Here is a 144179-nt window from a genome sequence, read left to right on the forward strand (position 1 = left end):
GGCACCTCTTCTCTTTGTCCATCTTTTGTCCATCTCTTTCTGCCTTCCTTTCTCTCCTGTGGCTTTTGGGGCAAGACCACTACGAGACAGGTCACGTTCGGCTTGATCTACCTTCCAGCCACCATCGTTTTCTCTCTCTTTCTTGCACGCTCTCCAAATTTTCTTTCTTCTTTCACTGCCAATCCAAAGCCCCGCCATCAATCCTTTTTTCGCATTATTACAACAATACCCCTTTCTACAACATTTCAAGGTGAGGCCTGCCAATTAACATAGGCTTCAGACAAAGGCACAAGGCCTTTCAGTACCACAACTGCCTGGCAGAACTGAACAATGCCCCCATGGTTTGAATTGATCACAGTATGACTTTTTTTGCTTTGTGTTTATTATTATTATTATTATTATTATTATTATTATTGATATTATTACTCTGATTTTGCTACATTATTGTTCGATGCTTATTTTCAATTCCTATTTCTCCTCGCCCTCACCCATTCCTGCACAAAAGAATTGTCTCTTGCCATTACAACTGCCTTGCATGCTCAATACCCATTGTACCCTTCAACTCAACACTTCTCACAACCACGTTCACCTTCCTCAAATATTTGGGACCAATTTATCACTGCTGACGGTGCCACCGGCCCTCACTTTGTGTTTGCACGCGGCGTTGAACGTGGTGTGTTCTGGATTTCCCCTCCTTCTCAAAGCTGCCAAATCACAAAGCGCGCATAATGCCCAAGTTTGTGCTCTGCACATTTCGCATTCCGTTTCTGTTACGTTTACACTGTTTACCTGCTAATGAGGAGCAGAAGTCACCTCTCACGCTTGTTTCTACCGCACGAAATGGTGACCTTCAGATGTGCACTCTTCTTTTTATTTCCTATTTTTTTGCTCCCGTCAACTCCTCCCTGTTATTTATCGCTGGCAGTGTTAAGTACTGTTTACAACCTGCTTACATTGCAAACATTTGGCACCCGGCAGCTTTCTCGTTCCTGGAGCTGCGTTGCTCATCCTGCACCATCTGCTCTTGACTAGCAAAGGTTGCGGTGCAGCCAGGTACTTTCAACCACAGCTGGATGAAATCCTACTTCGGATATGGATCAAATTTTGACCTGAAATGGATCCCATCTCGATCAATTGATTTTGGGTCATTGCCGAGCTGTAATAACATCAGAGCTGCCCGAGCCGGGCATAATCTGATTAGAAGTCGGACCTGCGGACTCATTGCAAGAGATTGGCCAGTTGATCCAGTTTTAATGATTCCCTCACTCCATTGTCCCTTGGTTTTATTTTGATCTTATTTTTGTATAACCTCACCACGTTTATACTCTTAAAGAATAAAAGTTTGTTTACAAAAACATACCATTGGTTCTGCTTGTTGGAGATGTGAAGGATTGAGTGGGCTGTGGTGGAGGGTGGGGACGAGGGGTATAATAACAACACTTCTATAAAAGGAAGCAGGAAGGGGGTTTCAAGTTGAGCATAATTAGACTTTCATTTAGAAAAATTAATTACCTGTTGAAGATGCACCTAATTGAGTCACCAAGGTGGTTATAAACCACCAAGGATCCTAATGAGGTAATTTCAACTTTTAAAAACTTTTTTAAGCTGAACGCAATTAAAACAGAAAAGTTGCCCAGGGTACCTTGACCTTTGATGGGTCAAGTGTGCCCAAAGTTACAGAATACCTTGAAGAGTTACCTAAGTGTAATTTTTCTAAAATTCAGGCAAGAAGAATGTAAAACTAAAGTTCAGGTCAAATTAGAATGACCCTCACAGCTGTCATTAGTGTAAACATATTTTTAGATGAAAACGCCCAACTCAGCACTTACAAGATTTTGACTTGAGGCCTTATTAATGGTCTTTAACCCAAAGCATATCTTTCAATCCCAAATGCCAACTTACTACGGGTATTTCCATGCATAAACAGTCTCCTTCATCTTGTGCTCAGTCTGGCTGAAAGAATATCTCTCGAAGCACTTAGACTCATATTTTGCACTGACATTTTTCAGAATGCTCATATTTCAAAACTCGCTTATTGTACAGGTCAATCCATCGAAGTTTCACCCCACTGGATCAATCCTTATCCCTGTCTGCAATCCAGAGGAAAAGGGTTGGGTTTGGGGGATCACATGCCTACTCACACCATCCGAAGAGAATTTCCGAGGCACTGCCGTGGTCACTTCCCTGAACCACCCGGGTGTATGCGGTCCATCTGCATGTGCTTCCTTCCCACACGGTGCATCGTTCTGCAGTTGAACATTGAGCTTGCTGTGCTCTAACTTTAAGACCACTGTACTTGCTTCCTCCAAACCTCATCCGCCCAATTCTCTCGAAAGGAGATCGTCTTGTGCCAAGTCATCCTTGCTCTTTCTGCATTGCTGCTTTATTCACATTTCAAGAGACTAGGGCATGCCCGTACTATATATAAGCTAGGACGTGTCCGTACGTGGGTGCCCGTTCCTTGCCAAAAAATAAAAATAAAAAAAATTTGTGTAGGGGTGTGTGTGTGTAAACATCCTAGGGCGTGCCCGTACGTGGGTGCAAAAAAACATGCGTGCAAACAACAACAACAAAAAAAAACTTTGAAACCACGTGGCAGTAACGACCACAGAACCCCCCCCCCCCTCTATTTACATGAATGGTTTGGTCCATTCGCAACGACCACAGAACCCCCCCCCCCCTCTATTTACATGCAATGGTTTGGTCCAAAGCGAACGGTTTGGTCCATTCGATGTGATTCGATGATTCGATGTGAATGGTTTGGTCCATTCGCAACGACCACAGAACCCCCCCCCCTCTATTTACATGAATGGTTTGGTCCATTCGCAAAGCCAAAGCGAACGACCACAGAACCCCCCCCTCTATTTACATGAATGGTTTGGTCCATTCGCAAAGCCAAAGCGAACGACCACAGAACCCCCCCCCCTCTATTTACATGAATGGTTTGGTCCATTCGCAACGCCAAAGCGAACGGCGAACGGCTAAATCGCCATAGCTCGGTAAGTACTTGTCCGATTAATTTAAAACCTTGAAAAGGCACATCCTCGGGTCCCCAGCAATATACCTGGCAAGTTTCAAGTATATCGGACCGGTAGTTGTCGAGAAACAGCGGTCACAGACAAACAGACAAACGTACAAACGTACAAACGTACAAACGTACAGACAGAGATTACTGGAATTATAGATAGATGAATCTTCCAAACTCCCAAACTTTTGACTGATTGTCTCAAACATTTTTGTTGTCTCTTGCCACTGAATTAGTTTTTCATTTGATCTACATTTTTTCCTCTCTAACATATTTATTTACTCTTCTATTTATATGCTCTTTAATTTTGAGGCTCGCTTTTATTCCTCGTTACATTTTCACTTCATTTTCTGTGGTAGATGTAATACCTTAAATACAAGTCATGTCATTTCCTGTTGTCAACGACCGTTTTTGCTTTTATTTTCTTGCACCTCTTGTGATTCTAATATAGCTCATTGACAAGACTTGTTTTAAGGATTATAAAGTCACTTATTTGCAAATCATTAGCATTCTTCCTTTCTTTGGGTTGGAGCTCCTCGTATTCATATTGTCGTGTGACTACCCTGTGTGGTGAATACCGCAGGGTGACACAGATGACCAAACGAGCTTAACACTCCGAGGTGTTTAATTCAATGGTGGACCCTTGTTACACGCGAGAGAAAGGGGGATGACGACCTTACCTGGACGGCTCCACCCGACATGAAAATGCATGATAAACTAAATTCCTAATTGGAGCGCTCCCACACAGACCCAAATACAGACAAAGGATAAAATAACTGGAAAATAAATGTGTGGTTTGTTGCACTTAGCTCTAAGCTGCTGGTGTATCTCATCAGGAATCGTCAAAGATCGTCTGAGGCTGTGGCGGGAACCACACGCTTTGCGGTGCAGCGCGTGGGTGGGAAAACCAGTCCTCCATGCACAGTTCGCTCTCCCAGCCGCGCTTATCTTCGTCGTCCTTGCGCGGGAAACCGCAACTCTCGGTCCGCAGCTCCTCCTCCCCACGACCACCACCAAGATGTCGGAACACGACCGTTCGTGATGAATCTTCCTTGCGGCTCTGACATCATCCCATGACGTCTCCGTGTCTGCTCCTATCAGTGAGTCCCATCTTACCAGTGCTTGTGCCAATCAAATCCCGGTCCAATCACTGCTCTTCAGGGCGTGGCTCATGGCCCTGCCTGTGCCTGTGCGCTCACCAAGTCGATGTTGTTTGCGGTAGTGCTTGATGCCTGGTTTCCGGTTGGTTTTTAATTAGCGTCATTATTTATGGTGTCGATTGCTTAGCTTGACTAAGGTGAGTAGTGCGGTGTCATAAGGAACACAGGAAAAGCTTACAGAGGCAATTACATACAGGGGATTAATTTATCCATAATGCCTCACTAATTAACAAACCCCACCCCTCTCATGGGTATGAAGATACAAGCTCTTTCACGACATACGGTCTACACAAATTTCCTACTTATTATACATCGAGGTTTCCTTTTCTTCACGACAGTCAGAGCACAATAATCGATACACTCCAACTGGCTCTAAGGTAATCATTGTCTACCCCCTACAAGCATAACAATATGTTACCCTGAGAATGTGTCAAGTCCTAAACAGTGGCTGATATTGGAAAATACTCCATAGCAGAAGCTTTTATTTAGTTCCATCATCAACTAGCGAAAAACTTATCTGTTTATTATAAATCCTTCAATCCATAACCCCATTTACGTTTGAATGTCAGGGGTGCATGGAATTATCAGCCTATCTATATACTGACTCTATCTATACATAAAGACCACATTATTGCTCTAAACTCTACCAAAATAGACTAGTATGTTGGAATACTCTGCAGAATTAAGTCATTTCCTGGCTGTTCCCAGATCCTATCAGATCTTAGATAAAAGCCTTCATCCACAGTACCATGGAGTATAGTTCTCGTTTGTGGGTTGGTGGCCACTAGAGATCACCTTATGCCTCTGAAAGTGATGGAATCCAAAAATCTAACATTATTAACATCACTCAGCAGGAGGCTAAAGTGCAGGGCCTGCTCCTCTCCCACCACAGGCAGGTTGGTAGCAAGGCGATTTTCTGCCGCTTTATATCTGGTCTTGCCCCTCATTCTCTCTCAGTCATTCATCCCTCATGACCGCTGCCAGTTCATTGTCGCTCAGCCAGCCACCCATAACTTGTTATCCCTCCCACAAACTGAGCGAGCAGCTCACCTCCATTATTTTGTTCCCTTCTTCTCCTGACTGTGGAATCGCCTCCCTGAGAGTATCGGGTCATGTTCTTTCCTTCACTCCTTTAAATAGCCAGATCATAATATGACATCCCCATTTCTATACCTGATCCCTTATATTCACACTGACTTTCCACCCTCTTGCACTCTTTCCCAAGCTGATTCCTTTTGTCAGTTTTTCCTGTTTGCTCAAACTGACAGTCTAATTATCTCCATATGTACTCCTATCCTGTCCCAATGTCCCTAATAATTATGCAGTCTGTCTAGTTGTGCTTTGCTCGATCCCCACTATTTTGTCTGCCCCCCCCCCCTCTACTCCATTGTTGACACCGACACCCTTTTCAAAGATAATTAATGGCCTTATTTAATGAAAACAAAAAAAAAGCCTTATTCTTCATTTGTCCACTATCCCTCGCAGGGGACTTATGCTTTTTCGGCCTCCTCAAAAATGCTTTGCCTTAGAATAGGCCGCAACAGTTTCTGCATGATTAAATGCTCAGAATTTCTGTTTTCACTTTCCTCACACATCATCAAATGTCTGATCTTCATACCTACGAATTGCTGTACACATCGCTATTGTACGTGCTATATTTTTCAAATTAGGACCTTCGAGCGATTTTATGCATAAAAGGAAACGATTTTCCACAATGGCCTCTCATGGACTAATTAAAGTATATAATCAAAGTTCTGAGATTTTTAAAAGAGAACAGGAAATCTATATAGTATTAGAGATTACATAAGATAAAGGCTCCTTAGTTCACCGCTGTTATCTCTGGCTACGTGTTGTATATAGAGCATTGCAAAATAATGCCATAAAAGCAAGCCATTCCTTATCAACCGATGTTCGAAAGCCATGGCGATACAGTCACAAGCAATATAATTGACTTTTTAATCACAGTGGATGTCATTTTTGAAATTAAAATTACAAATGTTAAGTACAATGTTGAGGTTCTAAAATAAAAGTGTTATTATTCAACCGTTTTGTCAGAGTGCTTGCAAGAGTGCTTAAGCCACTTGGCTTCCATGACCATGGTGATGCGGTGCCTCTGTACTCTGTGGGGACATCTCAGGAGTTAGGAAGGCAAAATAAATTAGAGGATTAAAAGCAACGGGACAAGCACGATAGCCGAGAGGTATGCACACTCGCTCTAAGCTGTCTAGCCTGGGTTTAAATCCTGAACCAGCTATAAACTGTCATCCGGTGTGTCATGGGCAGGGTGGTGGTCCATCAATGTGTATGCCGTCCCTCAGATGGATGTTAAACTGGGTGTCACATTTTTTGTTTGTTTGTTTACAAGATCGAGGCTCATGTAGGAGCTACCATTAATCACCAAAAAAACTAACGGACACATTAAAAAAACATATAATAAAGGGAGTGGGAGACAAGATGGGGAGAGAGAGGGAAGAACACAAGTACAACAGTAGAGAATAGGGACATCTGGAGATCTGTGGGAGGGAGAGGGCTTGGGGGGAGGAGGCATGGTAAGGGGGTAGGGGGGGGGGGTGGGAGAGGTATAAAACACATGGACATTGTTAGGACTTCAAGGAAAGAAGTCGGTATTTCAAAAAAGTGGATCTGGGGTGAAATTAACAGAGGTAGAAAAGATCAAGGTTTTGGATGGGGGATGAACACCATAAGAGATGGTGGTGAACAGCTGTTATAAAGACCTGGAGGGACGAGTGGGATTGAAGAGAGTGAGGGAGTTTGTTCCAAAAGCGGGAGCAAAGAGGAATGAAAGAGTGAAGGTGAGCAGAGTCTTGATTTTCGCAGTTTCACCATAAGAGGGTTGCAGGCAGATATTGTGCGACCTGTAGGAATATTTGGGGGACAGAGCACAGACAGAGCTGGGGGATCTAGGCCGGAGAGGAGTCGGTTGTCCAGTCGGGCGGTAGAAGACAGAAAGTCCACCAACCTGCCTGCTGTGAGTGAGTGAGTGAACGGCCCTCAGAATCAGCTTCATCGCGGGAGATTCCAATGATTCTGAAAGCTTTGGTTTCAACAGTGTGAAGGTGTGAGGCAGGAGCACCAGCCCAGAGGGGAGAACAGTATTCCATTGAGCTGTGGATGAAAACCTTGTATGTGGTGAGGAGCTCAGGTGTGCAAGGAAGGACTTCGCATGACGGAAGATGCCCAGTCGCCGACTGGCTTTGGAGGCCAGCTTGGGAATGTGGTTTGCTCAGGAAAGATCATGGCAGATAGTGAGACCCAAAAGCTTGAGTTGCAGAACTTCTTGGAGAGGATTGTTGAGAAAGTAGATGGGAGGGTTGTCCAGTCGGTCTTTTCGTGGAGGATTTTCGGATACATCAGATGCAGAGACATCAGACAAAGCAGATGATTTTGGAGACATCTACTTGATTTTCAACTTCACCCCCTCTCCCATCGTCACTCTTCCGTCCCCCTTTCCCCTTCTCCCCTCCTCACTCTTCCATCCCCTTTCTCACTCTCCCATCCTTACTCTTCCCTCGCTCTCCCCTTCTCCCCCTTTCTCTACCTCCCCCCGCTCCTCATCTGCGCCCTTGCTACACCACCCCTCTCCCTCCTCTCTCTCCTCTTCCCCACCCCCTTTTCCCATCTCCAATCCCTCCCTTCCACATCCTCTCCCCATGGCCCTCCCTTCCCTGCCCCTCTGCTCCTCCTCCTCTTTCTCCCTCCCCCCCCCCCCTCTCAATATTCCCATCATTAAGTGACACTGCATTGCCCGGCAACGCCGGGTACCTTTGCTGGTCTATACTATATGAGAGACATTTGTCTCTCTGTCCATCTGTCTGTGTCGACATTTTTATTAGAGTTGACCAAACGGATCTTCGTCAAAGTTTCAGAGGCTCATCAGTGAGTATCGGAGAGTGTCTTCGGCAAAACAAAAACTTTTTGAAAGTTTTTTTTTTGATATTTTTTGGTATTTTTCTTTGGAGGTGGAGGTGACATTAAATGATTGCCAACTCCCTTCTTTAGTGGATGTAAGGAAGTGTTTAGGTCCCCATCAAAAAATAGAAAAAAAACAAATGTATTTCTTCAAAATGCCAACAGGATTAGAACTGGGCAATGCCAGGTACTCCTGCTAGTTATATATATATACAGGACTACAGGTGTCTCAAAAAGTGCATATACAGACTATATATTCAAAACTATACGATGTTGGCGTGTTCTGCACTGCTTTATGGGTAATAGGCCATCAGCCAGACCCCAAAAATAGGGTCCATTGGTACCAAAATGAGGGAGTAAGCCTAATATTGATTTTTGGATAGGTCTTTACCCCTAGAATATGAAAATATGTGATAGCAAATTCAACCATGTAGCTAAATGGGTGTTATCACCTCATTTTCAAAATGGCCGCCAAAATGCATGTTTTTCGATTAAAAACACCATGTTTCATATTCTTGTAGGAATTTGTAACAAATAGCATTGCGTTTTGAGATGTTTAAGACTTTACAACTCTCTTAAAGTATGAAATACATCAGCTGAACTTTAATCCAAGAAGACAGAATCCAATATGGCGCCCAATTTCACAAAATGGCTGCCATCATAGCAACAACTTTATGCACAAAATATGCACGAAAATAACTGGCATTCAGTAGATTTGCAAGTATACACATGGAAAAAAGTATCGCACCACCACGTATTTTCGACATAGTGGAAATGTATCAATGAATTGATACATTTCACCCATTGAAATGTATCAATGGGTGATAACACACATTTAGCTACATCGTTGAATTTGCTATCACATATTTTCTTATTCTAGAGGTAAAAACCTTGTCAAAAATCATTATTAGCCTTACTCCCTCAATTTGGTACCGGTTGACCCCCCTAGCTGATAGCCTATAATAGGCTAACAGCTCTGCTGATGATGTGCAATCTTTCTATCATGTGCTAACACCACCAGTTAGCCTGTTATACCGTTAGCCTTGTGGTATTCGTAACACTCAATATGGACGCTCTCTCTCTGCTATTTAATTATTTTTTCTGAAACTCTAAAGTGTACATATATTTTATTTTATTTCTTTAATCAATAAAATATTGTCGTTTCTTGGGTTATTGTGAGGATACCTACCTTACCGTTCCTATATAGAACTTTTGAAATTTCCCTCGTATCAGTGGTGCATTGTACTTTCCTCTCATGTTTTGTTTGCCAACAACAATCAAGTTTGAAACTTCTCTGAGCCAGAACAGAAGCAAGTTAGACCTGAGCTCTGTGTTCCCACTAATAAGGAGGAAGCTTGATGCGGATGTCATCATGCTAGCTGCGAGTTGTAGATCCAAATTAGGAACTTGTGTGTGTACTGTGTGGGCATGCTGTTTACATTATCCTGCAAACTCATTCCTGGAATACAAATCACAACAACCAAGGGTGCATACACACTGTCCTTGCTCAAATATAGCAAAGTATTGTTTTCTAACCCACCTTCTCTCCCCAATGTTTCCCACCTTATTGTGGGGGAATTACACCTCAATGAAAGCTCAAAGGTACCTCTGTAACACCTGTTAGGGCACCAAATAAATGCACATCCTTGGGAACAGGAAACCTTCTGGAGTGTGGCAGTCACTAGCTAATGGTCGTTTTGTGTTACGTAGTCATAATCAAGATAGCCACAATCACAACAAAGCAGGTATGAGACATATACATATATATATACACACACAGGTAAGCAGGGTCTTGTTTTGATACAGACATCATGGCGTGCTCATAATCGAGAACAAAGTTCCCCATGATGTTCAATCAGATTTGATTGGTCGTTGCATGCTTCCAGCAAGGCTTGGGGAATACAAATGAAGACATTTATTGTCAATTCAGGTATTAATTTCCAATGGAGTGAAATGTGAATCAAACTTGCTCCAGTGCAGTGCAGACTAAGTGTTGCACTGCAGTACATGCGCCGTTGCTGTCCTTTCTGAAATGGTATGGAGGATAATGATTCGCATGGAATCTTGCTAACAAGAGGAAAGCTTTGTGTTGGAAGCAAAGGAGTCCTCCCTGCATATTTCCAGGGAAGGCATTGGTATAATGAGTGCAATGAAATATACATAAAAGGTGGCATGGTATGTTTAGATTGTACGGAAGATCTGAGAAATGCCATTAAAACTCTACAAAGACAAGTCCTGGAAGCAAAAGTATTTGAAGGAAATGGATATGTAGTACAGAGAGCAGGTGATTATAGTGCACCCTGCTGTCTTGCCTCCATATATCTTGTATGTTGCTTAAGCCATCGCATCAACATGTTAGTAGATGGTGGGTGAAAGGTGGGAGTAAGCTACTGAGGAGAATGATCATATAGGGATGGGGGGCAGGGAGGGCATCTAGGCCCACCTTACTCAATATAATTAATGTTTGGGACAATGAACACTCGTACAAAATGTTTGTCCTCGCCCTTTGCATTCCCACCCAACCCTTGTCCCTCCACTGCCCGTATTCAACACATTGGTTCCTTCATTCCAGTCATCCATGCACAGTAAGTTAAAGTTTGTGAAATCTTCCCATGAGGCTAACACAGGGACAACATTATATATACCAGTATATATACAGGGTGGCCCAGAAGTAATAGGGCAGTTGCCACAAGTGGCCCAGAAGTAATAGGGCAGTTGCCACAAGTGGCCCAGAAGTATTAGCGCAGTTGCCAGAAGTGGCCCAGAAGTAATAGGGCAGTTGCCAGAAGTGCCCCAGAAGTATTAGCGCAGTTGCCAGAAGTGGCCCAGAAGTAATAGGGCAGTTGCCACAAGTGGCCCAGAAGTAGTAGGGCAGTTGCCAGAAGTGGCCCAGAAGTAATAGGGCAGTTGCCAGAAGTTGCCTAGAAGTAATAAGGCAGTTGCCAGAAGTGGCCCAGAAGTAATAGGGCAGTTTCCAGAAGTGGCCCAGAAGTAATAGGGCAGTTGCCACAAGTGGCCCAGAAGTAGTAGGGCAGTTGCCAGAAGTGGCCCAGAAGTAATAGGGCAGTTGCCAGAAGTTGCCTAGAAGTAATAAGGCAGTTGCCAGAAGTGGCCCAGAAGTAATAGGGTAGTTGCCAGAAGTTGCCTAGAAGTAATAGGGCAGTTGCCAGTAGTGGCCCAGAAGTAATAGCGCAGTCAAAGAATCCATATTTAAACAGAATTTTTTTTATTAGCAGATCATAATATGTGTATGCAATGTATGTGCAGAACATAATATTTAGACACACAACAAAACAGAAGCTGTCACAAAAATTGTTCAAAGTGCTGCCCATTCTCATTAATGCATTTATCAACTCTTTTCACCACAGAGTAGCATAACCTTCCAACATAAATCCACAGTCATTTGTGCGCAAGTATCAACAATTTTATGTTTAAGTTGCTCAATTGTCCGGGGTTTCTGAGTGTAAACCGCATTATTTAGAGAGCCCCAGATGAAAAATTCCGGTGGAGTAAGATCTGGTGATCGGGCAGGTACTAAGCTTGTCGATGGCGACCAATCCACCGCTGAGGGAAATGTTCATCCAAACAATTGGGCACAACGATACTGTAATGGGCTGGTGCCCCATCATGAAGGAACCACATTTCGCCAATATTCGGCTAGTTAGCTACAGGTGTAAGAAATTCGTTGTTCAGCATGGCCACATAACTCTCACCTGTCACTGTTTGGTCAAAAAAGAACGGGCCCATGAGACCAACAGCACAAATCTCAACCCAAACGGTGACACGTGTGGTGTTGACATCCTTTTCAATTTCAACGTGCGGATTTTCACTTGCCCAATAAACAGTGTTGTGCCGATTGCCATGGCCACTCAATTTAAAAGTTGCTTCATCCCTCCAAAATATTTTTTCAGGAAAGGTGTCATCCTCTACGCATGTTTGTCTAAAAAATTTGCAAAACCCCACTCGCCGATCTGGATCGTCTTCAGTCATAGCATGGAGCAATGAGGATGATCTGGTTTCAAGTTGAGCTCGTGAAGCATCCTCTGAATGGATGTTCTTGAAATGCCAATTTCTTGTTTAACTCACCTGGGAGACCTTGTTGGACTTCGGCTAAAAGCAGCTTCAACAACCTGTTTCTTTTCTTCGGTGCAGATGGACCTTCTTCCAGGTCTTACCAAGTCTTTAACTGAACCAGTGGTTTCAAAGTGCTTGATAAGGTTGGCCACTGTGTCTCGTTTTATTAACTGATGAAAGTGCTCTTCAAAAATGTGGCACGGCTCACTCTTATTCTCCGTTTTGTAAAATGTCTTCGCAATAAAGACAAGCTGTTCACCTGTGTAACGTTGGTAATTACGGTCCTCCATGGTTCAAATCCTCCACTTTTGGGGATTCTGAAATCAAAATAATTATCAATTAATGACATCAAACAAAAATCAATTACTAATCAAAATAATAATAATAAATTATAAAATAATAATGAAATTGTAGTAACTATTGTTCCGACAATTGCCCTATTACTTCTAGGCAACTTCTGACAACTGCCGTATTACTTCTGGGCCACCATGTAAACGGTCGTATATATAATATATATTGTTGTGGTTTTGGAATAAAGGTTAATTTCCCCCTCTTCGTTAGTTACACCACAACATGTAGCCTCGCGATAGTTCAGTTATTTCTTAGTAAATGTAAGCATAGCCCTTTCCTGTGTTTAGTTTTGCATTGAGTAGGCTAATGAAATTAGGTGTCCTTATGGCACTTTGGTTTGGTTTTGAGCGCTGAAATACCATGCGGCGGGCCTGAACAAGTCGACCGAGGCCGAAGGAAGGCGGGGGCAGGAGGAGCCATCGGTAAGCACGAGCCGCCAATCAGGGCTCGAGGGGAGTGGCTTACCACTGCGGCAAGAGGCGGGATTTAGGACATTCGAGTCGGGCCGGGGCGGGGCCATATAACCCTGTTCCGAGCCCCCCCCCACCTCAGATCAGCCCAGGAGTGAGAGTCCAGCACCGGAGGAGTTGAGAACGCGCGTCAGTATTGCCTCGTATTGAATCGTATCGCCTACGTATTGAATTGCCTTGTTGTACACGAACTTTGCCCTGTTCCCCGCGCTCTGCGCAGTATTAATCGCGCGCTGTAAAGAACGGCCCACGCCGGGCCACAGATGCGCGATTTTCCTCCTGCCTGCCTTCACCTGGATACGTGCCATGACCGCCAGAGGGCCACGCCAGGTGAGCTGTCCAGGAGCGACCGAAGCAGGCGCGTTTGGCGCGCGAACATCCTTCCTCCATCTCCCCGTGTATGTGAGTGGGCCCATTGTGTGGGGTTAAGATAAGACTGACTAAGTTCTACCCTGTGTCCCTTTCCTTCTACCAATCCTTGTAAATAGTGTAAATAAACCCTGTTCTTTCTTGTGATTTGACCGTCCTGTCTTTTCCATCATTGGCTTCGCATGGTACGAATAAAACCGCTCTAATCGGGTTCCAATAGAGAAGTAACAGCACGAGTCACATGATACGCATTCCGCTCGGGCATACTCAATTAAGCGTGGCTCGTGCGAGGCTCGATCCCCACTTCTGTTGCGGCGTGGGTACCAAAGGTACGTGTGAATTTGTCCCGAAACCCTTTTCCACGTTTGCCCGGAAGTGGCGACTCGGTCTCGCGGACCCGAAGACCCAGGGGGAAAAAGGGGGTTTAATCTCCCCTTTGTAACGGGAATGGGCTTCGGGGAATCCGCAACAATATATATATACAGTGCATTCAGAAAGTATTCAGACCCCTTCACTTTTTTCACATTTTGTTATGTTGCAGCCTTATGCTGAAATCGTTTAAATTCATTTTTTCTCTCATCAATCTACACTTAATACCCCCATAATGACAAAGAGAAAACAGGATTTTAGAAAGTTTTGCAAATTTATTAAAAAGAAAAAACTGAAATATCACATTTACATAAGTATTCAGACCCTTAACTCAGTACTTAGTTGAAGCACCTTCTGCAGTGATTACAGCCTCGAGTCTTCTTGGGTATGACGCGACAAGCTTTACACACCTGGATTTGGGGATTTTCTGCCATTCTTCTCTGCAGATCCTCTCAAGCTCTGTCAGGTTGGATGGGGACCGTCGGTGGACATCCAGTTTCGGGTCTCTCCAGAGATGTTCGATTTGGTTCAATTCAGAGCTCTGGCTGGGCCACTCAAGGACCTTCACAAAGTTGTCCGTAAGCCACTCCTGCTTTGTCTTGGCTGTGTGCTTTGGGTCATTGTCCTGTTGGAAGGTGAACCTTCAGCCCAGTCTGAGGCCCTGAGCGCTCTGTTTCAGGTTTAATTAAGGATATCTCTGTACTTTGCTCCGTTCATTGTTCCCTCAACCCAGACCAGTCCCCCAGTCCCTGCTGCTGAAAAACACCCCCACAGCATGATGCTGCCACCACCATGCTTCACCGTTGGGATGGTATTGGGCAGGTGATGAGCAGTGCCTGGTTTCCTCCAGACATGACACTTAGAATTGAGGCCAAACAATTCAATCTTGGTTTCATCAGACCACAGAATCTTGTTTCTCACAGTCTGAGAGTCCTTTAGGTGCTTTTTTGCAAACTCCAAGCGGGCTTTCATGTGTCTTTCACTGAGGAGAGGCTTCCGTCTAGCCACTCTGCCATAAAGCCCAGATCGGTGGAGTGTTGCAGTGATGGTTGTCCTTCTGGAAGTTTCTCCCATCTCCACACAGGATCTCTGGAGCTCAGCCAGAGTGACCATCGGGTTCTTGGTCACCTCTCTTACCAAGGCCCTTCTCCCCCGATTGCTCAGTTTGGCTGGGCGGCCAGCTCGAGGAAGAGTCCTGGTTGTTCCAAACTTCTTCCATTTAAGAATTATGGAGGCCACTGTGCTCTTGGGAACCTTCAATGCAGCAGAGATTTTTTTGTAGGCTTCCCCAGATCTGCGCCTCGACACAATCCTGTCTCTGAGGTCTGCAGGCAGTTCCTTCGACCTCATGGCTTGGTTTTTGCTCTGATATGCATTGTGAGCTGTGAGACCTTATATAGACAGGTGTGTGCCTTTCCAAATCATGTCCAATCAATTAAATTTACCACAGGTGGACTCCAATCAAGGTGTAGAAACATCTCAAAGATGATCAAGAGAAATGGATATTTCGTTTGCAAAACTTTCTAAAATCCTGTTTTCTCTTTGTCATTGTGGGGTATTGAGTGTAGATTGACGAGAGAAAAAATGAATTTAAACGATTTCAGCATAAGGCTGCAATATAACAAAATGTGAAAAAAGTGAAGGGGTCTGAATACTTTCTGAATGCACTGTATATATATATATATACTAGCAGAGGTACCTGCACGTTGTGCAGAAGGAATTTAGGATTTAGTAAAAGAGAACCAGGTACTATGTACGTATAATTCCGATTAATTAATCACATATAATTTAGCAGGCAATACTATAATAATGTAACAATTAACACAATACAGTTTATACAATATATATATAGTTCGACAGATAGAGAAGTTGTATTCTGTCTGTCTGTCCGTGGTAACACATGTAAAACGTGTCTGTCCATGTCCAATATTACAGAATAGCGCCACTGGTAGTAACCCCATCATATTGCATACCGTTCGGAATCCTCTCGGCAAATGGAATTTATACCTGCACATGTGCAGAATAAACACCCAGCTCTGCCCTTTTTGAAAATGGATTCTTGCATCGATGGACAGACAGAAAATACAACTTTATATATCAATAGATCAGTTCATGTCTGTGCCAGAGGCACCACCCATTAGCCAGATGCCGCCATTTTATTTATTTCGCATCGCTCTGATGCCCCATAAGCATCTGATGTACTGTAGCGGCTACCGCTGGGTTTTCACAATCGCCTTGCACCTATCAAGGACGCGGAGCGATCACCATGCCGGGCTCGTCCAGGACGCCCGGGCAGGCCCGCGCTCAACTTGCCAGGCCTCGGTCGGCACGCCCGGGCATGCCCCCTCTCGCCTTTCCTGGGCAAACGCTCCGGGATAATATGTATATATATTGCTGCCCGATAAACGGGCTTTTCAGAGTGCCTGAGTGTTTGGTTTGATTAAAGCAACTCGGATGAATTCCAGCTTTTTGTCGCGTCCATTCTTCCAATCGACGTGGGAGCCCCAGCTCCTTCATTGGTGACCTACCGACATGGACACGGCAGTCGCCCTTAAACTGCCTACCTTCTGGGAGGCTCACGCGGCGGTTTGGTTCGCACAGGCGGATTCCCTGTTCGCCCTGCGAGGCATCACGGCCGACGACACCCGCTTCCACCATGTGGTAGCAGCGCTCGGTTCGGCCACCGCGGCCCGCGCCCTGAGCCTCCTCGAGAGCCCGCCAGCCGCTGACAAATACGGCGCGATTAAGAAGCTTCTCCTCGACGCTTTCGCCCTCCCATCAGCGGAACGCGCACGGCGCCTGCTCGACCTGCCCGAGCTCGGCGACACGCGCCCTTCCGAGCGAATGGACTACATGCTTTCACTGCTCGGCGAGCACTCTCCGGCATTCCTGTTCCGGGAGCTGTTCCTCCGTCAGCTGCCTAACCCGGTACGCCTCGCCCTGGCAAGCACGACGATCACAGATCCCCGGGCCCTTGCCAGAGAAGCCGACAAGATCTCCGCCGCAGGACAGCGCATCGCAGCGGCGACATGGGACCCACCACCGTCCGACGCAACACTCATGGCGCCCGAGCACCCGGCACGGTCGACGACCGAACTGCCGACGCAATTGGCGGCCGCTACACCGAGCCGACCACCTTCAGCACGACGACCGGGGCCTCCACCTGACCAAGCGTGGTGTTACTATCATGCCAGGTTCGGACAGAAGGCCCGGACATGCCGACCCCCGTGCACCTTCGGCAGCCCGGGAAACGGCCGGGCCGGCGTTCATTACCAGCCATGAGCGCCGGCCACACGGGCAACTTACTGTTCATCACGGATAAAGCGTCCGGACGGCGCTTCCTGTGCGACACCGGCGCCCAACTGAGCATCATACCCGCCTCTGACCAGGACAGGCAATCCGCGGTTTGCGGCCCCTCCTTGGTTGCGGCCAACGGATCGACCATCCGCACCTTCGGCCCGCGCAACGTCACCCTCTGCTTCGGCAGCCAACGCTTTGCTTGGACGTTTGTAACCGCAAACGTGCCCATGGCTCTGCTAGGCGCCGACTTCCTCTGTGCACACGGACTGCTGGTGGACGTCCAACGGCGTCGTTTAATCAACGCCGAAACCTTCAGCTCCCTGGTATACACATTGAGCAGCTCCGCGCCGACCGAGCTGGCATGCGCCGTCCCGGCGGCGAACGAGTTTGCTCGCCTGCTCACGGAGTTCCCGGCCCTCACGCGGCCGACGTTTTCGGCCGTCGCAGTACGGCATGGGATCGAGCACCACATACCAACCACGGGCCCGCCGGTCTACGCCAGGGCCCACCGCCTCGACCCAGCCAAGCTCGCCGTGGCGAAGGCCGAATTCGACGCATTGGAGCACCTCGGCATCGTGCGGCACTCCGATAGCGCGTGGGCCTCGCCACTGCACATCGTGCCAAAGCCGGGGGGTGGATGGCGCCCGTGTGGCGACTACCGCCGTCTCAATGACGCTACCACCCCCGACAGGTACCCGATCCCGCATATCCAAGACTTCTCCGCCCGTCTGGCGGGACGGGTCATTTTTTCGAAAATTGATCTCATACGGGGATATCACCAGGTACCTGTCAGGGCGGCCGACGTCCCTAAAACGGCAGTCATCACGCCGTTCGGCTTATTCGAATTCTTGCGGATGCCGTTTGGTCTCAAGAACGCGGCTCAGGCGTTCCAGCGCTTGATGGACGGCGTGCTGCGTGACCTGCCGTTCCTTTTCGTTTACCTGGACGACATCCTCGTCGCCAGCACGTCCCGGGCCGAGCACCTCCTCCACCTCCGAACACTGTTCGGGTGCCTCAGCGAGCACGGCCTCATCGTCAACCCGGCCAAATGCCACTTCGGCACGACGGCGGTTGATTCTTTGGGCCACCACATCACCCAGAACGGGGCCGTGCCGCTGCCAACCAAGGTCGAGGCCATCACCACGTTCCCGCGTCCCCGCACCATAAAGGCCCTGCAGGAATTCCTGGGAATGGTGAATTTTTATCACCGCTTCGTGCCCCGCGCTGCTCAACTCATGCGGCCCCTCTACGAAGCCCTCCGGGGCAAGCCGGCCAAGCACGACATCGCCTGGTCCGCAGCAATGGATGCGGCCTTCCAAAGCTCAAAGCGGGCCCTCGCCGACACAACACTGCTTGCTCACCCGGTGCTCAACGCTCCCATCGCCCTCACCACGGATGCCTCCGACTACGCGGTGGGCGCCGTACATGAGCAATGGGTGAACGGGGTTTGGCAGCCACTCACTTTTTTCAGCCGGCAGCTCCGGCTGAACGAGCTCAAATACAGCACGTTTGACCGGGAGCTCCTCGGTCTACACCTGGCCGTCCGCCATTTCCGCCACCTCCTGGAGGGCCGACCTTTCACGGCGTTCGTCGACCACAAGCCGTTGGTTTACGCCATGGCCAAGGTCACGGAGCCGTGGTCGGCCCGCCAACAGCGCCACCTCTCCGCCGTGTCGGAGTTTACCACGGACATCCGGCACGTCGCCGGCAAAAACAACGCCGTCGCCGACTGTCTTTCCCGGGCCAGCGCGAACGCGGTCCACCTGGGCATGGACTTTGCGCTTATGGCGGCGGACCAAACCACCGACACCACGGTGCAAGCCCTCCGGGCGGCGGACACGGGCCTCCGCCTGGCCGACATCCCCTTCACGGACACTGTCCTGCTCTGCGACGTCTCCCAAGGCCAGCCTCGCCCCATCGTGCCCGTCACCTGGCAACGCCGCATCTTCGCCTCCCTCCACGGCCTTTCCCACCCGGGCCGGAAAGCTTCCCAGAAGCTGGTGTCGGCGCGATTCGTCTGGCACGGCCTTCGTCGGGACGTCCGCGATTGGACCAGCACCTGCACGGCCTGCCAACGGGCCAAGGTCCACCGACACACCCAGGCCCCGCTGGCACCTTTCACCGTGCCCGAACGACGTTTCGACCACGTCAACGTGGATCTGGTGGGCCCCCTCCCCCCGTCACGGGGGTTCACACACCTGCTCACCATGGTGGACAGGACCACCAGGTGGCCGGAGGCCGTTCCCCTCATCTCCACCACCACCGCCGACGTGGCGCAGGCTTTCATCGCCACCTGGGTCGCCCGCTTCGGCGCACCGGCGGACATCTCGTCAGACCGCGGACCACAGTTCACCTCCGAGCTGTGGGGCGCGGTCGCCCGCAACCTGGGGGTCAAGCTCCACCGTACTACGGCCTACCACCCCCAAGCAAACGGGTTGTGCGAGCGATTCCACCGCTCCATGAAGGCCGCGCTCATGGCCGGCCTTCAAGACGGCGGTTGGGCCGACCGGCTGCCGTGGGTCCTTTTGGGCCTCCGCACGGCCCCCAAGGAGGACCTCCAGGCATCCACCGCCGAGCTTGTCTATGGCCAGGCGCTACGCGTCCCGGGCGAATTCGTGCCCGACGCTACCAGTCCCTGGTCCGCAGCTCACCAGCGCTCGGACCTCCAGGAGGCCGCCCGACGGTTTGCCCCCGTGCCAACATCCCACCACGGTGACCCCCAGTCCCACGTCCCCCCAACACTTCGCACAGCGGAGTATGTTTTTGTGCGTCACGACGCACATTGGGGGCCACTCCGGCCGCCGTACGACGGGCCCTTCCGGGTGCTGCGACGGGACGACAAGTCGTTCGTCATCGACATCGGCGGCAGGTCGGACCGGATTGCGGTGGACCGCCTCAAGCCGGCGCACGTGGACGTCGACCACCCACCACGGGTGGCCCTTCCGCCGCGGCGAGGCCGCCCCCCGTCCACGGTGCCCCCCACTCGACCGCCCACCACCACACCGGACCCCCTCCCACGACCCACCAGGGGTCGCTTCGGCCGGGTCATCAGGACCCCCCTCAAATTGACCCTGCCGGTGCAAGTCGATTCTGGGGGGACGTGTGTAGCGGCTACCGCTGGGTTTTCACAATCGCCTTGCACCTATCAAGGACGCGGAGCGATCACCATGCCGGGCTCGTCCAGGACGCCCGGGCAGGCTCGCCCTCAACTTGCCAGGCCGCAGCCAGGACGCTGGGCCACGCCCCCTCTCGCCTTTCCTGGGCAAACGCTCCGGGATAATATGTATAGATATTGCTGCCCGATAAACGGGCTTTTCAGAGTGCCTGAGTGTTTGGTTTGATTAAAGCAACTCGGATGAATTCCAGCTTTTTGTTGCGTCCATTCTTCCGATCGACGTGGGAGCCCCAGCTCCTTCAGTACTTTTGAAGACTGAATATTGTATTAATGTTAAAAATTCCCCCATGATTTGAGGCCTAACAAAGCTAAACCCTTTCAGTCTATCACACAATTTATTCGTACGAAATCATTTTTTGTGAAATAGGGGGGAAGCTATGTTGTCATTACATTTTAGGCTACTTTGAAAACCTTTGTACTACTAAATAGGAAATGAGAGTGTGAGGGTGGGTGTGGGGTGAGAGGAGAGAGCGGGCGTACAGGGGTAGAGGGGGGAGAGGAGAAGGATGGAGGTTTAAGAGTGGAGAGTGAAGGGGTTTTCCTGAGGTCTTAAAGTCACATTTTACATTATGTGGAAATTCCTCTGTCGCTGACATAGTTTAAGATTGGGTGTGGGTGGGGTAGAGTGGAGGGAGGGAGAGGGTGGTGGTGAGAGAGAAAGGGAGGAAGGGGGAGAGGGAGGAGGGAGGAAGGGGGGGGGGAGTGGGTGTGGGTTGAGAGGGAAGAGTAGAGAGGGGGAGGAGGCAGGGGTAGAAGTGGTAAGAGGGAAGGGAATGGTGGGAAGAGGGGCCTGGCATTTTCCTGGTACTATATATCATTTGAGAAGCATCTGTGTTTGTGTGCTTGTTTGACTCCCATGCACTCCTGAACTGCTGGATGGAATGAGTTTAAAGCTGGTGGTTGTACTCGAGGTGTGCCAGGGAAGGTTTCATGTGGTACAAAAAATATTTAATAGCCCAAGGGGTTCAGGGTGTGGGGAGGACTCCAATTGTCTCCATGTAAATATGCATTGTATAACACGGCCTGGTGGAAGTGAATCATTGAGCATGAACACCTGGACCTAGGACATGACCGAGGCATGACGGACAATCCTGGACAGTGCTCCCTAGCCGGAGCCCCGAGGGTCATATTGTTATGGGTTCTGGGGTGAGCGTGCCAGGATGCACTAGGGGATTTCTTGGACCCCCTGCACGACCTCCGACCCTGTAGCCGCCAAACCCCGGATAACTCCGCAGCCTGACGGGTTGCTTAGCAACCGTGGATGCAGGTTGAAGTAATAATATTGTGAGGACTTTGCTCGATTTAATTACAATATTATTATCCATTTCCACAACCGGAACAATATTATTGCATTCATATGTGACCGTGTGCAGATTGCGTATGCGTCCACATAATGTGTATGCATCACGAGTCCATCAACAATTCCGATCCTGCCAAACACGTGGCACGACCCATGGCCTCCAGCAATAGGTTTGAGTACATCACCCCATCCCGAGTGGAGAAGTAAAACGTTTAAAAGATATTATATCGGGGCATGTCATAGGACATAGACATAGTACAGGGTGGCCGCAATTTCTTATCACCTGTTGTAAAAAAATGTGACATTGCCTTTGTGTGCAGAGTGTTCATTCCTTTCCTTTTTCCCTTTTTTCAGATTGAGTGAACATAACCATGGGTGGTAAAAGCAATTACACCATTGAACCACGGATCGTTGTCAGTGTCTGGGATGACAAACATCCGCAAATAGGGAAAACAACGGAAGAGGTGCACTCCACCTGACCGGCCACCTCGAAGCCCAGACCTGTTGATATGTGACAATTCCCTTTGGAGCTTCATCAAAGAGATTGTTACGCAGAAGTGCTACAAAATCACCGATGGCCTTAAACAAGCAGTGAGACTTGCGCTTAATCGCATCATCCCACAAACGCTCCGGAAAATGTCCCACAGCAAATGGCCCAAAATTATTCTCTGTAATGACGATGATGGAGCACAAACAGATCCGCTGAACACTTAAGGCCTGTTGTGTCACATGTTGTAAATTGTGTAATAAAGTAAAAGAGTACTACAAATGGCAGTAGTAGAACTTGTTGAACCCTGCAGTGTTGTCGCCAATATGGGAAAAGGCAGTCACAATTTTTACAAAGGGTGACATGACATTGTGGCCATCCTGTAGAATTGGGGGTATTATCCCATCAACACCCCCAAAGCCTGGTGTTGGCTTAGCGGTTAGGGTTCTGGCTTGGGATCCTAGGATCCTGGGTTCGAATCCCGGTCGATCGTCGTAATTATACACCAGGGGGGTTGATTCAGCCTGTCATACCTTCCGAGGTCGGCAAATTGAGTACCAGCTCACCGGTAATTCCCTGTGTGTCGCAAGAGGCGACGAACAGGGTTGGCGGAAGGAAGGGCATCCGGCCATAAAACATTGCTTCAAAAAGGGGATCACGGTGCCCGAAAAAGGCCAACCCCTGCTCTGCGGGGAAAAATGGCCTCTAAAGTTTTTTTGTTTTTTTTACAAATCCCATCAAAAGAGGATGTTGTGTTCTTTGCTAGTAGAAAAAAGAAGCAAAGCAATGTCAACATGCACAACCTAAGTGCAGCACAGAAAGATAGTGAACTGATCAAAAGACTGAAGGATTTGGTCCGATATGGGGTGATCAACCCATATAAGTTTGGTGGACATGGGCCGAATATTTCAACTGCAAAAAATGGCTCCTCCATGTGACCTAGTGAATGCGGAAAAAATGAATGGCCTACACATTTAATATCTCTCAACCATATCCAGATTTGTAGCAATGGTATACCATGCATAAAGGAAACAAGGCTGAATAGATAGTTGCACTAAGTGATTATCTTGGTGATTCTTGTGTAGAAAACTCAAAATTGCCAATCTCTGATGATCACGCAATGGCATTCGCACAGCAAACTACGGCCTTGGCTTTGGGGTTAGACATTTGGTGAAAACAGTTGCCATATGGCAGGGCAATTGTGACAGTATCAGAATCATTGGTGGCAAATACCTCTAATGATATTGGTTCGACAATAAAACCTGAAACGTGAAGAACGGGCAACAAAAAAGCCAAATTACAGCAATCAAAGTACAAATCCGAAATGTCCTTGGAGATCTGTGGATTGAACATCACACACCTGCACCTGAAGGCTTCAAGATGACTCTTGTGGCGTGTTTAAGGATCAGAGGAATGAAGAACTAGTCTTGGTGTCAGAGAGCATGTAGGAGTGGGAATGACTAATTTTGAGAGGAAGGGTGAGGATTCAAGGGTTAAAGGTCAGAAGTACTGGGACTCGGAGAATAGTGAAAATAATAGGGAAAAGAAAAGGTGACAGGAGATTTTTTTTTTTAAAGTTATTTAATATGCATCTGGTGGCTGCTGGTTGCATCATTGCTGGGAGTACAGCTGTGCTGCTGATGCAGTGTCACCTGTTTCCAGTAATCTGGAAGGATGACAGGCTGCATCAACTCACCTGGTGCTACTTAACGGAGTGACAAGGGCTCAAACTTAAGACTCTAATATCTTAAGCCAGCTGGAAATGCTATGAGGAGCGGCTGAAGGAGGCAGGAATTTTTACATAACAAAGATAATGAAGGGTATCGACAGAATAAGTGCACAACATATTTTCAGCAGAATAGACAATGATAGGACCAGGGGCCATAGCCGGTGTTAAGAGGGTCGTAGGAAAGGGGTCTTTCACCGACAGGGTAGTTAATGCATGGAATGGGTCTCTCAGGAAAGGTATTGGCAGCAGAAACAGTAGATACGTTTAAAATGGAATTAGATGGGAATCTAGAAGCATTGGGGATAGAGGGGTATTGGAATATTGGCAGGAATGCTGGTTGTACACACATGTACTATTTGTGATATCTGTGAGAGGGTCTCATCAAAAAATGAATGTTCCACCTGCGTTTGTTCATTCCTTACCCAACTGTTCTCTTCATCAATCCTCGTCTCCTCACCCCTCCCTCCCCCAGTGAAATCAAGTCCATAACCTGATGCATTGAATTAACGTGATGTTGAGAGCACGCATGATGGGCCTCGTGGCGTCCTCCTGTGTCCAAGTTCCTTCACTGCCCTTGGTACTTGTATTACAGAGGGATTTGCAACTGTCACAGGATATGTTTAATGCAAACTTTTCTCATCAAAATATGCCCCGTTGTTTGCACCCACAACCGCACATATTATATGGGTTCAGTCCCATAAGGTCGGCGATGTTTTCCTGCGCATTTTATGCCAACGAGTTTGAAACATCTTCTGAGGCCATTTTATATAGTCTGCAACGTTATCTAACGTCTTACTTCTTTTTCTCATTACAGACTGTACCATGGCTCCAACTAGGGAAATAAAAGACGATGAAAACAATGCCAGTCACACTGCTCAAGGAAGGTTTTATTATTACTGGGGGGAATACCAAGGGAGTGCCATGCTTCACCTTGATGATGCCATGGATCGCAGATCACATTACGCGGATGTCAAGAAGCCGGCGACTTTCGCAAACAAAAGTGGTCGGGGCAGAATGAGGAAGACAGAAGCCGAAGGCTGACTGTTTACTTCCTCAGCAGCACTCAACGTGCCGCTGATTATGATTATACATCAAAAGTCACATCGACAGAAACAGTGGAGAGACTTCTTTGAGAAAATGGTGCGGAAGGGAGAGATTCACCTCGAAGAGCATCGCGGAGATGAGGAAATGGCCAAACATGCCGAAATAGACAGCAAACCAAAAGATTGGACAGAGGACAAACAGACAAAAGTGTCATGGACAGATCAAGCTACGTTTGAACCTTTCAACTCGTCGAGGAAACAATAACTAGAGAGTTCGTAGAACACCTTACCCCACACTGACTTGAGAAACAAGGACATAGGCGGGGTCTGCGAGCGGCAAATTTGATTGGTCGTAATGATGCTGTAATATTTTGTCCAAGTACTGCGAAACGGAAGGGTGTTGAATGTGTCAAAAAGGCGATTTGCGTTCTACAGTGTTCAAGTATATAATTCAATGTAAACAAAATCAAGTTTTTAAAGATTGTAGAAAAATCTATTTGGGACGTTTACCGCTGTTGATCCTGCACCTTTTACATCTAACATGTTACATTAGGTCTTCGTGCCTGTCGTTTGTCTCCTGTATGACGTCCTAAAAACAATAACTTTCCTCTTTGGAATGATTTTCAATTTTGTTTCACTGCCAGACAGGCAGAGTATAAATTTGTATCTGAAAAATCATCAATTTTCATCTGAAAAATCATCAATTTTCATCCGATTAACTTGAAAATGTAAGAGAATTTGCATAGCACCTCACTGAATGTATTGGGAAACCAACTATTTTTGAGGTCAAAAGGTCAAAGGTCAACTCAAAGTCATACTTCCAAAATCATCAATTTTCATCTGAAAAATCATCAATTTTCATCCGATTGACTTGAAAATTTTACAGCATTTGCATCGCGCCTCACTGAATTGGGAAACCAACTATTTTTGAGGTCAAAAGGTCAAAAGTCAATTCAAGGTGAAACTTCTAAAATCATCAATTTTCACTTTTAAAATCGTCACTTTTCATCCTATTAACCCAAGCTTTGATGGAGATCATCAATTTTAATCTGGATGAAATGGACAATTTGATGGATCAATGGCATCCTTTTGGGGGGAGGGGGTGGATTTTGCAAGTATCGTGCTCTGCATGACATCTTCTTGTTTCATTATTCAACAATGGTGGGATACCCTAAGGAAAGCGACTTGTGGGTGAGGGGTTTGTTAGCTCACCTGGAACGAAGTTCTGGGGAGCTTATGTGATGGCGCGTCGTCCGTCCTTGATGAACCTTGACCACAACCTTCACCACCCGTGCTGTACCAAAGTTTGTGCACGGCATTAAAAAAAATGTGCCCCTTTGGCTTGGAGATTTACGGGGGATTTGCCCCCCAAAATAGGTATTTGCTTTCTTCTCAGAAACTACACACGCAATTTCGATGAAATTCGCCACAACCTTCATCACGCGTGATGTACCAATGTTTGCTCAAGGCATTAGAAAAATTGAGGTCTGAAGAGGTATACGGGGTTGGGGGGGGGGGGGGGTATTTTTTGTTTGTTTGTTTAAAGTCTTATGATTATGTTAGTATCTTTGTTAAATTGGTTTTAAATACCTTTAGTCATGCAGTATACTGTTTATTCTACCAGGTGAGCGCCAGGGGTATTGCCCCTATGTTTTTAAAAACATGATAATGACCTTAAACACACTGCTAGACTGTACCTGAAACAACGAGAACAGGAAGGACAACAGGTAATGAAGGTGATGCTCTGACCTCCTCTATCCCCGAACCTCAACCCCAAAGGCATCGCTACGGGATGAGCTGGGTAGATGAAAGGGAAATGCTAAATACTGGATATAATAAAATAGGAGCGATACATTGATAAACGTATGGGGCACAATGTCCAGAGTATGTGCATTTCTGATTGCTATATAATAAGAGGGAGAATTGCTTTGCAATACATGTCCCCTACCACATTTCAGTTGAATATGTTAACGGGTATGGGAAAATGTCTGAAAAAACCATAGGTGGGACCGACAGACAGAAAGAGAAGAAACCTCTATTGTCCCCTCCGAGTAAAGGACTAAAAATGGAGGTGGGATATTTTGATGAAAACCGATTGTGGTAAAATACTTATTAAACACATCATCCTCTATTACAAATCACATTGTAATGGTCAATAAACTTCCATTCACACCAATAATTTATGTGTCTTTATGCTTTCTTCATAACAGGTTGGCAGGACATGGCCTGGAGGTACGGACGCTCACCTCGAGGCTGTCTAGCCTGGGTTTGAATCTTGGCCTAGTTATAAACTGACACCCTGGTGCTTCACAGGTGGGGTGATTCATCAATGTGTCTGCTGTCCCTAGGATGGACATTAAACTGGCCGTCCTGTCTGCCCACATATCGTGCTTTGTGTTTTGCAGTGATCGTTTTAAAGTTAATCTTATACACCTTACAAGTTATATTTACACACTAACTTTTACCTTTTTTTTTTGTATACAAGATCGAGGCTCGTGTAAGAGCTAACAGTAATCACAAAAAAAAACATGGACACATAAAACATACAATAAAGGGAGCGGGAGACAAGATGGGGAAAGAGAGAGGGAAGCACACAAGTACAACAGTAGAGAACAGGGACATCAGGATATCTGTGGGAGGGAGAGGGCTTGGAGGGAGGAGGCGTGGGAAGTGGGGGAGGGGGAAGAAGAAGAAGAAGAAGAAGAAGGTCCAATCACAAAGGTCCAAATCACAAAACCTATCATCACAAAGCTATGAATGAAAGAAAAAGAAGCCAGGAGGCATCTCAAAATGCAAAGTCCGTCAGGACACCTTCTTAATCGTCCTAATCTTTCCCTCTAATTGGCTAGTTCCATGCTTTCTTGATTGGTTCTTCATCCTTTTCCCTCGTCACATGTCCAAACCACCACAACTTGGCTTCGACACATGATGCGAAGAAAGCACGCTGATGATAACTAAACTTTGATTTGTAGAAACAAACTCAATTGTGTTGCGAGGTACTTCTTCGTTAAGACCTAAAACTATTGTACGCATACTTTGAAACAAACAGTGGAGTCAGTGAGGGTATTCCGTGGGTTAAATGCCGGGTGAAAAGTGTTATTGAGAACTTCATGCTCAACCTCCCAGCTTCCTTGAAATGGATGAAAAAGTTCCATAATCGCATGTGAAACATTGGATTTGGAAGCATACCATAAAAGGCGTGATCGAGACGTCAGGACACCTGAGCGGACGAGTGCATTAGATGCATTTGGAATTTTGGCCAATTGTTGGCACGTGTTCAGAAACCCCCTTGCATTGGACGATGAAGACCAGAATTGTAGGCCCTGAAGACCAAGGACCAGGGAAGGTGGACCAAGGATTTTGGAGGAGTGAGCCCGATAGCCGACGCTCCCTTGGACAAACACAAAACCCATCAGGCTTCGTCTTCATTCATGCAAGAACATAAGGAACAGTTACAAGTAATACATTTTAATACTGCCGAGGGTGTCAGATGCCACACTTGCCACTCCGTTAGGGAGTGCCACGTGGCACACGACTCGCTATCGAGTCGTCAGCACACTCATTATCACTACATTTTGATTGATGAAAACGCACACAACAAAAACACACCCGGACTGTCTGCTGGCGGTGTAGATTTATAAATAGAGTCCCACTGTTTCATCAGAAGCCACCGACATATCCAGTTCTTTCCATCCATCATAGTCTTTTTACTTAGGTTTCCGACAGATCAGAACAGAGGGGACAATGGATAAACAGACAAAACGGGACAAAGGAATAACAAGCCGGATGACAAGAAGTGGAGCACAAGGAGAAGGATTACAGGAAGTGGGTGGGAACGGGGTCTCAGCAGGTGTAGTAAAGCTTATGGGTGAAAATGGGAGAGCCAATCAGGTGGTGGTGGGCAGCAGACTTGAAATCCCCGTCGGGAAGGGCTCAAGACAACCGAGTCAGGATGCCGACCCCACGGCAGAGACGAGATGCGTTATTTGATGGAATGGAGGAGAGCGTTCGTTAAGATTTGGGTGCGGTCCAACACATCGCTTAGTGGCCTGAATCAGGAACACATTTGTGAATGCTGTCGCACGTTCAACACTTAAATTGTGGTTTCGCTATTCAATTTGCTCTCCCATTGTTGTTGTTCATTCAATGCAACATTCTGCTTGCAAATGAGGTTCGGCGAAGTCTTCAAGAAAACAAATGGTTTACAACGAATTGCTTCAAAGTGCAGTGTGAACGTCCCACGTACATGCAATAACCTGCAAGGCAACTGTGAGCTTTAATTATTTACTTTTTTCAAAAGCAAAGGCACTTAGAACTAATACATAAACTGGCATTCAACAGCATGGACAAGTGTGATTACTCACATCATTACATTCTACACTCTGCAAAGACAAAAATCTAGTCGACTAAAAACATCCTCATTCCGATGTACCATACTCTGTTACAGAGCGCTGGTGCTGCCGAAGGAGTTTCTTGGCAAGGGTCATGCTGGGCTGTTTGTCATCCCTCTGCCAGCAGTAGTTTGGGCAGGAATTTGGGATTTGTTCATGATGGCTCACCTACTCTCCGTGGGATCTTTAACGACCACCAACTAAGGTCAGCAGACGAGACGTACCTGCGAAACACCAGGATGACGGTTTATAGCTAGGTTTGGATTCCAACCCAGGGTCAACAGATTAGAGGCAAGTGTGCATACTTTTAGGCCATCCTTCCAGCCCCATTCTGATGATACACCTGGCTCGTCTTCACGCTGTTGAAACCAAAGCATTCAGAATCATTGGAATCTCCCGCGATGACGCTAACTCCAAGGGCCTCTCACTCACTCACCGCAGGCAGGTTGGTGGTCTTTCCGTCTTCTACCGACTCCTCTCTGGCCTTGCCCCCCCCCCCCCAGCTCTCTCTGGGCTCTGTCCCGCAAATATTCCTACAGGTCGCACAAGATCTGCCTGCAACCCTCTTATGGTTAAACTGCCAAAATCAAGACTCTCTGCTCACCTTCACTCCTTCATTCCTCTTTTCTCCCGCCTCTGGAACAAACTCCCTCACTCTCTTCAATCCCACTCCACCCTCCAAGTCTTTAAAACAGCTGTTCACCACCATCTCTTATCTTCCCCCATCCAAAACCTTAATCTTTTCTACCCCCGCTAATTTCACCCCAATTCCACTTTTTTGAAATACCAACTTCTGTCCTGGAAGTCTTTGGTGTCCTTGTGTTTTATACTTCTCCCACCCCCCCCTTCCCACGCCTCCTCCCCCCAAGCCTTCTCCCTCCCACACATCTCCCTGCTCTTAAATGTTGTGTGCTCTCAAGTGTTTGTGTGCTTCCCCTTCTCTTGTCTTCCGCTCCCTCTTTTTATATATTTTGTTTGTCTGGTTGATTTGTTTGTGAAGTAAATGTCAGCTCTTTCACGAGCCTCGATTCAGTTTACAAAAAAAAAATAAAAAAAATCTGGGGTCAAATCAGAAAGGCATTACCAACATACTCCAAAAACGCTGCGTGTGGTTCTTGGTCGTTGCTTGCCAGTGTGGACATTCCATCATGAGCTATTTTTTTCTTTTTCGATTTGGGGGAGAGGAAAGGGTAAAGGAAGGTGTTGTTGGCACAATTTCTGATGCAACACTAAAGAAGGAAGAACGAGGTAAACCAGAGGAACTTGTATCCTGATAAACAGGCCATCTGGGCACATTGTACCGCTCCGAAGGACCGATTAATGTTACGGTGTAACGTAGTGACGAAGGAACGAGCGAGTGGCACCACCGCAAGACAGAAAATGGGCCAAAAACGACACTCGCGTATCGTCCAGGATGCACTGTGTGGCCTGGAGCTTCTGCTTTTCTCACTATCATAACAACATGGCAGATGTTGACAACGAGTTAACATCACCCAGGAAAGAGCCAAAACATACGAGCCACAGATGTGTGGTGTATGTTTGTAGAAACATAGTGGGGACGCGCCGCAGAGAGGGTAACAAAGAGGTAATTACAAAAATAATTCCCATTTTACAAATATACACCTTGGAAGGACAAAATCTTTTCAGACCCAATTATTTCCTGTTCTCAAGATGTAAACATTTTAAGGAGCTAACAATTAGTCAGGTTCACTATGTTTTTTCGTTCAAAATTTTTGGAGATTAGCAAAACTATACATTTTTGGAATATTCAGAGCATGGGGAATCCAAAACTTAATGTTTACATTTGCGTAGACACCTTTGGGAAAATGACACTCGGGAAGATCTGTAAAAGCATATTCCTGAACGGTGTACACCTAGTAGATCTGTGTATAGGACTTATAGTTCAATCTGATACTACCAAGGCTGCTTCCTTGCTTTATAAACCCATACCTATAACTTCAAAGGACTTGCAATATCATGTGTTATGTAATACAGTTATATCACAAATACTAGAACGCCACTCAGTAGAGCGCATACTCCCGCCGTGCGTTTAGTTGGAATAATACGTTTTGTTTAACATCCCCTCTCCCCAAAACAATAAATGAAAAATAAAGTAGGCCCTAACTGTCAGATAATTTATTTTGATATATCTCGGAATTAGAGGAGAAAAACATCATTTAAGAATAAGAATAAAAGCTTTAATGCAGTAAAACAGAAAAAAAAAAACTTTCCCAAAAAATATTCCTGGATCCGGAATAATATCCTGAGCTTCACCAAAAACTAATCAATTCTTCCTTATCCCAAGGGCAATCATCCCACCAACTTTCATCCAAATCCGTTCAGAACTTTTCCAGATATATTGTTCATAAACACACGAACACACACACACACACACGGACGGACACGATCGAAGGCGTTACTCCCTGGCGGGAGTAACAAGTCAAGTGAATCCACTTGGATTCCGCCCAGGTTGGCACATGGAAATTATGATGTAGCATAATTATCATCTCGGGTCAAGATTTGAAATTATGCCATGGTTTTTGTAAAATTGCTACTAGTAGTCACATTATGTACTTTCACCAAAACATACATCATCATAGAAACATACATAGAATTTGGGTCCTCTGGGTCATTTGGGTCCTCTGGGTCATTTGGGTCCTCTGGGTCATTTGGGTCCTCTGGGTCATTTGGGTCCTCTGGGTCATTTGGGTCCTCTGGGTCCTCTGGGTCATTTGGGTCCTCTGGGTCATTTGGGTCATTTGGGTCCTCTGGGTCATTTGGGTCCTCTGGGTCATTTGGGTCCTCTGGGTCATTTGGGTCCTCTGGGTCATTTGGGTCATTTGGGTCCTCTGGGTCATTTGGGTCCTCTGGGTCATTTGGGTCATTTGGGTCCTCTGGGTCATTTGGGTCCTCTGGGTCCTCTGGGTCCTCTGGGTCATTTGGGTCCTCTGGGTCATTTGGGTCCTCTGGGTCATTTGGGTCCTCTGGGTCATTTGGGTCCTCTGGGTCATTTGGGTCCTCTGGGTCATTTGGGTCCTCTGGGTCATTTGGGTCCTCTGGGTCATTTGGGTCCTCTGGGTCATTTGGGTCCTCTGGGTCATTTGGGTCCTCTGGGTCATTTGGGTCCTCTGGGTCATTTGGGTCCTCTGGGTCATTTGGGTCCTCTGGGTCATTTGGGTCCTCTGGGTCATTTGGGTCCTCTGGGTCCTCTGGGTCATTTGGGTCCTCTGGGTCATTTGGGTCATTTGGGTCCTCTGGGTCATTTGGGTCCTCTGGGTCATTTGGGTCCTCTGGGTCATTTGGGTCCTCTGGGTCATTTGGGTCCTCTGGGTCATTTGGGTCCTCTGGGTCATTTGGGTCCTCTGGGTCATTTGGGTCCTTTGGGTCCTCTGGGTCCTCTGGGTCCTCTGGGTCATTTGGGTCCTCTGGGTCCTCTGGGTCCTCTGGGTCATTTGGGTCCTCTGGGTCATTTGGGTCCTCTGGGTCATTTGGGTCCTCTGGGTCATTTGGGTCCTCTGGGTCATTTTGGTCCTCTGGGTCATTTGGGTCCTCTGGGTCATTTGGGTCCTCTGGGTCATTTGGGTCCTCTGGGTCATTTGGGTCCTCTGGGTCATTTGGGTCCTCTGGGTCATTTGGGTCCTCTGGGTCATTTGGGTCCTCTGGGTCATTTGGGTCCTCTGGGTCATTTGGGTCCTCTGGGTCATTTGGGTCATTTGGGTCCTCTGGGTCATTTGGGTCCTCTGGGTCATTTGGGTCCTCTGGGTCATTTGGGTCCTCTGGGTCATTTGGGTCCTCTGGGTCATTTGGGTCCTATATTCCTATCCTATAACATATATATCTCCTATAACCTATCCTATAAATATAGATTTGATGACGTCATGTTTACACATCTGAGCGACAGAAATGAGCGACAGAAATGAGCGACAGAAATGGGTTACAGAAACTAGCTTCACTTTTGAGCGCCCGAAATTCCCAGGCAAACGCTATAACGCACCAGGTTTACAACCTGTGCGTTAATAAACCTGAAAATCGCAGAGCCAGAACCAGAATTATTTATTTGGTCTGGGAAGCCCATGCGAGGTTTCTTCTTCTTCAGCGTCTTACAACCCTGGGTGAATATGCGATCTTTCAAAAAAAAAGTTGGAATTTTGCCAAATCTGTTTTATTCGTTTGTTAATATACCTCAGCCATTGACAAATCTGGAACTAAGTCTTTATAAGTTCATCAAATACTGACACCGCGATTGACATTCGCTGAGCTAAATGTTGATATCTCTTCTGAGGTAAAAAAAAAAAAAAAAAAAAAAAGTTTTAAAGCATTATACGTATCAAACGATACATTTTATGAAACGGGGAAACCTAATACACACTTTGGTGGTTTTAAAATGACAGAATGTCTTTATTAGAAAAAAAAAAAGAACATTGAAGACAACGCTGCTAAAAAAAATACACCACTCTAATGCATAACCACGAGTTTAAACTACATTTACAACAAATATGAAAACTATTTTCATATCACAATGTTAAATATAGAATATATAGAAGATAATGTTTAAAAAAATGAGCCCTATCTTCCAATGGTAAAATAAATCCTTCAAAAAATTCCTGGATCGGGAATAATATCCTGAGCTTCACCAAAAACTAATCAATTCTTCCTTATCCCAAGGGCAATCATCCCACCAACTTTCATCAAAATCCGTTCAGAACTTTTCCAGATATCTTGTTCACAAACACACGAACACACACACACACACACACACACACACACGAGCGAATGTATTACTCCCTAGCGGGAGTACTAAAGACAATGGTTTTCAATTACCTTTGTTTGTTGCTTTTCTATAATCCTGAGCACTATTTTGAGGCCTTTATTGGATTCCTTGATCCAGAAAACATAGGATTTGCATATTTAATTAAGTTTCTAGGTTGACTAGAAGCTGAGATAATGCAAAATATGTATTTTATGGCGGCCATTTTGAAAATCCAAAATGGCGGCCATGCAGGTGTCTGTGCAAATGCCAACATTGATTTTCGGATTCTCCATGCTCTGATGATTCCAAAAATGTACAGGTTTGCTAATCTCCCAAAATTTTCAACGAAATTATATTTGTTAATAGTGAACCTGACTATCTTCATCACTGTCCTGAGTGTCATTTTCGCAAAGGTGTCTACGCAAATGTAAACATTAATTTTTGGATTCCTCATGCTCTGAATATTCCAAAAATGTATAGTTTTGCTAATCTCCAAAAACTTTGAACGAAATTATATTTGTTAACATAGTGAACCTGACTAAATGGTTCTCGCCCGTAGGTTCAAGCAACCTACGTTTTAACAAACTCGCCGAGTCAAACTTCAAACAGACTACATCATCATAAGTGGTGAAGCCCACTGAGCCAGAGTCCCCTCCCGAGGCATGAATGTGTTGATGTGCCTGGAAGTGTGGGTAGCATGAGCACAGCAAGCTCTGCAGTCTTCACGATATGACATACATTTTGAATATGTTGCAAATTTTAATGATGCGAAGCAGAAGCCAGAAGTTTGAACAAATGCAACAGTTCCCCCCAGCGCGTTCCCTATTCTTAGGCCGTCTGCTATTTAGTTTGACTCACTCAAGGTACGTTCTCCTGGAGTAGATAGCTTAGATCCTCTGTAGGTCATGTGTCCTTGGCATCTGTGCAACATGATTTCAGGACTGCATATAATTCAAGAGTATCTTCATGGAACATTCCGTCCTGACTTCGGAGCGTTAAAGTCGTACCGAGAACCATCTTACACTCTCTGTGTCAGGATTGCTGGTCTTACTTTCTGTTTCATGCAAACCAAGCTACCGGGCTCGCTTTCATTTCCCTTTCTCACATGCACCATACACCTATCATACTCATTTTCACTCCATATCTTTACATTCTTCTCTTTCGTTTCATTTTTTCAAATCCACTAATTACAAACATGGAAAAATCCAACAAGTTTATGGTCTCAAGTTGATGGCATTATGAGGTGTGAATAATCTCCAGTCATGCCTGGTTCTGCTCCAATGAGATGGTGGGCCTCTGACAGTAGTAGCATAGTGTTGGTCCCTCCCAAGACCTTTGCCTTTCTAATAAACCTGACACTTCTTCTATTCATTTCACCAACATTCCTGGTCTTTCTTCTCACCTTCCCTCTGTTGAACACCATTTCGGTAGTACCTCTCCGAATATCTTCCTTTTCTCAGTATCAGAAACTTGTCTTCTGATTCTGTTGTGGCTTTGGGTCTGCCAGACCTCTTCCTGTCAGAGTTTCCTCCAGTTTCCAATATACTACTTCCTGGCCTGATGTTGGCTTAGTGGTTAGGGTGCCGGCTTGGGATCCGAGGATCCTGGGTTCGAATCCCGGTCTATCGCTGAATTAACACCAGGGGGGTTGACTCAGCCTGTCATCTTCCGAGGTCGGTAAATTGAGGACCAGTTCACTGGTAATTCCCTGTGTGTCGCAAGAGGTGACTAACAGGGTTGGCGGCAGGAAGGGCACCCGGCCACAAAACATTGCTTCAAAAAAGGGGACCAAGGTGCCCGAAAAAGGCCAACCCATGCACAGTGGGGAAAAATGGCCTCTAAAGGTGGTTCTTCTTTCTTCTTCTCAGTATCTTCCCAACCGTTGAGCAAATGATTTTCTCATTAATTATTTCCACATTTCCAACTATAACCTTCACTCACGATTCCACATCAAAAGAGGAGTCTGTGCTTATTCCAACATCAACATGCCTGTTTTGTACGCCTTGTCGATCCTGAATTTCCAAGCTTTGACATCATCTGGGTTAACATTTGTCTCCCAACTATCACTATATTTCACTGTTTCACCTACTCCTCTCCTAACTCTACAAACTTTCTTTCACTTTCTAAATTCCTGCCATGAGGGAGTCACATCCTCTCAACCTCAAGCTGAAGTCTTCTATTTAGGCTATTTAGGAGACTACAGGGTACACCACAAGGAGTGGTTGAACTCTTCCCACACAGATAGTAATGAGGTGGAGCAAATTTAGGATTGCCACAACCACTCTCCCAAAAGTCTGATTCTGTTTTTCACCTCCAATCAGTTGCGTTACAGCTACCCAATTTCACCCCCGATTGGTTCCTCTGACCACACTCTTAGAAACGTCTCAATATTTACCACTCCTCCTCCTGCTCTCTCGAAACACTGGTATTATCACTCTAATATCACTGACTGGACTGGCTTATGGAAATTATATTTTGACTTTCCTTGGGAAGATTACTGCCTCTCCTCAGGTGATGCCTCTGTCTCTGCAGAGCACACAGCTGAAGTTATTGTTGCAGAAATGGAGGCTTATATCCCCTTCACATTCCAAACTATGTCTACTTCTAATTCCTGGTTCAGCTAGTCCTGCTCAATGGCCATTCTAACAAGGGAAGTGGCATATGGGACTTGCAAAAGGCCTTCTTCCTGTGACTCACATTCATTGTCATGTCAGGTCAGATCTGTGACTTGATTTGAAAGACCGAGTCTTAATGTCCTTTGTGTCTCATCGTCCCCAATCATAAACCATTATCTTTTCTACCCCCATTAACCCCACTCCTCGCCCACCACCCCCACCACACCCCAGTCCCCCCTTCATCCAAATTTCCAGTTTTCTCTCCTGTGAGTTTCCTTCTGTATCAATATTGTCCACATGCATTCTCTCCTGCCCTCATTCCTCAACACACCCATTGGTTGTCCAAGTCTGCCTCTATCTTAGCCTTCGGCTCTGCTGTTGGTGTTTCCCCTCCTCTCTCACCCTGCCGTTCCTTTTGTCCTGCTGTGTCCTGATCCAATCAGGTTACTAGTACTAACTCTTCCATAAGCCTCGACAATGTATACAAAAAAAGCATTTGTATGCTGCCAATTTAACATTAAATTTAATGTAGAGATGTCTACAATTTAACAATTTAATGTAGAGATTACTCTCTACATTTTTTATATCTGCTCCATCTTGTCTTGCTCGATCTACATACAACTCGTTTTATCACAACTACTTTCATGAATTCGGATTTGGATAAGATTTTTCAGTGGGGAAAATGTAATCAAGTTAAGTTTAATGCTTCTAAAACTCAATTTCTTCCCATTTCCCTGCCTAAAATCCTTCCCAACTTTCCCATCTACTTTGAAGTCTCTACAAGTTTTCCACTCAATACAGCAACATACTTGGTATTATTGGTATTACTATAATATCAAATCTATCTTGGAAACCTCACATTGTACAAATAGCTAGGTCTACCTCTGAGAAACTAGAAGACCTGTTCAGATGTCGAAGATTTTTCTCATTTGAACAGTTGCTCGGTCGGATATTACACTGGACAATAACAACAACAAAAAACTTTCCATCTGCTACTGAGCTAAATGTATGTGTCCTTTAGTAATTCACACATGCTGATTCCAAATCCGATGTCAGATTTGACTCAGCACGTCAGGATTTCTAGTTACAGAAAAATGACATTTTTCAGGCATTGCTAATAAAACTAGAACAATGAGACCGTGTCGCCAATATGCCTCTGCTTAGTCCCACAATGGGTAGATGCCATCACTCTGCATATGTATGGGTAGTGGCTCACGTTTGTGAAGTTTCGTGTTCATCGGATAAGGTTCGTTTTTCTGTCCAAGATGGCTGCCAAACCACGTGACCTATGACATCATCATTTTCAAATTATATCCAACAGTGCTGTTAGCTGATATTTGAAAAATTTCGCATCGATAGGGTGAGTGGTTTCAGAGATATAATTATTTAATATTTTCCTACAATCCAAAATGGCTGCCAAACAATGTGACCTATGATGTCATAAATGTAAGATTTCAATACAAATGGGTCATAGACTATGTGCATGCAATTTCAGATTTTTATGATAAGGAATTCGATTAAAACATTTTTGGCTGGTATACGACTTCACCTATGATGTCATCATTATCATGCTTTTGTTCCCCATTGGGAGTACATGCCAATGTGCCAAGTTTCAAATTTTTCCATTCAGCCGTTTCTGAGAAATCATTTTATATATATATATATATATATATATATATATATATATATATATATATATATATATATATTTTGTATACTGAATCGATGCTCGTGAAAGAGCTAACATTTACTTCACAAACAAATCAACCAGACAAACAAAATATATAAAAAGAGGGAGCGGAAAACAAGATGGGGAGAGAAGGGGAAGCACACAAACACAACATTTGAGAGCAGGTAGATGTGTGGAAGGGAGAGGGCTTGGGGGGAGGAGGCGTGGGAAGGGGAGGGGGGAGGGGAGGGAGAAGTATAAAACACAAGGACACCAAGGACTTCCAGGACAGAAGTTGGTATTTCAAAAAAGTGGAATTGGGGTGAAATTAGCGGGGGTAGAAAAGATCAAGGTTTTGGATGGGGGAAGATAAGAGATGGTGGTGAACAGCTGTTTTAAAGACCTGGAGGGTGGAGTGGGATTGAAGAGAGTGAGGGAGTTTGTAACAGAGGCGGGAGAAAAGAGGAATGAAGGAGTGAAGGTGAGCAGAGAGTCTTGATTTTGGCAGTTTGACCATAAGAGGGTTGCAGGCAGATCTTGTGCGACCTGTAGGAATATTTGCGGGACAGAGCCCAGAGAGAGCTGGGGGGGCAAGGCCAGAGAGGAGTCAGTAGAAGACGGAAAGACCACCAACCTGCTTGCGGTGAGTGAGTGAGAGGCCCTTGGAGTTAGCTTCATCGCGGGAGATTCCAATGATTCTGAATGCTTTGGTTTAAACAGCGTGAAGACGAGCTAGGTGTGAGGCAGGAGCACCAGCCCAGAGGGGAGAGCCGTATTCCATTGAGCTGCGGATGAAAGCCTTGTATGTGGTGAGGAGCTCACGTGTGCCAAGAAAGGACTTCGCACGACGGAGGATGCCCAGTCGGCGACTGGCTTTGGAGGCCAGATTTGAAATGTGGTTTTCCCAGGAAAGATCATGGCAGATAGTGAGACCCAAAACCTTGAGTGACAGAACTTCTTGGAGAGGATTATTCAGAAAGTAGATGGGAGGGTTGTCCAGTCGGTCTTTTCGGAGAGACATCGTAAGAGTGTGAGATTTGTCAGGATTGAAAGACATGTTCCACTTGTTTGCCCAGTCTGTGATTTTGTCCAGGTCTGCAGAGAGTGAGGAGGCTGCAGACTGCCGATCTGAGGGATGAAGAATGGAGCGACAGAGAGTAGAGTCATCAGTAAAGAGATACAGAGGATTTTCAAGAGAGTCAGAGAGATCATTGATGAAGACCAGAAAAAGCACAGGGCCCAGAACACTGCCTTGTGGAACTCCAGCCTGAACAGGAAGAGGAGATGAGAGAAACCCATTCAGGGCCACACGTTGACTACGACTAGAGAGGAAGTCCGCCAGCCATGCGTGGAGATTTCCATGGATACCAAAAGAGGAGAGTTTGGTGAGCAGAGCGGGGTGCCAGACCGTATCGAAGGCACATGATATGTCAAGGGAGACTGCTCTAATTTCCTGTCTGGCATTGAGGACCTCCATCCATTGTTGAGAAAGCAGAAGCAGCATGTCCAGAGTAGAGTGTCCAGGTCTGAAACCAAATTGATGATCAGAGATCAAGCCATTGGAGAAGAGGAAAGATTTCATATCTGAAGCAATGATGGATTCCATGACTTTGCTGATAATTGGGAGAAGGCTGATTGGTCTGTAGTTGCTGGGATCTGTTTTTGCACCTTTTTGTGCAAAGCGGTGATGTTGGCAGATTTCCAAGCAGATGGAAGATGACCTTGAGCAAAAGAGAGGGTGAAGAGAATAGAGAGAATGAGTGAAAGAGCAGAAGAACAGGATTTTAGGACCCGTGGGCTGATGCCGTCAGGTCCAGTTGCAGAATCCGAGTCGAGGGTTGACAGAAACTTTTCCACCTTGTCAGGAGGAAAGGACACAGAGTCCAGGAGCAGCTGGGTACGCCTGGGTACGGGGGGTACAGAGAGGGATGGGTTTGGGACACAAGATTTAGAGGTAAACACAGAGTTGAGGCATTCAGCTTTTTCACATGCAGAGTCAGCCGTGTGGCCATTTGAGGTGAGGGAGGGGACGGAGGCGGAACAAACACCAGAAACAGATTTGACCAGACGCCACCAGGATTTGGAAGAGGGAGACAGATAAGAGAGTTCGGTCCTGAGAACGGAGAGATATTGTTTCCTGGCTCTCCTGAGGGTGGACACACACTTGTTTTGGGCTTTGTGAAAGGAAATGAGATTTCCTTCCATTGGATTTGCTTTCCAGGAGACGAAAGCAAGTTGTTTCTGGGCAATAGCCTCACCACAAGATTCCGTGTACCATGGACGGCAGGAAGGGTATGACAACAGAAGACGAGATGGGATAAATCTGTGCATGAGAGAGAGCAGTTTGCTTTGGAAGAATTCCCAGGAAGAATTTATGTCAGAGGCAGTAGAGATGGGAGACCAGTCCAGATGATTGATGGCTGCTTGAAGACCGTGCCAGTTGGCCTGAGTGAAATGCCAGACTCGTCGACACTGAGGAGGCTCTCTGAGAATGGTCAGAGAGATGTCCACTTTAATAAGCACATGATCAGGAGAGCCGATTGGAGCAGAAGAAGAGCAGCAGACATTTTCAGGGAAGTTAGTCATAACCAAGTCCAGAAGAGAAGATGCTCCGTTGACTGAAATCCGGGTCGGGAAATTGACAGATTGTGTCAGTCCCAGTGAGTCACAGAAGTCCTTTGCTGAAGAGCCATGGCTGGTGAGAGAGGTACCCACACCCAGCCAACTGGCATGGTGACAGTTGAAATCACCACATATGAGGAAGAGAGAGTTGGGATGGGTAGATAGAAGTTGGTCCATATTCTCAGACAGCGAGATGTAGATGGAGTCATCACTGTTTGGTGGACGGTACAACACACATATGAACAAAAGGTGGGAGCGAAGGGGAAGCCGTAGCCAAAGGTATTCCTGCGGGTGAGGTAGAGAGAGGGCAGTGCAGGGCGAGTGAGGAAGAGAGTTTTTTATAAAGATAGCAACCCCACCTCCAGGACGAGGCTCAGGTCTATCATACCGGAGGAGGGAGTAACCTGGGAGAGATACCAAGGAATCAGAGACATCATGAAGGAGGAAAGTTTCTGTTAAGCAGATCACATCTGGTTTGTCAGAAGCAACCTGTATGGAGAGATCAGTTAAGTTTGAGCGAAGGCCCCGGATGTTTGTGGTCCATACTGTTAAGGAAGAGGAAGGGGGAGCATCGGATACAGAACAGGGGGGGGGGGGGGAGCGGTAGGGTAAGATGTGGAAGAGGAGGAAGAGGTAGGGAGAGCTGTTGAAGGTGTGTTAGAGATTACAGAATAGCTTGGAGAAAGGGAAGAATGGGGCAGACAAAAGGTTTGATGGTGATTGGGAGAGGCGCAGTGAGGTGTTATTTGACGAGGGGGAAGAGCGAGACAGAAGGTTGAGGGAGATGAAGGTGAAAGTTTGAAGGGGGAAGAAGCGGGGAGGTCGCTTTGAGGAGGAGGGGTGAGAGGGGAGTCTAGGAGGGGAGGAGCGAGGGAGAGTCTCGGAGGGGAGGGGTGTGGGGGGAGATTTGAAAGAAATGGGTGATTGGGAAGATTTGGAGGGGAGGGGCAAGGGGGAAGATTTGAAAGAGATGGGTGATGGGGATGATTTGGAGGGGAGGGGCAAGGGGGTAGATTTAGAGGGGAGGGGTGATGGGAAATGGGATTTTGGGGTGATGGGATTTTGAAAAATGTACGATTAATGGGAAACGAACATTTATTGCAAAATGAGTTTCTTGAGACATTCGAGTCAAAAATACGTTTGAGGACGCTGGAGAGTTTAGGGAATGAATGAAAGATGCACTATAAGAGATGGAATTTTTTTTTGGAATGAATATATTTGGTGAGCAAGTCGAAAGCATCCTTTTATAGATGAAGAAGAAAAAGGTGTTATAGAATATGACAGAATACAGGTCTTCAGGGGTCAGATGAGACATTTTTTAACAACGTGATCACGTGATCACAAACAACGTGGTCGAAGAATGAACGAACAAATAAGAACGAATAAACGAATAAGAACAGAAGGAAATGTTGTTTTTTTTTGTTTTTTTTGAGATTTTAAAACAAGGAAGTATGGGATGAAAAGACCGTGAAAAACAGAGACCGGAAAGTAATTGCAGCGCGATCGGAGAACCGCTGAGACAAAAACAAAGCCTCAAGCCAAGGTCGGACACGGTAGCCTAGTACTACACTTAGGCCTCAGAATACGCGATAAGAAAGACCGACGATTCTGTACACAGGTATGAAAAACCAACGCCAAGAATACTATTAAAGACACCCCAATCGGTACATACACCGAGAGAAAGATACAGTTTCGACAAAAACACAATTGTGAAAAGTTACTTAACTTCGAAAGCGAGCACGCATGGACAGCTTTGAAGAGACGAGACCTCCAATCTTGTGCATGCGCAGATCCTCAATTATTTGCTTTTAATCCAAGATGGCTGCCATACCACGTGACCTATAACGTCACAATTATCATAAAAACATTCTGCATGGATGTTACTCCTACCCTGAAAGTTTCGTCTCAATCGGACATATGCTTGCTGAGAAAAACGAGGTTTAGCTCAGACAGACGGACGTACGGACGGATGGATGGAAGCATGGAAGAGCGGAAGGACGGACGGACGAACGGACAACCCGAGAACATAATGCCTCTGGCGACTTTGTCGGTGGAGGCATAAAAAACAAACTAGAACGACACTCAGTAGAGTGCACACCTCCACCAGGCTGAACAGTTTATGTTTTGTATCCCACTGATAGGACAGATCTGGATTCGGACATGAACCCAAAACTAATTAGCTTGTTCTTGTGGTCAAATGCTGTCTTTGGTTTTCGCCAAACATGTCTTCTGGTACTGTGGCCAAATAGCTCTACCTTTGACTCATCTGTCCAGAGCACATTGTTCCAGAAGTGCGGGTCTTTGCCTAGGTGTTCATTGGCGAACTTTAGTCTTGCCCTGATGTTCGTTCTGGACAGCAAAGGTTTCCTCCTGGCACACCTCCCATGTAGATCAAATTTGTTCATCCTCTTTCTAATGGTAGACTTGTGTACTTTGACATCAACAGTGGCAAGAGCTACCTGTAGGTCCCTTGATGACATTCTGGGGTTCTTAGAGACTTCTTTCAGCATCTTGCGCTCTGCTCTCAGGCTGATCTTGCTGGGGCGGCCTGGACTGAACAAGTTGGCAGTTGTTTAGAATCTTCTCCACTTGTAGATGATCTTCCAGACAGTCGAATGATTGATTTCAAATTGTTTGGAGATCTTTTTAAATCCCTTCCCAGACTCGTAGGCATCTATAACCTTCTTTCTGAAGGCCTCAGAGTGCTCTTTTGATCTAGGCATGGTGACGCCGCACACTTCAACAACAAAGAGCAAACCAAACTAAATGTCTGAAGTTTAAATAAGACAGGTTCCTCCAAGATCCTCTCTAACGATGTTCTAATCATTTGCACATGAGCTGGTGCACCTGATTCTAATTTTAGGTATTTGAAGTATTGATAAACGTAGCAGTGTACTTACTTTTTCCACCTGCGAAATTTGCATTTATGTTTATTTAAATTATACAATGGACTGCAAAATGTAAATGTTTCATGATATTTGTTATATTATATCACCTTTATCTATCAATATTGTTGAAATGAAGATCAAATAGCTGTATGTTGAAATATATTGAAAAAGTCAAAACTTTACATGGGGTGTACTTACTTTTTCACGTGACTGTATATATATATATATATATACTGTATATATATATATATATATATATATATATATATATATATATATATATATATATATATATATATATATATATACATACATATATATATAGATTGTTGCGGATCCGGGGGTCGGCGCTCCCTTTATCAAGGCGGGGTTAATCCCCTTGTCTTTTAGACTGGCCGATCCCCCAGCCCTTGAAATTATAACGCTCCTTTGCGGGGTTGAGATTGGCCAGGGTGATTGGTCAAGATGGACTCCCCAATACCTGCTTAGCAATCTCTCCGCAAAGCAGGGAGATAATTTCCGCTTGAACCACGGACAGATGGAAATTGCCGAGTGGTTTAGCAATCCACGATTCGAGCCTTTAGCAATAAGACTAACCCGATTTTGAGCGGTTCTAATCATGCCACAGGTACTCAATGGGAAAAAGACAAAGACGATCGGATGAGAGGAAACCAAAAGGTAAGGAAAGAACAAATATGGTTTATTACTATACTACTAAAAGACCCAAAGAGGAAACGAAAGAAGGGCATATACAATAAGAAGAGCAAAAGGACACAGGGCAAGCTTACACAGTCTTAAATATCACGCCCAGGACAATACAGACAGACTTACACGAAAGGGGAATAGCAGGAAGGAAGAGAAGGTCCAGGCAGATGGCAGGGGAGGAAGGTCCGGGCAGATGGTTCAGGCGTTGAGGTCCGGCTCCAGGTTCACGTTCCACTCCGGTCCACGCTTTAGTTCGGTCCACGCTCCGGTTCGCGTCGAAACCCGGCAGGCAGTGCGGTTAGTATTGTCGCGGTAGCGGACCGACTCTCTCACCGTCTCTCTCTCTCTCTCTGCTCTCTTCTCGAAGTAGTCCCAGGTGAACGCTTTCATTATGCGCTCGCGTATCAAGCCGCATGCTCCTCAGGTCCGCATACCGGTAAACACGCCTCGGCCCTGATTGGTCGCGAGGGTTCACCGGCTCCTCCCTTCGTGACACGTTGATGGGGCCACGCCTCGCTCTGACAACTCCTCCCCCTTTTTCTCCAGCTTGACCGCATGGTTAATGGCGTTTGGAGCGAGCGCTGCGGCAGCGAAGGCTCGATGCAGTGAACGCTGCTGGCAAAGGTGCGCAATACAATTTGGAGAGGGTAAAGCCGCAAAATGAATATGATTGAACAAGGGGCCTAGGTTATTTGATTAATGCAACGCAGAGTCAAAATATTGGAAACAAAGCCTTACCTGAAGCAAATACTAATGAAATAACTGAAGAAGGTCCTATGGTGTCCTACGTGTTGCAATATGGCCTAACTAGGGTGCGACCTTTGACCTTTTGAAGATGGGGATATTTACAGGGAATTATTTACAAGGCTTATTATTTTACAAAGTGAAGGTTCTAAAAACCGTAACAATATATATATATATATATACATATATATATATATATATATATATATATATATATATATATGTATATATATATATATATATACATACATACATATATATATATATATATATATATATATATATATATATATATATATATATATATATATTGTTGCGGATATGGGATTTGCATCCATCCATATCCGCTTGTAAATATTCCCCTATTTCCTCAATACTTCCCAACTATCCCCAATCCCCCATTCCCTAGTCCCATTTTCTGTAAACAACACTCTGTAGACCCGACCTCCCCCTATTTCCCCCATTAAATGTCGTGCCCAGGTTCACCGCATCTCATGTAAGACAACTATAGGACATCTTGCTAGTTATTCTTAGTCTATGTCAGTTAAGGACTCGTTTCCATTAATTCTGACCCTTCGTTGCACCAGAATGTGATTGTATGGCACCGTTAGGAAGTTTAGGACCTCCCAATACCTCCCCGCAGCTCTTCCTCATGGTTCAGCAACAACAACAACAACAACAACAGCAACGGTGGCGGCGTGCACAGGGAGTGTGCGTCCTCACTCCGGCTTGGTTGGTAGGGGGTGTTGGGAGGGCATGAGGCCTTCCCAACGAGCCGCCATCGAACATGTGCTCGACGGGGTTGCCAAATAGGGGCTCCCTGTCAGCTCCTCGTCAAGGGTGGAGCCCGGTAACCCCCGCACCCAATGGAAGCGGCGGACCGGCCCCAGGGGGGCGGAGCCAACCAGCCGAGGGCGTGTCACTCCCCGCTGAGCATGCGCAGGAAGAGGGAGGTGACGTCAGATGCGCGCTGAGCTTGGAGCAAGCAAGACGTACCCTCCGAGCGCTGTGAGGCCTCCCCGCATCTCTGGACTGGACCGTGCCTTATCCTGTCCCCGAGCCAAGGTGCACCTTGTGCTATCGACTACCTGTCCCTTCCTGCCATCAATCCCTGTGTAAGTCAGCCTTGTTCCGTTTGTCTGTGGTCTGTCTGGGATAAGATAAGACGGTAATTAAGTGCCCATCTCTTCTGTGTCTTTTACCTCACTCTGCCGTGTAATCTACCCCCTTTTCTCCACCACTGTAATTATACCCTCCTCCGGAGGTCTTGAGAACTGTACCCCTGGCGTCGTTTCATCTATCCCAGTCGTTGTGTCCTTTCCATCATTGATTTAGCATAACGCGATTTGGTCAACGTCTGGGTGGAATCGGGGTCTAGTCGGGGAATAACTGTTCGGTCGCGGTCATACCAACCGCTCGGTCAAAATAACATCTAAACCGCGTCCGTAACAATTGGTGTCGAGGAGTGGGATACGAGGCCCGAAGCGCGCTTAACGCACTCAAAATTACAAAGTGCTGGAAATTTGTGTTGTTGTAAAGGAAAACCCGAATTTTGAAATCGCGCCATGGCTGGTCAAGGCGATCGGATGCCGGTGGGTGAGCTAGAGGAGGGGTTAGGAGTAACCCAGGATCAAATGGAGGGGAGCAATGAGGAGGCGGTTGAGGGAGTATCAGACGCACAAAATGGCGGCCTCGCGCACATGGTTATTGTGGCGCCAAATTTAGCCGCGCCCGTGACCGTAGCAGCGCCGCCGATGGATTGGGGCCTATTTATGGAACAAATAAAGGCGCTCATGGTCCAGACAAGTGAAGACCTGAGGAATGACTTGGGAAACCAATTGGGAGCAATGAGGGCTGATAGTGAGCGATTAGAGGGCCAAATGGGGGCAATGAGGGACGAAGCGAGGGGTACCGGTGAGGGGTTAGACAAGAAATTTGGGAAGTTAGACAATAATTTTGAGGGGTTAGACAACGGGATAAAAGAGGTGAAAATGGGTTAATGGGGTTAGAAAATAGGATGGAGGACAAATTGCGGGAAATAGGGGAACAATCTGCCCGGGAAATCAAACGAATGGGGAACCAGATAGAGGAGGTGCAAATCGGGTTAGAAAGTAAACTGGATGCTCAGAGGGATGAATTGGGACAGATGAGGGTGGCATCTACAAAAGAGATGGAGGAGATGAAAGAGGGGATACGACGAGGTGTAGGTGAGGAGGTTTCGGGGCTACGCGAGGAGGTAAAGCGAGGTGAGAAGCGTATGGAGAAAGAGGTGAGGAATAATACGGCTAGGTTACAGGGGGGCATAGAGGGTCTGACGAAGGGAGTAGAGCAGCTGACAGTAGGACAAAGGGAACTAGCGGACCAAGTGGAAAAGAACACTGCAATCATCGGGGGTTTAAAAGCGACACAAAAGGACATTAAGAACGAATTAATAGCGACACAAAAGGAATGTCAGATGGTACATGAGGGGTTGACGAAGAAGTTGGAGGAGGTGACAGAAGTAATGGAGACGAAGGACCGAGAGGTGAGGATGCACATAGAAACGGTTAAAGTGGCGTTAGAGGAAGAGATAGAGGGGGCGCACAGGGAGATGAAGGAAGTAAAGGAAAACTTAGAGGAGGTGGAAGAAGGGGTGAGTGAAATTAAGAAGAGACGGAGGGAAACTAAGAGGGAGATAAAGGAGGAAGTCATGGAATATGTACAAGGTCTGTGTTCAAATCATGATGAGGTGCTCACCAACCAAATAAAAAGTTTGCAGGTGGCAGAGGAGGTGCGACGACGAGGTACGGAGGTGAGTGGCAATGTATATGATGTGAGGGGAGATTCAGTCGGCTTGGGGATTGGGTTGAATCCGGGTGTTCGTGAAAGGCCGTTGGTGAAGTGTGCGACAGGTCAGGTGTGCGAAAAAAGAGGTGTGCGAGAATGTCCGACCATGGGGTGTGTGAGGAAAAAGTGCGCGCCGACCAGTGAGTGTGCTGTCGAGAGTGAGTCGGTCGTAGCGCGTGTGCGAGCGGGTACATGGAAGCGCGGTGTGGTAAGTGTTACGGAGGAAGTAACGAAAGAGTGTGCGCAAGAGGATGCGCGAGAAAGGGGTGTAACGGACAGGTGCATGGGGAAAGAGTGCGCTGTCAAGAGTAAGGGGGAATGCACGCCTGTGGTGAGTGTTACAGAGGGTGTAACGGGAGAGTGTGCACGAGAGGGTGCGCGAGAAAGGTGTGTAACGGACAGGTGCATGAGGAAAGAGTGCGCTGTCGAGAGTAAGGGTGAGTGCGCTGTCAAGAGTGGAGGTGAGAGTAGTAAGAGTGACACGGAGCGTGAGTTGGTTGTGACAGGTGAGAAAGGAAGCACACCTGGAATGGTAGAGCGTGTGTGGGAATGCACGCTGGAATTGGTCGTGAGGCACGTGGTCGGGTGTGCGAGTGAGAGCACACCTGTGATCGTCACAGGAGGTGACTGAGGAGGGGGCGCGAAGAGGTGTGTTGGTGAGGTGTGCGAGCGACGAATGTGTGCCAAGGTGTTCGGTGGTCAGGTGTGTGACCAAGTCTGTGTGTGGAATGAGTGTACCTGGGTGTGTAAGAGAAGGTGCAATGACCAAGAGCAGGGAAACGGCTGGATGTATGAGCAAGAAAGGGGTAGCGTATGCGTGTAAGCATGCAGGTGAGGCATCGACGGTAACCGGGTTAGCGGTTAGAGCCACTTATAGCCGAATCGGGCCCTCGGTGCGCGTCGGGCAGCTTCGCGTGCCGCGAGAACCAGCGGGGATCCGAGCCACGGCGGGTTCGAAAGGACCGCCGTACGCGATCCACGCTGGGCCTCGCTTTGAACGGCCGCGTCCGTGCTCCACTAGGCGGAGCGGGCAGCCCGATAGGAAGGGTCGTCATGGCGACCACTTTTTATTGAGACATTCCGGCAGGTCGAGATCGGGCAATTGGATGGCTCCGCGCCGAGGTGGTGCGTGGGATCTCGGCACGGGTAGCCCCCGTCCCTGCACCGAGTGCCGGACGCATCCAGCCGCCGGCACCAAACAACCCGCATTCATGGCTTGGCTGTACGAAGCCGAGCTTTAGAAGTGAATTGGCGCACCGAGAGGCATTATTAAGTAGACTGTAATGACGAGGATAGTGTTTTGGCCCCGAAATTAGAAAAACAAAATTTGATGATTGGCAAAGGATTGGCAGTAATGATTGGCAGATGATGGGTAGTGATTGGCAGATTTTTGATTTGTTGAAATTTGATGTGCAAAATTGGTAGTGGGAGATGCCCGATGTGGTGGGATGGCAACCCTGTCATCCCTCACAAACTGGGGCAAATGCGCTATAGATTATGCGGTGTATGGCAGTGAAAACTAGCCCGGGTGGGTTAGGATATTGTGTGTAGGGATCTAGCGAAGATGACATGAGGTAACGTTAAGGTTTAGCTAGTGACTGCTACCTGTAGTGGGGACGCAGGTAGTTTAGTGTGTTTGATAATGACGTGGGAGCGCTGAGTGTAAGGGAAGACGGGGAAGCGCAAGTTTCAGAGGGGAGTAGTTAGATGAGATGATGCTGTGTGAGAACTGGACAGGTGTGTGGAGCAGTGTATGAGTAGTGAGTGTTGTGGATCAGCGCGAATGTGCTTGGGGGAGAGAAGGGTGCAGGCGGCACCAAGTATGAGAGCACAGGTGTGCAAGTACAGGTGTGTGGAATATATGGAGCAGAGAATGAGTGGTGTGGAGAGAGTTGGAGTAAGTGGTACGGAGTGGTGTACATGGTGCGAAGGTGTGGATGGGGGAAGAGTGGACCCCTTTTCACGAGTACCCGGGGAGGGTAGTTTAAAGAATAGTTAGAAGGTATAGGTAAATTGTGGTTGGATATTGGCATTTGTGGTGCGGTTGCGGAATGGTATTGTGGATGGGTGCATTGGTGTGGTGAAATTGGCTGGTCGTGTGGCCTGTTAGTATGAGTGTGAATGGTTGGGCACTCCGCCACTGTTAGATGTCGGCCAGGTGAGGCCGGAGGTGGGCTCTGGGAGCCGTTAGTGTCAGTGGGTGCCTGAGGATCCCGGGTGTGGATCGGGCAGCCCGTGCCAGAGAGGGCACTGAGGGGGTGAGAGTGCGAGAGGGCCTTCCCCAGTTAGTTAGGTTAGGGTGAGGAGCAGGTGAGTTCGGTAGGCAACAACAGTGGTGGAGGTGTGCAGGTGGGCGGACCAGCTGGGAGCGTCACACGACCCAGCCACCGAAATTGTGCGGGGGCACCGAGTGTTGAATCGGGGGAGTGAGACCCCAAATTGAGAAGCACCACAGTTTGGTCAATGGGAATTGGTTTTTAGAACCCATAGTGTAAGTTGGCCAATGGATTGGCAGGGAAAGACCCCGGGTAATGTAAAGTTGTTAAAGTCATTTAGGAAATAGTTAGGATTGATGAACCTGTCGCACCATACGCAGCCACTTACGTGAGGTGGTGATGATGACTCCACACCTGTGTTCCTTTGTTCTGTGTTGCAGGAAATGAGAATTGCTGTTTGGATTTGTGAGACGCATCACGACGTGGATAAGACATTGGGGTGATTCCATCTCTCCCTCCTTAGGAGGGACTGATGATGAGTTGGAGATGGCAGATTTTGATGAGAGTTGGAAATGGCAAATTTGATTGGTTAGGAGGGAGAGAAGACGAATTTGGTTTATGGGAGGAACGGGGAAGACAGTAGGGACGTTTGTTGATGTGTAAAGTAGATGTTTATGGGTAGTGTTGTGTTTTGTGGATACAGTAAGGGGTAAGGGAGGGGCAATGTAGGTTACCTGGTGGGGGGGGGGGGGGCGTACGGTAGGAACGTACCTGTCTCACCTGGTTCCCATGTGCCCCCAGTGTGCATTACCTTGAATTGCGTGAACTTTTGCGCCCTTACCACCTTACTCACTTGTCTTCTTTTGTCTCCCACCTCCGAGGATCTGGCTTTGGGGCAGAGAGAGAGGAGAGAGAGGTGCTGGCTCCGCAGTTGTGGGCCTGTACTTCCACTGCTTGCTGCCTGGATCGATACACGATATGGACCGCAAATTTGGTGGCCGCCCACAATGGACCGCAGTTCTTTTTGCGGCCAAGCACCACCCGTTGATGGACCTCTGGGTCAACGTGGCACCTATGCCATACAGGTGAACCACTTTTAGTTGGCCCCCCTGACGGCCACAATTCAGAAATGGACGCGGTTGGCGCCTTTCTTTATTTCTAAAGAAGCCAGAAGGCCAAGTGCACTCCATGAAGGCAAGACCAGCGGCAGAACATCGGCCGGCTGCGACACCACCGGTGACCATGGACACTTAATTGTGCATTTTTATGAACACTTTATTGGTGCACCGGATGGTGCTGACTGTGCGTAATGGGGTGGTGCTTTTGGTGCTTGGATGGGGTGCTCTGCACAGTATTAAAGGCCGTAGGGCCACAGGGCACTCGTGGGTTGGTGTATCGATGCTGGCATGCGTGCTCTCCCTATGCATAACATCTGCATGTGTTCCTCAAAGAACAGGTCCTGGATCGTAGTGTAAATATCAGTGTGGTATAAATAAGGCTCCCTACCGGCTGTATGTTTAGTTTGAGGATGCTTTCCGGGATTCGGTTATCCTGTGGGTGTGTTTCTGTTAGGAGAAGGGTGCAACGTCGCAGGGGGACATATTTACTCATTTGTGAACATCTGTAAAACTGTCGCACTCCGGGTTGAGTTAATAGTAGAGGGAACTACATCTGAGTGCCACACTAAAGTAGGTAAAAATTTATCGGGTCGGGACGCCCCGAGGTAGAGAAGGGTGCAATGTTGCGGATATGGGATTTGCATCCATCCATATCTGCTTGTAAATATTCCCCTATTTCCTCAATACTTCCCAACTATCCCCCATTCCCTAGTCCCATTTTCTGTAAACAACACTCTGTAGACCCGACCTCTCCCTATTTCCCCCATTAAATGTCGTGCCCAGGTTCACCGCATCTCATGTAAGACAACTATAGGACATCTTGCTAGTTATTCTTAGTCTATGTCAGTTAAGGACTCGTTTCCATTAATTCTGACCCTTCGTTGCACCAGAATGTGATTGTATGGCACCGTTAGGAAGTTTAGGACCTCCCAATACCTCCCCGCAGCTCTTCCTCATGGTTCAGCAACAACAACAACAACAACAACAGCAACGGTGGCGGCGTGCACAGGGAGTGTGCGTCCTCACTCCGGCTTGGTTGGTAGGGGGTGTTGGGAGGGCATGAGGCCTTCCCAACGAGCCGCCATCGAACATGTGCTCGACGGGGTTACCAAATAGGGGCTCCCTGTCAGCTCCTCGTCAAGGGCGGAGCCCGGTAACCCCCGCACCCAATGGAAGCAGCGGACTGGCCCCAGGGGGGCGGAGCCAACCAGCCGAGGGCGTGTCACTCCCCGCTGAGCATGCGCAGGAAGAGGGAGGTGACATCAGATGCGCGCTGAGCTTGGAGCAAGCAAGACGTACCCTCCGAGCGCTGTGAGGCCTCCCCGCATCTCTGGACTGGACCGTGCTTTATCCTGTCCCCGAGCCAAGGTGCACCTTGTGCTATCGACTACCTGTCCCTTCCTGCCATCAATCCCTGTGTAAGTCAGCCTTGTTCCGTTTGTCTGTGGTCTGTCTGGGATAAGATAAGACGGTAATTAAGTGCCCATCTCTTCTGTGTCTTTTACCTCACTCTGCCGTGTAATCTACCCCCTTTTCTCCACCACTGTAATTATACCCTCCTCCGGAGGTCTTGAGAACTGTACCCCTGGCGTCGTTTCATCTATCCCAGTCGTTGTGTCCTTTCCATCATTGATTTAGCATAGCGCGATTTGGTCAACGTCTGGGTGGAATCGGGGTCTAGTCAGGGAATAACTGTTCGGTCGCGGTCATACCAACCGCTCGGTCAAAATAACATCTAAACCGTGTCCTTAACAATATATATATATGTATACAGTAGTGACCCCTAATTCCGAACGCCCCTCATCTCGAACTACTCTAATTCCGAACCGTAAATTCGAGAAAATTTTGTCCCTAATTCCGAATGTATTTCTATAACCGAACCGCCAACATAGCGTTAGCGTCGTTCATATTTCCCGCCGCGAGCGTCGTTCATATTTCCAGTGCTGAAATTAGAGAACTGTGCTTCCATTGGTCTAAAACACAGGCCATTGTTGAAAAGTGGCACCCTATTAAAGCAGTGGTTAACAGGAGCATTAACTTGTTCAGTGACGATGTGATTGACCACTTCAGAAAAATTAAGAAAAGTCGCCAACACCAGGCAACTTTGGAGAGGTGGTTCTCTAAAGAAAGCAAGCCTAGTGAGCCCCAACCCTCTACAAGTGGTGTTAAGAGACAAAGAGAGCAAACACCGTAAGTCAAGTCATCTGATGTTAGCTTGGAAGGTGCCTCACCTTCCAAGCAATAAAACCCTCTCCCTCCTTCCTCCTCTCCAGCCTCCACATGCACCATCAGAACTCTCCACGAAGGTAAATGCAGTTATTTTCATGTTAGTACATTTACTTCTTGTTTTTATTATTATTATTAGTTGATATTTAGGGCATTTACTCATCTTATTTTACCTTGAATCATGTGTATTTGCAGTTAACAGTGTCTTGATAATGGGTTTTTGGGGTCCAGGAACGGATTAATTCACTTTCCATTATTTCTTATGAGGAAAATAGTTTCTAATTCCGAACTTTTCCCAATCCGAACTGCCGCTGGAACGAATTAAATTCGGATTTAGAGGTTCCACTGTATATATATATATATATATATATATATATATATATATATATATATATATATATATATATGTATGTATATCGTTTTTGACCCACCTCTCAATGGTGAAGAATGATGAATACGAAGAGAAATGATGAATTGCGAAAGATGATGGGAATAGAGCCTGTGATTGATGCTGTGAAGAGGAACAGGTTGACATGGTTTGGTCATGTGTTGAGGAAGGATGAAAGTGACTGGTTGAGAAGAGTGATGGAAATAAATGTAGAAGGAAGTAGAAGACGGGGAAGACCGAGAAAGACTTGGCTAAAGATGGTGGAAGAAGAAATGCGGGCAAGGGGGTTAACAAGGAGAGATGCAGAAAATAGGGCAAAATGGAGAAGATTGTCATGGGGACCGCAAGGCTAACCCCCGCTCTAGCAGGGAAAATGGCCTTTAAAATGCATGTTGTGTTGTTGTTGTCTCAATGGTGAAGAATCACTTTAAAAAAAATTTAATCTCGTATCTGGATCTGGATTCTGATCTTCACCAAAAAAGATTCATGCTTGTCGCACACCCAATCTTTCCACCAAGTTTTGTCCGAATCTGTCTATAACTGTAAGATATTGTACGATATATTGGTTATGGTGAAATATCACGTAAAATTATGTGATTCGGATTCAAATCTTCAATGGAATTGACTCAATTCTTCCTACTCACACACCTAACCTGTCCAGCAAGTTTCGTCCGCATTTTCCACAACCTTTAGAGATATCCTGTTAACAGACAAACAAACAGACAGACATCAAGGGGGTGAAAACAACCTCTATCCACCTTAGGTGGTGGAGTTAATCAAGCAAATTGCACAATTAATTGCGCAATATAAACATATCGTCTGATGCACAGTAACCATAAACTGAAGCACAATGAACAGCATAAACACATTGTATAAAGTATACATTAACTGTTGAGAAATGCTTTAAGCACTTGCTTTGTGACCAGCAGTGGTTTGTTTCTGAAGCAACCAGCAGTAGTCCCCATCATGGTGGGGTTGAACGCCTCTGATAGCACGTATCAATTGTGCTGATATCTTGGTGGAACCCCTCACCATGCTCATCGCTCACAGCTCCATGGTTGGCTGGGAAGAAGTCCAAGTGTGAATGAAGAAAATGCAACTTCAGCGACATACGGCAACCCACAGGTTTTAGTGCTGACTCGCAATCTGGATATGTTATGTTGTTTTCCTTTTTCTTTGTGAGACCTGCCACTTTAACCACGCAGCCAGCTGCAGTCACTCAGATGATTCTTCAGCTCCAGCCACACCATTAGGATGGTGAATGGCAATGATGGTCACTTCCATTTAAACCATTGTCTCAATCAAAGTCACAAAAACTGCAATATACACTCAGTGTACAAAACATTAGGTAAAACCATCCTAATATTGAATTGGACCCCGTTTTGCTCTCAGAGCAGCATCAATTCGTCGTGGCATGGACTCCACAAGGTGTGGAAAGCGTTCCCCAGGGATGTTGGCCCATGTCGACTCCAATGCTTCCCACAGTTGCGTCAAGTTGGCTGGTAGTAGATTTCTACTCCGAATAGCTCATTCCAGCTCATCCCACAGATGCTCAATTGGACAGGCCAGTGCAGTAAGCTGAATTCACTGTCATGTTCGTGGAACCATTCCTGGGCAATCCCAGCCTTGTGGCATGGGGCATTGTCCTGCTGAAGAAATCCATTTGCAGATGGATACACTGCTGCCATGAAGGGATGCACCTTGATTGGCAATGAATGATCGTTTTAAGGCCATTTTCCCCGCAAGAGCGGGGGTTAGCCTTGCGGGCCCCATGACAATCATGGTTCCCTGTTTGAGGCAATGTTTTTATGGCCGGATGCCCTTCCTGACGCCAACCCTTGGTCACACTCTTACAATGCGCAGGGATACGGTGTACCTATTCTAAATCTGGGTACACACCGAGATCATTCATCCCAGCAGGCTGGTACCCAATTTGCCGACCTCGGAAGGATGACAGGCGGAGTCAACCCCCCTGGCGTTAGTTCAGCGATTGACCGGGATTCGAACCCAGGATCCTATGATCCCAAGCCGGCACCCTAACCGCTCAGCCAACACCAGGCTTAGCAACATTGGCAATGATGTTCAGATATCCTGTGGCATTCAAACGTTGCTACACTTTTTTCAAGGGGCCCAATGTGCACCATGAAAACACACCCCACACCATCACACCACCAGCCTGCAATGTTGATACACGCCATGATGGATAAATGTACTCATGTGGTTTTCTCCATACCCTTGTCCTCCCATCAGTGTGAAACAGCAGGAACCGGGATTCATCAGGCAAGGGAATGTTTTCCAATCCTCAAATGTCCAGTGTTTTTGTTCCTTAGCCCACTGCAACCGCAGGTTCTTGTTTTTTGCTGAAAGAAGTAGAACTCTGTCCGGCCGTCGGCTGCCATACCTCATTCGTGTCAAGGTACGACAAATTATTCATTCTTTTATGGGTCTTTCAGCACCAATGTTGTACTGGACTGTCAGTTGACTAACTATAGCCCCTCTGTTGCTCTGCACAATTCATGTCAGGGGCCTCTTTTTGCCTCTTTCCTCAATGAGCTGCCTTCGACCACTGGCCTGCCATTGGCTGGGTGTCCTTTGGTTCCTGGACCATTCTTGGTACACACGGGAAACTGTTGAGCGTGACAAAACCCAGCAGGTTTGCAGTTCTTGACACACTCAAACCGTTGCACCTGGAACCTATTACTATACCCTGTACAAAGACACTTAAATCTTTTGTCCTGCCCATTCACCCTCTGAATGGCACACATACACAATCCATGTCTCAATCATCTCAAGGCTTTAAAATCCTTCTTTATCCTGTCTCCTTCCCTTCATCTACGCTGATTGAAGTGGATTTAACAGGTGCAATCAATAAGGGATCATAGCTTTCATCAGGATTCACCGATCAGTCTATTTCATGGAAAGAGCAGGTGTTCCTAATGTTTTGCACATTGAGTGTCTGTATGGTGCGCCCATGTTTTGGCTTGGTCACCCACATTGCAACCCAAGTAGTGCTGGTATGTGACCTTGCGACGATTGGTTATGTTTCTCTGACGGTTACGAGGCATAATATACTAGCCACATATGTAGCAAAAGCAGTCTGCACTGTTCAAATACACTCATCAATTCATATCAATCTGAAGTATAATAATATTAAAATATAATATTACAATATTATTGTAATGGTTTTCTTAAAGACGTCCACAATTTTTGTTTTCACATTATCAAAAAGAAAACTCAAAATACGTGACATTGGATTTGCATTTTTTTCCGTAACTAAAAATCCTTACGTGTTCATTCTGATTTCAGATTCGAAAATTAATCTATGACACATACTCTTACTCGAAGGAGCAAATTTTTCCCAATCTGACTTCAGAACTCAACTTGCTTGAATTACGCCATAACTGGCTGCATTGTGCAGTGCATATCAAAAAAAAGGTAATCCGAATTCAAGGGGTTAATATGCAAAGGTTATTTACTTTGACAATTTACATGTGGTTTACCAATTATGAGGAGATTCTCAGCTTTCCATTGATACCTTCCATGCATCATTGCTATCACACATGACAGCAATGATGGACGGACGGACGGACAACCCGAGAACATAATGTCTCCGGCGACTTTGTCGGTGGAGACATAAAAAACAAACAAGAACGACACTCAGTAGAGAGCACACCTCCGCCAGGCTGAACAGTTTATGTTTTGTATCCCACTGATAGGGCAGACCTGGATTCGGACATGAACCCAAAACTAATTAGCTTGTTCTTGTTACCTAACAAACACATCCACCTAGTTTCGTCATAATCAGTCAGCAACTTTTTTAAACCGTGATATATATTGTCGCGCGACTCCCGGTTAACACCAGAAAGTCGCTGATGGACCGAAACGGATTTAATGGAGGCGATAACCAATACGGATTTTACTATGGCGCACGGGAGGAAGGAGGAAAATGGAAGCTGCGCAAAAAGCTTACCTTATGCGCCGACTGCGGCTTCGATCCTGCAAGGAAATTAATTCAACCGGGCACAGGTTTAAATGCGAAAGGAAAAAAATACAAGGGTTTATTGCAAATAATCCCACTCCACCCTCCAGGTCTTTAATAATCCCACTCCACCCTCCAGGTCTTTAAAACAGCTGTTCACCATCATCTCTTATCTTCCCCCATCCAAAACCTTGATCTTTTCTATCCCCGATAATTTCACACCAATTCCACTTTTTGAAATACCAACTTCTGTCCTGGAAGTCCTTGGTGTCCTTGTGTTTTATACTTCTCCCACTCCCCCCCCGACCCCCTTCCCACGCCTCCTCCCCCCAAGCCCTCTCCCTCCCACACATCTCCCTGCTCTTAAATGTTGTGTGCTCTCAAGTGTTTGTGTGCTTCCCATTCTCTTGTCTTCCGCTCCCCCTTTTTATATATTTTGTTTGTCTGGTTGATTTGTTTGTGAAGTAAATGTCAGCTCTTTCACGAGCCTCGATTCAGTATACAAAAAAAAAAAAAAAAAAAAAAAAAAAATCGGGACAGGGAAAAGCACGCGCCGGTAATAAATATCCTAATCGGGACGTCCCCACACGACAGATTTCAGAAACGAGACGAGGGAATGTGAATTAAGGAAAAGAACACGTCATGTAATTGTGAGATGTGGTGTGAGCTTATCTTGTCTGTCGTCTTGCGTCCCCAAGCTCCGCCGCACACCACGAGGCCCCTCGCTCCAGCACCACAAGGCCTCGCTCCAAGCACCACAGCAACGCAAAGGCCCAAGCCAATGCCCACTCCGTTTGCACACGAGGCCCCAAAGCAGGAAAAGCACCGCGCGTCCAACGCAGGCTAGCGGCTGCAAGCGAGGTCGATCTTCATACACGATCGGCCTGCCACGTCCCAGTCAGCTCTCCCGATGGCTAACGCATGAGAAGCAAGCGAACTCACTTGGGCTATCACTCAACTCAACTCGGGCTGCGCAAGACGAAGAAGAGCAGAGAAAATGTCCAAGCACCAAGAGTGCAAACAAGAGCACGAACTGCGAGAGACTCTCCAGACCAACTCTCTCTAAAATGCTCTCTCTCTCAGCCAAGCGCGTATCCAAGTTTGCTGTTGCTCCAAGCCAAGTGCAACTCCAACTTCGCTCTCTCTCTCCCTCTCTCTAAAAATGTTGTTCGGCGCGCGCTAATATAACCTGGCCGGTGATGTCAGCCTTGGCGCGGTACCAACCAGCGACTTCCACCGAACCTTCCAGCATCGCGCCTCCCGCACTCGTTGGCTGGAGGTTCGCGCCTAGCGTGCTGACCAATCACAGGCCCATAGAGTGGTAATAGCTCGTGCTACTCGATGTTCCTAGGCCGCCAGAGGTGTAGCGACGGCGGCCATGCGGCGATGTCCTCGCCTGGTTTCTTTGCCTGTTCCTTCTGAAGTCATTGTCAGGGAAGGGAATTTAATGTTGCACGAAGGAGATCCTAACTAAGTGTGTAAAGGTGTGCAGTGCCAAAACGGACAAAGGTTTGGCTGACGAGGTGAGACATATAGGGGCTTTATTCTTTAATCCCTAACTCTATTTATCACACGAACATCCTGGCATGCTCACAAGTATACATCTTACCCGACAAAATGCCTACACATGAAACTTATTACAGGTGGATTCCTTACCGCGACAGATGAAGCACATTACCTACACAGATCTATCTGACTCTACATATCACTACCCCATCCGACATAACAATAACAATAACAATAACAATATATATATATATATATATATATATATATATATATATATATATATTGTTGCGGATTCGGGGGTCGGCTCTCCCCTTATCAAGGGGGGGGGGGGTTAATCCCCTTGTCTTTTAAGCTGGCCGTCCCAAGTCCTGGAAGCTACAACGCTCCTCCCGGTCGGTCTTGGGTAGGGTGATTGGTCAATTTGGGTTCCAAATACCTAATTACCAACACCGACCGCGAGCAGGGAAATAACTCCCGCTCGAACCACGGATGAGATGGAAAGTGCCGAGCGGTTAGCAATCCGCGGCCCGAGCCATTAACAAGAACTAAACCCGATTCTGAGCGGTTCCTAATCGTGCCACAGGTACTCAATTGAGAAAAGACTAAAGCGGTCGGATGGAGGGGAAACCAGAGTAAAGGAAGAACAAAGAATGGTTTATTAATTATGTACAAAACCAAAGAGGAAACGAAAGGAATATACAGGAGGAAGAAGAAGCAAAAGGACACAGGGCAATCTTATCTATACTGTCTTAACTTACAACCCCGGACAAACAGACACACTCACACGCGATTGTAGTAGGTAGGGTGGAAGGTCCAGGCAGATGGTCAGGCTCCTCGTCCGGTCCCGACTCGTGCCGTGGTGGTGGTGGAAGCAGGCCGGCAGCGCGCCGCGTGTCGTTGACCATGAGCAGACCTTACAGATATATTGGGGGGACTGGGATGCGGCGTACGTAATATGTAGCTCGTGCCAATGCTCTCTCTCTTCCCGCTCAATGTTCGTATCACAAAGCTCTCTCTGCGCAGTTCGTGCAATCAGCGCCTTTCCTCATAAGTCCGTATCATCGACAGTCCCCTGCGCAGTCCGTAAAAGGGCGTCGTGCTTGCGCTTATATAACGCGCTTTGAGATCAATGCGCGCACTTCGAAACCATGCCCGCCAGTGAGCTCACCTCAGCCCTGGTTGGTTGGCGAGGGCTTACCGGCTCCGCCCTTGATGGCTCGTTGACAGGGCCACACCTCGTTCTCGTGTCCCGCCCCCTTTTTCCTCGAGCTTGACCGTGTGTTCAATGGCGTTTGGGGCGAGCGCTAAGGCGTTGGTGAAGGTTCAATGCAGCTAACGCTGCTAGCCAAACCACATGACAATTTGGAGAGAGACAAGCCCCGACTGTAGGGGCGCATAATGGCATAGCTTGGAGAGAGAGACTGCAAAATGAGCGAATGGGGCCTATCTTATTTGATTAATGCAACGCATATTCAACTATTGGGAACACAGCCTTATCTGACACATAATAAGGAAATAAATAAAGTTCCTATGGTGGCCTACGTGTTGCATATGGACTAACTAAGGGTGCAACCTTTAACCTTTTAAATGATGGAATATCATTTACAAGTATTTACAAAGTGAGGGTTTCTCAAAACCGCAACACTGCACCCTCCTTTCCTCCAGGCCCGGCCCGGGCCGAAACAACTTTAACTTAGTGTGACACTTAGGTGTGGTTCCCCTCTACTTTTAACCTCACCATAAGTGCGACAGTTTTCATACTAAATATGTCCTGCCTGCTGCGTTGCATTCTATCTAACTGACTCATGCCCACAGACTAACCGAATTGTGGAATTATTTTGAAACTACACATTTAAGCCGGTGGGGAGCATTATTTACAGTACACTAGTTATTTACAAACTGTCACCCAGGACCTGTCTTTTGTGGGAAACAAGAAAAAGATGTTTTGAGAAGAGGAAAATCACTGCCATGCACTGCAACGATGCACCATACCATATGCACCCATAAAAAAAAATGCACCAAAAGCACCACAAATGAAAATGCACAGAAAAGCACCATCAAGAAAAGGCACAAAACACATATCAACAAATAATAAATGGTGTCTTCTTTCTTCTCTGCTCTGCTAGGCCGCTGGTTCTGGTTGATCTTCATCTTGATGTTATTTATTAAAAGGGCACAAACCGCATCCGCTTTTTATTATTGATTTGGCCAGCAGGGCCAACTCCGTTGGTCCACTGCATGGCATCGATGCCACTCAAAACAGTGGTCCGCAACCAGATACCGCTGGCCACAGTGGCCGGTCCCAGCAGAGATGCCAGGCCACAGAACGTGTGGTCCATAAGGTGGTGCTAGCGTGGTCCATAAGTGGCCAGGCCACAGACGTGTGGTCCATATGGTGCATCAGTGCAGGCCGGAGGCAGCGAAGGTGCGGGCACACAACTGCGGCCACCTGCGCACTCCGCCCGGGCCCAAAAAAACAAGTCCATGAGTGGGGGAAGGAGGACAAGCAAATCAGCGGGGCAAGGGCGCAAGGGTACACATTAATACAAGGTAATGCAACATGAAGGGCGCTGGAGAGCGAGCGGAGAAAGCTCGTCCCTAGCGTTCATCCCACCCCATGTCACCTACTCTACACTTTCCCCTCCCCCGTATTTACACAATTTACAAATTCGTCGCTATGTCTCGTCCCCCATATCTCCCCTAATGCCAAATTCATTCCCAATCCCTCCCAAGAAGGAAGGGATGGAATTTCAAACAATGTCACACTCCGTCATGATGCGTCTTACACTCCAAATATTTGCCAAAACCTGGTGTGGAGTACTGTCACCTCGGTAAGTGGATGTGGATGGTGCGAAGAGATTTTCTCCGAACTACCTTCTAAATGACATTAACACTTTTAACTACCCGGGGTCTCCCCCTGCAAAACCATTGGCCATCATTACACCATGTGGTTCTAAAAACAAATTCCCATTGCACATACTGTGGTGCTCACCAATTTTGGGTCTCACTCCCCCGATTCTACTCCCTGTGCCCTCGCACAATTTCGGGGCTGGGTCGTGTGGCTCACCAGCACCTGCTGCTCACCTCACCTGCACACCTCCGCCACTGAAGTTGCCATCCGAGCTTAACTAGCTCCTCACCCTAACCTACCTGGGGAAGGCCCTCCCTGGCACTTACCCCCTCAATGCCCTCTATGGCACTGGGATACCCGGGTCCGTCATCCGGATCCTCGGGCCCCGCTGAACTCTAACTCTGAACTCTAACCTGTCTCCCAGAGCCTACCTGCGGCCTCACCTGGCCGACAGACTACCAGCGGCAGAGTGCCAATTTAATCATTCTTACTAACAGGCCACACACCCAGCCAATCCACTTCACTCATGCACCAATCCAAGCAGTACTCTGCTACTCTCACACCACAGATGTCAATATCCTACCACAATTTACCTATTCCCTCTACCTACTTTTAAACTACCCTCCCTGCGTATTCGTGAAGGGGTCCATCCTTCCCCCATCCACTCCTTCGCACCATACACTCCACTCCACGTATTCCACACTTCCACTCCACACCATTCATTCCATACCATTTATTCCACTTTTACACACACACACATCTCTCTCGAGCATTGCCTCACTTCATCACCCCCACCACAAAGAACTTCCATACGCAATGCCTCATTTCTGCCAAAACGTCAAGCTCATACACACTGCATCGTTTAATCTACCTGGTTTTCCCTCTAACTTAGTGCTTCCCTGTCATCCCTTATATACACAAAGAATTAAGTTAAGCACCCCTACACAACGAATTAAGGTAAGCACCCCCTAATATATATTCTTTGTGCATATGTATACATTGGCATATATTCTAAGGTATGTGAGATCAAATAATGATTGGTATGACATTAGCAATTATCCATTGATGAAATGCAGATGAGTGCACTCGTAGGGTTGAGTTGGGTTGAGTAGTGATCCGATCACGTGGGTCCTACACACGTTATTGACGCAAAGATCGCTAGAGGTCTTCTCAGAACAATGACTGTACGTTAGAAAACATAAACGTCATCCACACTGTCCGTGATGGACCTATAGCTCCATACTTAAATTGAGGTGAAAATATGCCTAAAATTCCCAAAAAATTTCACCTTAAATTATTCAGAATAAAATAATGAAAACGGCATGATTGTTATGTTTTTATGTGACCATAATATCACTTCTCCAGAAAATATAGCAATATCATGGGTATATTACACTGTTTTGACGACAACAAACTTGTAATGTGCGAGGTTGTAAAAAAACGGGGGGGGGTGCTTAACTTAATTCTTTGTGTATACTACGCACATCCCTCGTCATTATCAACCAACTACTCTACTCTACGTCCCCACTACCTGTACAATGTCACTACTTAAATCTAAAGTCACCTTTGGTCATGTCTAGATCCCTAACCATTATCCAAGCCCTCCCTGGCTAGTTTGCACCGTCACCCCATAATCTATTGCTCATGTGCCCAAACGATGTGAGGTGAATGGTAAAACTACCATTTGCCATTACTATCGCCATTACTACTACTACTCCGCCCACTATCTTGAGCCTCTCGTGCGGGAATGCATTGTCATTACAGCTCGGCTTCGCAAAGCCGGCTATTCGTGCGTATGGTCAGTCTCCTGTATGTTGGGTCCGTCAGGCATCGATTCTGGGGAGGAGGCATACTCGGTCCGAGATTCCAAGGTCCATCTCGGTGCGGACCCTTGTGGTCTCGGCCCGATGACCCAACCTCACCTGGTCGGAACACCGCCCCCACTAGGGGGCGCAAGTCCGACCTGCCCCTTCTCCCCCGGAATCGCGCCGTTCGCCTGAACGATGCGGCACCGACCATACAGAGCGGAGCCCGGCCCGAATCGTGCATGGCGCTCCATGCAGAAGCGCCGCCGCTACGATCCTCGCCGGCCCTCGCAGCACACAAAGCGCACCACCCCCCGAGCGCTCGCGTCGGCTGTACGTCGGCCTAACCGCTGCCCCGGTCAACGTCGATGCTCCCCTCGCATGCTCACACCACACGTTCCGTTCTTTACTCACAAAACCCGGCGCTCCAACGCCTCTCGTACACCCCATACATTCCCTGCACTCTATCACCACTCTCTCTCTCTCCGTGCACACTCTTCTCTCGCACACTCTGTTACACACCACTCCTCTGTTGCACACCTCTCCCCCATTATGTACTCCGTAACACTCCCGGGTGTGCACTCTTGCATCCACCCACTCAGCGCACACCTACCCACGGGTTTGCAATCCCTCGTCGTGCACCCAATTACACACTCCGGTGTGCTCTCACGCACACGCTCCACAACCAACTCACACTCCGTGTCGCACTCCGTACACTCGGTTTCACACATACACTACGTATCACATGCCGTTCCACACTCCATTCCACACTCGTGCTCCGGCGCACTCTTCTTCCTCACACGCGCGCCATTTTCTCTCACACCACGCACAAGGGACCGTCCACGAACGCCCGGGTGCTGTCTGGATCCCAAGCGCACGGAAATTCTTTTTGCGCTAAACACTTTCCTGCAAAATCTTTTAGCACCATATACAGCCTGACTTACCTTGGCGCTTCCTCTTCTTCGCTCCTGCACCACCTACAAACTTTCATTGAGGTTAAGCACGGCATCATGATGTGGATGCAGACTTTGCACATTTTCACTCTCTTCCTTCTGTGAGTGCTTTTCTAAGTCCGTCTCTTCCACCCCAATTTCCACTATTGGTTCGATTTCTCTTCCTAGCCCAACGACCGCCGGCGCGCTTAAAAAAATTTCTTTTAATTCTGCGGCCGTTGGCTTTCCCATACCCCGGGTCGCGATTTCTACACCCGTCCACGTGACTGTGCTTTGCTCCAACTCACTCAACCTGCGCTCCTCTAGCCGCGTTACCTCGTTGCGTACAATTGCGACATCCTCGCCTGCCCCGCGGTTAACCTCCCTCTCAAATTATTTTGCCTCAAACGTGGCTTTGTCCATCGCCAACCCCTCATTTATTTCTTTCATCTGGCCACCCACGTCCTCCAATTGGCCCCCCAATTTGCTCTCTAGCCCCCCAATTTGGTTGCCCAATTGCTCACTATTGGCCCTCATTTCTCCCAATTTACCTTCTAACCCCCCAATTTGACCACCCAATTCATTTCTCAAACCCCCAACTTGGCTTCCCAATTGCTCACCCTGAGCTTTCATCTCATCTTTTTGGGAGTCTATTTTTGCCATCAACTGAATTAAATACAATTCAATGTTGCACCTGGGTCGCACAGCGGCCTCAGCTGCCGTGACCGCGTGCGAGGCGCCGCCATTTTGTGCGCCTGCAACCCCCGCTACCGCACCTTCTTCAATCCCCTCTTCCATTACTCCCACTTCCTCCCTGGGGTCCTGGGTTTTCTCTAACCCCTCTTCATCTACCCCCTCATCTTCCCCCACCGGCATCCGATCGCCTTGACTATCCATGGCACGATTTTAATTTGGTTTTTACTAACAATTTCGGCCGCTCGTAATTTTTGACCAAATTTTTCAGATATATTAGAATTTTGTTCGGGTCCAATCCCACTCCTGACACCAATTGTTGCGGATTCGGGGGTCGGCTCTCCCCTTATCAAGGGGGGGTTAATCCCCTTGTCTTTTAAGCTGGCCGTCCCGAGTCCTGGAAGCTACAACGCTCCTCCCGGTCGGTCTTGGGTAGGGTGATTGGTCAATTCGGGTCCCAAATACCTAATTACCAACACCGACCGTGAGCAGGGAAATAACTCCCGCTCGAACCACGGATAAGATGGAAAATGCCGAGCGGTTAGCAATCCACGGCCCGAGCCATTAACAAGAACTAAACCCGATTCTGAGCGGTTCCTAATCGTGCCACAGGTACTCAATTGGGAAAAGACTAAAGCGGTCGGATGAAGAGGAAACCAGAGTAAAGGAAGAACAAAGAATGGTTTATTAATTATGTACAAAACCAAAGAGGAAACGAAAGGAATATACAGGAGGAAGAAGAAGCAAAAGGACACAGGGCAATCTTATCTATACAGTCTTAACTTGCAACCCCGGACAAACAGACACACTCACATGGGATTGTAGTGGGTAGGGTGGAAGGTCCAGGCAGATGGTCAGGCTCCTCGTCCGGTCCCGACTCATGCCGTGGTGGTGGTGGAAGCAGGCCGGCAGCGCGCCGCGTGTCGTTGACCACGAGCGGACCTTACAGATATATCGGGGGGACTGGGATGCGGCATACGTAATATGTAGCTCGTGCCAACGCTCTCTCTCCCACTCAGTGTTCGTATCACAAAGCTCTCCCACTGCGCAGTTCGTGCAATCAGCGCTTTTCCCCACAAGTCCGTATCATCGACGGTCCCCTGCGCAGTCCGTAAAAGGGCGTCACGCTTGCGCTTATATAACGCGCTTTGAGATCAATGCGCGCACTTCGAAACCATGCCCGCCAGTGAGCTCACCTCAGCCCTGGTTGGTTGGCGAGGGCTTATCGGCTCCGCCCTTGATGGCTCATTGACAGGGCCACACCTCGTTCTCGTGTCCCGCCCCCTTTTTCCTCGAGCATGACCACGTGTTCAATGGCGTTTGGGGCAAGTGCTAAGGCGTCGGTGAAGGCTCAATGCAGCGAACGCTGCTAACCAAACCACGTGACCATTTGGAGAGAGACCAGCCCTGGCAGTAGGGGCGCATAATGGCGTAGCTTGGAGAGAGAGACTGCAAAATGAGCGAATGGGGCCTATCTAATTTGATTAATGCAACGCAGATTCAACTATTGGGAACACAGCCTTATCTGACACATAATAAGGAAATAACTAAAGTTCCTATGGTGGCCTATGTGTTGCATATGGACGAACTAAGGGTGCAACCTTTAACCTTTTAAATGATGAAATATTATTTACAAGTATTTACAAGGTGAGGGGTTCTCAAAACCGCAACAATATATATATATATATTGTTGCGGATTCGGTTCCCACTCCTGACACCAATTGTTGCGGATTCTGGGGTCGGCGCTCCCCTTATCAAGGGGGGGTATTCCCCTTGTCTTTTAAGTTGGCTGTCCCCCAATCCTGGAAGCTATGAAGCTCCTTCCGGTCGGAATTAGCTAGGGTGATTGGTCAATGAAGTCCCAAATACCTACTTACTAACCCGACCGTAAAGCAGGGAAATAACTCCCACTCGAACCACGGATAAGATGGAAATTGCAGAGCGGTTAGCAATCCGCGGCCTAAGCCATTAACAAAGACTAAACCGATCCTGAGCGGTTTCCAAATCGTGCCACAGGTACTCAATCGAAAGAAAGGATAGTCAGGTTCACTATGTCAATAAATTATATTTCGTTCAAAATCATGGTAGATTTGCAAACCTATACATTTTTGGAAAGGTTATAGCATAAGGAAACTAAAAATCAATGTTTACATTTGGAGAGATAACTGTATGGCGGCCATTTTGGATTTTCAAAATGGCCACTGTAAAATACATATTTTGTTCTATTTCTGCCTCTCATTACCCTAAAAACTTTTAAAAATATACTAAACCTATATTTTCAGGGACAAGGAATCCAATGAAAGTATCAAATTAGTGCTATGGGGAATGGTAAGACACGAATCAAAGGTTTTGAATTGCAAAATACTGTCTTTATATTCGCGATAAGTTGCATAATCAAATACATGTTATCATTTTGTACAGGCAGTTAATAACATAAAAATGTGTCACAATAATTCATATCACCAAACATACACAGGCAGTCAGCAAAATCATATATACACATGCAGTCAGTATAACTTCACATCTACACAGGCAGTCAATGACAAAATATACACAGGCAGTCAATGGCATCAAACATACACGATTACAGAATATGCCATTTAGAGTTCGTCATCACTGTCCTGTGTGTCGTATCCGACAATATAGTCCACATTGTTTTCACAGTCCGTTCCACACAAGCAAAGGTCGGTCAAATTGATTGGCAAATCGAATTGGTCGAATGGTCGATCAAATCGAATTCGATGAATCGAATCGAATCGATCGAATTGGTCGAATGGTCGAATGGTCGATCGAAGCGATTGGTCGAATGGTCGAATGGTCGAATTGGTCGAATGGAATTGGTTGATTGGTCGAATTGGTCGAATTGGTCGAATCGAATTGGTCGGAATTGGCAAATGTAAACATCGATTTTCAGATTTTCCATGTAATAACGTTTCCAAAAATGTATAGGTTTGCTAATCTACCATGATTTTGAACGAAAAAACATAGTGAAGCTGACTAGGATGGAGGCGATCGGTTTAGGGAAAAACCAAGAAAGAACAAGGTACATGTATTAACAAACCAAAGAGGAAACGAAAGGAATATACAGGAGGAAGAAGAAGCAGAAGGACACAGGGCAATCTTATCTAAACAGTCTTAACTTATTACGACCCCAGGACAAACAGACACACTCACACGGAATTGTAGTGGGTAGGGTGGAAGGTCCAGGCAGATGGTCAGGCTGCTCACCCGGTCCGGACTCGTGCCGTGGTGGTGATGGAAGCGGGCCGGCAGCACGCCGCGTGTCGTTGAACACGAGCGGACCTTACAGATATATCGGGGGACTGGGATGCGGCGTACATAATATGTAGCTCGTGCCAACGCTCTCTCTCTCTCCCGAACAATGTTCGTATCACAAAGCTCTCTCTCGGGGCAGTCCATGCAATCAGCGCCTTTCCTCACAATAAGCAGTCCGTGGCGCAGTTTTCATCAGAATGTGCTCGCTGGCCAGACCTCCGCGCAGTCCGTAAAAGGGCGTCGCGCTTGCGCTTATATAACACGCTTTGAGATTAATGCGCACACTTCGAAACCACGCCCGTCAGTGAGCTCACCTCAGCCCTGGTTGGTTGGCGAGGGCTCACCGGCTCCGCCCTTGACGGCGAGTTGACAGGGCCATGCCTCGTTCTTGTGTCCCGCCCCCTTTTTCCTCGGGCTTGACCGCGTGTTCAATGGCATTTGGGACGAGCGCTAGGGCGTTGACGAGGGCTCAATGCAGCGAATGCTGCTGGCAAGCAGAGGCGCGTAATATAATTGGGAGGGACAAGCCCCGACTGTAGGGGCGCATACTGGCGTAGCTTGGAGAGAGAAAGCGGCTGCAAAAATGAACGGAATGGGGCCTATCTTATTTGATTAATGCAACGCAGATTCAACTATTGGGAACACAGCCTTATCTGACACATAATAAGGAAATAACTAAAGTTCCTATGGTGGCCTACGTGTTGCATATGGACTAACTAAGGGTGCGACCTTTAACCTTTTAAATGATGGAATATTATTTACAAGTATTTACAAAGTGAGAGGTTCTCAAAACCACAACAATATATATCGTTTTTGACCCATCCCTCAATGGTGAAGAATCACTGAAAATTTTTTTTTATCTCGTATCTGGATCTGGATTCTGATGTTCACCGAAAAACGATCAGATTCATGCTTGTCATACACCCAACCTTTCCACCAAGTTTTGTCCGAATCTGTCTATAACTGTAAGATATTGTACTATATATTGGTTATGGTGAAATATCACATAAAATTATGTGATCCGGATCCGGATTCAAATCTTCAATGGAATTGACTCAATTCTTCCTGGTCACACAACTAACCTGTCCAGCAAGTTTCGTCCGCATTTTCCAAAACCTTTTGAGATATCCTGTTAACAGACAAACAAACAGACAGACATGAAGGGGTGAAAACAACCTCTATCCACCTTAGGTGGTGGAGTTAATCAAGCAAATTGCACAATTAATTGCGCAATATAAACATATCGTCTGATGCACAGTAACCATAAACTGAAGCACAATGAACAGCATAAACACATTGTATAAAGTATACATTAACTGTTGAGAAATGCTTTAAGCACTTGCTTTGTGACCAGCAGTGGTTTGTTTCTGAAGCAACCAGCAGTAGTCCCCATCATGGTGGGGTTGAAACGCCTCTGATAGCACATATCAATTGTGCTGATATATTGGTGGAACCCCTCACCATGCTCATCGCTCAAAGCTCCATGGTTGGCTGGGAAGAAGTCCAAGTGTGAATGAAGAAAATGCAACTTCAGCGACATACGGCAACCCACAGGTTTTAGTGCTGACTCGCAATCTGGATATGTTATGTTGTTTTCCTTTTTCTTTGTGAGACCTGCCACTTTAACCATGCAGCCAGCTGCAGTCACTCAGATGATTCTTCAGCTCCAGCCACACCATTAGGATGGTGAATGGCAATGACGGTCACTTCCATTTAAACCATTGTGTCAATCAAAGTCACAAAAACTGCAACATACACTCAGTGCACAAAACATTAGGAAAACCATCCCAATATTGAATTGGACCCCGTTTTGCTCTAAGAGCAGCATCAATTCGTCGAGGCATGGACTCCACAAGGTGTGGAAAGCGTTCCCCAGGGAAGTTGGCCCATGTCGACTCCAATGCTTCCCACAGTTGCATCAGGTTGGCTGGTAGTGGATTTCTACTCCGAATAGCTCATTCCATCTCATCCCACAGATGCTCAATTGGACAGGCCACTGCAGTCAGCTGAATTCACTGTCATGTTCGTGGAACCATTCCTGGACAATCCCAGCCTTGTGGCATGGGGCATTGGGGCATTGTCCTGCTGAAGAAATCCATTTGCAGATGGATACATTGCTGCCATAAAGGGATGCACTTTGATTGGCAATGATGTTGAGATATCCTGTGGCATTCAAACATTGCTACACTTTTTCAAGGGGCCCAATGTCTACCATGAAAACACACCCCACACCATCACACCAGCAGCCTGCAATGTTGATACACGCCATGATGGATAAATGTACTCATGTGCTTTTCTCCATACCCTAGTCTTCCCATCAGTGTGAAACAGCAGGAACCGGGATTCATCAGACCAGGGAATGTTTTCCAATCCTCAAATGTCCAGTGTTTTTGTACCTTAGCCCACTGCAACCACAGGTTCTTGTTTTTGCTGAAAGAAGTTGAACTCTGTCTGGTCATCGGCTGACATACCTCATTCGTGTCAAGGTACGACGAGTTGTTCATTCTTTTATGGGTCTTTCGGCACCAATGTTGTACTGGACTGTCAGTTGACTAACTATAGCCCATCTATTGCTCTGCACAATTCGTGTCAGAGGCCTCTTTTTGCCTCTTTCCTCAATGAGCTGCCTTCGACCACTGGCCTGCCATTGGCTGGATGTCCTTTGGTTCCTGGACCATTCTTGGTACACATGGGAAACTGTTGAGCATGACAAAACCCAGCAGGTTTGCAGTTCTTGACACAATCAAACCGTTGCACCTGCACCTATTACTATACCCTGTACAAAGACACTTAAATCTTTTGTCCTGCCCATTCACTCTCTGAATGGCACACATACACAATCCATGTCTCAATCATCTCAAGGCTTAAAAATCCTTCTTTAACCTGTCTCCTTCCCTTCATCTACACTGATTGAAGTGTATTTAACAGGTGCAATCAATAAGGGATCATAGCTTTCAACAGGATTCACCGATCAGTCTATTTCATGGAAAGAGCTGGTGTTCCTAATGTTTTGCACAATGAGTGTCTGTATGGTGCGCCCATGTTTTGGCTTGGTCACCCACATTGCAACCCAAGTAGTGCTGGTATGTGACCTTGTGACGATTGGTTATGTTTCTCTGTCGGTTACGAGGCATATACTTGCCACATACTGTATGTAGCAAAAGCAGTCTGCACTGTTCAAATACACTCATCAATTCATATCAATCTGAAGTATAATAATATTAAAATATAATATTACAATATTATTATAATGGTTTTCTTAAAGACGTCCACAATTTTTGTTTTCACATTATCAAAAACAAAACTCAAAATACGTGACATTGGATTTGCATTTTTTTCCATAACTAAAAATCCTTACGTGTTCATTCTGATTTCAGATTCGAAAATTAATCTAAGACACATACTCTTACTCGAAGTAGCAAATTTCTCCCAATCTGACTTCAGAACTCAACTTGCTTGAATTACGCCATAACTGGCTGCATTATACAGTGCATATCAAAAAAAAGGTAATCCGAATTCAAGGGGTTAATATGCAAAGGTTATTTACTTTGACAATTTACATGTGGTTTACTAATTAAGAGGAGATCCTCAGCTTTCCATTGATACCTTCCATGCATCAGTGCTGTCACACATGACCGAGTACATGTTCATTGAAAATGACAAGTTCAAATCGCATTTTTACAAGTTTGGCTAATCGATGCAAGTCAGGATAATTGGTGCAAAATGAAAGTCAGATGTGACCTTTTCTCAGGAATGATTGGCCTTTATGCACCCACACCTTCAACATGTCCACCTCCCCTCTCAACGCAAAGCTCACACCCCTGAACCTGGAGGCTCACAGCCTGGAGCATGCCCTGACTGCTCGTCTCACCATAGCCGGGTCATTGCGCAAAGCATCTACTTCATGTCGAATATGGCCCTGCAATTCGTCAAGATCATGGGGAGGAGTTACGAACACCTTGTCTTTAAATGTCCCCAAAGGAAATAATCACATGGTGTGAGGTCAGGTGATCTTGGCGGCCATTCCACTGCATGGTTGAGGGTGATGACTCGGTCTCCAAAGAGTTCCCTCAGTCGATCTCGGACAGCGATAGGACGATGTGCTGGGGTGCTGTCCTGGGCCCACCAGAGATATCTGAAGACACCACGAACCTGTTGCTCAAAGTTCTCCTCCAGCTGCGGTAAAACTTCATCAATGATCATCTGCAGATACCTGTTACCATTGACATTCCTTTGAAAGAAAAATGGTCTGATCACCTGACCACTTCCACAAAGTCCCATCCAAACAGTCCACTTTTGTCGATTCATGTTGGTGTCAAAATTAAATTCCGGGGGTTGTCCTGTCGGTGCATATTCAAGAACATTATGGGTATTGACCTTGCCGTCCATGGCGAAAGCAGCTTCGTCGCCGATAACGAGATACCGCAGGAAATTGACATCTGCTTCACAACGTGCTATCAACCATCTGGCAAGCACCAGCCTCCTGACAAAATCCCCTGGCGTAAGTTGATGCCGGATGTGAATCCGATATGGATGTTGGTGGAGGTCCAGTCTTGTGATTCGGTTGAATGTTGCCAAAGGCAATCCCGTCCCATTTTGTCTTGCGCTGGTATCCCTGGGATGCTCCAAAACTTGCTGCCTTACTGCTGCAATGTTCATTTCCAATCGCCCAGTGCGCCTCCTACCAGAATTCCCCTTGTTGCGTTTGAGGCTATTGCCATGATCTTGATATTTTCTAACATTCGCCCAGATGGTTTTGGCTGCTGGAGGCTCCCGTTCTGGGAAACTTTCCCTGAACGCATCACGAGTTCGCTCCAAACTTCCAGTTTGGTGAAAGGTTGTAACAACAAAGGTCCGCTGTTCAGTCATAAGTTGAACCATCTTTTCAATGACTCAGGCTGTCTCTAAACCCATACACTGTCGGCCCATCTTAAATACCCATCTTAAACAAAGGATGACACAACCGACGATAACCAAACCAGCTTAACAATTTTACATAATCAACTTGGCAGTCGACAAGTAATGCGTCCATTTCAAACTGTCTTGCACCGATTAGCCAAACTTGTAAAAATGCGATTTGAACTTGTCATTTTCAATGAACATGTACTCGGTCATGTGTGACAGCAATGATGCATGAAAGGCATCAATGGAAAGCTGAGGATCTCCTCATAATTGGTAAACCACATGTAAATTGTCAAACTAAATAACCTTTGCATATTAACCCCTTGAATTCGGATTTCCTTTTTTTTGATACGCACTGTATACCTCCTCCATTAGCTAGCCCACAATATATTCGACAAGCCACTACCGTAAGTCACATGATTATTGTATGGGCATTGACAACTCAAGGGTGGACCGCCATGTTGTTTGTTTCTTTCCCTTCACTGCTAAGCTCTGGAATTGTTTACCTTCTCATGTCTTTCCTAACAGTTATAAGTTATAAGTTATAACCTTTCCCTTTTCAAAAGGCAGGTTTTTGAGTTCCTCAAAAACTCTTAAATTATTTTCCTCCTCTTCACTTCTCCATTTCTTCAGTTCTATTTTTTGTTTTGTTCAAGGCCTGGCCTCGATGAGGATGATACAGTCCGTGACTGGAGCCTTTAACGTAATAAAGAAATAAATAATGTGGTGAAAATTATTTTTATATCACAGACAGCAGACTAATACAGTGACTTAAAACAAATCATCTCCTCCATCACCTCCTCCTCCTCCTCCATCTCCTCCTCCTCCATCTCCTCCTCTTCCTCCATCATCTCCCCCTCCGCCTCCTCCTCCATCATCTCCACCTCCTCCTCCTCCATCATCTCCTCCTCCTCCATCATCTCCTCCATCATCTCCTCCTTCATCTCCTCCATCGCCTCCTCCATTATCTCCTCCATCATCTCCTCCATCTCCTCCATCTACTCCTCCTCCTCCATCATCTCCTCCATCATCTCCTCCATCATCTCCTCCTCCTCCTCCATCATCATCTCCGCCATCATCTCCACCTCCTCCTCCTCCATCATCTCCTCCATTTCCTCTTCCTCCTCCTACTACTACTACTGTCAGGATAATTTTGCCGATAGCAAACTCACTTTTGAGCTGTCTCTCTGAGGTTCAAATGTTGACCCAGCTTTAAAGTATCACCCTGATGTTTTGCATGAAGGGCAATGCATCAATGCAGGGCAACACATGTAAGAAAGGATGTTAAGCCAGAGGACCCGTCTGCCCGCATTGGTCGTTGGTGGACATTAAAGATCCAACAACATCTTTTTTGAAGAGTAAACAAGTTATTGCCCGCACAATGAACACATTTCAAATGCCTGACTAAAGCTGCAGGCTGCACCTGGCCTAGTCTTCTCGGATATCCCTGGACACCAGGTTATCTATCTCAGAGTGTCGTTGTTATCTGGGCTGATACACTAGAAATAAATTGACACACCCTTGAGTTGTTAACATGTCCCGTGTAAGCGGCATTCTTCGGCAACAAAGGGCAACCATGATGATGATGACGGCTACTCCTTCTTTGCTGATCCAAATTCCACCTACTTCTGGAGTTGGCCAAGAGGGAAGTTTTTCCCCCGTGTTTCACAGACCAGTTGGCCAGGCCACCGTAGGATCTTTAATGCCCACCAACTAATGCTCGCAGATGGGATACCTAGTTTAGCATCAATCTGAGGGACGACCCACTTTGTGGTGCAACGCCATGCCCAACAAGAACCAATCCGAGTTTGTTGTCGGGTGGAGAATCAAACGCAGACAAGACACCTCAAATGTAAGCGCGTGACCCTCACCACATCCCGTTGGATTGCACTTCAAAAACACCTTTTCCTATTCACCTCTAAATTCAGACTTATTCACTTGGGTTGGGAATACATGGAGTTCCTGTGCTCCCCGTTGGCATTAACTCCAATCTCTCTTCCACTTAAAATGCAACTCGTTTAGCATCCCTGCCTTTTGCAACCATCACTGAGGATAACACGGTGCGTCATTCAAATGAGGCATTGCACATCTCTTTGCTTCTTGTACACCATTCATGTAACGTTGTACCATGAAATTAACAAGCTGCCTGATGAGACTTCCATTTTCCTTCCATTTTGCTTTGCTAATAAAGCTTTAAAGGAAAAGATTTGTGGCCAACATTAATGCTTAAAATGCAGTCCTGTGCAGTTAGTTCCTTTAAGGAGTTGCTGGTTTTGTTCATCTAAAGAGAGATCTCTTTCCTATTGCTGAAGCAATTTCACCAAGCAGGAACCTCATTGTTTAAAGACAATTTATGACAGACAGTTGGTGATTTATATCAACTTAATACTTCCAATGTTTCCGCATGAAGTGCACATCTTCCAAAAACGAAAGTTGCAATAACATCTCGAGGAACTTGGCAGAAATGGTATTTGAAACACACACCATCATACCATATATATAATTCGAGAGGTGTATATTTGTTTATTTGTTTGTTTGTTTGTGAGTTTGTTTGTGCATGTGTTTATTTGCGTTCTGCGTTCTGCGTTCGCACTGGCTGGGGGTGGGGGTATGTACACATCCAGGTGTAGCTGCTGCATGTGGATGTGTATGTGCCCCTGCTGGCCCACCTTAGCTGACCGTATCGAGGTTGAAGGGCCGAAACGGGATGATGCTGAGGACCTCGACTGAGGACCCGGTCAGTGCGGCACACTTGTGACCAGGTGTGTTTTGAACTTATCTATATACATATATCTGTGCAGTGTCTGTCTTGTCTTGTCTTGTCACTGAACTACTTTCTCAAACTTTTGTGAAATCGTACCAAACTTCTGGTATGCACCTATCAGTAGTGTAATAATGTTGCTTCTGGGACACCTCCGTTTAACATGGGAAATCCCTATCTAATGTCATTTACCCCCTTGTCTTTTTCAAAAATCATAAACACCTCTATTTCTCCCACCCTCATCTTTATGAACCTTTTGTCTGTAGTACCTATCCTTAATGTTGTTCATTAGACCACTCAAACACTACAAATATTTGTTTTCTCTTATAGACCTATCATCCTTCTTCTACATATCATCTGGCAGATTAATCTTTGACCCACTCAAACATTGACCCATTCACTTCCATATTAATTCTTTCCCTCCCTCATTGCCCCTAAACACCTATATTTCTCTCACCCTGTTCTTTACGAACCTTCTAACCTTTTGACATGTTATCCTTATTCATTAGACCACTTAAACACCTGTGATCCTTCTGACCTCATGAACCTTTTAACCTTTTACTCTTAATATCATCTGGTGAATATAACCCACTCAAACAACGACCCTACAAATATTTGTTTATGCGTGGGAAATAATTTAATTCTCCTACAACTCTCTTCACCATCTAATATATTAACAAAAAATATGTTTGAGTTTGGTTCTTTATTAAGATATTTTAACTGAGCTAAGATAAAATGGTAAACCTCCCTCAATGTTCTTGCTTGAGCGCCTCCAGTGCCACATACCATTTTTGGTAAGCTCCGCCCACTTTTTGGTAAACCACGCCCATTTTTACTAAGCCCCGCCCACTTTTTGTTAAGCCACACCCACTTTTTACTAAGCCCCGCCCACTTTTGCTAAGCTCCTCCCACTTTTGCTAAGTCCCACCCACTTTATAAACTCTTCAGCATTGTATCATTTCCAGGTAATACATTACATCATTTTCAGGGAATTTCCATCACATCATTTCCAGTTAAGACACGCCCAGGGAATTTCCACAGGAAGACACACCCAGTCCTTATAAAAGGCACCGACCACACAGGCTTTTTCAAACACGCTTTCTGCTTCACTTGAGAATGGACTACTATGCCGAAATGGAATGGGATAACTTTGCTATTCCATGGAGTCCTACTACCTGTGTAGAACTCAACCTTCAGATTGATGAACTGGACTCGAACCTCTTATCAATGGAGGTAAGTTTGTTTATTTATTTATTTATTTATTTAATTTTTTTTTTTTTTTTTTTTTTTTTTTAAGATGAGACTCGTGTAAGAGTTAACAAAGTTTATTTTAATATTCATAGAGCTTGATTTATACAAATAAAAAATATTGTATTAAATTAATACATTGTTATTTTCTTTCACAGGAAATTGTATCTGAGATACGAAATGAAAATTCTGCTTTTAACACAACTTGGGATGAAGTTATTTTTTTGTTTGAAGACATTTTGAACAACCAAGACCCCCAGAACGAGTTCTACCTTGATGACCCAGCCAAAGAGTTATACCTTGGAGATCCACAAAATCCTGAAAAAGAGTTTTACCATGATGATACTTGTTGTGAGTTATCAAAACAAAACCCACTGAACAAGTTCTACCTTGATGAGCCAGAATACAAGTCATACATTGGAGACCCACAAATTTCTGAAAATTGGGAAAGGAGAGTTCTCCCTGATGGTCCGCAGTTATACTATGTGAGACACATCATAGAAACCCTAAAAAATTGGGCAAGGAGAGTTCTCCCTGATGGTCCGCAGTTATACTATGTGAGACACATCATAGAAACCCTAAAAAATTGGGCAAGGAGAGTTCTCCCTGATGGTCCGCAGTTATACTATGTGAGACACATCATAGAAACCCTAAAAAATTGGGCAAGGAGAGTTCTCCCTGATGGTCCGCAGTTATACTATGTGAGACACATCATAGAAACCCTAAAAAATTGTGAAATGGGAATTCTCCCTGATGGTCCGCAGTTATACTATGTGAGACACATCATAGAAACCCTAAAAAATTGGGAAAGGGAAGTTTTCCCTGATGGTCCGCAGTTATACTATGTGAGACTTATCACGGAAACCCCCAATATTTCTGAAAATTGTGGTTTTACCTTGGGGACTTGGAAAGATGGTTATATTTTTGGAGACTCGGAATGGGGGTTTTGTTTTGATGACTCGGAATGTGATACCTATCTTGGAGGCTCAACAGGAATGTGGTTATACCTTGGGAACTTGGAAAGTTGGTTTTATTTTGGAGACTCTACCTGTGGGGTTCCTCTTGGAGACTCTTTGGATTCTAAAGCAATGAACAATGTTCTTTATTTAATGACGCTTGATTTAAGCAATATCAAGAAAGTTCGAGGAAGAAAATGCTGGAAAATTCTTTCTTCCCATTTCTACTTCTTCAAACTTAAAAGCCTTGAAAGACAGAATTGGAGGAAGAGGAAAAAAAAAAAAAGAAATACGTATTTAAAAAAGAAGAAAAGAAAGATTATGTTAGGGTTTGGGTGGGATTTTGAATGTGAGGGTTAGGGATGGGGTTGGGTTAGGGTTGGGATTTTGAATGTGAGGGTTAGGGTTGGGGTTGGGTTAGGGATGGGGTTGGGTTAGGGATGGGGTTGGGTTAGGGATGGGTTGGGTTAGGGTTGGGATTTTGAATGTGAGGGTTAGGGTTGGGGTTGGGTTAGGGATGGGATTGGGTTAGGGTTGGGATTTTGAATGTGAGGGTTAGGGATGGGTTGGGTTAGGGATGGGGTTGGGTTAGGGATGGGGTTGGGTTAGGGTTGGGGTTGGGTTAGGGATGGGGTTGGGTTAGGGATGGGGTTGGGTTAGGGATGGGGTTGGGTTAGGGATGGGGTTGGGTTAGGGATGGGGTTGGGTTAGGGATGGGTTGGGTTAGGGATGGGTTAGGGATGGGGTTGGGTTAGGGCTTGGGTTGGGTTAGGGTTTGTATATTATTATGACTCACTCGCACATACACACACACACAAAAGTTAAGCCCCAACTAAAAAGTTGTGGGATTCTGTGTTTGGGGTTCACAGATTTAAAAACGTATCCTCATTATACACACACAAAAGTTAAGCCCCAACTAAAAAGTTGTGGGATTCTGTGTTTGGGGTTCACAGATTTAAAAACGTATCCCCATTATACACACACAAAAGTTAAGCCCCAACTAAAAAGTTGTGGGATTCTGTGTTTGGGGTTCACAGATTTAAAAACGTATCCCCATTATACACACACAAAAGTTAAGCCCCAACTAAAAAGTTGTGGGATTCTGTGTTTGGGGTTCACAGATTTAAAAACGTATCCCCATTATACACACACAAAAGTTAAGCCCCAACTAAAAAGTTGTGGGATTCTGTGTTTGGGGTTCACAGATATAAAAACGTATCCCCATTACATTTTATTTATTTATTTATTATTTTCAAGGGTATTATCTGCTTACTTGTGTTTTTTGTAATTCTTGTGAGTAAAATGAACCCAAGATTTCTTCTTCATTTAAATCATATAATTTGTAGGTCCAAGGGACTGTATCCATTACATCAATGATTTTAAATAATTCACGAGTCCATTTTTGTGTATAACCTTTCTCAAAATGGCTTTTCCATTTGTATATCCTTACCATATCACCAACTTTGAACTTGGGCTTTCTCAAATTAATCTCCTTTTCATATTCTAATTTTGTAAATGTTTCTGATGGTTTTGATTTTGTTGATGAATGAACTGCATTGTTGTAATCATCTACAATATCCTGAATTAAATACACCCATTTTTGAGAACCGAGTTGTGTGAATTTTTTATATAGTCTCTCTTTCAAAGTACGATTAAAACGCTCAATAACAACTGCTTTTCCTTCATTAAAGGTGCTGTATAATTTAATACCCTTCCCCTTAAGAAATTTCATGAATATTTTGTTATAGAACTCTGTTCCCTCATCAGTCCATAACTTCTTTGGTTTCCTTTTATCCCGATCAAATATTAGCTTAAAGGCTAACATTAAAGTATCACCCCTTTTATTTTTTAAAGGGACAACCCAGGCAAATCTACTCCTCAAATCAATAACGGTTAAAGCATACCTGTATCCCCTGTCATTATTCAATTCAATTAAATCAGCGGACCATATGTGGTCGGTGTATTTAGAATAAACCTTCCTTCTTTTAAACTTTGTGATTATAGGTTTGTGTAATTCTTCAGCCAAAAGCTCCTCAGTCTTGATGACATCATTAGAGCCTAATAGTTTTTTGAGGAATAACCAAGACCAAGTTTCAATTTAGCATTTATCAAATTTCTCACAATAAACCTATCAACTTTCTCTCTCAACGTTGGATTTTGTATCAAAGACAAATTATACAACATTTCGCTGTCGGCTTTATGTTTTTCAGTCAACGTAGTGGTTTTCCCATAAGCAATATCATGCTTCATACACACTTCGTCAACCCTATTTGTAGGTTTAGACCAAGGTTTAGGATTGTCAGCCTCATCTAATCTTTTATCCAAGTTTGTTCCTGGACCACAGAAAGAATACCCTGGAAGGTGTAATTCCCCTGGAATTCCAGTTGTTGTAAATTTACTTCCTGACAGAAACTTTTGTATGTCTCCTCCTCTTTTAGGAGAGATGAATTGGCACTTTTTAGAGCCACATACTTGACATATTCCTTTTTGATAAACTCTATTATTTTTAGCTTTAACATAAGAGATATTTTTAGATTTAGTTTTCTTTTTACATTTGAGACAATAACTCATATTTATTTATCAGAAAAATTCCGACAGAGTATCAAAACCTTTTTGGTTTTCAACATATACATTTCAATCTTTATTTTTAAAACATAAAGAATCCTAAGGAATGCCTTCACTCTCTCCTCCATTTATTTACAAATAAAAACTAACTAAAGTCAATGACACCAACATCATCAATCACATAATCTTTTCCTTCTTCTTCTTCTTCTTCTTCACCACTTTCTCGTTTAAATCTCCTCCCTGAAATTGAAGACATTGACGTTCTTATTTTTGAAACCATTATCTTCATAAGAGTTGTTAATTCTTTAATTTCCTCTTCGGTGCGTTGAGATTGATTTATTTGCTTTAATACACTCAATCTTTTATGAATCTCAGTGATTTCCATCTTTTTATATTTTTCCTCCCTCTCTCTTTGCTCCCTCTCCTCCTCCTCCATTTTCTCCCTCTCCTCCTTCTCCTTTTTCTCCCTTTTCTCCCTTTCCTCCTTCTCCCTTTTCTCCCTTTCCTCCTTCTCCTTTTTCTCCCTCTCCTCCTTCTCCTCCTTTTTCTCCCTCTCCTCCTTCTCCTCCCTCTCCCTTTCCTCCTTCTCCTTTTTCTCTCTTTCCTCCTTCTCTTCTTCAACTCCTTCCTCATCCCTTGCTACCCTTGAGTTTGAACCCCAAAGAATATTATACATATACTCATCTGGATTTTGAGATATTCTTGTATCTATAATTATTTTTCTCATAATAGGATACCAATAAGATTTGTTGACGATTTCTAAAAGAGTTTTATATTTCATAACTTTGAGAAGTTCATTTTTATTTAATATTTTAAACAAGTCTCTATTTGTGGGTTTAACAATATCAGTATAAGGCCAGTTTTTTATGACAAAATTCCCATGTATATGCTCCAAATCATAAGGTATGTAATACCGAGCACCCTTTTCTTGTAGGTATCCTTGAATACAAAAATTATAATTCTCTTGTAGTCTTCTTCCTGCCATTTATGTATCAGAAATATATGTGAGATTAATATTATGACAGGTAATACCACCCCATCTTCCCACTACCAAATCGGTTTGTATTCCTCGGCTTTCTATCCTTATCTCATTACCTTCCTTCTTTGTCATGCGAACCATCGCTATACTATCATATATTTTTATTTTCTTAAAATCACGTATTTGTTGTTTACTAATTGTACTTCCACATAAATCCTTATCTTCACCAAGTGGATAATATTCTTCTTTACGAGACTGATTTAAATCATGTAGGTCTTCTATGTTTATTGAAAAAGACCAATTATACCCTAAATCAGGCATATCATACCCCCATTTATTAATTCGCATATTAACTAAATGTCCTTCTTTATAAAATTTAATTGTAAGCAGGTAGTTAAATTCAATGAGGAAAGGTGTATGGTCAGTATAACCAGGTGTTGTGGTTGTAAATTTTACTTGTTTCACAAAACGTGCTGTTTTCTTTAAAGATATATATTGTGATAAATCACTGAATCTAATCAAGTCATTCGCATCTGTAGGGTTTGGATAATTGATTAATTTATAAGTATTCTTCATATTAATATTTTTACTTACACTATATTTTTGTCGTTCAGCCTGTGCCTTTGTATAATAATTTGATAAATCAATATCCTGAGAGGATTTTCCAAAGATAGAACCATCTTTTCCAACATAGGTCATTTATATTAGATAAAAAATGATATCATAAAAATTTTCATTATTGTTGAGTTGAAATAATACATATAAACATAATTGGCCACAACATTTAGAATTAATTTCTTGAACTTGGAATGTTTGATAAACACCATTCTGTAAGAATTGTATTACTTCAACAGGTGGTGGCATACCATAACTATCAAAATAATATTTATCCTGACTATTATGAATACAAACCCAATGAGAACCATTCTGTGTGTCTAAATTCATAATAATATTCTTTGTATTCTTATTTATATGTGTTAATTCATCTCTCATACAAATAACCACATTATCAATTTTTAGTGTTTTACAATACTTAGCTAGTTCTATATTTGACGTTGTATTCTTTCCAAATTGTTTAAACCATTTATCCATTTATTTATGAGAAAGATACAATCCATTACCCCGTTTAGTTAGTTTAACACCCGCTTGAGCGATAGAGGAAAGCATATCTCCAACCAACAATCTAGCTTTATCAGGTAGACTTTCAAGTTTTTGAGCAAAATCTACAATTACACCACTTCCACTAATTTGTTTCTCCAACTCCTTGTTATGTCTTTCCAATTCTTTTTGAGCTTTTAGTTGTGCCTTCCTTTCGTTAGCAGTTTTTACCGCTGCTGAAATACCACCAGTCAATGCTCCCGCCGCACTTAAACCAGCAAATAAAGGAATTAGAAACGGGAGAAATCCTCCTCTTGACTCGTCTATTGAATATTTCTTTAACATAGGTTTCGTCATTTTAATTTTAAGTGATCCAACATCATTTAGTGTTTTTACTTGTGTGTGTGTGAGTAAAACATCAATTCTTACAGCTCCTTTTCTTTGAATTGTATTAACATTAATAATACAAGGCTTTTGATTTTGAATACAAGATGTTAATTTATTAAGATTGATTTGATTAACATATACCCCAACCATTTATTTATGAGAAAAAACCTATGTGATATTAATCATAACACCATTATCTGTATTAATCTGTAATTCTGTTTCCTCCAAAAGCAAACAATATGCATTAACCTCTTCACTCTCCCCTCTTTCAATGTATAGAGAAGTATCCACTCGATTAGACTTTATAGTTTCCTTTTGAGAACTCAGGTCAATTGCGTAGATTGTATAAAGTTTTTGAAACGCAACCATATCCAAAATAGGATCATTATTACCATTACTTTCACACACCTTTTGGTAGGACTTGTAGGCTTCCGCATAATCATTTTTTTCCCAATCAATTTCCAATCTATCTCGCGGATAAAATGTGCCATCAAGAGAAACCCGAAGTTGTTTCACCTTTGCATTATCACTCAGGGCATTATTCTTATTAGTACCGTCCACTCCATCTGGTTTTTTAAAAATGAGCCAGAGGTATCGTGGCTTTCCTTGAAGAACACCTAAATTCCAAGTGTAGGTAGTGTGTTCCAGTTTAACGTGTTGACATCTTCTTTTAAGGTATGATACATTTAGCGGTTTCTTTGAGTTAAGTCTTCTATTTAACATCTCTTCCGTTTTAAGATTAGGAGTATATTCACTGATATACCAACACAAATCATTAATAACAAATTTATTATTTTCTCCAAAAGCATTTTCATCCCCAAAAAGCAATCTATTTACATTATCATTCCTTTGTAGTTGAAATCTAATTTTAAGCCCATACAAAACTTTATCATAATCACAAAATCCAAATATACCTTTCAGAGGTACTGCTACGGTAAAACTATTCTCAGCTTTTGCGTCATCATTATACATTGACTTCCTTTGACTATAACCAGGGTCTGCGTTTGTACCCGTTGACATATCAGGAATAAAACCCTCAACAGCTCCCTTACCCATTCTATCACTAAACGAATATAGTGTAAATTTCATCATTTCAGATGTAGCAGAGACATAATCAACCGCTTCAACCTCTTGTGTTCCAATATACAGGCGGACACTGTCAAACATTTTCCAGAAGAAATCATTTACGAGTGTAGCATTAGTATTATTCGCAGCCTTAGTGAATTTAAATTTACACAGCAAGAAACTATCAGCTATATTCAAGTAAGTTTGTTGATTATTTATTTCAAAACTTTTTGTTCCGTTTGAATTCCAGTCTGTTCCTGTTATAGCATTTACCTTAAAATAGTCTTCCTTTTTAGTGGAGTTTGAAATGATAATCGTATCATCCAAATCATAGATACTATCAATCGCTTCCATACTTGTATTTATATAGCATTAAAATTGTTGAAACCCTGACCCAAGTGTTACGTGGTCCTCCCGGTAACTACCTGGTCTTGGTGACCCCCGGACCGTGGGAGGGACCCCGCCAGAAAGATATATGGTTTATACGCTTTCGTAACGCAATCAATATGAATTCCGGTCAAGAAGAAACCCCACACCAAGGATCCGGAATAATCAATAATATATTCACTGAGCAATCAACAACCATCAACAATGCACAATCAATATTACAACCATGTGAACTCATCTACACAAACTCTAAGATGGCCATCTTAATCTTATACATTCCTCACGTGAGCCCCACTCCTGACTCCCTCCGTGGTCAATGTCTCTCCTCTCCGCACACGGGCGGTTGAACGAGCCCCGGGCGGACGTGCTCTAAACGTGCCGTCTCGGACTGGGGCCGCGGCTGCAGCGCACCTCCTTGCCAAGCCACGGGGCAAACCCAGCGCGGCGTCCAACGTGCGCGAGGCCCCAAGTGCGACCCTTACGCGTCCTTGTAGATGGGCAAAAACCCAGCGCGGCTTCCGACGCGAGCGAGGCCCAACGTGCGGACCCGTACGCGTCTTTGTAGACGGGGCAAAACCCAGCGCGGCTTCCGACGCGAGCGAGGCCCAACGTGCGGACCCGTACGCGTCTTTGTAGACGGGGCAAACTGTCCCGGACGCTTGGTTTCGTGCACGAACTCACGGTGACTGGACGTGTCAAAAGGTATTTACCGCCCAGGTAACTCCTCTCGCCAGACGTTTCGCAACGGCGCGTTTTCCGCGCAGCGTAAGGTCGATTCCACCTTCTCGTCGTCGCGGGGCGAGGAAGAAGACGCACCGTCCTTTTCTCTCCTCGTGTCTTTTTTTTTCTCCCTGCCCCGTCACTTCCGCTTCCGGCCACTTCCGTTTCCTGCCACTCTTTCAGAAGGGCTCCTGACCCTCCAACCACAACAACTACACAACAACTTAATATACTACACACGGAAGCAAAGACCTGCATGGTACTTCACATACATTCACATAAATATGTAACACTCCCCCCCTTCAAGAAAGAAAGTTTGAACCCAGCGAAAACTTTCTTTGCCGGCCAATTTGGAGAAACAAACCAGATAACTCAACCCCCCCACATTATCAGTTCCCCCCGGGCACAGTTATCACTTAAAAATAAAGCCAGTTAAGCCACTCGATAGCACTTTTCCGGGAGGCCAAGCCGAGTATTCACTACATGGATGCCTTTAGGAACGCGGAGTTCACGGTTAGTCCGTGCAGGAAAGTTCTCTACATGGGCGCCTTGAGGAACGTGGAGTTCACGGTTAGTCCGTGCAGGAAAGTTCTCTACATGGGCGCCTTGAGGAACGTGGAGTTCACGGTTAGTCCGTGCAGGAAAGTTCACTACATGGACGCCTTTAGGAACGGCGTTCACGGTTAATTCGTGTAGGAATCTTGGCTCGGCGGCTCCGCCGCCTTCAGTGCTTCAACTTCTCAGGACGTCCCTAATAATTAAGGTGGGACCACTGGTCCCTGTAGTCCCCTGAATACCGGTCTTCTTCTCGGCCACTACTTTGCCCATTCTTCCTTCGGGAGCGGCCGTAACTCAGGGAGCCTCCATAATAATATTGACTGCGGCCACCACCAAAACTACCGCCCAGTTGTCCTCTCCTGTAGACCTCTCGACGCCTACGAAATGCCTTCCCTACTGTTATGGTCCGACCCTCCAAATCCTTGCCATTCCAATTCTTCTCTGCCTCTCTGGCGTCTTTTGTGCTGGCAAACGTGACAAAGCCGAACCCTCTTGACTGTTGCGTTTCCCAGTCTCTTACCAACCGCACTTCCACCAGCGGCCCATATCTGTTGAAGACAGAGGTCAGAACTTCTTCCTCTGTTTTGAAGTTCAGTCCCCCTACAAATAACTTGGCACTTTTGTCACCATCCCGAGCTGGTGTGGTGTTATTTTCCCTGCTGGGCTCTTTATCAACCCTCAGGTTACCATAAACTTGACCCCCGGCCAAATCATTCCCGAGAACCACAGATACACCCTCTACAGGAAACGTGGCTTGTAAACCGACGGTGACCGGTCCTGACACCAAATCGGACTCCAACTGGATGACCTGAAGGGGAGCACTAACACCGCCCCCGATCCCCTGTAAACGAACACTATCCCCCGTTGCCGTCTCCTCGGACCATGGCAAAATGCCTTCAAGCATTAAAGATTGATGGGCCCCTGTGTCTCTCAATATCCTAACCGGTCTCCGGTTAGTCGAGGCTCCATCCAGTGACACAAACCCCTCGGAAATAAATGGTTGGTAACCCTCTTGATGGCGATTTCTTACGCTAGCCATCGCATTCGGAGTTGTAATAGTCGGACTCCGCTCTGGGTTGTCCCTTTTCATGAGGTAACAACTGGACATCAAGTGTCCAGGTTTTTTGCAAAACGCGCAAGTAGGCCCGGAGGAAAAACTCGGGGTCTGCCTCGGGCCCCCCGAACTATAAGTTTGTCTTGGGCCCGCATCCCTCTGATTTCGAACCGGTGGGGTATCATAGTTGTCCCCATAATCCTCTCGAGGCCGCCGCCATGTATGGTCGTTCTCCGCACCTGCTGTTCCCCACCTCCCCTGCGGAGATCTAGGCGAGGAGTTAGGTTCGTGGACCCCTATTCGGTGGGTTAAGGCATAATCATCTGCCATGGTGGCTGCGTCCCACAACTTTGGTACCTTCTTTTCCTGCAGGTACACTTTGATGTCCTCGTGGACACACTGCTGGAATTCCTCCACCAGGATCAAGTCCCGCAATGTCTCGAAGTCTTTCCCGACTCCTTTTGACTCACACCACCGATCAAACATGTTTTCTTTCACTCTGGCAAACTCCACATGGGTCTCACTCTCCCTCTTCCTGGCATTCCTGAATTTTTGCCTGTAAGCTTCCGGAACCAACTCATAGGCCTTGAGGATGTGCTTCTTCAGTACCTCATAATCTGCACATTGGTCCATTGGTAGCGCCGAATAAATTTCCTGAGCTTTCCCCACCAGCACACTTTGTACGAGTATGGTCCAGGCCTCCTCCGGCCAGTTTAATTGTCGAGCCACTTTCTCAAAGTGTGGGAAGAATTTCGCGACTTCCTTTTCACTGAACGGTGGAACCAGCCTCACATGTCTGCCCACATCCCAGGTTTTCTGGTTAGGTGTCGACCCCGTCAGCAAGGGTGGTGCCTCTCCCCGTTCTCTCATTAACTCCAGCTCCTTGACTTTGATTTCTTGCTGAAGCTGCATGTCACGTTCCTTTAATTCCCTTTCCGCTTTTCTCTCCTCTGCTTCGAGGTCCCTTGCAGCTCTCCTTTCCTCTGCTTGTTCCTTTTCTCTTCTTTCCTGGAGTTCTCTTTCCACTCTCCTTTCCTCTGCTTGTTTCTCTTCTCTCCTCTCCTCTGCTTTCCTTTCTTCTTCTGCTCTTTCCTTTTCTGCTTTCCTTTCTTCTTCTGCTCTTTCCTTTTCTGCTTTCCTTTCTTCTTCTGCTCTTTCCTTTTCTGCTTTCCTTTCTTCTTCTGCTCTTTCCTTTTCTGCTTTCCTTTCTTCTTCTTTGATCCGTTCCTGGCTCCGTAATTGCAACTCCAGTTTCCGGAGCTCCACGTCTTCTGGTTCTTCGGGTAGCCACTCCCAGGCTAACTCGTCCCATGTTCCTAATCCCACCATAGATTGTATCACCGTGGCCTGCAACTCTGCCTTCCTCAAATTAGTTCGGACCTCCAAGTTAAAATGTTTGGCCAATTTCAAGAGATCCGACTTTAGCAACGCTCGGAACTGTGCCTCACTCGGGGTTACCCCAAAGTTCTGTGCCACAAACGCCATGGTGCCTATCGTTAACACCTGTTAACCTTCACCCCAAGACTTTCCCCAATTTCTCAAAAAAAAATATTACCAATTAATAATTAATTAATAAATTTTAATTACCAAAAATATTATTATTTTATTATTTTATACACTTTTAGATCCCGGACGTAGACCCAATTGCGAAACCGCAAATCGTAATTTGGACGAGCCCCCAATTCTGTTACGTGGTCCTCCCGGTAACTACCTGGTCTTGGTGACCCCCGGACCGTGGGAGGGACCCCGCCAGAAAGATATATGGTTTATACGCTTTCGTAACGCAATCAATATGAATTCCGGTCAAGAAGAAACCCCACACCAAGGATCCGGAATAATCAATAATATATTCACTGAGCAATCAACAACCATCAACAATGCACAATCAATATTACAACCATGTGAACTCATCTACACAAACTCTAAGATGGCCATCTTAATCTTATACATTCCTCACGTGAGCCCCACTCCTGACTCCCTCCGTGGTCAATGTCTCTCCTCTCCGCACACGGGCGGTTGAACGAGCCCCGGGCGGACGTGCTCTAAACGTGCCGTCTCGGACTGGGGCCGCGGCTGCAGCGCACCTCCTTGCCAAGCCACGGGGCAAACCCAGCGCGGCGTCCAACGTGCGCGAGGCCCCAAGTGCGACCCTTACGCGTCCTTGTAGATGGGCAAAAACCCAGCGCGGCTTCCGACGCGAGCGAGGCCCAACGTGCGGACCCGTACGCGTCTTTGTAGACGGGGCAAAACCCAGCGCGGCTTCCGACGCGAGCGAGGCCCAACGTGCGGACCCGTACGCGTCTTTGTAGACGGGGCAAACTGTCCCGGACGCTTGGTTTCGTGCACGAACTCACGGTGACTGGACGTGTCAAAAGGTATTTACCGCCCAGGTAACTCCTCTCGCCAGACGTTTCGCAACGGCGCGTTTTCCGCGCAGCGTAAGGTCGATTCCACCTTCTCGTCGTCGCGGGGCGAGGAAGAAGACGCACCGTCCTTTTCTCTCCTCGTGTCTTTTTTTTTCTCCCTGCCCCGTCACTTCCGCTTCCGGCCACTTCCGTTTCCTGCCACTCTTTCAGAAGGGCTCCTGACCCTCCAACCACAACAACTACACAACAACTTAATATACTACACACGGAAGCAAAGACCTGCATGGTACTTCACATACATTCACATAAATATGTAACACAAGTATTTTAATGATTTTTTGTCGTTCTTGTGAAGATAGTTGAGTTTTACCTTTTTTTATTTCTTTGATTGCTTGTAATTTATGAGACTCCTTTTGAGCATCTTTTATACTCTTTATAGCACCCGCAACGGAGCCCACGGCAGAAGCAGTTGAACCAATTAGGTCTTTATGTTTAAGGATGGTTGAACCAATACCCATTAGAGTATCAATTATCCCATCTCCTTTATTTCGAAATTGATGACCTACACCTCGTTGTCTCTTAGGTTTATAGTATCCTCTACCCACATACCTTGTATAGTCTGGTGAAAGGAACATGCCCTCCCCTGTAATTATTTTATATTTTCCCAACTCGTGTTTTCTCACAATAACCATTATTTATTTATTGAAAAACTTCACGTAGGTGAATTCTGATGGATATAATTTCATCATTAAAGGATATCATACGATTATCTTGGTCGGTTATCCTAAAATTTACTCTGTATATGGTTTTTCCTGACACAGGTAAATAGACAAGATTTTTTGGTTCCATATTAAATTTATAACCAATCGGGGTTGAGTATGCACTGAATGAAAATATTGTATTTGTTCTTATTCCATCGTTATAAGCACCATCAATCAAATCACAATGAATTAATACTGAATTTATACCGGAGGATATTTGGATAACATTATCACTGTAAAACGTCCCGTTATTTTCAATCTTTTTTGAAGAGAAACCCAATAGCTCTCTAAACGAATTTTCAATCGTGAAATCAACTTTATAATTATTTTTAAGTTTAATAGTTGATTTTGAAGTGTGTTTTTGAATATCTATTACAATATTTTTTGGTTCATCACCTTTTTCTTTCATAAGGCGAGAGACTTCTGAAGATATTTGAGAAATCTCGTAAGCTCCAGGTGAAACGGTTATAGTTTTATATCCACTTCCTGGATTATAACTAAACTTGTTGTTTTTCTCTGTGATATTAAAAAGGGTATTGTAAGTTTCCATTGACAACAAAGATGCCTCATATGAGGTAAGGGGGTCAAGTTGTAGTGGGTAAGGGAATGAAGCTGTGTAATCGCTCGTTGTGAAATTAAAACTAAGAATTGTGCTTCTCATCTTATTTAATATCTAATAAAATATCTTTGTATTGACATTTATTAATTATTTTCATGTTCATCAACTGATCTAAAATGGCTGAGGATTCATTAAAACAATTGTTGTTTCCAGCCTTCTTACTACCTAACAACAATAATAGCCTATTAACTAATTGTGATGGGTCATTTGGAAGAAAACTAACACCCGAACCAAGCTTACTTAAAGCATCAATAATATGTTTCTCCTTCTCATTCTTCTTACTTTTACCAGCAACAGAAACTCCATAATCAAGTGCATTTAGCAACTCAATATATACCCTATCTTCCTCTCTTTCCATATCAAGTGGTTCCTCAAAATATTTTGAACCGCTGAATCCGGGGTTTGTTAGAAGAAACATTAATCTTGGAGTTAATTTAACATTTGGTTGAGTAGAACTCAAGAACATCAATTCATCATTAAATATCAATACCTTTTCTTCCACAAGATGAAACACTGCTGGTTCTTCTGTTGGAATGAGACCTGCTCTGGTTTTTGAACCCGCCGAATATTCATTGTTTTGAAGAGCTTCCACAACATAATTAGGGGGTTGATTTACCTCCTCAAGTTTCCGAAATAATCCCTCGTCATCATATTCTAATTCACCAAGTTCTTGTTTTGTTATCTGACTAAAATCTTTGAGCATTTGAAGTTTTTTCGGAGTAAATTCTACCGTGGGTACTGTAGGTGAGTGTTGAGTTTTCAAAAGTGGTTTAAAGAATTTCTCTTGTTTTCTTTCAAAGGCTTCTTCACCAGTTAGTTTCTGTCTCCGTTTCTTCTTTATCTCTTCCTGTTGTTTAACAACTTTTGAAACTAATTGTTGATGTTCCTTAAACTTTCTTTCTCTTTCTTCAGTATTCATTTTCTGTATTTATTTATTGAAAAATATCATTTAGTATCTCATCTTGTTTCACAACAATATATTTATATTTTCCAATCGTGTGTTTCATATAATTTTCAAATTCTTTTTTACTACATAACGTAGAGCAATTATCTCTCCAAAAATTATTTACATCTATTGAATTTAACTTAAATAAAATAAAAGTATTGGCATTGTTTCTTATTGAGCGTCGAGGGAGTTGAAAATATGATTGACTAAGATATATACAATTACAAGAAGAATGTCTCCCTCTTGTATAGTAGCTATCCATTACTGTTTGGTTTCTCTCATTAACACAATCATCAAAGATGACGAGGTTCTTTTTTGATTTATCTAAATCTTGAGGTGAAGGTATATCATCCGTATTATCACTGAGAATACAAGTTATGGGTTTCGATTTTGATTTCTGTGTATCACAAAATAATTGTATTATATCTTCAATATTATAATCATTCAGTTTGTTTTGAAGTTTAAATAAACCGATAATGTCTTCCTTTTTAAGACCTGCATTAAAACCCTGTGAGAGTAGTTGATACTCGGGTTGAAAACTTGACTTTGTAAAAATTATTAAATTATCATAATCTAAAAAATTAGGACCAAGGAGCATCTTTAAAAGTAAACAGGTTTTCCCACATCCGCTTGAACCAACTATTAGACATCTCAATGAATTTGGAATGTTTTTATGGTTATTAAATTTTATCTTATTTTCCCAAACGGGTAAAAAATCATTCATTTATATATTTGGAAAACAAGTCATCCAACTTTTTTTGAGCTATTTTAGAAACTCTATATTTTATCCTGAGTTCTGGTTTAATTTCAAAATAATTCATTATTTTATTTATGTAGTATCTTGTATTAACATTTCCATTAAAATTATTTTGAATAATAAATATCATTAAACCCTTATACATTTCCTCAATACAAAGAGTCTCTTTCCTTGTAAGAAATGGTGTATTATCACCATAATGCTTAACATTCATCTCTCTTATTAATCTTGTAAAGTAATTCATTTTTGGTTCTAATTTAAAAGAGTTATATGTTTTTTTATATTTCTTATTATCATTAATTAGAATATAATCACAGAATAAACATTGTTTATATGAATCCTCATCATTAAGCCCCACTCTATCACAAGCCGGACAATTCTCTAATTTATCATATGGAGAGTCTGGAAATTCTAAATATCCTTCAGAACTTATCATATTTATGTGGTAAATTTTTACTTAAACTAAACGCAAGTTTATTCATTAATAAATACAATGTTTCAAAGCACAAAAGACAAATTTCAATCAATCTCTACTTCGGTGGAAGATATAGAAAAATATGTCAAAGATGTTAAATTGAACAAAGATAAATATGGAAATTTTTGGGTAAAACCAGTTATGGAAAATAACATGAGCCCCTCTATTTCATTTAAAGGAAGAGCTCTAACTATACCTGGAAAGACATCCATTAAAGTAAATCTAACAAAAGTTTCTCCTCTACTCCTGGCAATTTATTCAAAGCTTGAAAAAGTGATTGACCACGATACTTTGAAAAAGAATGATAAGACCATTAATAATTCTAGAGGAGACATTTGTATTTTCTTTAATAATCCAAAGGGTGTAGATCTAAGTAAAATGAATGATGTTAATATTTCTGGTGAAATGTCATTTCGTTCTATGATAGTTAGAGATTATTTAAAGATAACTTTTGATATAAAAATTGTAGAGATTGAATCTGTTAATGAAAGAAAGTATATAGATATTGATGGGAATATTTTTCTTGCTAATTAAATATGAGTCAATACAGCAGTGAAGATTTTACTATTTCATTGAACTCGGACGATAGTGATGATAGTATTTCATTGAACTTGGCTGATGGTGATGATAGTATTTCATTGAACACAGATGATAGTTATGATACTAATAGTTTGTGCTCAAATGATAGTTATGAGAGTAGCTTTATTGATGACTCTGAGTATGATTCTGAGTATTCATGTGATAGTTATGACTTAGATGATTCTGAGTGAAAAAGTGTTTTAGTTTAAGCACAGTGATATATATAAAACGGAGCTGTAAAGCTCAAAAGTGTTTTATTTTAAGCACAGTGATATATATAAAACACCACGTTTTCTCACGCTATAAATATGGTTTATTGTGATACTTGCGAGAAGGAAGTAAAATATTATAAACAACATATTCTCACCGCAAAACATACATACAACATTTTAAACAAACTTTCCCCTCTTCCACCTGAAACAAAACACTGTTCTACATGTAATAAAAATATCCTCAAGAAAGGCTTCAAAATACATCTTAAAACAAATCTACATTTATCAAATTTTATCACAACTAAAAACTCTGATGGAGCATTCAAAGGACATATTAAAATAAGAGTCTTTAACTTCAAACCTCCTGAACCAGAGTCTATAGTTGATGCTGTAGAAATAGTTAAACCTGCTGTTCAAACGTTGATTGAAAAAACACTAAAGGAAATGAAACCACTTAAATTTTATATGGGAGTAAAATTAGAAATGACAAAGGATGAAGGAGTTATAGATGCACCATACATGAGAACTGAGCCACACTTTATATCTTCATATCAAGATTTTAAAACATCAGGAGTCTATGATGAACTTATTAAACAAGAGCAAGATGTGGATAATTCAATCGTAGGAAGTGGATTCAATATAGGAAAAATTATTTACATAGACATTCATATTCTTAAATCAGATCCTCTAAAAGCTTCTTCTTACATTGATTTACCCAGTGTTATCAAAAATAGAAAAGCAGTTATCAATATCAAAAATAAAGACAATAAATGTTTTCTCTGGTCTATTTTAGCACACTTACATCCTCCACATTTTCATGATGAAAGAGTATCTCATTATAAAAAATATGAGAATACATTAAATACGAAAGATCTAAAGTTTCCGATGACTTTAAATGATATTCCTAAATTTGAAAAGATGAATAATTTATCAGTTAATGTTTATGGTCTAACAGAAACAAACAACATTCAGGTTTTAAAGCTTTCTGACAATTGTAAACAAACTCATATTAATCTTCTATATTTTAATTCAGACGAAAATTCACATTATACATACATCAAAGATATTGCTAAATTAATAAAACCACAAGTCTGTAAGAGAACAAATAAAATATATATTTGTTTGCGTTGTCTTAACTTCTTCAATTCACAAGAAAGATTAGATAAACATTCAAATTATTGTGGCGAACATAAATCAACGGTAATCAATATGCCTAAAGAAGGCTCAAAGATCACATTCAAAGATGAAAATAAAAAGATCAAACATCCATTTGTTATATATGCTGATTTTGAAAGTATTTTAGAAAAAATTGATACTGCTTCTCAAGATCCAAAAGAATCATACACAAATAAATATCAAAAACATACTCCTTGTGGTTTTTGTTATTATATCAAATCATCCGTTGGTGATAAATATAACAAGTTAGAGATGTATAGAGGCTCAAATACCCCAGAGGAGTTTGTGAAACGACTAGAAAAAGACTGTGTTCGATTAACCAAGATAATGAGAGAAACCAATAAACCAATGTCCTTAACAAGTAAAGAAAAAAGGGAATTTATAAAAAACAATGTCTGTCATATTTGTGAGGAGAAAATTGGTAAAGGTCTAAAGGTTAGAGACCATTGTCATCTCACTGGTAAATATAGAGGTCCGGCTCATCAAAGTTGTAATATTAATTATCAACTCCCCTCTTTCATTCCTGTCTTTCTTCATAACAACGCTCATTATGATACACATCTATTTATCAAGGAACTCTCAAAGACTTCTGGAAGTATCTCAGCAATTCCAAACACGGATCAGAAATACATTTCATTCACAAAAACAATTCACACATCTCCTATTACTCATATCAGATTTCTTGATACATTTAAATTCATGGCAAGTCCATTGGTTAACTTGGTTCAAAATCTAAAAGAGTTTCCATGTCTTTCAGAGTATTTTTTAGATAAAGATTTTCTAACACAAAAGGGAATTTACCCCTATGACTATATGGACTCATTTGAGAGATTCAATGAAACACAACTTCCTTCAAAAGAAAATTTCTATAACAAATTAAATAATAGTCATATATCTGATAAAGATTATGTACACGCACAAAATGTTTGGGAAAAATATAACATCAAGAATCTTGGCGAGTATCACGATTTGTATCTCAAAACTGATGTGCTTTTATTGGCCGATGTATTTGAAGCCTTTAGATCTGTTTGTCGCACTGGATATGGATTGGATCCTGCTCACTACTACACAGCACCTGGATTGGCCTGGAGTGCGATGTTGAAAATGACAAAACAAGATTTGGATTTGATAACCGATGTTGATATGCTTTTGATGATTGAAAAGGCAAAAAGAGGTGGAATTTCACAAGTCTGCTCGAGTAGATACGCAAAAGCAAATAACAAATATCTTCCAAATTATGATCCAACGAAAGAGAGTTCTTACTTGATGTACTATGACGCGAACAACCTGTATGGCTGGGCAATGTCTCAGGCTCTTCCTTATGGAAAACTTAGATGGGTAAAGGAAAAAGACTACAAAAACGTTTTACAAGATGTATGTATCTCTACACAAAAAGAATTGGATGAAGAAAAAGTTGGTTATTATTTTGAAATTGATTTAAAATATCCAGAGGAACTCCATAACCTACACAAAGATCTCCCATTTGCTTGTGAGAAAGAAAGTCCAAAGAAAGAATGGTTGAGTGATTATCAACGATCGTTTGATATAGGTGAATCAACAGAAAAATTACTTACTACATTATATAACAAGAAAAATTATGTTCTACACCAAAGAAATTTGCGACAATATTTATCAAAAGGTCTAAGAGTAGAGAAGATCCATAGGGTTCTAAAGTTCAATCAAAGTCATTGGTTAAAGGGGTAAATTGATTTTAATACACAAAGAAGAACAGAGTCAAAAACAGATTTTGAGAAAGACTTTTATAAATTGATGAATAATGCGGTCTTTGGTAAGACTATGGAGAATGTGAGGAAAAGACAAAATATCAGACTATCAACATCTTGGGAACAAGCATCAAAATTAATTAATAGACCGAGTTTTACTCGAGCTGAGGTCTTTACTGAGAACTTTTGTGCGATCCATTTGATTAAAGAGAGTATTGAAATGAACAAACCTATTTATATTGGAACAACAATTCTTGATTTATCAAAGTCATTAATGTATGATTACTTTTATAATAACTTGAGGAAGAAATATCAAAATGATGTTAATCTACTTTATATGGATACAGATAGTTTTATTTTGAAAATTAATACCAACGATGTTTATTCAGACATGAAAAGAGACATTAATATCTATGACACGAGTAATTACAGTCCAGAGAGTGAGTTGTTCTCTTCTAAAAATAAAAAGGTGATTGGAAAGTTCAAGGATGAATTAGGAGGAAATGTTATGAGTGAATTTGTGGGATTGAGGTCAAAGGCTTATGCTTATAAATACATTGTGAATAACGTTGAAAAGACTGATAAGAAGTTAAAAGGTGTAAAGAAAAATGTTATTAAAGAAACAATAAACTTTAAGGATTATTATAACTGTTTAACAACAAAGAAAGAAGAGTTTAGAAAGATTAATGGAATAAGAAGTTATAAACATCAATTATATTCAGAAGAGATAAATAAGAAAGCATTGGGGGCTTTTGATGATAAGAGGTTTATTTTAGAAAATGGAATTGATAGTCTCCCTTATGGTTATATAAGTATATAAGTGATAAGATATATATATAAGTGATAAGATATATATAAGTGATAAGATATACATAAGTGATAAGATATATATAAGTGATAAGATATATATAAGTGATAAGTTAAAAAGGGGGGGGGGGGGGGGTTGGGGATTTTAACGGGCTACCGCCGCCTTTTTTACTATTATATAAATGATAGAACCAAGTATCAACCAGACTAAAGAGTGGAGGTGTAATCAACCTTGGTATATAAATGGAAAACATAATGAATGTGAAAAATATCAAATAGGTATAATTGAAAAGGCAACTGGTAAAAAAATTCACAAAACAAATAAGAGAATTAATTTAAATACCGGTGAATTGGGTAAAAAAGATGGAAATATTTTTGAGTGGACGGAAAACTTTGATGGTTGTCAGGAAAATATATACTTTAATTTTAAAATGGTATGTGGCACTGGAGGTGCTCAAACAAGAACATTGAGGGAGGTTTACCATTTTATCTTAGCTCAGTTAAAATATCTTAATAAAGAACCAAACTCAAACATATTTTTTGTTAATATATTAGATGGTGAAGAGAGTGGCAAGAGAATTAAATTATTTCCCACGCATAAACAAATATTTGTAGGGTCGTTGTTTGAGTGGGTTATATTCACCAGATGATATTAAGAGTAAAAGGTTAAAAGGTTCATAAGGTCAGAAGGATCACAGGTGTTTAAGTGGTCTAATGAATAAGGATAACATGTCAAAAGGTTAGAAGGTTCGTAAAGAACAGGGTGAGAGAAATATAGGTGTTTAGGGGCAATGAGGGAGGGAAAGAATTAATATGGAAGTGAATGGGTCAATGTTTGAGTGGGTCAAAGATTAATCTGCCAGATGATATGTAGAAGAAGGATGATAGGTCTATAAGAGAAAACAAATATTTGTAGTGTTTGAGTGGTCTAATGAACAACATTAAGGATAGGTACTACAGACAAAAGGTTCATAAAGATGAGGGTGGGAGAAATAGAGGTGTTTATGATTTTTGAAAAAGACAAGGGGGTAAATGACATTAGATAGGGATTTCCCATGTTAAACGGAGGTGTCCCAGAAGCAACATTATTACACTACTCCTATCTCTCCCGTCGGTATGTCCTAAGGGTATTTTTTAGAAAAATTTTCCAATTTTCTTTTTTTGGGGGGGGGGGAATGTTTTCGGGAAATTTTTTTTTTCAACTTCAATTGTTTATAAAATGTGATATCACGTATATTACAAATACATTTGTGCAAAATAATTGTTTGAATTATGATTGGTTTAAAGTTTAAACCATGACAAAATGGCAACTCAGGTACAGTCATTTATCTATACTAGGGCATGCCCGTACTATATCTATATCTAAAATTATATCCCCCCCCCTCTATTTACATGAAATGGTTTGGTCCATGAAATGTTTTGGTCCATTCGCAACGCCAAAGCGAACGGCGAACGCTTTACATGAAATGGTTTGGTGCATGAAATGTTTTGGTCCATTCGCAACACCAAAGCGAACGGCGAACGGCTTGCGAGTACAGTGACAATCCCCCCGGGGTTTTAATTAGTTTTAAAACATCGTTTAACGCCAACATAGCGCCAACATAGTTTGCCGACGGGAAATAAATGAATACGCTCTCAAATGTGCCATCCGAGGCAGAGTGTGTTCGCCACGTTCGGCACACGCGATAGCTCGCTGCTCTCGGATTGGTTGAATCGTTTTTTGGACATAGCTCGGTAAGTAATTGTCCGATTAATATGAAACCTTGAAAAGGCACATCCTCGGGTCCCCAGCAATATACCTGGCAAGTTTAAAGTATATCGGACCCGTGGTTGTCGAGAAACAGCGGTCACAGACAAACAAACGTACAAACAAACAAACACACAGAGATTACTGGAATTATAGATAGATATCTACACATCTGGGCAGTGTCTGTGTTCACTTAACGACTCCCTCAAACTTTTGTTTCCGTGGTTGTGAAATGTTTTTAATAACGTTCTGGTGGTTTTGAATCACATGGTGGTGAGGTATTTTGAATTATGCGGTGGTCAGGTGTTTTAAAATCACATGGTGGTGAGGTGTTTTTAAATCACATGGTGGTGAGGTGTTTTGAATTACGTGGTGGTGAGGTGTTTTGAATCACGTGGTGGTGAGGTGTTTTTAAATCACATGGTGGTGAGGTGTTTTTAAATCACATGGTGGTGAGGTGTTTTGAATTATGCGGTGGTGAGGTGTTTTAAAATCACATGGTGGTGAGGTGTTTTTAAATCACATGGTGGTGAGGTGTTTTGAATTACGTGGTGGTGAGGTGTTTTGAATCACGTGGTGGTGAGGTGTTTTTAAATCACATGGTGGTGAGGTGTTTTTAAATCACATGGTGGTGAGGTGTTTTGAATTAGGTGGTGGTGAGGTGTTTTTAAATCACATGGTGGTGAGGTGTTTTGAATTAGGTGGTGGTGAGGTGTTTTTATTGCATGTTTTATGGCTATGAGGTGTTTTTATTGCGTGATTTATGGCTGTGAGGTGTTTTTACTTTCGTGGTGGTGAGGTGTTTTTATTACGTGATTTATGGCTGTGAGGTGTTTTTATTACATGTTTTATGCCTGTGAGGTGTTTTTAATTTCGTGGTGGTGAGGTGTTTTTATTACGTGATTTATGGCTGTGAGGTGTTTTTATTACGTGTTTTATGCCTGTGAGGTGTTTTTAATTTTGTGGTGGTGAGGTGTTTTTATTACGTGATTTATGGCTGTGAGGTGTTTTTATTACGTGTTTTATGCCTGTGAGGTGTTTTTAATTTCGTGGTGGTGAGGTGTTTTTATTACGTGATTTATGGCTGTGGGGTGTTTTTAATTTCATGTTTTATGGCTGTGAGGTGTTTTTATTACGTGATTTATGGCTGTGAGGTGTTTTTATTACGTGTTTTATGGCTGTGAGGTGTTTTTAATTTCGTGGTGGTGAGATGTTTTTATTACGTGTTTTATGGCTGTGAGATGTTTTTATTACGTGATTTATGGCTGTGAGGTGTTTTTACTTTCGTGGTGGTGAGGTGTTTTTATTACGTGTTTTATGGCTGTGAGGTGTTTTTATTACGTGTTTTATGGCTGTGAGGTGTTTTTATTACGTGTTTTATGGCTGTAAGGTGTTTTCAATTTCGTGGCTGTGAGGCGTTTTTATTACGTGTTTTATGGCTGTGAGGTGTTTTTATTACGTGTTTTATGCCTGTGAGGTGTTTTTAATTTCGTGGTGGTGAGGTGTTTTTATTGTGTGTTTTATGGCTGTGAGGTGTTTTCAATTTCGTGGTGGTGAGGTGTTTTTATTACGTGTTTTATGGCTGTGAGGTGTTTTTATTACGTGTTTTATGGCTGTGAGGCGTTTTTATTACGTGTTTTATGGCTGTGAGGTGTTTTTATTACGTGTTTTATGCCTGTGAGGTGTTTTTAATTTCGTGGTGGTGAGGTATTTTTATTGTGTGTTTTATGGCTGTGAGGTGTTTTCAATTTCGTGGTGGTGAGGTGTTTTTATTACGTGTTTTATGCCTGTGAGGTGTTTTTAATTTCGTGGTGGTGAGGTGTTTTTATTGTGTGTTTTATGGCTGTGAGGTGTTTTCAATTTCGTGGTGGTGAGGTGTTTTTATTACGTGTTTTATGCCTGTGAGGTGTTTTCAATTTCGTGGTGGTGAGGTGTTTTTATTGTGTGTTTTATGGCTGTGAGGTGTTTTCAATTTCGTGGTGGTGAGGTGTTTTTAATTTCATGTTTTATGGCTGTGAGGTGTTTTCAATTTCGTGGTGGTGAGGTGTTTTTATTACGTGATTTATGGCTGTGAGGTGTTTTCAATTTCGTGGTGGAGAGGTGTTTTTAATTTCGTGTTTTATGGCTGTGAGGTGTTTTCAATTTCGTGGTGATGAGGTGTTTTTAATTTCGTGTTTTATGGCTGTGAGGTGTTTTCAATTTTGTGGTGGTGAGGTGTTTTCAATTTCGTGGTGGTGAGGTGTTTTTAATTTCGTGTTTTATGGCTGTGAGGTGTTTTCAATTTCGTGGTGGAGAGGTGTTTTTATTACGTGTTTTATGGCTGTGAGGTGTTTTAAATTACTTGGTGGTGAGGTGTTTTGAATTACTTGGTGGTGAGGTGTTTTGAATTACGTGGTGGTGAGGTGTTTTGAATTACGTGGTGGTGAGGTGTTTTGAATTACTTGGTGGTGAGGTGTTTTGAATTACTTGGTGGTGAGGTGTTTTGAATTACGTGGTGGTGAGGTGTTTTGAATTACGTGGTGGTGAGGTGTTTTGAATTACTTGGTGGTGAGGTGTTTTGAATTACGTGGTGGTGAGGTGTTTTGAATTACGTGGTGGTGAGGTGTTTTGAATTACGTGGTGGTGAGGTGTTTTGAATTACGTGGTGGAGGTGTTTTGAATTACTTGGTGGTGAGGTGTTTTGAATTACGTGGTGGTGAGGTGTTTTGAATTACGTGGTGGTGAGGTGTTTTGAATTACGTGGTGGTGAGGTGTTTTGAATTACATGGTGGTGAGGTGTTTTGAATTACGTGGTGGTGAGGTGTTTTGAATTACGTGGTGGTGAGGTGTTTTGAATTACGTGGTGGTGAGGTGTTTTGAATTACGTGGTGGTGAGGTGTTTTGAATTACGTGGTGGTGAGGTGTTTTGAATTACGTGGTGGTGAGGTGTTTTGAATTACGTGGTGGTGAGGTGTTTTGAATTACGTGGTGGTGAGGTGTTTTGAATTACGTGGTGGTGAGGTGTTTTGAATTACTTGGTGGTGAGGTGTTTTGAATTACGTGGTGGTGAGGTGTTTTGAATTACGTGGTGGTGAGGTGTTTTGAATTACGTGGTGGTGAGGTGTTTTGAATTACTTGGTGGTGAGGTGTTTTGAATTACTTGCTGGTGAGGTGTTTCGATTTACTTGGTGGTGAGGTGTCTTGAATTACTTGGTGGTGAGGTGTTTTGAATTACTTGGTGGTGACGTGTTTTGAATTACTTGCTGGTGAGGTGTTTTGAATTACTTGGTGGTGAGGTGTTTTGAATTACTTGCTGGTGAGATGTTTTGAATTACTTGGTGGTGAGGTGTTTTGAATTACTTGGTGGTGAGGTGTTTTGAATTACTTGGTGGTGAGGTGTTTTGAATTACTTGGTGGTGAGGTGTTTTGAATTACTTGGTGGTGAGGTGTTTCGATTTACTTGGTGGTGAGGTGTCTTGAATTACTTGGTGGTGAGGTGTTTTGAATTATTTGGTGGTGAGGTGTTTTGAATTACTTGCTGGTGAGGTGTTTTGAATTACTTGGTGGTGAGGTGTTTTGAATTACTTGCTGGTGAGATGTTTTGAATTACTTGGTGGTGAGGTGTTTTGAATTACTTGGTGGTGAGGTGTTTTGAATTGCTTGGTGGTGAGGTGTTTTGAATTACGTGGTGGTGAGGTGTTTTGAATTACTTGCTGGTGAGGTGTTTCGATTTACTTGGTGGTGAGGTGTCTTGAATTACTTGGTGGTGAGGTGTTTTGAATTACTTGGTGGTGACGTGTTTTGAATTACTTGCTGGTGAGGTGTTTTGAATTACTTGGTGGTGAGGTGTTTTGAATTACTTGCTGGTGAGATGTTTTGAATTACTTGGTGGTGAGGTGTTTTGAATTACTTGGTGGTGAGGTGTTTTGAATTACTTGGTGGTGAGGTGTTTTGAATTACTTGGTGGTGAGGTGTTTTGAATTACTTGGTGGTGAGGTGTTTCGATTTACTTGGTGGTGAGGTGTCTTGAATTACTTGGTGGTGAGGTGTTTTGAATTATTTGGTGGTGAGGTGTTTTGAATTACTTGCTGGTGAGGTGTTTTGAATTACTTGGTGGTGAGGTGTTTTGAATTACTTGCTGGTGAGATGTTTTGAATTACTTGGTGGTGAGGTGTTTTGAATTACGTGGTGGTGAGGTGTTTTGAATTGCTTGGTGGTGAGGTGTTTTGAATTACGTGGTGGTGAGGTGTTTTGAATTACTTGGTGGTGAGGCGTTTTGAATTACGTGGTGGTGAGGTGTTTTGAATTACGTGGTGGTGAGGTGTTTTGAATTACGTGGTGGTGAGGTGTTTTGAATTACGTGGGGGTGAGGTGTTTTGAATTACGTGGTGGTGAGGTGTTTTGAATTACGTGGTGGTGAGGTGTTTTGAATTATTTGGTGGTGAGGTGTTTTGAATTATGTGATGGTGAGGTGTTTTGAATTATTTGGTGGTGAGGTGTTTTGAATTACGTGGTGGTGAGGTGTTTTGAATTATTTGGTGGTGAGGTGTTTTGAATTACTTGCTGGTGAGGTGTTTTGAATTACTTGGTGGTGAGGTGTTTTGAATTACTTGGTGGTGAGGTGTTTTGAATTACTTGGTGGTGTGTTTTGAATTACTTGGTGGTGAGGTGTTTTGAATTACTTGGTGGTGAGGTGTTTTGAATTACTTGGTGGTGAGGTGTTTTGAATTACTTGGTGGTGAGGTGTTTTGAATTACTTGGTGGTGAGGTGTTTTGAATTACGTGGTGGTGAGGTGTTTTGAATTACTTGGTGGTGAGGTGTTTTGAATTACGTGGTGGTGAGGTGTTTTGAATTACGTGGTGGTAAGGTGTTTTGAATTACGTGATGGTGAGGTGTTTTGAATTACGTGGTGGTGAGGTGTTTTGAATTACATGGGGGTGAGGTGTTTTGAATTACATGGTGGTGAGGTGTTTTGAATTACGTGGTGGTGAGGTGTTTTGAATTATTTGGTGGTGAGGTGTTTTGAATTACGTGGTGGTGAGGTGTTTTGAATTATTTGGTGGTGAGGTGTTTTGAATTATTTGGTGGTGAGGTGTTTTGAATTACGTGGTGGTGAGGTGTTTTGAATTATTTGGTGGTGAGGTGTTTTGAATTACTTGCTGGTGAGGTGTTTTGAATTACTTGGTGGTGAGGTGTTTTGAATTACTTGGTGGTGAGGTGTTTTGAATTACTTGGTGGTGAGGTGTTTTGAATTACTTGGTGGTGAGGTGTTTTGAATTACTTGGTGGTGAGGTGTTTTGAATTACTTGGTGGTGAGGTGTTTTGAATTGCTTGGTGGTGAGGTGTTTTGAATTACGTGGTGGTGAGGTGTTTTGAATTACTTGGTGGTGAGGTGTTTTGAATTACGTGGTGGTGAGGTGTTTTGAATTACGTGGTGGTGAGGTGTTTTGAATTACGTGGTGGTGAGGTGTTTTGAATTACGTGGTTGTGAGGTGTTTTGAATTACGTGGGGGTGAGGTGTTTTGAATTACGTGGTGGTGAGGTGTTTTGAATTATTTGGTGGTGAGGTGTTTTGAATTATTTGGTGGTGAGGTGTTTTGAATTACGTGGTGGTGAGGTGTTTTGAATTATTTGGTGGTGAGTTGTTTTGAATTACGTGGTGGTGAGGTGTTTTGAATTATTTGGTGGTGAGGTGTTTTGAATTACGTGGTGGTGAGGTGTTTTGGATTATTTGGTGGTGAGGTGTTTTGAATTACGTGGTGGTGAGGTGTTTTGGATTATTTGGTGGTGAGGTGTTTTGAATTACGTGGTGGTGAGGTGTTTTGAATTACGTGGTGGTGAGGTGTAATCGTCCCAAACTTCCATTCTGCACCTACCCCTCCCCTATGTGTGTGCTGAGGGGTTCTTTCTTGAAAAAAAAACATTCAACCTAAATCTTCAACCGAAATTGCTTATAAAAATGTAATGTCACAAACACAACAAATACATTTGTGCAAAATAATTGTTTGTATTTTGATTGGTGTAAATCATGACAACACAGCAACTCGGGTACAATCATTAGCCTCAGCTTAAGTAAGTCCGTACCTCAGTAACGCGAGCGAGCCGAGCTAGTCTATATATATATATATATATATATATATATATATATATATATATATATATATATATATATATGTATTAGGCCTGGGCGATAATGGGAAAACCTGTATCACGATTATCGTGATAATATAAATAATGTAATAAGCGCATTGAGAGCCATTTAGCATACAATAACAACACACATAGAAACGACATGAATACCCATAAAGGTATGTATGTTTGGTCGTACTCTATTTCATTAATTCTGTTGCAATTTGTTTGAAGTCAAACGTCTTTTTGCCTGGAGGAAATTGCTTGCTCCGTTTGCCAAGTGAATGGACGAGCAGTTTGCAAAGTGGTCGATACGGAACATCTGGCTTGGTAAGCGAGAGCAAGCTCCTTGCTAATGGAACACACCAAGCAAGCAGCTTGCTAATGGAACACACCAAGCAAGCTGCTTGCTAATGGAACACAACATGCAAGCTGCTTGCTAATGGAACACAACATGCAAGCTGCTTGCTAATGGAACACACCAAGCAAGCTGCTTGCTAATGGAACACACCAAGCAAGCTGCTTGCTAATGGAACACACCAAGCAAGTTGTTTGCTAATGGAACACACCAAGCAAGCAGCTTGCTAATGCAACACACCAAGCAAGCTGCTTGCTAATGGAACACAACATGCAAGCTGCTTGCTAATGGAACACACCAAGCAAGCAGCTTGCTAATGGAACACACCAAGCAAGCTGCTTGCTAATGGAACACAACATGCAAGCTGCTTGCTAATGGAACACACCAAGCAAGCTGCTTGCTAATGGAACACACCAAGCAAGCTGCTTGCTAATGGAACACACCAAGCAAGTTGTTTGCTAATGGAACACACCAAGCAAGCAGCTTGCTAATGCAACACAACATGCAGGCTGCTTGCTAATGGAACACCACATGCAAGCTGCTTGCTAATGGAACACACCAAGCAAGCTGCTTGCTAATGGAACACACCAAGCAAGCTGCTTGCTAATGGAACACACCAAGCAAGTTGTTTGCTAATGGAACACACCAAGCAAGCAGCTTGCTAATGCAACACAACATGCAGGCTGCTTGCTAATGGAACACCACATGCAAGCTGCTTGCTAATGGAACACACCAAGCAAGCTGCTTGCTAATGGAACACACCAAGCAAGCTGCTTGCTAATGGAACACACCAAGCAAGTTGTTTGCTAATGGAACACACCAAGCAAGCAGCTTGCTAATGGAACACAACATGCAAGCTGCTTGCTAATGGAACACCACATGCAAGCTGCTTGCTAATGGAACACACCAAGCAAGCTGCTTGCTAATGGAACACACCATGCAGGCTGCTTGCTAATGGAACACACCAAGCAAGCTGTTTGCTAATGGAACACACCAAGCAAGCAGCTTGCTAATGCAACACACCAAGCAAGCTGCTTGCTAATGGAACACAACATGCAAGCTGCTTGCTTGTGGAACACACCATGCAGGCTGCTTGCTTGTGGAACACACCATGCAAGCTGCTTGCTAATGGAACACAACAATCAAGCTGCTTGTTAATGGAACACAACATGCAAGCTGCTTGCTTGTGGAACACACCATGCAGGCTGCTTGCTTGTGGAACACACCATGCAAGCTGCTTGCTAATGGAACACAACAATCAAGCTGCTTGCTAATGGAACACAACAATCAAGCTGCTTGCTAATGGAACACAACATGCAGGCTGCTTGCTTGTGGAACACACCATGCAGGCTGCTTGCTTGTGGAACACACCATGCAAGCTGCTTGCTAATGGAACACAACAATCAAGCTGCTTGCTAATGGAACACAACATGCAAGCTGCTTGCTAATGGAACACAACATGCAAGCTGCTTGCTAATGGAACACAACATGCAAGCTGCTTGCTAACGGAACACACCAAGCAAGCTGCTTGCTAACAGAACTCATTGAGGAACCTGCTTGTGGCGAAGTTTCATCAAAATCGTGTGTTTGGTTCAAGCGATAATGACTGAAGTGTTTATAGACTCACTCACTCACTCACTCACTCACTGACTGAATGACTTACCTACGGACATTGCTTGATTGAAATAAGCTCACCAGACTAAGTGCAGGTCCGCACCGCGAGTATGCTCACCTCGATATTAGAGATGATTTTGCCTTCAGTGATTAACCTCACACAGAGACAACGCATTTAAGGCGTATACAAGGGGAAAGGTGACCCCCTGTGGGAAAAGGAAAAGGAAAGGTGACTGTGAAAGGTGACAAGGTGACACACAAAGTGACAAGGTGAAAGGTGACAAGGGGAAAGGTGACAAGGGGAAAGGTGACAAGGGGAAAGGTGACAAGGGGAAAGGTGACTGTGGCTCGTATCGAGCGATAAATTTATTGGAGCATGGAATGAAGGTATTGGAAAGGGTGTTGGAGAGGAGGATAAGGAAGAAAGTGAAGATCGACGAAATGCAGTTTGGATTCATGCCAGGAAGAGGAACGACAGATGCGCTTTTTATTGTGAGGCAGTTGCAGGAGAAGTACATGGAGAAGAGGAAGAAGTTGTTTCTTGGGTTTGTTGATCTGGAGAAAGCATTCGATCGGGTTCCACGCAAAGTATTGACATGGGCATTGAGGAAGTTAGGAGTGGAGGAATGGTTGATCAGAGTAGTGATGGCAATGTACGAAAGAGCGCGCACAGCTGTAAGGATGAAGGACGGGAACAGTCGTAAGTTTGAGGTGAAGGTGGGAGTGCATCAGGGGTCTGTACTAAGTCCACTACTATTTGTAGCTGTGATGGAGGTGCTGGCTCAGACCGTAAAGGAGGGTTTACCGTGGGAGTTGTTGTTTGCAGATGATCTGGTGTTGATTGCGGAAAGTATGGATGGACTGAAGGAGAAGATGGACAAGTGGAAGGAATGTATGGAGACAAAAGGTCTGAAGGTGAATATCGGAAAAGCGAAGATGATGGCATGTGGTGAGTTGGAAAGAACTGGGAAGTGGCCGTGTGCTGTGTGCAGGAAGGGTGTCGGAGTGAGCTCCCTTCAATGTACAATGTGTGCTGAGTGGGTTCATCAAAAATGTAGTGGTCTGAGAGGGTCATTTACCAGTGTGGCATCTACATTAAAATGTAAGGTGTGCACAGAGGGAGCTGCAGATGGAGGAAATGTTGAGTTGGATCTTGGAGACGGCGTGAAGCTGGAAGGTGTGAAAACATTTTGCTACCTCGGAGACATGCTGAATGGAGAAGGTGGATCAGACTCTGCAACAGTTGCTCGAGTGAGATGTGCATGGAAGAAGTTTCGGGAACTGAGTGGCATGCTGACGAGGAGGGGAGTGTCGTTGAAGCTGAAGGGAAAGGTGTATGCTGCATGTGTGAGAAGGGTTATGATTTATGGGAGCGAGACATGGGTAATGAACGTAGAGCAGCAACGAAGGTTGGAAAGGGTGGAATTGCGAATGGTTCGGTGGATGTGCGGAGTATCGTTGAGAGAGAGGAAGACAAATGATGAATTGCGAAAGATGATGGGAATAGAGCCTGTGATTGATGCTGTGAAGAGAAACAGGTTGAGATGGTTTGGTCACGTGTTGAGGAAGGATGAAAGTGACTGGTTGAGAAGAGTGATGGAAATGAATGCAGAAGGAAGTAGAGGACGGGGAAGACCGAGAAAGACTTGGCTAAAGATGGTGGAAGAAGACATGCGGGCAAGGGGGTTAACAAGGGGAGATGCAGAAAATAGGGCAAAATGGAGAAGATTGTCATGGGCCCCGCAAGGCTAACCCCCACTCTTGCAGGGAAAATGGCCTTAAAATGCCTGTTGTGTTGTTTGTATCAGGAGGCTAATTATTCTTGCCTGTAATCACAATGCGTCTATTTATTATGTACCTGCGTATGAAGCACGGTCTGTTATGCTTACACAATGTGTGACTGGCACAATGCGTATAAGCATACCCCACTCGTATACACACACACACACACACACACACACACACACACACACACACACACACACACACATTTATATATATCGGCCCCACGTTTCAATGGTGAACAATCAATTTTAAAAGCTCTTGTATTTGGATCCGGATCTTCACGAAAATGTAATCAATTTGTCCTCATCACACACCCAAACAGTCCACCAAGTTTTGTCCGAATCTGTCTATAACCTTTTTGAGATATGCAGCAAATAAACAAATAAATAGCCATTCTGAGGGAAGACTCCAGTGCTCTCCATGTAAATATGTATCATATAGCGCCACCTGATGGAAGCCTGTATTACAAGTGATAAATCATAAAAGTAGGTAATTGACCCATCCATGAGAATGGGTTCTTTGCTGATATTTACAATGAGAAATACAAGTTAAGTCAATGTACACCCATACCCTGCCATAGGAAATTAAGATGCTCACAACAACTCGTGTCTGGGAATTGTGTGTGTGTCGTTGGATGTTATCTCCATTTTGAGGGTTTCAGAAGGTGGAACAGAGCCCTTCCAGGTCTCAAAGTATCCACCTGTGTGTGTACACGTGCGTGTGCGCGCTGGCCCAGCGGGACCAGTTAAGGCCATTGAAGTCCTGCAGAACTGTCTTATAAAACGTGATATGATATCCCGTAATATCATGGATGCCAGTCCAATTTGGTGCACTGAGAGAGCCTGTCAGGGCCTACCATAAGAAGGTGACTGGCATGAGTCCATTGACTGGTGGGGATACAAATGTTTATTTCACCAAGGTACCGGCACATAATGGCTTGCTCATTAAAAAATTGTGGGATCTTTAACATCCACCAATGAACGCTAGATGGGAAAGCTGGGTTATTATCCTTTCTGAAGAGCAACTGCACACTGATTGATAAAACACCCAACCTGAAAGCACCAGTATGACAGTTTTTAGTTGGGTTGGGAATCAAACACAGACTAGACAGCTGAAAGGTGAGTTTGCTACCTCTGAAGCTTCCTGGCAGCCCATAAGCATAAGCCTTCTATATGATGTCCACATATTACTGAAGGACAAGAGTCCTCAGCTGTACTAAGAGGAAGAAGAAAAATTGTGATGACATAAATGTTGAAGAAGAGGTATAGTAGAGGAAGAAAAGCTTTTTTTATCAAGTAAATCGGTTATGAAGCTGCTTCAACCTCGCCACTCGTCTACAAGCATTTTAGATAATTAGGAAATACATCTTCACTGATGAGATTCGACAATTGCATATATTGAATCAAATCAATAATGACAACCCAATGAATGTGTAATGGTGATATCTTTGCATAAAACTACATTAGAGCTTCGTACGTTAGATAAAAACGTCCAATTCAGACACCGCATCCATTGAAATGCATTTAACTAAAAGTGATCATTCAGTGGGTTGTCAGCATGGCCGAGAGGTATGCATTCTCACCTGTAAGCTATTTAGCCTGGGTACGAATTTCGAAGCAGCTGTAAACTGTCATCCCAGTGTTTCACAGGCAAGTACAGTCACGTGAAAAAGTAAGTACACCCCATGTAAAGTTTTGACTTTTTCAACATATTTCAACATACAGCTATTTGATCTTCATTTCAACAATATTGATAGATAAAGGTGATATAATGTAACAAATATCATGAAACATTTACATTTTGTAGTCCATTGTATAATTTAAATAAACATAAATGCAAATTTCGCATGTGGAAAAAGTAAGTACACCCTTGGCTCTAATAGGTGGTATTGCCCCCTTTGGCAGAAACAACCTCAAGTGGGCGTTTCTTATAACTGTCTACCAGTCTCTGACATCGACTGGGAGAAATTTTTGCCCACTCCTCCATGCAGAATTCTTTCAGCTGTGCGGTGGTTGAGGGGTTTCTTGCATGCACAGCTCGTTTCAAATCCCCCCACAACATCTCGATGGGATTTAGATCCGGACTTTGACTTGGCCATTCCAGAACCCTCCATTTCTTTCTTTTCAGCCATTCCTTGGTGGATTTACTGGTATGTTTAGGGTCATTGTCATGTTGCAAGGTCCACCTTCGGTTGAGCTTCAACTTTCCGACAGATGGCCTCACACTATCCTCAAGCACCCTCTGGTACAATGAAGAATTCATGGTGGATTATATGATGGTGAGCTTCCCAGGCACTGATGCAGCAAAGCTGCCCCAAACCATAATATTTCCACCACCATGCTTTACAGTTGGTATCAGGTTCTTGTGGTCAAATGCTGTCTTTGATTTTCGCCAAACATGTCTTCTGGTACTGTGGCCAAATAGGTCTACCTTTGGACTCATCTGTCCAGAGCACATTGTTCCAGAAGTGCTGGTCTTTGCCTCGGTGTGCATTGGCAAATGTTAGCCTTGCCCTGATGTTCTTTCTGGACAGCAAAGGTTTCCTCCTGGCACACCTCCCATGTAGATCAAATTTGTGCAGCCTCTTTCTAATGGTAGACTCGTGCACTTTGACATCAACAGTGGCAAGAGCTACCTGTAGGTCCCGTGATGACATTCTGGGGTTCTTAGAGACTTCTTTCAGCGTCTTGCGGTCTGCTCTCGGGCTGAACTTGCTGGGGCGGCCTGGCCTGAACAAGTTGGCAGATGTTTGGAATCTTCTCCACTTGTAGATGATCTTCCGGACAGTCGAATGATTGATTTCAAATTGTTTGGAGATCTTTTTAAATCCCTGCCCAGCCTCGTAGGCATCTATAACCTTCTTTCTGAAGGCCTCAGAGAGCTATTTTGATCTAGGCATGGTGACGCCGCACACTTCAACAACAAAGAGCAAACCAAACAAAATGTCTGAGGTTTAAATAAGACAGGTTCCTCCAAGATCCTCTCTAACGATGTTCTAATCATTTGCACCTGAGTTGGTGCACCTGATTCTAATTTTAGGTATTTGATGTAGTGATAAATATAGGGGTGTACTTACTTTTTCCACATGCGCAATTTGCATTTATGTTTATTTAAATTATACAATGGACTACAAAATGTAAATGTTTCATGATATTTGTTATATTATATCACCTTTATCTTTCAATATTGTTGAAATGAAGATCAAATAGCTGTATGTTGAAATATGTTGAAAAAGTCAAAACTTTACATGGGGTGTACTTACTTTTTCATGTGACTGTAGGTTCATCAATGTGTGTGCCGTCCTGCGGATGGACGTTAAACTAGGCATTCCGCGCTGGCATAAGTTGGTGGACGTTAATGATCCCACGGTGTCCTTTGCTGAGAGTGAACCACCTTTAGAGGCCATTTTTCCCAGCAGAGCGGCGGTTGGCCTTTTTTGGGCACCTTGGTCCCCTTTTTGAAGCAATGTTTCATGGCAGGATGCCATTCCTCCCGCCAACCCTGTTAGTCGCCTCTAGCGACACACAGGGAATTATCAGTGAACTGGTACTCAATTTGCCGACCTCGGAAGGATGACAGGCTGAGTCAACCCCCCAGGTGTTAATTCAGTGATTGGGATTTGAACCCAGGTTCTTAGGATCCCAAGCCGGCAACCTAACTGCTCAGCCAACACCAGGCTCCTTTGCTGAGAGTAGGTGGCCAAATTCCAAAATCGTGCCCTACCTACTGCTGGGAAGGCAATGGCAAACAACCCAGCATAACCCTTGCCAAGAAACTGCTTCGGCAACATCGACGCTCTGTCGGCAGCACCGATACGCTGAGTATGTTACGTCAAAATCAGATCTTTCAGTAATATATCCCTGCAGTTCTGCAATGCGCCAAAGGATAATAAAATCAAATGAACGCAATTGCTGATGCTTTCCACGCTTTTCAGGCCTGCACAACTGATGTTAAAAAAATTAATGCATTATATTATGTTTAATCATTTCTGTGCACCAAATGTAGGCCTATTTGAAAGGAACTCTATTCTGTCGCTAAATGATGGTGAACTATTGGTGGCATTAAGAGGTTCAAAGGTGATGAAGGAATGCTGAGCAGCCGGAGACCTGGAAGCTGATGACGATCATTTGAAGAACACATGGGCAGATTTCCACCGAGATGTCATTTCTCCTCGTACGTCTCCTGGGACAATGGAACAAACACAGGTTGGAATAATTTGATGACAAATGAGCAAAAATGCATTCGTTCATTGAGAATTTTGATAACGAATCAGAGGAATGACGAGCCATGCAAATAGTGTCCGATGAAAAAGTTACACAGATTGAAATGCTTATGACTTTTTGGTTTTCAATCTTACAATTATGAACATGGCATCATTGAAAAGAGCAACTCAAAAAGGTACCAATCATTATTTTCCAGGTTGATCGATTGATGAACTAGAACGACACTCTTCGATGTAACGACGTTGACCGATATGCCTCCACCCACATTATTACATCATTATAATACTTGTTCAGCTGTTCTCAAGTTATCACATTTTACCTGACGTGACCTCTGACCTTTGATCTGTTGATTCCATAATCCAAACAGTTCATCTTCGCATCGTCTATGCTCATGCTAAGTTTGTTCAAAATCCCATCACTTGTTCACAAGTTGTCACGGCAACATAATTTTTACTGAACATGACCTCTGCCCTTTGACCTCGTGACCCCAAAATCTAAACAGTTTGTCTTTACCTCATTATACATACCTACACCAAGTTTGACTAAGATCTATTTAGCCGTTCTTAAATTATCATGGTAACGAAGTAATTGCAACTTAACATGACCTCTGACCTTTGACCTCGTGACCACAAAATCTAAACAGTTCGTCTTTACCTCATTATACATACCTACACCAAGTTTGACTAAGATCTCTTTAGCTGTTCTTAAGTTATCGTGGTAACGAAGTAATTGCAACTTAACATGACCTCTGATCTTTGACCTCTTGACCCCAAAATCGAATCAGTTCACCTTTGTGTCATAATATATAATTATACCAAATTTGGTGAAAATCCCATGACTGGTTCACAAGTTAGCTCGATAACAGAATCAGTAAGTTAAGAATAACGAGTGTTCATAGTGGAAGGAAGAATAATTCTGTTATCATTTTAAGATAAAATTGGATTCGGAATCAAATTTCCTGAAAATGAAACTTCAGTTGTTTTTCTTTTTCTTATGATGTCGGTTTCATAATCATAGATGGAAAAAAAGAGTTATAAAGATTTAAAAACGGTGTGAGCTTTTATGGGGCGCTTCCTTCCAATGTAACCAAGGCTATCCATCAGGACAGCTGGTCTGGCGTCTAACCAGAGTCGGTCCGGCATAATTTGCTACTTGGGTTTGATTTAGTGTTATATTTGTGAAGCCAAAATATTTTCCAAGAATAATATACAGAAGAAATTTCTACGGCCTACGGGTTGGGTGAAACGTCGTGCTCGTGATGACTTGCAATCAGTACATTAAGATAAAAGTGTGCGACTTTCCTTTATTAGAATTCCCACTACATGGAATAAATCAGAGCAGAGCAAATCCGATTGGAAAAATATTTCAATCTACAGTACATCTTCATTGTTCTGTAAAGTAACTCTCATCCATCGAGTCAAAATGGAGTCTCAATCTTCGATCACAGGACTAAGAGACAATCTATCTTTCCGACGTGCACATGTAGGGAGAGGTCGAGATGGACGAGCGATAGGGTTGTGTTCTTTTGTGAATTTGGCACTCCACATGTTATATATTGAAAGTGAAATTACTTTATAGAGTAAGTCATTGATGACTGGATGTGGAATTTAGAGTTTGATTCATTCGGCAATGGCCTGCATTGCTTACACATGTCTGCTGCTACTACGACTGCCACTTCTTTAATGGCAACCATTAGTCTCACGTTCTCGTTGGGACAGTCGGGAAAAGTTTTTGCCCAAGTCTTTGAAGACTTGGCTGGCCAGGCCTAACGACTGGAACCAATATAATGAGAAATTTGTAATTTGTTCAGGGTGCTGGAAATAGCTTACCTACTCCTCATGAGACTCTGCACGATCTTTAACTCTGCAGGATCTTGGTGGAAGCTGTGTTTTCCTGTGAGAACACCGGGAGTGACCGTCGGCAAACACAGATTGCGGATAGTAGAATGACCCTCAGATATGAGGCCGCGTAAGCAGTCGGGGACAATCTGACGGTGATTGTCGAGGGTGAAGTTGGTTAACCGATGGAATCCTTAAAAGTCCTTCAAATAACCAATGGTGCAATGTCCTGGCGAGTCAGAGATGCCATAAAACCTCTCCTGCCACTGTGTTGTGGGTTATCCATGTTGGAGTAAGACTAGGAGAAGGAAAACTCTGATGCAACACCAATGGGCTGGAGAAACCCATTAGGCTTGGTTGCCAATAATTATCCTTGTAGTTGATGACCACAAACCTAATCCACCCTCGGTAGCAGTGGCGATGCACCACAGTCATAGCCAGTTGAAAGCATGAGACATGCCACCACGATAAGTGGATGCCTAAAAAAAATGCGAACAGCTGGAAAACCCAGCGTATAATGTCCATCTGCGGGATGGTGTAATCTGTGATGAAACCCCCCACCTGAGAAGCACCATTCCAACAGTTTACACGCAGGTCGAGAATACAACTCAGGCTGCATAGCCCAAAAGTAAGTGAGCAGGCTTGCCCGCCACCCTATGCCTCCTGGCACCTCTGCCTTTTTTTTGGCATGTCTCTTCCCCAACCCCCTCTGCTCGGCCGCACCCTCACGCTCCCCTCTCCCTACCTGCATCACGAGAGTTTAAGCTTTGTGGAAATATGGTAACTGTTCAGGGGTTTCTTGTTACTTCCGGACATAGAATCATCTCACAAATACAAGCTGTTTGTCGAACAGGATGGCCTTTTGCAAATGTTCTCTCTCATGATTATATATAAAATGTAAAGTGGAGTGAAAGAGAGATGAGGATAAGAAAAGCCAATCATTAAGTGGCGTTGGTGTGTTCAATGCCATACTGGAGTGTTGTATGTATCGCGTGTGCTTAACCTCCAAATAAACTTGTTTGGACTACACTCGCCTGCCGGTTTTGACATCAATCGATTGAAAAGCCTTGGGGGTTTCTGACAGGAGCTAACAGTGGACTTTCCAAATTTGTGGATGATATCACGTTTCAAGGTAATATTGACAGTGAAGAATGGGGTGATCATATTCAGGAAAAACTACATATTGTCATTGTATGGGAAAAGAAATGGCACACATAGTTTAACATTTGGAAATTTAAGGTATTGAGCGTGGGCAAGAAAAATAGGGGCAATACCCCAAGGTGGACAAACTGGTCGAACAAAGTAGTATACTACACCAACTAAATGTATTTTAAACAGTATCACAGTATTTTTAACCAATTTCAATGGTTGCTAGAAGATAGGGCAACATGTAGAATTATACTTACGTAATCATAGGACTCATAGGATAACGTAATCATAGGCCTTAAAATCATGGCAGTTTTGGCAGTTAAACTACAGCAGATACATCCCCGCTCTAGCAGGGGAAATGGCCTTAAAATGCCTGTTGTGTGTTGTGTAATCATAGGACTTTAAACAAACAAACAAATAAACAAGCAGAAGTCATGCAGAGCACGATACTTGCAAAATCCAACCCCCACCCTCCCCTCCCCCACCCCAAAAAGATTGACATTGATTCATCAAATTGTCCATTTCATCAAGATTAAAATTGACAATCCTGATCAAAGCTTGGGTCAACAGGAAGAAAAGTGACGATTTTTCAGATGAAAATTGATGATTTTAGAAGTTTGACCTTCAGTTCACATTTGAGTAGTTTGTTTCCCAATTCAGTGAGGCACTGCAATTGCTATATAATTTTCAAGTCAATCAGATGAAAATTGACAGGCTTTTCAGGTAAAAATTGATGATTTGAGAAGTTTGACCGTCAGTTGACCTTTGACCTTTTGACCTCAAAAGTTGTTTTACCAATTTAGTGACTCAATATGCAAATGCTATTCAATTTTCAAGTCAATCGGATGAAAATGGCGATTTTAGAAATTTGTCCTCCAGATGACCTTTGACCTCAAAATCAATAGGTTTCTCAATTGTGACGACCTCAAAAATGGACAGCAGCAGTCGATTAGGGGGTATGGTTTGAATGAAAAAGAGGAACATAGAATAGCTCAGGATATAACAGAACAAAGGAACAGAATAAAGAGAGGGCGGACACACAAAAACAGCATGGGTGGGGGACAAAATAGAGGGAGAATTGGAGAAATAAGGGGACTAGGGGAGGACACATGGGGTGAATAAGATGGATACAGAAGCAAATTCAGGAAGGAAAAACTGGAAACGTGGAAAGAAGTGGGCTTGGGATGTGCACCCTGCAGAAATCTGGGAGAGAACAGACCACGCAGAGAGTAGTGGGTGTAAGATCAGAAACGATTGAGGCAGTAGAAGATAGACCACAGACCTCTCTGTAATGTGAAAATGACCTCTGACCTGTCTGCGATGGCATTCTAATGATCTTGAAGGCCTTGGTTTCCATGGCATCGAGCTGAACAAGTTATGAGGCAGGGGAGCAAGCTGTTACGGATTCGTCACTTCCGTTGTTGTGGTTTTCATCCACTGTAAATATTTTTGATTCCATGTACTATTATTGTTGTCGTTTAAGGGAGATAGAGGTTACTATTTTCAAAAGGTAAAAAAGTCAATGTTTTAAACGAAACCGGAACCGGACGACGACGAAGAGGAAGAGGAGGAGGAGAAGGCGGAGCGAGTGAGTCGGGGAAGAAGCCTAGCTGCTTCGAGGTCCGGAGCAAACATTGACGAACGGAGGTCACTAGCGAACTTCGGGTTTCCCGGGAAAGGGATTCTTGCGACGGAGTTGTTATCGCTGTGACAGATCAACCTGCGTGTCAGGTTTTGGCGGTTGATTCCGAGGAGAATCATCGTCGTGCCGTAACGCCTCGAGAACGGGCCGTCGGCCATTTTGACTCGCGCGCTTTGCGCATCACGCAAGGTTTTTCACTTCGCTTCAACCATTTTCACCGCATCCAGACGTTTATCTGGTGTGTGTGTGCGTAACGTGGATTTTGAAGGTAAATCTGCGGTTCGCCGGTTTGGAGCCGGGAAACGTCCATACCCAAGGGTGTGATTTCCCAGTCGCCTGGAGGGCGCCTTTGGATTTCCCCGTCGCCTTGAGGGCACCTTTGCGCAGCTTTGGCCGCATGACTGTGACTGTCATCCGAACGGGATTGTGGTCTCGATTGGACATCGTTCTGACGATCGCTGGAGCGGATCGACTTGGGCTTGATGCCAGAATCGAGACATTGGGGAATGTTCTTCTTTTCGCTCACTTGGAGCACAGTGATTTATATTGTACGAACCTGATGGTACCATCATAGGAAATATATTGTTACGGGACCGTGGCAAGGATGTTGTTTGCCGAGCGGATGGCCGCCGCGCCCGAACAGTTACCCCGACTAACCCGATTCCTGAACGTTGGCCGAATCGCGCCACAGATATTCAATGGGGAAAAGACTAAAACAAAGGATGTAAAGAAGAAAGAAAGACAAAGGGTAAGAAATACCAATATAATTTATTTCTATTTACACCCAAAAGTAACCAAGGAGAAGGAAGGATAATAAAATAATTTACAGAAGAAATCAGAGACACAGTGAAAATCGCTAGCTTATCTAAACAGGCTTAATTAATACCCTGGACAGAACAAACAAAGACAGACTCACACGGGGAATTGCAGAGTGGATTGGCTGGAAGGAGGTGGGTGGCTGGAGGGGGAGGAAGGCACGGAGCTGGCTGGAGCTTGATCCCGCACAGGACGTCGGGCTGGGCCTCGACGGCCACCGATGCCACCGATCCTGTCGTATGCGCAGGATAATGGGTCGGAGCTGCTTGGTGGAGCCAACGCTGCTGGTGGGGGGTCTGGCGTGACGGGTTCTCTCTCCCTCTCTCACAAACTCCAGGACTCTCTTTTGGCTTGTCTGTCTTCTGATCTCCTCCCTCCTCGACTCTTCTGGGGGCGTCTTCCTCGGGTTATATAAGCCCCACCCTTGACCCTTTTGCGAACCTCCCCCAAACGTTCTCTCTCCGCCCTCTAAAGCCAACCCCTCGTTCTGGGTTGGTCGGCAAGGGCTGGTTCACTCCTCCCCTCTATGATGAGGTGGAGACACGCCCTTCTTCCCCGACCTTACCTCGTGGTCAATGGTGGTTTTGGGGCGATTCGAGCTAGCCCCAGCCAAAGGGCAGCAATGGCGAATGAAGAAAACCGCCCCAAATGCAGTTGGCAATTGCAGCAAACCTGACAAACCTGGCACTTTGAAGATGCCATGTCGGAGGGATCTACTTTATTTAATGCAGTGCAATGGAGTGTCAAATTAATGGAAGACAAATCCTTAGCCTAATACACAGAATAAGGAAATAACTGTCAACAAGGGGGAAATCTATTATTGGCTAACGTGAGTGCTTATGAACTAATTACGGGACGCACTTTGACCTTTATACATAACTGGAGTAAGGAGGGCGATATTTTTACAACAATTTACACAACAACAACAAAAAAAACCATTCTCATATCCACAACAATATATTGGTTGTGCAAGTGATTACTATTGTTGTTGTACTGTTATTCTTGTGTGATTTTAATACAATCTTTGTTTGTTGGTAACAATTGGTGTGGCTTCACCATTGATCTTTGACATACAGAATAACACATTTTTCTGCCGTGACTCCTCTCGGGGCTCGGAGGTACACCGTGACCGGGGTTGGGGAGGAGCACGTAACAAAGCACAGAGGGGAGAGCAGTCAGTACTCCATGAAACTTCGGTTGAAGGCCTTGTAGGGGGATAAGAGTTAAAGTGTGCCAAAGGAGGACATTGCATAATTGAGGATGCCCAGTCGGCGACTGGCTTTGGAGGCCAACTTAGAAGTGTGGATTGCCAAGGAAGGATCATGGCTGATAGTGATACCCAAAGGTTTGAGCAACTTAACTTCTTCAAGAGAATTGTTAAGTACATAGAAGGAGCAGTATGCCAGACAGTAATTTCGGAGAGAGAGAGAGTGAGAGTGTGAGATTTGTTAGGATTGAAAGATATATTCCGAGGGTTTGACCAGCACATGATTGCATCAAACTCTGCAGAGAGAGTGGTGATGCAGTTGCCCTGATACAACTTTCCTTTGCCTCATGAAAGGCAAATCCAACTGAAGGTAATCTCATTTCCTTTCACAAAGCTTGGAACAAGTGTGTGCCTACCCTCAGGAGAGCCAGGAAACAATATCTCTCTACTCTCAAGACTGACCTCTCAAACCTTTATCCTTCCTCCAAATCCTGGTGGCATCTGGTCAAATATGTTTCTGGTGTTTGTTCCCCCTCCATCCCCTCCCTTATCTCAAACGGCGACACAGCTGACACTGCACAAGAAAAAGCCGAATGCCTAAACTCTGTGTTTGCCTCAAAATCTTGTGTCCCGAACCCATCTCTCTCTGCACCAACCTTACCCAGTCGAACCTTACCCAGCTGCTCCTGAACTCTGTGCCCTTCTCTTCTGACAAGATGGAGAAGTTTCTGTCAAAACTCAACTCTGATTCTGCAACTGGACCAAACGGCATCAGCCCACGGGTCCTAAAATCCTGCTCTACCGCTCTATCTCACGCTCTCTCTGTTCTCTTCACCCTCTCTTTTGCTCAAGGTCATCTGCCATCTGCTTGGAAATCAGCCAACATTACCGCTTTACACAAAAAATGTGCAAAAACAAATCCTTGCAACTACAGATCAATCGGCCTGCTCACAATAATCAGCGAAGTCATGGAAACCATCATCACTTCTGATATGAAATTCTTCCTCTTCTCCAATGGCTTGATCTCGGATCATCAATTTGGATTCAGACCAGGCCACTATACTTTGGACACGCTGCTTCTGCTGTCTCAACAATGGATGGAGGTCCTCAATGACAAATAGGAAATCAGAGCCTCTCCCTTGACATATCTCGTGTCTTCGATACGGTCTGGCACCCCACCCTGCTCTCCAAACTCTCCTCTTATGGTATCCATGGAAATCTCCACACATGGTTTGCACACTTCCTCTCTGGTCGCAGTCAACGTGTCGCAGGGTCGCAGCCACACATGGCCTCCCAACTACTTGCTCAACAATCCTCTTAAGTTCTGTCACTCAAGCTTTTGGGTCTCACTATCTGCCATGATTTTTCCTGGGAAAACCACATTTCCAAGCTGGCTTCCAAAGCCAGTCCCCCACTGGGCATCCTCCGTCATGCAAAGTCCTTCCTTGGCACCTCTGAGCTCCTCACCACATACAAAGCTTTCAGCCACAGTTTGATGGAATACTGCTCTCCCCTCCTCTGGGCTGGTGCTCCTGCCTCACACCTAGCTCGGCTTTACGCTATAGAAACCAAAGCTTTCAGAATCATTGGTATCTCCCGCGATGAAGCTGATTCTGATGGACTTTCACTCTCTCACCACAGACAGGTTGGTGGTCTTTCTGTCTTCTACCGACTCCTCTCCGGCCTTGCTTCCCCTGCTCTGTCTGTGCTCTGTCCCCCAAATATTCCTTCAGTTCACACAAGTTCTGCCAGCAACCCTCTTCTGGTGAAACTGCCAAAATCAAGACTCTCTGCTCACCTTCACTCTTTTATTCCTCTTTTTCCCCACCTCTGGAAGAAACTCCCACACTCTCTTCAATCTCTCTCCTCCCTCCAGGTCTTTAAAACAGCTGTTCACCACTATTTCTTATAAGGATCAAACCCCCATCCAAAACCTTGATCTTTTCTACCTCTGTTAATACCTCCAAATCCACCTCTTTCAATCTCTGACTTCATTCCTGAAATTCCTAGTAGCGTCCACTTGTTTTATACCGTGTCCCCCTCCCTCCCCCCTTCTCCACCCCAGCCCTTTCCATTCCACAGGTCTCTCGATGTCCTTATTCTTTACTACTGTTGTACCTGTGTGCTTCCCCCTCTCTCCCCCTCCCTTTATTATATGTTTTATGTGTCCGTTTATGTTTCTTGTGTTTAATGTGTTAGCTCGTACATGAGCCTCGACTTTGTACACAACAAAAAGGAGAGAACAGGATGATGCCTGCCTGTCTGAAGGATGAGGGATGTTATGGCAGAGCATGGGGTTATCAACAAAGAGATAAGGAGGATTTTCCAGAGAGTCTGAGATGAAGATAAGGAACAGGACACAGACCAATGACCACAACACTAACTTGGGGGTAGTCCAGCCTTGACAATGAGAGGAGTTGACAGGATGCTATTAAAAGCCAACTGTTGGATACAAGGGTATGAATAGAGGATGTCAGTAACCCAAGAGTGGAGTCTGCCTTGGATGCCTTAGGCAAGAGAGTTTAGAGAGTAAGGGAGGATGCCATACTGTATTGAAAGCTCGAGAGAGAGGAAGGCAGCGGGAAATTGGGGTGTGAAGAGAATGACAGAGATCTGTAATCTGGTGGTGAAAGAAGGCCGCATTCCAGTGGCTTGGGAACTGAGTACCCTCGTCCCTCTCTCTATACAAGGGGAAAGGTGACCCTCTGGAGTGTGGCTCGTACCGAGCGATAAAGTTATTGGAGCATGGAATGAAGGTATTGGAAAGGGTGTTGGAGAGGAGGATAAGGAAGAAGGTGAAGATCGACGAAATGCAGTTTAGATTTATGCCAGGAAAAGGAACGACAGACGCGCTTTTCATTGTGAGGCAGTTGCAGGAGAAGTACATGGAGAAGAGGAAGAAGTTGTTTCTTGGGTTTGTTGATTTGGAGAAAGCATTCGATAGGGTTCCACGCAAAGTATTGACATGGGCATTGAGGAAGTTAGGAGTGGAGGAATGGTTGATCAGAGTAGTGATGGCAATGTACAAAAGAGCGCGCACAGCTGTAAGGACGAAGGACGGGAACAGTGGTGAGTTTGAGGTGAAGGTGGGAGTGCATTAGGGGTCGGTACTAAGTCCGCTATTATTTGTAGCTGTGATGGAGGTGCTGGCTCAGAACGTAAAGGAGGGTTTACCGTGGGAGTTGTTGTTTGCAGATGATCTGGTGTTGATTGCGGAAAGTATGGATGAACTGAAGGAAAAGATGAACAAGTGGAAGGAATGTATGGAGACAAAAGGTCTGAAGGTGAATATCGGAAAGACGAAGGTGATGGCAAGTGGTAAAGCATGTGATGAGGTGGAAAGAACTGGGAAGTGGCCTTGTGCTGTGTGCAGCAAGGGTGTCGGAGTGAACTCCATTCAATGTACAATGTGCGCTGAGTGGGTTCATCAAAAATGTAGTGGTCTGAGAGGGTCATTAACCAGTGTGGCAGCTACATTCAAATGTAAGGTGTGCACAGAGGGAGCTGCAGATGGAGGAAATGTTGAGTTGGATCTTGGAGACGGCGTGAAGCTGGAAGGTGTGAAAACATTTTGCTACCTCGGAGACATGCTGAATGGAGAAGGTGGATCAGACTTGGCAACGGTTGCCAGAGTGAGATGTGCATGGAAGAAGTTTCGGGAACTGAGTGGCGTGCTGATGATGAGGGGAGTGTCGTTGAAGCTGAAGGGAAAGGTGTATGCTGCATGTGTGAGAAGGGTTATGATTTATGGGAGCGAGACATGGGTAATGAACGTAGAGCAGCAACGAAGGTTGGAAAGGGTGGAAATGCGAATGGTTCGACGGATGTGCGGAGTATCGTTGAGAGAGAGGAAGACAAATGATGAATTGCGAAAGATGATGGGAATAGAGCCCGTGATTGATGCTGTGAAGAGGAACAGGTTGAGATGGTTTGGTCATGTGTTGAGGAAGGTTGAAAGTGACTGGTTGAGAAGAGTGATGGAAATGAATGTAGAAGGAAGTAGAAGACGGGGAAAACCGAGAAATACTTGGCTAAAGATGGTGGAAGAAGAAATGCGGGCAAGGGGGTTAACAAGGAGAGATGCAGAAAATAGGGCAAAATGGAGAAGATTGTCATGGGGACCGCAAGGCTAACCCCCGCTCTCGTAGGGAAAATGGCCTTTAAAATGCATGTTTTTTTTTTTGTGTACAGAGTCGAGGCTCGTGAAAGAGCTAACATTTATCAAACAAACAAATCAAACAAACAAGCAAACAAAGTATATAAAAAGGGGAGCGGTCGACAAGATGGGGAGAGAAGGGGAGGAAGCACCGCTTTGCTGTTGTTATTGTTGTTGTTGAGAGAGAGGGCCCTGATCTCATGTCTGACATTGAGGGCCTTCGTCCATTGTTGGGAGAGTAGAAGCAGCATGTCCAAGGTAGAGTGACCTGGCCTGAAAGCAAATTGATGATCTGAGATGAGGTCGTTGGAGAAAAGGAACGATTTCATATCCACTGCGATAATGGATTCCACAGCCTTGATGATGATTGGAAGCAAGCTGATAGGGCTGTAGTTAAGGTGATCGGTTTTTGCATCTTGTTTTTGTAATGCAGTGATGTTGGCTGACTTCCAAGCAGATGGAAGATGGCCTCGGGCAAACGATTGGTGAACAGAGCAGAAGTGCTCCACAAGCAGTAATATACTCTTCCACATCTGTCCCATCTTTACCCTGCAAACCCAAACTCCAGTCTCCCCGCCCCTCTCACCTCCATGCAACCCCAAGTCCTGGCAGGGAGTTAACTACTGAAGTGCTGATGATATCTTTTATATCATTTTTTAAAATTTATTTATTTTTATAACATATTTTATAAGTGCTTTTAAATCTTAACGATTTTAGATGTCTTTGTTATGACAACCCCTGACTTAGCATTGTCATTCTCTTCGATCACGAATTGGTGGAATAAACGAAAGACATGATCATCATATCGATATTCACTAAGTACAATGAACTTGGACACAGTAAGAGGCCATTTGGACCACCATGCCTGTGCTTCCTCCACATTCTCCATTATTAGACTGATTACAATATTAGATCAAGGTCTTGGGATTTTCACAGCAAGTACCAACCCAGGGGTGTGTTCCATTACCAATGAGCTTGCTATCGCTTGCCGATCCGTAGTAATGGTTTGGTTGGAGTAGTTGCTCGAGTGCCTAATATAATGCACTTGGTGTGTGGTATTAAGCTTATAGAGCTGTGTGATCTGGGTGGGATTCTTGACCCATCGATAAACTACCAGATTGATGTTTATGAGGCAGGTATCACAAAGTATCCCAACCCTTGGATCATTTCAAATATCCCTCACTGGATTTGCTCAAATATTTATGAACCCAAGTGTCTCCATCGTCTTCAAACATTAGTGGACATTAAAGATCCTACGGTGTCTTTTGCGGAGTTGGCGAGTTATCGCCGGCATCCTGAACGAATTACAAATTCCAGCCAAAATCACCTTCAGTCTCTCACCTAATCCGAGGATTCTTGATCAGAAAAATCTTCGTCAAATTCACATTCTGACGAGTCTGGAGAGAGACACGTGCGGCCATTATCCGTTGTGTGGTGAGACGATCTTTCCCTTGATTACGTCACGCATATGACCATCAACATTTTTATGGGGGTACCCGCCCGGTTCGCTTTTTTGACTGCAACACCTCAAAAATTTATTGAAATTAAAAACCACGTTCAGTTGTTTGTTTATTACTTAAAAATCAAAATAATCAAGTCTGAAATAAATACGGTGTCGGCGGAACTTTAAACAATTCCAAAATCCTGCTCACAGTCACACCTGTATAGGCGCACCTCGAGCATATGCATAAGACATCACGCAGACGAGAAGGCCTGAACTGCACAAGAAACGAAGGTGTTTTGGCTTTGGTGGGAGGACAGCGCCCTCTACTGTTCACTATGTCAAACTGACGCTAGTCATATAAAAGGTATTTACCTCTCAAATCACCGGGAACGCTCCGAATAACCTGCTTCCCACCAACGAACGATTCACGGCTCTCATTCGCATGCACATCTAAAACAAAACCGAAAGTCTAAGCGGCGTAGCAAGGCTTGTAATACATTATAAACCACAAACGCACATGATTAGCTTTTTAAACAGCCGCTAATGCTGTTTATAAACAAAGAAATTTGGAGGGATCCAGCTCCAGGCATCCGTGAGGTAAGTTTTACCTACAGAACTGAGGGAAGATCTACTGTAATCTAGATTATACCCCACATGGATTGGGTACGTACCGTTTTGTTGGAAGAGACGTAACGAGGATGATTTTGATATTTTATGATCATTTTAACAATCAGTTTTTGTTTCACACTGAATGAAAAACGTAAAGGTAAAGCATGGCGATTGTGATATATGACAGGTTCGACGATATGTTCGGCATGAACGGCATATAAATCAAAATGGCGGTGTGCGGAGTGTCAGCTACCGCCGTAATGACATCAGACGTAATCACATCACCCTGTCATGTGACCAGATCCTGAGCTCTGATTGGTATACGTTTGAGGAGACTTACATGCATGCATACATACATACATACATACATACATACATACATACATACATACATATATATATACATACGGGCAAACACTGTTCTAGACAGCTTTGCCCCATGGGCTACGCCGTAAAAAGGCTCGTCACCTGTGTGCTTGCAAAACGTAACTTTTTTGAATATATGTAAAATTTCGCATGAAAATACATTACGTTGTGGCGGACACGAAAGCTCACTGGCGTGATGGCATCATTCCATGCACCAAGTGGGCGGCGGCCACGCCCGAGGGGTAGGCGTGGCCTCGGGAAATACACCGGGCGCGCAGCCCGGAGCACTCCAGTGCTACAGTAGGGCTCTTTCAATAAAGACTCTTTTGGCTTACCGCGTTGTCCGCTTCCTCCTTGGCAAGCAAGTAGCGCGCGTAGCACCACGCTTCATTGGTGACCTCGACGTTGGATCAGCCGTCGCTGACCAACTGAATACGCCATCGCAATGGCAACCAACGCGGTTACGATCAAACTCCCCGAGTTCTGGGAGGCTCAGGCTGAAGTATGGTTCCTGCAGGCAGAAGTCCAGTTCGGACTTCGAGGCATCACGGTGGACGAGACCATGTACTGCCACGTGGTCGCCTCCCTCGGGCCCGGCATGGCCGCCCGCGTCGTGTCTGTCCTGAGGAACCCACCGGCCGACGGCAGGTACGAGGCAATCAAGCGTCTCCTCCTCGCCACGTTCGGCCTCACAGTGGACGCATGGGCCGACTGCCTCCTGGACCTCCCCGAGCTCGGTGACACGCGACCGTCGGTCCGAATGGACCATATGCTGTCGCTGCTGGGCGGCGAAACCCCGGATTTTCTATTCCGAGCGCTATTTCGATGCCAGTTGCTGGCACGAGTACGCCTCGCGTTGGCCGGTTCCGCGATAACGGAACCCCGAGCTCTCGCTGCCGAGGCCGACAAGTTCTTCGCGGCTTTGGACACATAGGCGAGTTTTGGCGCGGACGTCGCGCATCCCGAGGCTGATGCACACCTCGTGGCTGATGCTGATGCACACCTCGCGGCCGCCGCCACGCCCCGCCCACCACCGCTGCCGCGGCAAAATCCGCGGCCTCTGCGGCCCCCGCCGCCTCCGCCGCCAACCTGGTGTTTTTTCCACGCCCAGTTCGGCCACGAGGCTCGGCAGTGTCGCCCGCCCTGCTCATTTGGCAAGTCGGGAAACTCCCGGGCCGGCGCTCGGTAGCGTCCCTGAGCGCCGGCCGGTCAAACAGCCTACTGTTCATCAAGGACACCTTGTCCGGGCGCCATTACCTGTGTGACACAGGAGCGCAGGTGAGCGTCGTCCCCGCCGGTACGTCGGACAAGCACACCGCGGGCCGGGGCCCTGCGCTGCTTGCCGCCAATGGTACGTCCATACGCACATACGGTAAACGTTGCCTCTCCCTGCGGTTCGGAGGGCAAGTTTTCCGGTGGTCGTTCGTCACTGCCGACGTGCCCATGGCATTGCTCGGCGCGGACTTCCTGTGTGCTAACGGGCTGTTGGTCGACGTCAAGCACAGACGCCTTATCCAGGCTGAAACGTTCAGCTCGCTCGCTTGCGTGCTGCCTAGCTCGTCGAGCAGCTCCCCGAGCGGCTTACCGAGCGGCTCGCCGAGCGGCTTGCTGAACGGTTTGGTGCCGGCGAGGTCGATCTGTACGCTTCCGGCGGCGGACGAGTTCGCCCGCCTCCTCGCCAGCTTCCCGGCCCTCACGCGGCCCACCTTCTCGCCGGGGGCCGTCAAGCACGGGGTGGAACATCACATCCCCACCGCCGGGCCAACGGTCTATGCCCGGGCACGCCGCCTCGAGCCGACGAAGCTCGCGGTAGCTAAAGCGGAGTTCGCTATGCTGGAGCGGCTCGGCATCGTGCGGCGCTCCGAGAGTGCTTGGGCGTCGCCGCTCCACATCGTGCCAAAGCCTGGCGGGGGATGGCGACCATGCGGGGGACTACCGGCGCCTCAACGACGCCACCACCCCCGACCGCTACCCCGTCCCCCACATTCAGGACTTCTCCGCCCAGTTGGCGGGCATGTCCTTCTTTTCGAAGGTGGACCTCATACGCGGCTACCATCAGGTCCCCGTCAGGCCGGAGGACATCCCGAAGACGGCCGTCATCACGCTATTCGGACTTTTCGAATTTCTTCGGATGCCCTTCGGGTTGAAAAATGCGGCTCAGGCGTTCCAGCAACTAATGGACAGCGTCTTGCACGACTTGGATTTCGTCTACGTCTACCTGGACGACATCCTCATCGCCAGCGCGTCCCGCGAAGAGCACCTCCATCATCTCCGCACGCTCTTCGAACGCCTGGGCCAGCATGGCCTCATCGTGAACCCCGCTAAGTGCCGGTTCGGCGTCGCCGACATCGACTTTTTGGGGCACCGTGTCACCAAGCACGGGGCTGTCCCCCTACCGGCCAAGGTGGAGGCGGTGAAGGGGTTTCCGCGCCCCCCGCACGATCAAGGGGCTCCAGGAGTTCCTGGGCATGGTAAACTTTTACCATCGGTTCCTGCCCCGCATCGCCAAGCTCCTGCGCCCCCTGCACGAGGCCCTCCGAGGGAAGCCGGGCAAAGGTGACGTTACCTGGACCGAGCAGATGGACGCGGCATTCGCGGGCGCGAAGCTCACCTTGGCTAACGCCACCATGCTCACGCACCCGGCGCCCGATGCACCGATCGCCCTCACCACCGACGCGTCGGACTACGCGGTGGGCACGGTGCATGAGCAATGGGGGCGTGGTGCCTGGCAACCGCTGGCGTTCTTCAGCCGGCAGCTTCGCCCGCCCGAACGCCGTTATAGTACCTTCGACCGCGAGTTGCTCGGGCTTCACCTGGCGGTCAGGCACTTCCGCCATCTGCTCGAGGGCCGTGCGTTCACGGCCTTCGTCGACCACAAGCCACTGGTCTTCGTGATGGGCAAGGTCACCGAGCCGTGGTCGGCCCGGCAGCAGCGTCACCTCTCGGCCGTGTCCGAATATATGACGGACATCCGGCACGTCGCGGGGAAGGACAACCCAGTGGCGGATTGCCTTTCCCGGTCCGTCGCCCACGCAGTCCACCTCGGCATCAACTATGCCCGGATGGCGGCGGACCAGGCCGCCGACCCCGGCGTCCAGGCCTTGCGGACCGCCGTCACGGGCCTCCGAGTCACCGAGGTGCCGTTCGACGGTGCGGCCCTCTTGTGCGACGTCTCCCTCGGGCGGCCTCGCCCCATCGTGCCCGCGGGCTGGCAGCGCCGGGTTTTTGACGCCATCAACGGCCTGTTCCACCCAGGCACGAAGGCCTCCCAGAGGTTGGTCGCCGACAAGTTTGTCTGGCATGGCCTCCGGAGGCCGTCCGTGGCTGGACCAGGACGTGCCTCGCGTGCCAGCGCGCGAAGGTGCACCGACACACCCAGGCCCCATTGGCCCCGTTTACGGTGCCGGAACGTAGGTTCGACCACGTTCACGTGGACCTGGTGGGACCTCTGCCCCCCTTGTGGGGTTTCACCCATGTCCTCACAATGGTGGACCGCACCACCCGGTGGCCAGAGGCCATGCCTTTGGCGGCGACGATGGCGGCGGACGTCGCGCAGGCGTTCATCGCCACCTGGGTCGCCCGGTTCGGCACCCCCTCGGACATCTCGTCCGACAGCGGCCCCCAGTTCACCTCGGAGCTCTGGGGGGCGGTCGCAAGGGGGCTCGGGGTCCAGCTGCACCGAACCACGGCCTACCACCCCCAGGCCAACGGCCTGTGCGAGCGGTTCCACCGCTCATTGAAGGCCGCGCTCCGAGCCACCCTAAGCGACGGCGGCTGGGTCGACAGGCTCCCCTGGGTCCTGCTGGGCCTCCGGACGGCGCCCAAGGACGACCTGCGCGCATCCGCGGCGGAGTTGGTCTTCGGACAACCGCTGCGGGTGCCGGGCGAGTTCCTCCCCGACCCCACGGCATCATGGTCCACGGCGCAGGAGCGCTCCGCGCTGCAGGAGACCGCCCGGAGGTTCGCTCCGGTGCCGACAGCGCACCACGGGCACCCACCTACGCACGTCGCCCCGGAGCTTCGCACCGCGGAGTACGTCTTCGTCTGGCACGACGCCCACCGGACACCACTGCGGCCCCCGTACGATGGGCCTTTCCGCGTGCTGGAGACTGGGGTGAAACATTTCACCTTGGACATCGGCGGTACTCCCGACCGTGTCTCAGTGGATCGCCTCAAGCCGGCCCACCCCGACGTGGACCACCCACCGCCGGTGGCTCAGCCCCCGCGTCTGGGCCGCCCCCCTGCGGGTGGACCCCCGGCATCGCCCAGCCCCGGCGGCACGCCGCCCCCCGGTCCTGCACCCATCCCGGGTGCAGCCAGAGGCATCCCAGCTGGCATCCCTGGACCCCGGACGCCGCCAGTCGCCAGAGGGTGCTTCAGCCGGGTCATCCGTTTGCCCCGCAAACTGGCCCTCCAGGTGCGCGGGAATTCTGGGGGGGGGCGCGTGTGGCGGACACGAAAGCTCACTGGCGTGAAGGCATCATTCTGCGCACCAAGTGGGCGGCGGCCACGCCCAAGGGGTAGGCGTGGCCTCGGGATATACACCGGGCGCGCAGCCCGGAGCACTCCAGTGCTACAGTAGGGCGCTTTCAATAAAGACTCTTTTGGCTTACCGCGTTGTCCGCTTCCTCCTTGGCAAGCAAGTAGCGCGCGTAGCACCGCGCTTCAACGTCATTTGATATCGATGGAACATTGATATTGCTGCTGTTTACACAAAAATATGACATTTTCCAAGTGAGGAAAAGGTGACGAAGGTGGTTCAAAATCCGAAATACTTACTGTACATTCTTCGCATTTGTTTCTGAAATAAAAAAAATTAAGGATATAATATGCTCGTTTTGTGCGATTTCCATAATTTCCTTAGTATACCTTTGGTTATGTTTTTTCGTTTTTACATGTTCTGCTCCTCTGTCGTGAGAAAATGTGGTGCACACAGCAGCATATTGAGGTGTATTGTCATGTAAACACTTGCTCGGCTGGTATCGGCTTTTTTAACAACTTGATGATTTCCCGTCTAAACTACTATGAGATAAGTGGTCCGACTAACTACTAGACGTTAACAGATTTAAACACAAAACTATCACCGTACGGTATTCGAGAATAATACGTACTCCTTCCTTTTGTGTAAGTGTTGCTTCCACAGGATGATTACCAGTAACACGTCTGCACTGGTTGCGCGCGCATGCGCCGTTCAATAAATGTACACAATGACAAAGGGCATATATATATATATATATATATATATATATATATATATATATATATATATATATATATATATATAATATAACCATATCCCCATTTTAACCTGCAGTGAATCGACTGTCATTCACATTAATTTTAATTGTGTTGCCCGTTCCATGAGCCTTCGCCTCCACACAGGTCGACAAAGACCTATCAACAAAACACGTAAAATGAAAAGGTGGCGACGTAAGCTAAAAGACACTCATAGCAATTATCCGTATTTATTTATATCGGTGTTTGCTATAATAACAAACACCGATAACAACGGAGGAACCCGCAGGGAGGAGCACGGCCGCGGTCAAAGTTCGTATCGGCGTTTTGTTCGACGCCGCGAGGGCGAGACGCTTTTTGTGCGTCAGGCTGTTGCGTCACTTCCGCTCGTGCCGCCGTGATCATCCTGCGTCAGGCTGTTGCGTCACTTCCCCCCGTCGCCACCGCAGTCATTCTCCATCGGGCCGAAGAACCGCGATTGCCTTGAATTCAGACGATTTGACTTACACAGTCGGATCGCCAAGTTGTTGTTTTAAATGAATTGTGGAATTGCGCAAATTTATCATCCTGCTATTAATTTCCAATTTATCACTGGTTTTAATACCCATACAAATGTTTATTACACCCCCATGGCTCGATCCCTACTCCGTGTGGAATCCCGAGCGGGCAACTTGCTAATCCTCTTAAATCTCCATTTTATATCCGAACGGGAGACATTGGACTGCGCGGAGGTCCATTTTAATGACCATTACTTTCTGCAGTCCGACTTCTCCCACCCCTTTAATTTACCCTAATGATGGGGGTGGATCGGGGGGGATAAAACCGAAAATTCACTCGGGTCACAGGTAGAGATTAACAGCGTTAACACCGATGTACTTAATTCAATGCTTCGAACTTTGACAGAGGAACCTGAAAGGTTAGATACAGTACAACAGGAACTGTATTTATTGTCACCTGTATGAACGGAGGTAATTGTTGTCAGGTAATGTGTAATTTTCATTGGGCTGACAGGATGGCCTAGATTGGCTTTTATTTGGTCCACCTTTTCTTTCTTTCAATATGATTGGCGGAAGCATGGCCTAGATTCCTCGAGGTATGCATGCTCAAGTATGAGTTCTTCAGCCTGGGTTCAAATGTCGACCCAGCTATAAACTTTTCTGTCGATTTAACCAGGTGCGGTCCAGGTACAGGTGTGCCCCATGGTAGAGCAGCAATGTGTGCCGTCGGATGGACGTTAAAGTAAGAGCCACGTTTGCGGGAATTGGTGTACGTTAAAGATCCCACGGGTAAGCCTTCGCAGCGTCGCCGAGTTATCGCCGACACCATGACCATTGAACAAATTACAAGCTCCTGCCCTGACCTACAGGCTACAGAGGATGTGGCATCAGTGGCACAGCTGTGACCTCAACCAATGATGCTACTACCAGCTACGATAAGTGTGTGTCTGTCATACTTTTTGTGTCTATTAATTACGTACTATTGAAATGTACCTTTTAAGCCTTCAGCCTGCAGAGACCCCTTCGTCCTTGGAAGACCTTTTAACACTTGAGACCTAAGATGCTACTACCATCTCGCCCAAAATCCCTGAGGACCCAAATCACCCAAAAGTCCCCAAGGAAAACGTCCTAAATTAACTAACTAGTGGGTCCGTTGGTCCATTGTAGTCCCATCTGGGACTAAAAGTCCCACAGGTAAGTCCCAGATGACCCAAAAGACCCCGAGAACCCAAACACCCAGATGCCCCAAAAGTCCCTGAGGACCCAAATCGCCCAAAATCCCTGAGGACCCAAAAAGTCCTTGATGACCCAAATCACCCAAAAGTCATCAAGGACCCAAAAAGTCCTTGACAAAAAATACCCAGATGACCCAAGAGTCCCTGAGGACCCAAATCACCTAAAAGTCCCCAAGGACCAAAAACGTCCTTGATGACCCGAGTCCCTGAGGACGCAAATCACCCAAAAGTCCCTGAGGACCCAAAATACACAAAAGTCAAGGACCCAAAAAGTGCTTGATGACCCAAAAGTCCCCGGAGACCCAAGAGTCCCAGAGGACCCAAAATACACAGATGACCGAAAATTCCTTAATGACTCAAAATACCCAAAAGTCCCCAAGGACCCAAAAGTCTCAGAGGACCCAAAAGTCCCTGAGGATCAAAAAGACCCAGATGACCCAAAACTCCCCAAGCACCCAAAACTCCCCAAGGACCAAAAAGACCCAGATGACCAAAAAGTCCCTGAGGACCAAAAAGACCCAGATGACCCCAAAAAAACCAGATGACCCAAAAGTCCCTGAGTACCCAAGAGACCCAAAACTCCCCAAATGCCCCGAAAGACCAAAAAGACCCAGATGACCCTGATGACTCAAAAGTCCCCAAACACCCAAAAGTCCCCGACAACCCAAAAGACCCAGATGACCCATAAGACCCCCCTGAGTCCAGCAGGCAGGTATTGCACAAGGCCTGTGAAGACCATTGATAATTTGGTACAATGGACCAACGGACCCACGAGTTAGTTAAAATGGTTGACAAACTGTTTGTCATGAAGATTCGGTCTCATCACTGGCATCTTATTTTTATTTTTTTACTAATTCCTGCCCTATATCTGCCTTCGAGCAGACTTTATTGGGAACTTCGAATAGCCCTGGAAAATATTCTGAAAGCGGACGTGAAAAAGCTGAATACCTTAACTCTATGTTTGCCTCAAAATCTTGTGTCCCAAACTCATCTCTCTCTGTACCCACCTTACCCAGTCATACCCAGCTGCTCTTGGACTATGGGTCCTTCTCTCCTGATAAGGTGGAGAAGTTTCTGTCAAACCTCGACTCTGATTCTGCAACTGGACCAGACGGCATCAGCCCAATGGTCCTAAAATCCTGCTCTGCCGCTCTATCTCACCCTCTCTCTGTTCTCTTCATCCTCTCTTTTGCTCAATGTCATCTGTCATCAGTTTGGAAATCAGCCAACATTACCGTTTCACACAAAAAGGTGCAAAAACAGATCCTTGCAATGACAGACCAATCAGCCTGCTCTGAATCATCAGCAAGGTCATGGAATCAATCATCGCTTCAGATATGAAATCTTTCCTCTTCTCCAATGGCTTGATCTCTGATCATCAATTTGGATTCAGACCAGGTCACTCTACTCTGGACATGCTGCTTCTGCTGTCTCAACAATGGATGGAGGTTCTCAATGCCAAACAGGAAATCAGAGCTGTGTCACTTGACATCACGTGCCTTCAATACAGTCTGGCACCCCGCTCTGCTCACCAAACTCTCCTCCGAAGGTATCCATGGAAACCTCTACGCATGACTTGCGGACTTCCTCTCTGGTCGTAGTCAACGTGTGACCCTGAATGGATTTCTCTCATCTCCCCTTCCTGTTCAAGCTGGAGTTCCCCAAGGCAGTGTTCTGTGCCCTGTGATTTTTCTGGTCTTCAACAATGATCTCTCCGAATCTCTGGAAAATCCTCTCTATCTCTTTGTTGATGACTCCACTCTCTGCCGCTCCATATCTCATCCCTCAGATCGGCAGGCAGCAGCCTCCTCACTCTCTGCAGACCTGGACAAAATCACAGACTGGTCAAACAAGTGGAACATGTCTTTCAATCCTGACAAATTTCACACTCACTATGTCTCTCCAAAAAGACAGTCTAGATAACGCTCCCATCTACTTTCTCAACAATCCTCTCCAAGAAGTTCTGTCACTCAAGCTTTTGGGTCTATCTGCCATGATCTTTCCTGGGAAAACCACATTTCCAAGCTGGCCTCCAAAGCTAGTCGCCGAATGGGCATCCTCCGTCGTGCGAAGTCCTTCCTTGGCACACCTGAGCTCCTCACCACATAAAAGGCTTTCATCTGCAGCTCAATGGAATACTGCTCTCCCTTCTGGGCTGGTGCTCCTGCCTCGCACCTAGCTCGGCTTCACGCTGTTGAAACCAAAGCTTTCAGAATCATTGGAATCTCCCACGATGAAGCTAACTCCAAGGGCCTCTCACTCACTCACCGCAGGCAGGTTGGTGGTCTTTCCGTCTTCTACCGACTCCTCTCTGGCCTTGCTCCCCCAGCTCTGTCTTCCAAATATTCCTTCAGGTCGCACAAGATCTGCCAGCAACCGTCTTCTGGTGAAGCTACCAAAATCAAGACTCTCTATTCACCTCGTCTCTTTAATTCCCCTTTTTTTCCGCCTCTGGAACAAACTCGCTCACTCTCTTCAATCCCACTCCTCCCTCCAGGTCTTTAAAACAGCTGTTCACCACCATCTCTGATCTTGCCCCATCCAAAACCTTGATCTTTAATATCCCCCTTTAATTCACCCCAGAGCCACTTTTTTGAAATACGGACTTCTTTCCTTGAAGTCCTAGCGGTGTCCATTTGCTTTTACCTCTCCCCCCCCCCCCCCGTCCTTCCCCTCCCTCCTCCCCCCAAGCCCTCTCCCTCCCACAGATCTCCCGATGTCCCTGTTCCCTATTGTTGTTGTGCTTGTGTGCTTCCTTCTCTTTTCTCCCGCTCCCTTTATTATATGTTTTATGTGTCCGTTTATGTTTTTTTGTGATTAATGTTAGCTCTTACACGAGCCTCGATCTTGTATACAAAATAAATAAATAAATCTGTTAGCAACCCTACGCTTGAAACCTCATTTTCGGCAAGCCTAGTCTTTAGTTATTCTTTTGGTCCTTTGTAGAGAAATTAAAACCTCGTATTTTCCAACAGTTTAATGAAATGTATTTTTAGATATTGCTTACTGTACAAATGCATGTACTGCCCCATTAAAAAGCAATTGCAAATTAATTAAATAAAGAGAGTATCTGAAAAATAATAACAATACAATTGTCAGGTTATTTCAGATATAGCTCCTTGGGTAACAATGAACTTTTCAATGATACATTGTTGTACGAGTTCTCTAACAAGCAACATCAATGCGGGAGGAGACCATTCGACCCATAAATGGATGCACACGGTCCACCAGCACCCCTTCTCGTGAAACTCCCAATATCCAGAACCACTGCTCACCTCCACTCATTCATTCCTAGCTGTTTTTTTACACCTATGGAACCACCTTCCACACGCTTTTCAATCTCATTCCTCCCTCCAGGTCTTCAAGACAGCCGTTCATCACCATCTCAGATCATCCTCCATCCAAAACCATAACAATATATAGTAAATATCTGCGATCATTAAGCGATCGTCAAGGATGGGCCCACGACCCAATGATGGCATATTTTGTTCGGCCCATGACCTTGACCTTCAGCATTTATGGAAAGTTTAAATTAAGAAAGTTTGGCCCCATCTACAATCGATCCATAAAACTCAACATCATGAAAAAGATTTCAATTTTGTTCAAAAATGTGTTTTTGTTAATTTGGTCACAATCTGAAAAAAGGAGGTCAAGGACTAATCAAATATCAGGTGCGCAACTTCAGTGTAGGTACACTATTATGATACAAGAACATCTTGGAAAGCCATGCGGTCTTTGAGATTCCACATTGGCAAAATTGAGCGGTCAAAAAACGTTCTTTTTTTTTCAGATAACCATTTGACCTTGACCTTTAACCTGGAGGGGTATGATGTAAATTAATTGTAAATGCAGCTTGCTCTGGGCTATCTGGAGGGCAATTTCATTCCGATCAGCCAAGCCTCAGTTGAGTTATGGTGAAAAATGCTAAAATGTTTATAATTAGGTCATGACCTTAATATTAGGTCAAGGTCAAATATGTCAACCCCGCATACTTTTTATTACCATTATTGATGCAAAATTTCATTGCGAAAGTCACAGCCGGCTCAGAGATACAGGTCCGATATTGGCAGGAAAAATAATAATAATAATTAACCTAAATAGTGGGTTAGTACTCCTCAGGTTATAAAACTTTGTGGTACCATTAAAATTGTAGAAACAAACCCTACAACAGCTATGGCCTCCTATCCTACAGTGGGAGGTTTAATATTTACCCTGCTGGAGTGTACATCGACCCTGCAGGTCTGGTTTATGGAGGTAATGAGACAAAATGGATTTTGTTACAATAAGTGGAACCTTTTTCCCCACAACATATTTGATCCCACTCAGTGATGTGACACAATGCCCTATTGCGAAACACTAATCCCACTGTTAATCATCGGATTGGAAAACGAACCCAGAATAAACAGCTAAAATGTGAGGACTGTTTTCTATATTATCTATATATCTGTTGCAATTCTGCCAGCCACTGGTTGAACCAAAGTGAGATAAGGAAGGGCAACCTAATAAGCAGTGCATTGGTGGCGTAGTTTGTTTAGTCTGCTGTGATGACGGAACTCGATTAATGATTTAATTAAATAATAATAAAAAACTTTATTGTAACACACACGATTGATATATTTAATATCCATAAACGCGAAAATGAACTATTCTTAAAACTTAAGTCTTCAGCCATTCTGAGGCAGAGTTAACCGATGATGTTACGCAAGCCCCATGTTCAAACTGATATGAGATCATAGCGTTCTGCAGGAGTTCCGCAGCAGCCGCAGTGTGGGCGTGGCTTACTCTGCGGAAGGGTACGTCATGACCGACTGCCGGCATCACAGGGCCAACTGCATGCATAAAGCTTATTAAGGCAGGGATGGTGTAATGTTTTCAAAAACCGGGGTTAGGGTTGGGAGGACATTAGACAGGTAAGTTACTCCTTGGGACTATCCTTCCACCGACTATTTTACGGACAAATCAACAAAATTGAAATAGACACTATTTTGCTAAAAAAAACCAAAAAATAACGTTTTACAAATGTAACCGAACTTAATTTTCTTTATAACGATGACAACATCCTTCAGCCTAACGTTTGACCATTGTTAGAAAAATTAATTTGAAAAATAAATAAATCAGTTGCTCATGCGTAGCTCCATTATTCAGGACGACATTCAATGGTGCAAATCCTGACCAGTGGCGCATCCTTTTGGTAAATGCACAACTTGTGGCAAACAAGGAGTGGGTGATTGCTCTTGTACTTTTTTTTTTTTTTAGAGGTTAACGTAACGCCTAAAGTCAAGCCCGAACGCAATAGATCCTGCACAGCAATGCTCCAGTATGACGTCACAGTCGGTGACAGACGTCAGGTTGATTGACACGCTCATGCTCCAGTGGCAGGACACAGCATTCACAACCTCCAACGACCTGCATCTAATGGGCACTTGCACATCTGTAGAATGGGCTGACGAGGCTTTTGAGAGTTGTCAGGTAAGGATTTGATGTCGTTTGTCAGGTTGGCAGGGCCTTCTGCTCCTGGAACACCCCTTAGGGGAAATCCAAGTACCTTTACCTTGTAAGAAATTCGAAGGAATTACCACCCTGATTTAAACAAGGCATCGCCCAACGCAAGCTGTCATCCATATAAATAACGGAACCGACTGGCAAACAGCTGCTTCTCAATTTAAGCTCTCAGTATGGAAGATTATCCGACCCATCTGAGTGCGAGCAATGCCTCTTCATGTAAAAGTACCTTTTTTTCTTTTTTTTACAAAATCACAAATGGTATATATATATATATATATCATTGCATATTGCAGGACACCTGCACTATAAATGAATACAGTGCAGATCTATATCCGTAAACCGACACATTCCGAATATATCTACACTGATGACCTAGTAGAGAGAACAAAGGGCATGAGATACCAGTGAGCCACAATGAAGTCATGCTTTAAAAAGCCTTTATTATTAATAGAGACTTTGGTAATAGTAATAAAATAGAGTAATATAATGGCAATACTGTCAATAAAAAGTAATATTAACCTCACCCCACTACCTGTTCGTCCGTTCCGTTGCTTGGAGTCCAACTGTGGCCCCAATATCGCACTGTTGTTTTCTTTTCACTCTGTCACACATCACTCCTCCACGAGCCAGATGTTGAATTAAAAATAAACAAGTATGGTGGTGAGGACAAATCGACCATTTTGTATTCTACTACCAATTTGTAATTGGTGTACTAGTAGGTTAATTGTAAATGTATATATATATATATATATATATATGTCTGACACCTGCAAATTACACATTTTTGTCATGGACAATAAGCATCAAAAAGCTACATATATCGAACAAAGTTTCAAATGCAGCATCTTGCCTCCATTAGAGTATTTAAGTTGCATCAGATGTGGCAATTAATGTGAATTGTTACTCCCAGCTCAAAAGGTTTTCCCCCTGACCATGAACGAAAATGCGCGTGGCACCAGCGAACGTTCGACACAGACATTAATCCTTTCCAAAGTGGTGTTTCAGCCTGTGTCGCACAATTTTAAGAGCAGGGGATGCGTTCCGAGGAACTCTCAACTCGGCGAGCCCTCCGCTGAGGTGTTCGTAGGTGGAGGACCCACTGTACTACCACTCTGTTCATGTTCAGTTTGTTTATTTTGGCCCATTTGTGGAACTGCCTTCCTGCCGTTCTTCTCTCCAGTACTTGAAGTAGGTGGGTGCATCACCTCCTCATTCATACCTGCAGTCTTATCTACCAACATGAATCCTATCTGACGAAGCTGTTACTAATTGCAGGTTACTTTTGCCTCGTCTCTGTGCACCCTTCAACCCGCTTTGAAAAATGCAGACACCAACAAGCGGCATTTTGGCCGTCAAAGCGAGCTTACCTGCTTTTTACCGTGACCCTTTCCCAAAGAATGTAAAAACAATGTGATACTGGCCAAGCAAATGACGTGTGGACACATACAATTTGCGAGCAAACTGAAAGGAAAGATACCATTTTGGGAGAGTATGATGATCGGAAATTTTATTTTGTGACTTTTAAAGCACCGAGCAGTTATAGCTGAAGAGAAGAGAAGTTAGAAAGGATTAAGATGAGACATAAGCTTATAGCTAGGAGGCATTACATACTGTCCGTAGGTGCAGTCATTCTCTCCTGTCATGCAGCACACATCAGACCACAGGCTCGATTCACCTGCCAGGTTTGACATACCTCAAGGCCTGAGAGAATGCCTTCACTTGAGGACAGTAGATGTCTTGAATGTGTATCGCCTCCATGCAAGAAGCTCATGACTCATCTTCTAATCCTTTGCAACCTTTAACACTCGAGAATGGGCGAGAGGTACGCACATTCACCTATAACCTGTGTTCGAACCCTGACCCAGCTATAAACTGTCATCCCGGTGTTTCATCAATGTGTGTGCCATCTCTCGGATGGACGTTAAACTGGGTGTCCCAGCTGCTGGCATGAGTTGGTGGATGTTAAAGAACTCACGGTGTCCTTCGCGAAGATTAGGCTATCTATCGCCGACACCATGAATAAATTACAAATTCCTGTCCTAATATACAGAGGGCATTGCGGCAGCCAATGATGTGGCCCTGCAGCCTTGTGCTGCATACGAAAGAAGAAGACTAGCGAATAACTAGTATACACCAAAAAAAGGAAGCCAACCTGTCAATTTTTGCTCAAGCTTGCTGACAAAGAACTGCCCACATCCATCAGAACAACCACCGAATGGAAATGAGATCTTTCACTCAGCTCATGGATGATCATATGTGGACTGCGATTGGTGCAAGGAAACTAGGGAATCGTTTCCTTCCGGAAGTCATAATGTCCATGTGCCTCACTCAGTACGTTTACTTTTTACCATGCACCCACACTCTTCCATGAGCCGATATCTTGCACATTTAAACGTCACGCACGGACCCATCACCAATTTGAAGGGTCTGCACAATTGAGTCGGTGCAAAAGCAACAATCTTCAAACACCATTTTTCCCCACCTTCATGACAGTTTCCTCATTTCTGGAACTCACAGAGCATTCATTTCTGGCTTCATCACGAATGCTCAACTGACCAGACTTAAACCGTCCGCACCAGTGCTTCACAACATCAAACAGCGGTGCGTCGTCGCCATAAATCTCACACATCTCTTCGTGGATTTGTGGTGGCTTCTTTCCCTGCAAATGTAGAAACTTGATCACAGCACGGTATTCCAGTTTGTCCATCTTCAGTGTTTCCATCTTACGGCACTCCCTGTAAGGAATACATAATATTTTAAATTTGAAGCGATTACTTCAGAAAGTATCTCAAGTACTGAGCTTCACAGTCACAAGATTGATCATTCCTTCAGCAAGGGCAATACCTTTTTGATCCATTACTGGTAGTCACACAATGTGTACTTACATGGAAAAAAGTTAAGCATACTTAGCATAATCATGCTGTTTGTGGAAAAAATAAATTCAATCAAATTCAAAAAAAGTTTTGAACAAACATGAAAGAACCCTCCATGCAGAGGTTGTATTTTCCACTCATCACTACACCACGACAATTTTACCAGCACATCAAAATATTGTCGTGTACGTAGCCGATGAACACCAGACTGTCTTCAATTCCGAGGCGAATGCCCAAAAAATGGCGGTCGTTTTTGGCACGCGCGTGAATGAAGGAAGGAAACGGAGTGCTTACTTGGACGAAGCACACATGTTTAATCCGGAACCCACAACGAAAAGACACGACAAGGAAATTCAACAATAAGGATTTAACAAAAATAAATTGAGGAATAAAAATGAAAGGTGAGGTAAACTAAACTAAAATTCGCTACTTTGAGGTACCTCACATGCAGACTCAAGTACAGACAAGGGGACAGATAATAAACCAAAATGAAATTCCTTTAGCCGGCCGGCACTCAGCTTTGGTGTCCCAACGACCACTTTGGTGAGTTTGGCGGCCGTTGAAACTGGTGAGGTCGGTCAACGAAAAGACAAGCCAAAAAGACAAGAAGATTTGGTTTTTGGAAGCGACCCTAAATGGTGCCGATCAACGACGCGAGCGCACCGAGCCGTGAAGTGGCAGCCAAAATGTCTCCCTCTCAATTCCACTGAGAAAGCGACTTTGTCCAATCGTTGTTTCTCACCAGAACGTTCTGCATGACGTCACCCCAACCAATGGCCGAGTTCCACCGAATCACCACGTTTTCTTGACCATTCACAAAGCTCGGGTTGTGCTCCTTTACCAAGCAGCTAGCTAGCGCTTGCCAAGCCAGCCGTTCCTTAACGGTTTTGAATGGAGTGCTTGCTCGAATGCTTAAACCACTTGGCGATATTTTCACAAGAAACTTGGTAAATGAACACACACCCAAATGTTCTTGAGACCCGGCCATAGATCGACTGTAATCTATATACCCCAAAGAGGAATGACCCTTCCTGCCCCTCCCGGAGTTTGCGGGTGTACTAGTAGGTTAAAATGAGCAGTTCTGCGAGATGTCTCGGTTTCCGGTGCTTTTAGACGGGTTTTTTTTTTTCAACCTTCAAAAAGATAAATCAATTTTAATGTTTTCAAATCCAGTGATCAAAACTTTGAGCTCCACGTATGGGCAGGTGAGGGGAGCATGACAAAATCCCTCATAATGGCCAAGTTCAATCTGATACATTAACAACAGGGGAGAGGGTGAGTCAACGATTTATCTTTTTGAAGTTTGACCTCAAGTTTTTATCCATGAACCAAACTTTGGGTGGGTAATTGATGGAAATTAGTGGGCGATGAGCATCATTGTTTTAGGTTTATTTATTTATTTTTGCTACATCTGAAAAGCTCAAATATCTTTTGAAATAACCTTTTGAAATTTTGATTTCTAAGTGTTCATTTTAAGTAGTTAAGAGCTACACGGTGAATTGTGAATAAAGGAAGTTAGTGTTCCATGAGAGGAGGTAAGCAGAGTGTTTGGAGAACAAGGTTGGGTACTAGATTGTATCAAATGCTCGAGATATGTCCAGTGAGACGACCCTGATCTCATGTCTGAGGTCGAGTGCTTCCATCCATTGCTGGGAGAGTTGAAGCAGCATGTCCTGGTAGAATT

The 144179-nt window shown here is 44.9% G+C and overlaps 1 protein-coding gene and 4 long non-coding RNA genes across 8 annotated transcripts in view; 2 read left to right on the plus strand and 3 right to left on the minus strand.

Annotated features, from left to right (window-relative positions):
- Positions 1–1357, plus strand: part of LOC137435239 (cadherin-7) — a 140405-nt gene extending 139048 nt beyond the window's left edge. Inside the window, exon 13 of the mRNA XM_068128857.2 lies at positions 1–1357. This exon is cut by the window's left edge and continues 296 nt beyond it. The gene's annotated coding sequence lies outside the window, so the exon portion shown is untranslated.
- Positions 1358–11330: 9973 nt separating this feature from the next.
- On the minus strand, positions 11331–70431 carry LOC137435240 (uncharacterized). The gene is made up of 4 exons (XR_010986022.2): positions 70329–70431; positions 70068–70114; positions 26480–26579; positions 11331–12506 (listed from the first exon to the last, which is right to left on the minus strand). It is a non-coding gene; the product is annotated as an uncharacterized LOC137435240 (long non-coding RNA).
- Positions 21980–24724, plus strand: LOC137435243 (uncharacterized). Its single transcript, XR_010986025.2, has 3 exons — positions 21980–22114; positions 24212–24316; positions 24554–24724. It is a non-coding gene; the product is annotated as an uncharacterized LOC137435243 (long non-coding RNA).
- Positions 70432–113659: 43228 nt separating the features above from the next.
- On the minus strand, positions 113660–126128 carry LOC137434672 (uncharacterized). The gene is made up of 2 exons (XR_010985903.2): positions 126073–126128; positions 113660–113882 (listed from the first exon to the last, which is right to left on the minus strand). It is a non-coding gene; the product is annotated as an uncharacterized LOC137434672 (long non-coding RNA).
- A 13914-nt stretch (positions 126129–140042) lies between these two features.
- The window catches only part of LOC137435238 (uncharacterized), a 33336-nt gene continuing 29199 nt past the window's right edge, over positions 140043–144179 (minus strand). For all 4 annotated transcript variants that reach the window (XR_010986019.2, XR_010986018.2, XR_010986017.2 and 1 more), the window contains exon 3: positions 140043–142357. This is a non-coding gene — a long non-coding RNA (uncharacterized LOC137435238). The remainder of the gene's footprint in view (positions 142358–144179) is intronic.

This window comes from Myxine glutinosa, chromosome 9 (assembly GCF_964187855.1).
Source record: "Myxine glutinosa chromosome 9, kmMyxGlut1.1, whole genome shotgun sequence".
In the NCBI taxonomy this organism is placed as follows: domain Eukaryota; kingdom Metazoa; phylum Chordata; class Myxini; order Myxiniformes; family Myxinidae; genus Myxine; species Myxine glutinosa.